At 48.8% G+C, this 144,179-nt stretch overlaps 1 protein-coding gene and 2 pseudogenes across 1 annotated transcript; 1 reads left to right on the top strand and 2 right to left on the bottom strand.

The window, feature by feature from the left end:
• Nucleotides 1-12,937: 12,937 nt before the first annotated feature.
• On the bottom strand, nucleotides 12,938-14,871 carry LOC107514749 (annotated as a pseudogene).
• Nucleotides 14,872-46,831: 31,960 nt separating this feature from the next.
• Nucleotides 46,832-132,476, bottom strand: FNDC1 (fibronectin type III domain containing 1). Its single transcript, XM_016152715.2, has 23 exons — nucleotides 132,304-132,476; nucleotides 110,050-110,244; nucleotides 107,771-107,857; nucleotides 107,280-107,348; nucleotides 94,407-94,613; nucleotides 90,390-90,488; nucleotides 88,518-88,635; nucleotides 86,507-86,694; nucleotides 85,668-85,775; nucleotides 82,805-82,993; nucleotides 78,912-81,440; nucleotides 77,107-77,207; nucleotides 75,062-75,173; nucleotides 73,743-74,156; nucleotides 67,107-67,175; nucleotides 65,709-65,852; nucleotides 63,450-63,680; nucleotides 61,128-61,236; nucleotides 56,521-56,600; nucleotides 52,909-52,938; nucleotides 52,003-52,164; nucleotides 50,480-50,602; nucleotides 46,832-47,623 (listed from the first exon to the last, which is right to left on the bottom strand). Exons 1-23 carry the CDS (start codon nucleotides 132,398-132,400, stop codon nucleotides 47,508-47,510), a joined length of 5,577 nt encoding a protein of 1,858 aa, XP_016008201.2. The 5' UTR covers nucleotides 132,401-132,476; the 3' UTR covers nucleotides 46,832-47,507.
• Nucleotides 125,543-125,661, top strand: LOC118606831 (annotated as a pseudogene).
• Nucleotides 132,477-144,179: the final 11,703 nt, after the last annotated feature.

Here is a 144,179-nt window from a genome sequence, read left to right as displayed (position 1 = left end):
GGTAGACAGGAAGTATCTTAGAAGGAGTAGCTGGCAGATGAAGCCAATATAGGGGTTTGTTTTGCCACAGGACACCCGTAGGTGTGAAGGTTGTGGGAAGAATTAGTAGCCACAGGGCACAGGCAGGGGAATAATATGAGATATTTTGATTTAAAATGGCCTTTTCAACTAAGTTTAAGGCCGAGGCTGCCTCAGGCGTCAGGGTGCGTGGAGAAGAGGGATCAGGATCTCCTCGGAGAATGTCAAAGAGGGGCTTTAGATCTCCGGTGGTCAACTTTAGATATGGGCGAAGCCAGTTGATATCACCTAACAGGCGTTGGAAATCATTGAGGGTCTGTAAAGAGTCCTTCCTTAATTCAACCTTTTGTGAAAGGACCTTAGAAGGGTGTAACTCGAAACCTAAGAAGAGGAAAGGGGGCTGTAATTGGACCTTTTCTGGGGAAATCTGTAGTCCTAGATCTTGAAGAGCATCAACTAATTTATGGCTGGTTTCAAGCAAGATGGCAATATCAGAGCCTGCCAGGAGAATATCATCCATATAATGGACAATGTATAGGTCGGGATGTGTAAGGCGAAACGGATCAATGGCCTGGGCAACAAATTTTTGACAAAGGGTAGGACTGTTTGCCATACCCTGAGGCAAAACCTTCCATTGAAATCTTGGGGAGGGTCCTATGCAGTTAACAACTGGGAGGCTAAAGGCGAAACGTTTTCTGTCCTCTGGATGTAAAGGGATACAGAAAAAACAGTCTTTTAGATCTATGACTATCTTATGATATCCTGCAGGTATTGCAACGGGGGACGGCAGCCCTGGTTGGAGCGCCCCCATGGGAACCATGGTCTTATTGATTTCTCTGAGATCTTGAAGAAGTCTCCATTTACCCCCTTTCTTTTGTATAACAAAGATGGGAGTGTTCCAAGGGGAGGTAGATGGTTCAATGTGGCCAACATCTAACTGTTCCTGCACTAACTGTGTGGCCGCTGAAAGTTTATGACGGGGCAAGGGCCATTGATCGATCCAGACAGGGTGGTTGCTCTTCCACGTGATTTTATCTGCCTGGAGTGCAGGGGGAGCAACGGCCCTCACGAAAAATTTTTGATGTCGTACCCTAAGCCTGTCCGTGGGGCCCTGTGTTCGGCCTCTATGGGAACGGTAATACCCTGATTATTTTTTCCAAGGCCCTTGCCCCGTCAGGTGGCGCCCAACGTGGGGCCCGAGTGCAGAACCCTTACCCAGGCGGACTACGAAATAACAGAGGCTGCAGCTCGTTAAGGAGAAGTTTTTCAGAGAAGAAGTTTTTCAGGGAAGACTGCCTTTCACCGCTCATGGAAGGTCCTCGTCTTCGGCTCACCGGAGATCGCCGTCTTCGGTGAGTGTTCATCCGCCTTAGTTTAGTTTCGGCACGGACTGCTAGGGTCATAAGTAACAAATTTTAAACGGAGAAAGTAACAAATTTTAAACGGAGAAAAGAGTTGAGCATAAACTCCCTCTGTCTTCTCTTGGTCCTCTTGTCTTTTCCTTTTTTTTTTCAAAGGATTTGGGACTTTTCTCTCTAGCCCGCTTCTCGGCACAAGCCGTCCACCCCTGAGGTTAGAGGCTGCTTTTTCTGAGTTGGGAGAATACAGTGTGTCAGTCGACTTTAAGGCAGAAGTCGTCCACTCAGAGGGCATCCCGGTCGTAGACCTCTCCCTCCGCCCTGGAGAGAGCGGTAGGTCTGCGATTCGCCTCTTGAGAGCCGTGTTGGCGGATTATACCAACCGACTGCCCACGTCGAGACCTCTGGTATAATCCCTCCTCTGCCGCCTCTGTAAAAGAGCCTTGTCTATGCCCAAAGGCACAGCCGGCGGGACGTCCGTAGGCAACGCACCCCAGGGGGTCCGTGTTAGCGGATTGTACTAACCGGCTGCCCACGCGGGAGAGAAGTTAAGTTCCCTTCTCCTCCTTTTTGCCTTGATACCTATGTTCACTTCCTCAGTTCCTATCCCTCTTTCTTTTTAGATAAATAAAACAAAGAAAAATGGGACAAACCTTGTCCAGAGAAGCACAATTCATAAAAGACTTAAAATGCTCATTCAAGGAGCGAGGAATCCGAGTAAAAAAGAAGGATTTAGTCAAATTTTTTCTCTTCATTGATGAAGTCTGTCCCTGGTTCATAGTTAATGGACCTGAAATCCATCCAAAAAAATGGCAAAAGGTAGGCAGAGACTTAAACGATAAGTTACAAAAGGAAGGCCCTGATGCCGTCCCCGTCGCTGCTTTCTCTTATTGGGGACTAATTCGAGATATTGTAGAAACCGCCTCCGATGACCCCGAAAAAACGACAACTCTTGTCAGTAACGGAGTACTGCCTTAAACCGCTGTCTCGCTCAGCATCCGTTGCTCCTCTTCCCACTGAGAAGCCCCCCTCTAGATGTCCCTCAGTCGTTATAGACATGAGCGATCCCTCTCCAACTAAAGGCATATACCCTTCTTTGCCCACAGAACATCCCCCTTCTCCTAAAAGTCCTCTTACCAATCCCTTACTGACTAAAAGACCACTCAATGACCCCTTAGATCCTGGTGATGCCGCCACCTTAGAAGATGAGGCCGTACGATATCGTAACCCAGATTGGCCTTCTACTTGCCCACCCTACAATCCACAGTTCTGTGCGCCTGTTCTGCCATTCCCCGCCTCCAACGGCAACAATCTTTCACAAACCAAAGATAAGCTTGCTGCACAGATGGCCGAGATAGAGAGCAAACTAGCCTCCTTTCAGGCTGCTTTACAAGAGACTGTCCTTACCGCCCAACGCTTGCCCATAAAACCCTCCAAAAACCCCAAACCAAAAACCCTCACCTTCCCTGTCATCACCCGATCCCAACGACCTGAATCTCCTACCTCTAACACCGCTGATCCCCCTGATGCCCCTGAAGGTGGAGAGGACACTGCTGACAATAATGATGAGGAAGAAAGCAGTGACGACGAACTCCCTCCCCCCGCCCCGGAGCGTAAAGAGTTCCATAAATTACAGTTCAAAAACTTAAAAGAACTAAATACAGCTGTCAGGACTTATGGACCTAATGCTCCTTACACCTTATCTGTCCTCGAAACACTGTCTCGAGGGGGACACCTTCTCCCTTGTGAATGGCTCCGCATAGTCCAGGCTGTCCTCACCCGTGGCCAATATCTAACTTGGCGGGCTGATTTCTGTGACCGCTGCCAGACTATAGCCGCTAATAATCTTAAAAATCCCCGCTCTCATTCTTGGACCTTTGAAAAACTTACTGGTCAGGGGACATATGCCACTGAAGAGCGACAACGAAATCTCCCTATTGGACTCCTTTCTCAGACACATAATGCCGCTCTTGGGGCCTGGAGAACTCTTCCTAGTTCTGGCACCCCCACCACACCACTCACCAAGGTTATCCAAGGTCCCCAGGAAGATTACAGTGAATTTGTCAGTCGCCTTCTAGAGGCTGCTGAGCGCGCTCTAGGAAGCGACGCCGCTAATGACAGGTTAGTCAAACAATTGGCTTTTGAAAATGCTAACGCCTCCTGCCGAGCCGTCCTCAGGGGTAAGACCCGGGACAAGACGCTCGATGAAATGCTTCGCTTGTGCCGAGACGTTGAGACGTTGATCCATTTACTTCCAAGGTATCTCAGGCCATTCATCTAGCGGTTGGTGCTGTAATCCAGGCCAACCCTGGCCAACAAAAAAATTGTTTCAAATGCGGTCAGCCAGGGCACTTTGCCCGTCAATGCCACGGTTCCTATGACAAACCCAGGGTTCAGGGCCCTTATAATAAAGGACCTTCTCTTCCCTCGACACCTTGCCCTGTTTGCAAAAAGGGCCGACACTGGGCTAGAGACTGCCGCTCCACCACCGACATACTCGGTAACCCCATCACTCGCCAGCAGGGAAACGGGCAGAGGGGCCAGCCCCGGGCCCCTCAGCCAATCCCTTTTCTCAGGGCCTCGGGGAACAGCCAGATAGAACATACTCAGCCCCACGTTGGGCGCCACCTGTCCCGCCAGCGGGACCGGTTATTTGGTGGGAGAACCGAGGAGAACCCAACCTAAAGAGGGGTGACACGGACGAGAGAAAAGAGTGGAGGCAAGACAGTATTCTGATCAAGCCTCAAATTTTATTTTTGGATAACAAACATATTTATACGGCAAGAACAAAGGGGGGCAGGCAAAGGGTACCTGTTGCAATATGATTGGTCTTCAGCTGGTGGTGTGAGGAGCGGTAAGGACAGGGGGAAGTACGAGGTGGGGGGGAGAGCAGGAGACTATCAGCACCTTTGGTGGTCAGCCAGCTTCTCGGAAAGACTTGTTTATCATGGGTTTGGTTCTCACAGCCTGAGGGCTTGAGAAACCAAGGGCGCAGCTCCCAACAAACCGGGCCCAGAACCCTTACATTAGCCTACAGGTGGGCAAACCATCTCACTGCCACTGGTCGGCATCATAAGAGAGTATCGATCACAGCTTGCTAGCCTAGGAAAAAATGAAAATTCAAAATCTGAAGTACGGTGTCTACAAAATACGTATCACTTGCACACCATTGTAAAGTCAAAAACTCATAATTCAAACCAAGTCAGCGACTGCCTGTATTATAAAGCTCTAGTAATCAAAACAAAAACAGCCATATGGACCTGTGGAACAGAATCAAGAACCCAGAGATAAACCCATGCTTATTATGCCCAAGTAATATTTGATAAGGGAGGCAAGAACGTGCAAAGGGAAAAGAAAAGTCTCTTCAATAAGTGGTGTCAGGGAAACTGGATAGTCACATGCTAAAAAGTGAAATTGGACCCCTATCCTATACCGCTCATCAAAATGTACTTGGAATGGATTAAGGACTTGAAGATAAGATCCAAAGCTGTAAAGCTCCTAGAAGACGACACAGGTCTTGGCAAAGATTTTTTAGATATAACTCCGAAAGCACAAGCAACGAAGGCAACAAGGAGCGAGTGGGACTACGCCGAGCTACGAAGCTGCTCAGCAAGGAAAACAATCAACGAAATGAAAAGGCAGCCGAGGAAACGGAAGACATTTGCAAACGGATTTACATCCAAAATGTATAAGAAAGTCAAACAACTCAGTACCAAAACAACAACAAATAATTTAATTAAAAATAGGCAAAGGATCTGTGTAGACATTTTTCCAAAGCAGACATACAAATGCTTGACAAGTATATGAAAATGTGTTCAACGTCACTACTCATCGGGGGAAATGCAAATGACAACCGCGGTGAGATCTCACCTCACACCTGTTAGAAGGGCCGTCATCAAAAACACAGGAGCTCACAAATGCTGGAGAGGATGCGGAGCTAAGGGAACACTTGTGCACTGTTGGTGAGAATGTTAATTAGTAGTTGCAGTGGGGAACGGCACGGAGATTCTTCAAAAAAATTAATAAACGAATTAGTAGAATTTACCATATGATCCAGCAATCCCACCTCTGGGTATTTACAGGAAGGAAACAAAATCGGTATCTCAAAGAGATATCTTCACCTACATATTCACTACAACATAATTCTCTCTCTCTCTCTCTCTCTCCCCCACATACACACACACAGTGAAATATTATTTAGCCATGAGAAAGAAGAAAACTATTTGTGACAAGGTAGGTGGACCTCGAAGACATTGTGCTAAGTCAGACAGAGAAAGACAAATATTATATGATCTCACTTACACATTGAATATTAAAAAGCCAAACTCAGGAATAGTAGAATGGTGGTTGTCGGGTGCTGGGCGGTGGGAGAAATGGGGATTTTGGTACAAACTTCTTATCTAAGATCGATAAGTCCTGGGGACATGACACGGCGTGGGGACTGTAGTTGACAATACCATATTGTACACTCGAAAGCCACTAAGATGCCAAATCTTAAATTTTCTCACCTCCACTATTAAAAAATGGCAACCATGTGAGGTGATAAACATGTTAACAAACCTTATCGTGGTGGTGATCATTTTGTAATATAGATGTGTATCAAGTCATCACGTTATACACCTTAAACTTACACAATGTTATATGTCTATGATATCGCAATACGTCCGGGGGTGGGGCGGGGCTTGGAGAACATTGTGGTGCTCGCTTGTAGGTTTAGTTATCGGGGTTAGAGGCATTTAAGGAATTTGGGATTAAGATGCTTACTGCTATGGCCTGAGACTTCACAGATACTGAGACGTGGGTTGTTTAGAAGGCTGAGCAACCCAAATGCCAGCAGGGAGGGGTCTCGGTGGGGCCTGGGGGGTTTGCCAAAGCCAGTAGTAGGAGCACGAACAGGTCTGTAGCCCAAGCTGTAATCTATATATGCATCTCAGTGGACGGCAAGCTGAAAGCCTGTTGATAGAACTGACGCCGTACACGATAACTAACTGGGCAGGCTGAAGCTCGAAGGCAAGTACTTCTGCGCCTGAACTCAGAAAGCAGATTCGGGCCATAAAAACATACAGAATATGCATGTTTGTAGGGCTGGAAAAATGGCACCGATTTATCCATTCTTCCTGAGGACTCGGGGAAATAAATTGGGTCATTTTTCAGGTTCACTGTTTCTGGTAAAGTAACATAGACGTGCGTAGATAAATACACAAGTGCTCACAGCCATCTGAGGCCACCCATGATGGTTTAACTCTGTGAAATGTATAGCGGTCCTGCCTCGAGGCGCCATGTTTACTGTGAATTTACAGAAATGCGTGGCGGGGGGGGGGCGCATTCCTTAATAGGAGGACCTCCACGGGTAAGTCATGGCTTGGGCGTGTTAACTCTCCCAGAAGCTAGGGCTTGGACCAGCAGAACCCTCTGCCAGGGTGATGAGAACCCTCACCCAGAGTGTCCCTAGTAGGACTGTATAGCTGTCTCATTTGGGGGCATCATTTAGGGTAGTTATGATCTTTTGTCATATTTCCTTCAGAAAAAAAGTAAAAGTCATCGATAAAAGGAACCATTTTAACCGAAACACCTTTTAGGAAAATGAGAAAACGTCTTTAAAAACAGAGAAACCAGTGAGCTAGAAAGTGAATTTGTAAAACGGATTTCAGCCATTCTGAACTCCTTTGGAGGGCAGTGGAAATCAATCCTGCCATCTGAAATCGACACGCTGGAACGGGACAATGAGGATAAAAGAGGTATCCGGGGATGATATCAGCACACGACAGAATGTTACCCTGAAATGTAGTGGGTTGAACCGCGTCCCCCCAAAAGCTGTATGACCTCCTGGTCCCTGGGGCCGTGAACGTGATTGTACACAGAGAGCATCACCTGCAAAGCTCATAGAGTTAAGGTGAGGTCACCCTGGATTAGGGTGCACCGCAAATCCCATGACTGGTGTCCTGATAAGAGGAGGAGAAGAGAGAGGGAGGTTTAGATAAAGAGACAGAACAAGCCTGGAAGGAAGAAGGCCACGTGAAGATAGAGCGGGACATCGGGGCGAGGCAGCCGCAAGCCCAGGGGCGCCCTGGAATGCCCGCAGGCATCGCCAGAGGGCACGTGGGCGGGGCGGGGCCCCCCTCTGCCTTCAGAGACAGCTGCACCCGCTGCTGCCTTCGCTTCAGAGGTCTGGTTTTCAGAACCGCGAGAGAATATTCTGTTCATTTAAGCCACCTCGTTCCTGCCGGTTTTGTGACAGCAGTCTAGGAAACGGACACAAATATAAACAAAAGTAATTGAAAAACTAACAGTTCCTGAAGGGGCACGGTGAAACGCGGGCGTCCCTCCAGCACCCCCATACCTAATCGGTGGCTGAGTCCCTTTGGCGTCGCTGCCTGCGTCTCTGGCTGGTCCGTTTCTCCTCTCCGCGGTCACCCCCAGGGCCGACCCCGGGCACGGGCCCCAACGCTGCAGTGGCCTCTCCAAGCTCCCTGCTCCCCACACTGCAGCGGGGTGACCTTAGACTGTAAGCCCAGTCGCCCCTTCCCCACTGCCGCCCCAACCTCCGCCCTCACTTGTACAAAGTTTTAACCACCGGATGCTTTTCCCTTCTCATAGGATGAGAGCCGAATCTCTCTCTCTGCAGCCTCTGCTGGCCCGTGGGCCTCTCCGGTCCCGGCTCTCCCCTCTCGTCCCCTGGCTCCCTGCTCCTCAGATGCTGCGGCTTCTCAGGGATTCACCAGGCTCCCGCCGCTCCCAGGACCTGTGCCTACGCCCTTCCCGGTGGCTGGAGCCCTCACACCCCCTCTGCCGGCTTTGCTCCAAGTTGCTCCACAGAGATGATTAATCTCGCATCCTGCACGCTCTCGGCTTCCTGAACCCTGCAATACTCAGCACGATGTATGATTATACATGTGTTCGTACGATTATTTGATAAACATCCACCTCCCCCCACACCAGACTACACCTCTGCGGCAGGAGGTCCCGTGACGGTGCTGTTCCCAGGACCTAACGGGCCTGCATGGAGGAAGAAATCAAGACGCTGTTATGGAGATTCTGCGTCTTCTCAGACGGTCATTCAAAGGCTCCTTCTCTATCACAACTACCCTTTTTAAGAGAAAAATCCCACAGAAGATCTACATTTAAGGAACCTTGAGCCTTTTTATTATCCTCTCTTCTCACGCTTCTTTCATCAAACTTGAAAGAATTTGTAAGTGATGGACAAAAAAAAAAAAAATTTAACATAGCTTATAGACTTCAGCCTCAGGCTTGCAGGATTACTAAGTGATGAGAGCATTTATTGCAAGAAATGTTTTCTCATTAAAAAAAGAAAAAGATCTTATCTTGTGTCTGAAGCTCTTCATGAACATCACAAAGCAGCGTCTCCTCACAGCTACCTGGTCTACCTCCACATGGGGCGGTTTTAAACTACCCCACCCATGAAAAGATGGTCTCTGATCGAAAGTGAATTGTTCACGAGACCTAGTCAACAAAAGAAAAAGAGACAGCTGTGTGAGCTCAGGCACAAGAACAGAGTATTCTAAAAATAATCATTTCCAGTTGAATGACCTGTCTGTCCTCCTCCGGCAGGGCCCGGCTGGCCACTGCCCCCTCTCTGGCAGAACCCTCGACCCATCTCTAAACCTGGGCAGGCTTTGCCTCCTGCACCCCCAAAACCACGTCCTCTCCAAGCAGCTCCTGAAGTGCTTTCCTATCCAGAAGAGTGGCCCCCAAGACGTCCACGTTTTGCCCCCCAAGGACAAGCCACACTTATTGGCAGGTGGCCAAGCCCGCGTCAGACGTTGCGCATGCGCGCTGGGTGCTGCCGTGTGTTCCAGGCCGCTGGGGGTGCCGCACCCAGAGCCGCCTGGCGTCTCCTCCACGCTGGGGCTCCGGCCCGGGGAGGAAGGAGAGCGGCTGGGGGCGGGCTCCTTCCAGCCCTCCCCGGGAGCTCAGAGGTGGTAGCCCTCCCCCCCACCCCCGCCCCGCAAAGCCCCTGGGAGATCAGGACCCCCACGGCCGTGACGAGGGCAAGGCGAAGCCCTGCACGCAGAAGGGAACGCGGGCTTGCCGAGGGCACCGGGCCCTGCATGCCTCCCCCACCCAGCGGCCCCGGTCCTGAGCAGAGCGGGCTTCCCGGGAAGGGGCGTGCCGGGCGGTGATGGGGCGGACAACGGATTCGCGGCTCCTGGTGTGTTATAAAATACGGTGTCTAACAAACGGTGTGACATGCACAGCTACGAAACACCCCTTTAAAACACCCACCATCCCGAACGCCCTCCTGCTGTGACGGCGACCTGCCCCAGGACAGCTTTGGGTTTCATTAGTTGATTTGCTTCCTTCTGTCCTCAGCTCTCTGCTCCCTCCTAGCTGGAGGGCTTGTTCTCAAACCCAGGTGAGAGAGCGAAGGCAGGGGAAGCGCTCTGAGCGCATCTTTCAAGTCCTGTCTCTCTGATGCCTACCTGGGTGGCTTTTGAGCTCCGCAGTGAATAATGTTCGTCTTGTTTTCTGGCCCCCGAGGAGTGGAGCGTCTTATGCCAGCTGTGTGGGCTGTGGATGGGAAAGGAACGTGCTGGATTATGAAATCCTGTGGTGGGGGCAGGGCTGGGGTGGGGATGGGGCGGGGTGGGGGTGGAGGCGGAACACGGCTAATTGATACACTTTCCAGTCTGCTTAAACAGCTGCGCCTCAGAGGCTCGCCCTGACTCCCCCGTGTAAACAAGCCCCGGTTCACTGCCAGCCATCATTCCTTCCCCCTGAACCCTTTCGAGGTCGTTCCTGGCTCGTATCACCCACTAACACATAGACTTATTGTTTGTTCATTACCTATCTCTCATCGTCCCCTCCTCCCGCACATGCTGCAAGATAATCTCCTTGAGCGACGGACTTTCTCGCGTTCACTGCCGAATCTCTGGCACCTAGAACCGTTCCCGGCATGTCAACTCTCAAGACACATTTATGGAATTGACGAATGAACGAATGGACTGAACTCCATAAACTCTCCCACCTAACCTGACTTCACAGCAAGGACCTGGTCTTAGTCTCACGAAATCGCTCTGTGAGAGATGCGTTACTTATTCATCCCTCGGCTGCCTGCCGAGTGCACCAAGCACCCAAGAAGTCCGTCGCGAGGCCTCGGCAGGGAAAGGCCTTTTTCCTTATCATGGCCCATCGGGCTTCAGAGCCGACTTTTCATCCCCCACAGGGTGATGAAAGGAACCGGGAAGTAAGTGCAGACGTCAACAATGAATTGACTGTGCAAAAACACAAACGTTTTGGAATCGTTGTCGCCAAAGACGGCCTCGTTGCATCCGAAGGACTTAACTACGGAGTAAGTAGCAGAAACGGGAAGTCAGGCTAAAGCACAGAAGACTCGTGCTGTGAGGGTGTGTGTGTGTGGTGCGGAGGGGCGTGTGGAGAAGTCGTCAGAAACCTAGCTGGAAGCTTGAAGTAGAAATGGAAGGTCATCTTTGACCATGTGTTAGCCAAACATTCTTTCCCATGCTAGAAACATCCCTAAGCCAGTACTGGTGTCAACGGGTTATCCAAGTGTTATCTATCCATCCATTTCCATGGTAGATACTGTAAATATGGAAAAAGAAGGCATTTCCATTTGAATAATATAATTAATCTGGGTCTTTTGATAGCATTTTGCATAGTTTTAAAGATAACGGAACAAGGAACTGGCTGCGCGAAAATGCAAATATTATGAAACCATAGTCGCCAAAGCCCCGATCCCGCAGCCACGCAGACGCTGAGGAGCAGCTAAGCAGGGACGGTGGGGCTTGGAAGCGCCCAGAAGCGCCCTAGCCGAGCGCGCCCCGCCTGCCGGAGTCTGGCTGGGCTGCACGGGGGTCTCCCTACTCCCTGCATCCTTCCAGTTTTGAGCGTAGCGCAGATTCTCAAACTGGATCCCGATGTCTTCTTGGCGTTTAACTCCACGTAAATCCGCAAGCCTGGCTCGGCCCCGTGACTCTGCTCTTATCAGCTCTGCACTTGACTTTCCGTTGCTGCTTCTCCGATGTGGGTTTCACGGCAGCCCGTAGTCCAGTCGTGGGCACTACCTGGTAGAGTCTAGTGAGGACTTGACCTGGGCTTTTAGAAGTGTTCTTAGCAATTACATGCCCTGCTGTCGGCCAGTCCTTTTGGGGGCTATGTGGGGATATAGCCATGCGATACGAAAAGCAAACTGAATACTCGGCATGCAGTAAGAGTTTCATTTTTAAGCAAGTAAAACCGAGAACGAAAGATGATACGATGTATTTGGAGACATGCATGATCTATACTTATACCCTCCCTGGTGTCTATACTTCTGACATTGACGTTTGCTCACCCCTGGCAATAAAATATCAGCGCTGTCCTTACACCGGCAGCTGGCAGGAGTGACCTGGGGTGGAGGAGGTGGTTCCGGCCTCAGGCCCCACACAATGGGGGTGTCCGTTTAGCAGGAAAGAGGAGGGGGAAGAGGAGGGAAGGCATGGTGTGGGTAGAACCCACAGGCACAGGACCAGAGATCTTGGACCTGGGGTCCTCCATCTCCTCAGTGACCGGGTGTGCCGAGAAGGCCCTGAATGCACTTGCCGCTGTGACCGCGACACTGGACACCTTTTCCGGGGGCGATGTGGAAAGGGGTCCAATATTGTGCAGTGTTTTCAAATAACTACCTAACTCTGTCTTCTAAAATTTGGTGCCCTGGGTTACACCCAAGTCCCTACCTTCTGTTAGGGGTCTGGGGGAGAGATGGGGCTTTTGCTGTCCTTAGGTTCGCTTCAGGGGAGGGAGAGATGCTTGTGGCTCTTTTTCTGCCATTAGGAGAGGTCGTGACTCCCTCTAAGGACACGACCACCCCTGATACCAGCGTCTGCCCGGGGAATCCTCGGTGTTGAAAGGTGAGCAAACGATGAGAACGCAGATGTCTTAGAAATGCTGACTCATCCATTTCGTGGGGTCTGAGTTCTCAGGCTTAGTTAGACCTCACAGCACGCGTGGCTCGTCTGAGACTTTAAGAGGAGAAATAAAAGGTGTTACCTAATTAGCCAGCGCCCGCCAGTCTTAGGCATCTGCTCTCGCATGCTAGTTACTAACAGATGCCGGCTCTTACGCCACAAGCTTGGCTTAATTAGCCATTGGAATTGCAGCTGAATCAAGGCGGCCACTTAATTGTGAGGTTAACTGAGCGCAATGAAACCGAGGTTTCTGACAAAAGCTGAAAATTATTGATAAAAGAAAGCTAGGTGTAAGAGCCTCCACGGGCAATGGACTGAAATTAAATCAACTTTGAATTCAACACTAGTATCCACCTCTTCTTCTTTTTTCTCTGTTTAAAATTGTTAACATTTTTTTGTAGTAATACGGTATGAATTTTTAACATAACCATGTGAATTTTTCATTAAAATCATTTCCTATTTAAGCATGTCCAAAGTTATAAAAATCTCTTTTAAAGTAACCTGTGCTGAATTAACCCAAAAGTAATCGTGGCACTTTAGATAAGACATTTCTATGCTACTGCAGATTTTAAGTACGTGAGCTACACAGCCTGATCGATAGCAGGTTATTGGAATAAAAGTAAAGCACGCCTTTCTTTAAGGGGCGTGTCGCGTGGGATCACAGGGGGACATTGAGATCCGATGAGTATTATACAGTCCCCCTCAAAACGGCAGATTCACTCGTCCGGACCCCGTGCCTCCACCAGCATGAGGAGGGGCTCCCAGGTGGAAGCAATCGATGTACGCCTGAAGGTTCCCCAAACTGACTCCGTGATGTAAAGCTCCAGCGCGTGCAGCTGAGAGTCATGTAACCTTTAGGCTCCTCCTGAGGGCGTTTCTCCTCTCATGAACAGGTCATGTGTTTGACTCTTGAGGATTTCTTGGGCCAGGCATGGTAGAGGAAGGTCCTGCAGCCAGTGGCTATTTATCAAGAGCGTAAAAATCTGCGTTGTACTTTTTCGTTACCAAACGACTCACCGGTTTTCATTCGTTGTACTCAGATCTTCCTTCGCTCCCATGTCAAGTCCGGCTTCCTTAGGCACAGCCAACACTTTGCAACACTCTGGTCTTAACGTTGGCTCCAAAAAGTTGAATGACTCACGTGGGAATTGTTTATTCACCACCCGAGTTTCAGTTTGAAGCCCGTCTTGAAGTCCATAGGATGTTTGTACTAAGATGTCAGCAATATCTTTCACAACTTCATGGTAATAGTAATTAGAAGCCATTTCAATGCCCAAACCAACAAATTCAGTGAGATGTCTGTGGATACTAGAGTCTTCATCTCTGAATACTGGTCCAAGACAGAAAACCGTCTCAAAATCAGCACAAATACACATTTGCTTGTACAGCTGTGGGGACTGAGCCAGATTTGTATTATTAAAAAATATATATGGCACAGTAAATACATTGGCGTCCCTTTCACTGGCAGCCGAGATAATTTTAGGAGTTTGGATCTCCACAAAACCCATGTCAATTAAAGTTTCCTGGACGAGATGGCAGGTTCCAGACAGGACAGGAAGGACCGACTGCCTGACTAGTCGATGTCCTAAGACCAATGACTCCACCGCCTAATCCCGCATCCTGGTTGACAGCACGTGCTCCTTCCTCCTCGCCCTCCACCTCAGGCCCCATGGCGTCCCCCAGCTGCAGGGGCGAATGGGGGTTCAGCCCAACGGATCTCATGAATCTTCGAACGTGTAACTCTACGGTTTCCAATTTCCTGCTTCACTTTTCTCATGACAGCTTCTTCAGCTATGATCGTCTCTCTGAGGATGCGGCGCCGGAGCCAGCCGGCTAAAGTCGATCAGTACCCGAAAGAGGGGGACGAAGCCTAAGAAAAAAGAAGATAGGAAAGCGCTTCGGGAGGGCATACAGTCACTGCTGCAGCCCCGAGTTTACTTAGCACAGCCTTTATATAAGTTTTTGGATACAATAGCAGAGTACGATAGCAAAGCACAGAGTACAATACCATAGGAATGCTTGCATTTACATAAGTTCCTATATATCCTTCCCTCAGGGTACAAACATCCTTTTCTGGGCTGTAAAACATTCCACTATCTTAAGAGGATTTCTTTAGGAGGCAAACCTCCCCTCCAGGGTCAGTAACGTTTAACTCCACACCCTGCTTCCTAGAACCTTTGTTTAAGCAGCCTCAGCAGCAGCAGCTGCGGCATGGCTATCAGCTACGTGACTTCTTCAGTGTCTCTTAATGGCTCCCGACAATGCGGTAGCAAATTTAACCATCCGCTTGTGTGCGTGGTCCCTCACTGCCTCAGGAGCCCGGGCACTAAACCGCGGCTCACGCAGAATCGACGAGCACTGCCCCCTTCGGCTCTGCCTGCGTGAACCTGCAAAGGACTTCATCAGCTTTTCATTCTGTCAGGTCGAACCAGAACTCTGCCTGGTCGTCCTCGTGACCGTGACCGTGACCATACCATTGAAGATAATCCACATCTTTCTCTAGCATCATCTTCTGCCACATCCGTGATCTCCCAGGGCTTCTCCTGTGTCTTGCAGCTGGTGTCGGGCATCAGGACAATGGGATGGGGCAGCGGTCACCACCCTCCCTGCAGGCTTCTGTAGGGCAGGCCCTCTGTTCCCCCTTCTTGACCGTATAATCACTCACCATAAATCACACTGACGGCTCGCATACAGACTTGCGGTGGGGGTCCCACTAGGCAGAAAGCATGGCTCCCTCAGTAAGAGGCTGAAACAGAGGCGATGTGTCTCTCTAATGAGAGAGAGGCACCAGGAAAGCCTGAGATCAGAAGGCTTACAGAATCCTTTCAGAGCAGCTGGAGGAGGAGAAAAAGGCCTGTTGTGGGTTGAATTGTGTCCCAAATCCATACGTCGAAGTCCCGACCCCTGACATCTCAGTCTGTGACCTTATTTGGAAACAGGGTCGCTGCAGGTGCAGTTAAGATGAGGCCGTGCTGGAGTAGAGCGGGCTCCACTCCAAGGTGACCGCCGTCGTTACGAAGGGCGCCATGCAGTGAGGACGAGGCGCCTACGAGGGAAGACGGCGAGAAGACAGGGAGAACGCTGTCTGCGGACCACCAGCAGCTCGTGGAGCGGATGCAACGAACTTTCCTCCCGTCCTGCAGATGGAACCGACCCTGCCAACATCCTGAGCTTAGGCTTCTGGCCTCTAAATTTCTGTCGTTTCAGCCACCTAGTGTGTGGTGCTGTGTTATGGCCGCTTAAGCCCTCTAATACAGGGACAATATGAAAATACAGAAAAGTAGCCCCGTCCTTGGTAGGTAAGAATTACGTCAGCCTTTATCTACCAACTGCAAAACCTCGACCCTGGACAAAGAGTACCAGCAAATACGAATACCTAATGTGGCTGGCCGCCAACATGTCCCACTTAATGTGAATGTATTCTGAGTGATTCAACGAATCGGGTTCATTTCCCACTGTATGACAGGCCTGTTCTCATGGTTCTGAAGAAGAGGGTTCTTTGGAGCCAAGACTTTTGCGGTATTCCCAGGAATGGTGACCTTTTGCCTAAAAGTTTTAAAAGAGCTGTGCTCACTTTCTTGTCTAACTATTCTGTGAATAAAAATTATTACATAGACATGGCATTTGATAAATGCACACACACATAAAATCGTAAAAATTTTATAGCGAAACATATAGTAGACACCGTTTTGGCCGTTTTGCATGAGGTGGTCCAGTTCCAAATTTAAAATTAAAATTAAGCGGTGCTTGGGGAGAAATCTGCTTCTGGTATTTAGAGAAAGAGAACTCAGTGCTCACGACTTCAGTTCAGTTAAGGAGGTGTGGGCTAAGCATTTGCCGAGCACAGTGGGACTTAGGCTGATGGTGTGGTACAGGGCCTGCCCTGTAGACTCTAACATTTTAGGGAAGAAAAGAAAGGGGCATGGATGTATGAAGCTTGTAGAGCATTAATTCAATGTTCGGATTATAGTCGTTAAAAAAAAAAAAAGGCCTCACGGAAGTGTTCTGAGGGCCAGCTTGGCCACGTGTTAGGAGCCATGGAACCCAGGCGATGGCACGTGGCAGAAGTTGTTCATTATGCAGTTCCCTTTACTTTGGAATGTGTTTAATAATTTCCGTAATAAGAAGCTTTAAAAAAATATTATGAGGATGCACGGAAGAAAGAGATTTTGCATTGGTGGAGGAAATTGCTTCAAAATGGTTTCAAAGGAGAAGTGATAATTGTGGGAAAGGTTTGAAAGACAGAGAGAGAGGATCTCCCCGGGTGGAGACGAATAGGAGGAAAAGTTATTTATTTCCCCCAGGAATTCCTTCTCGCCTTGTCTCATACACTGGGCTGTGTCCGTATCGCTGGCGTCCACGGGGCCCTGCACATGCGGCTCTGTCTGGCGGAGTGCGCGCAGCCGCGCTGATACCACAGTCATAGACCCACCAGGGGAGCCCCAGCTTGCCCTCATGGCTCCCCAGCTTTTGCGGAGGCTGCATCCCCCAGGTGCTGCTGAGCTGAAACTGAACAAGAATTGTTTCGCTTCAGCCCGCCTGGCTATATATTGGGGAAAATTTCAACACAACCTGAATTTTCGGCAGGTCACTTTTTCTGAGCCTTTATTCCACCTTATTTTTTTTTTGAAAGCTATGTTCTCTGGGTAGAGGATTTTGGTTTGATAATTTCCTTCAGTACTTTAAAGATGTCAGTTCATAATCTTCTGGTTTGTATCGTTTCCGAAGATAAGTCTGCTCTAATTCTTGCCTTTGCTTGGTATCTGTGGCAGATATTGATCAGAAGGTAGTCTTCTGACCCCCAGCTGGAAGTAAGAGATCTCTAATTACATGGGTGTAGGATCCTGTTTCTCCCTGCCCCCAAGGATAATGGTGTTTTTGGTTTTGGTTATAGTCATTTTATCTTTCTCATGATAACCATGGGTCTTTACCTGTGCCCTGGGGAAGGCAAGTTTTGTTTTCCTTCCTCAAGATCTCAAGGTGTTTATTCTGTGAGAGAAGACCCCCAAGCAAGGGGCCAAGCAGCCGCTCTGCTTCCCAGTGTCTGCACCAATGAGGGAGGCTCGCTGTGTCTCCCGCCCTAAGCCCAAGCTCCCTCGAGCACCCGCTGGAGGTCTGTGGAAGAGACCCATCAAGTTAGTCCAACGCCCCCCATGTCTGAGAGGTCCACGGCTTCCACATTGTCATGTCGGCTCGCCGTTGGCCTTTAGAGCCGCTGTAAGGTTTTAGCTGATTTCTTCTTGCTCCCTTGTGTGGCAATTGCCCCTTCCTCCCATGCGCTTTCGCAGGTGAGCCCGTCGGTGCACCGTCGCTCACCTGGCGAGGCCAACCCCTCCTTGGATTTCGGGCTACTGGATTGCCGTGTGAAGCCGGTTCTCAGGGAGGTTCAAGAAATGCTGCGATATTATGTTATTTCTGCATTTTTCTCACCATTCCAGGGAGACAATACTCTTCCGGATTTCTCCCTCCTGGGTGGAAGTGGAATCCCAAGGAAGATTTTTAAAATTTTAAATGTTCTCATCAAAACTGTGCTCAAAGGTGTAACATAAAATTACAATTAATTATATAATTATACGGCAGGAATTTTCAAGTCTATGACAAAGAGAGTTACAAGAAAACAAGAAGAAGCCATATACTCTAGAACACATTTTCTAATATCAACCAATTCTGTAAGATCACATATATACATATATGTGTGTTTAAGCAATGGATGGTTGATGATCTTTAAGAAGCAAGATTTTATTAAATTTATTTTAATCGATGTGTAAAATATATGTAGAAATGTACATAAACATAGAACTCAAAAAGACTATTTTTTTAACTCTTTATTTTATTTTATTTTATTTTTTTAAGTTTATTGGGGTGACATTGGTTAACACAATTATATAATTTTCATAGGTACATTATAATTTGACATCAATCTATTCTACTGTGTGTTCACCACCCAGAGTCCAGTTTCCTTCAGCTGCCATATTTGATCCCCTTTACCCACTTCACCCTCCCCCAACCCCTCTATATTTGACCCCCTTTATCCTGTCTACCTCTTCCCTCCTCCCCCACCCCCTACCCTGTTATAACCACTAGTCCATTTTCCATGTCCCTGAGTCTCTATTTGTCCTGTTCATTTGTTGCTTTTACATTTATATCCCACATATAAATGATATCATGTGACTTTCAACTTTTCCAGTCTGGCTTATTTCACTTTGCATGATTATCTTGAGGTCCATCCAGGTTGTTGCAAATGGCAATATTTCATCTCTTCTTATGGCTGAATACTATTCCATTATATAAATGTACCACAGTTTCTTTAGCCAATCATCGATTGTAGGACACTTTGGTTGTTTTCATGTCCTGGCCATTCAACAAGACTATTTTTAAGACACATGTAACTTCTAAATATATCCCTGTGCATTAGAAATTGATTGTCATTTTCCATGTGAAGTACTCAGCGCCTACAACAATAGTTTCAACGAAGATGGAAATAATTATCTTGTGAACTGAGCCGAATCTGTAGTTTTGCACGACTGTCTTCTATTTCTTGACATATTTTCCCAAGTCCCAAAACCTCTTGGATAAAGCTGAAACCTCTTGAGGATCTTTTGCCAAAAATTGAATGAGAACAGGAGCTTCTATATTTGGAAGCAAGAGCTGGAGTAAACTTATCACATCCTTGCAAACAGAAACAAAATTGCCTCCTTGGTTAGAACCAAGGATCATCAACTCCCGTCTCCTGTCACCTGGCTGGTGAGTGAGTTATAAAAAATTAGAAACTCCACTCTGAATCAGAGAAAAAGGAACTTTTGATTTGTCCATCTTTTTCCTCTTGGGACAAAGTTCACCTTGGGAAGCCTTTACTTCAGACAAAGGATGTAAGTTCTACTAATGGTATTGGCCCTGGAGGGACAATCAGTTCTCTTTACGGAACCTGAGCTTCTGTGGCTGGGTTTGACCCTTTTAAGAGCGTGGCAGACTCTGGCTGAAATGAGAGACCTCGGTCCATATTCTTCGTTGAACAGCCAGTCTCCATAAGCACTTTCAGGAGATCAATGTCCCCCGGAAACACATGACTTCTGGCTTGTCAGGTTTTGTTTTGTATATTCCCATACTTGCCCTCCCCTGTGACATAATTCTCTTTAGACTACCAAGAACCATTAGCAGAAAGCTTAATAGAGCTGGTTTAACCCTATTTTCCAATAGTGGCAGAAGAGTTTCTTGGGTTCATGTGGTCCTTCAGAGAATTCATCTGTTTCTCTATTAATTCACTTTTTGCAGATGCATTCAAGTACTTCATTTTTCCTTCTAACACCTTAAAGAAATTGTCCCTGATTTTCACGGTCCATTAGAGCATTCATTCCTAAATTACGTAGAGCAAAATGAAGAATTCGAGATCAGCTTCATTCTGGAGTCTGGGATCTGGTTGTCCCAGTGGATAGAAAGGGCCAGACCCTGCAGAGAAGGTTTGGTTTCACTGCCTGATTCTTCCACTGGAAACATCAAGCCAAACCAGGCCCCGCCTCTCTTGTGGAGCAGATCCAGGAGGCCTTGGACTCCTACTGCTGTCTTAAGGTAGACCGAGTCAAGGATGAGGATTTCTGTATGCAGAGGTGAGGACATCTTGTAATGCTCCTGGCTTTCTTTAAGCCTGGAACCCAAATTCTCCAGGGAGAAGGAACCCCCAGTTTCTAGGCAGGTTGTTGGTGGGTTTTATGCACATATCCTGAACGTTTGGTAAAGAGTGCTCCCTTCTCCTGAGAGACTCGGGATTGCCATGTGTGACTTCAGCCTTTTAAAAGAGTTACCTACAGGGACGATTGCCAAGCCCTCATCTGAACCTTGGATAAAGCCTCCGGGAAAAAGCCGACCTCAGTCAGCACTCTCTCTTAAGGCAGCTCTTCTTAATGGTCCACTTATTTTTGGAAGATTTACTGTCCTCCTTGATTCTGTCCCTGCTGGTTGGCCCTGCTGGCATCTCTAACTATGGCCTACCAGCCTCTCCTAGACATGACGCTCCGCACGGACCAGCTCGCCCAGGGATGGCCTGGCTCGCTGATCATTCTTTCAGATCCTTTCAACCTTCTGAGGAGGTCTGAGTCCCCTTTTGACTGGCAATGTGTCATTGGATCATCCAACATGAAGAGCTAAAAGTTCATCTCCCTTTTCCATAAGATCACTCTCAAGAATGTAAACGCAGGTTTTTCTATCAATTAACTTAAAATATATATATTTTTCATATTAAAAAGCAGTTATTATTTATTGTCCTATAAAGGAGAAATTATAGATGATTTCCCTTTCTGAAAATTACTGGGTAAAGATCGCTGAAGTAGAAGGCTTTCAGTAAGTTCCTCTTTAGTGATTTTTCCGCCACCTTTGGAACTCAGAGCTTGTTCCCAAAAAATGCTTGTGCAGGGACGTTAGTGTCTTTTAAAACAAAATTTACGTGGAGATTCTTCTATGTTGTTAATACGGCCACTTGTGGAGTGAAGAACTCTCTTCTAAGAAGTCTCGTTTAGTGAGTGAGGGAAAAACCCTGACATTTGATCATTGCTTATCTGATTTTCCGTGAGGTCTGAACTCATGAACTTAAATGTCCTTCTTGTCTATCATGGTCTCTTTGTATCGTGATAAAATGGAAATTTGCGTTAACGACCTTCGAACTGTGGGAAAGTTCTGTGAATAGTAGGGCTATGGAAATGGCTTTGGTTCATGTGCTCCTAAGTGACTCATGATTTCTACTTCCGAAGCCCCCCGGCAAGGGAAGAGGCAGTGTTCCCCACACCCTGTGTGTGGGGGAATGGGGGGAGGGGGGCGCTACTTCCTCCGTTCTGCAGACAGGAAGCTAGAGAGGCTCAGAGCAGATAAATAAAGCCTCAAGGTGGGGATGGCTGGTCAGTGGCAGCCACCGAGATTGATTCCTAGTTGGCGCCAGACCCCAAAGCTCCTGTCTTTCCAGGTTTAAACCATCGCTGCCTACAATGAACCAAGAAGCAGCCCCTCCAACCCCACAGCCTGCAGGGTCTTCGTGCCTTGCGAACGGGGATTCATGCAGCTAAGCCGAAGCTTGCCGGGCCCAAAGGCACAACCCACACAGCCGATGACCCCGAGCTAGGGAGCAAACGCGCCAGAGGGAAGCGCAGCGGCCTGAAGCTCAACAGCCTCGCTTCTCCGCGGAGGTGTTTATGGCAACTATGGAGATTCCTGTGCGGAACCTAATATGCTTGACAGGTGGTCCTGGCTTCCGGCCTCGCCCGAGTTTCCGCGCGGCTGGGGGTGCTTAAACTGCAGGGACGATTCAGGGATTTGTCTCCTTCCAAGCGCATGGTCAAGTGGAAAGTTTGTCCGCCCCGCCCACAGCCACCCCGTCCCCGTCCCCACCACCTCCCTCGGTTTTCAAGCCCTGGCCCAGGCCACAGCGGCAGGAATCCACCCCGACCAGGGCAGAGGGGGCACCTCGTTTGTGTTTAGCTGTAGGGCGAGGCCCGGGGCTGTATAAGAGCTGGAGTGGGGACATGTGACCTCATCTGTTCAGTCCAGGAGCTTTGCTGGCTTCCGCCACACTCTCTTCAGAGGCCTCCCCCCGCCCCCCCGCATTCTCTTCCCGGAGAGCCGGGTTTACAAAGGCGAGGACGTCTGTCCTTTAGCCTGGATGGGGGTTTGCTCTTTTTGCTAAACCTTACTTTGCTTTAAAACTCACGCGTGTTTTTGAAATTTCAGTTTTTAACATGCGTATTTATGGAAAGCCCGCTCTCCCTTCTCCACATAGTCCGCAGTCAAAACCTTTTTCGTCTGCAGGTTCAGTGAAGTACACATTTCCTTACAGAACTTTCGAAACTGTTATTTTCCTACTTGAAGTGCCCGGAGACTCAACACAGCATGGAAGAGAGAAAAGTACATGTATTAGAGATGTGCCATGCATTAACATTTAAAAAGGGAAAGAAAATCTGACATTTTCAAAGTCTTAAGGCTTTGAGTGTTTTTTTTTTTTTTAAATATTTTACTCCTGTTATTATTGTCAAATTCAGGTAAAAGTCTAGATTCACCTGTTTCTTGACGCACTAATGCAATCAGCCTGTATGGAGCACGTCAGCCTGCATGCTCTGCACCAAGGTCACGTGCATAAATGTGCCACGAACTGGCACTGCGAGGGGACACGTGTGCCCACGGAGAAGGAAGGCGTGCAGAAGAAACAATCGTAGTAAGTGCAAGAAGAGCCCCGTGGTAAAGTGTCTGCAGGGCGGGGACCCCCTCGGACGGCGCCGGACTCGTCCCCGCGTGCAGAGCCCCGCACCAGGAGGCGGAATCAAATTCCCTCCCCGGCATCGGGGCTGCTCGGGGACTGGCTGCACCCACGGGATGCGCCGAAGTGATGACGAGCTCCCTCTGAGGCCCGTCCTTGCGAGGCCTTGCGGCTCTCGGCTCTCCTGTTCGCCTGCAGCGAAGCCGGCCCCGCCCCCTACGCCCCGGCTGGAAGCTCAGGCCACACCCCGAAAGGTGAGAGGGGGAGGCCACGTGGGTGGGAGCTGAGGCACCCGACTGACCCCGCGCGAGGGAAGGTGAACCTCTCTCCTAAGCCCCACCCGAGCTCCTGAAGCACGGGACTCCGGCGGAGAGATGGCTGCGGTTTCGAGCCCCTGAGTTTGGGGTGGTTGGTCATAGAGTAAGAGATAACTAAAGAAACAAAGATGGCAACTTACACAATATGGAGTAAAGATAAAATACAGCTAATGCTTCCCATCTGGGAATGCTTCCAAGAGGCCGTGGTGTGCGCTGTAACAGACCCAGCCTACCGCGAGTTGCTGTTGGCGGTGACGCTGGCCGAGCCCTGGTTTGTATGTGACCCTCGTGTAGGGCGCGAGTTAAAGTGAGATAAGGGTCCCTTCCGGCCATTGCACACGATTGCACCAAACCGTGCTGAGCATGCAGCCCTGTTGTTTAGGATATTCAAGTTTTATTGAAATTTTTCCAGGAAAAGGTCACTTTTATTTGAAACGTTGTCTTTAAGTTGTCTTACATGCTGAGAGGTTTAATTTTTCTTATTTGGGGACCATATTAATGAGGGCCTATAAAGTGCGGTAAAATTCACCTCAGAGGATCGACCTCAGAGGATCGACCGTGCTGATTCCGCAGAGCGAGGCGTGCCCGCCCGAGGGGGCCACATCCGCGTTTTATCCCCGGTGGAGGCCCTGGCTTGGCCCGAGGGCAAAAGGCCTGTAAAGCTTTCGTTTCTTCCTGTCCCCAGGAGGAAGGTCAGCAGGGGAGCTGCAGCTGTGCCTCCCAGTGACCCAGGGATGAGGCTCAGGCTTGTCTGAGCGGATCAGGACCCACGCAGTGTCTGGGAGGCTTAATTCAATGCGATCAGAGAAATACTTTCTATAGTTTTGATCCTTTTTAACTTCGTGAGATTCGTTTTATGAATGAGAAAATAGTCTATTGTGATCAATCCTCTATGTGCCCTTGAAAAGAATGTGTATTCTGCTATTATGGGGTGTAACTGTCAAGTAGGTCGATTTGGTCGATGGTGTTGTTTAAGTCTTTTATAGCCTTCTTGATTTTCACTCTCCTTGTTCTATGTTATTGAGAAAGGTATTGAAATCTCTGAGTCATCCTCACAGCTGCCCTGGGCAGTCTCAGACCTCTAGGAACAAACGGTTGAAATCTGCATCCTCTCTTGGGTCTCTGCCTCCTTCCTTATCTCTTCTTTTCCCCACTGAATTCCTGGGGCAATGGGTTGTTGGTCTGGTTTTCCAGTCAGCTAAGGAGAGCATTTGCCTGGATCATCTCTATATCATCACATGGCTTCGGGCAAGTCACCTTTACAAGGTAAAGATAATCGTATGTGTTCTCTCGACTTCACAGAATAATTACAAGGATTGAGTGAGAAAAGGCAAAAGTAAATATTGTCCATGTCGTGTACAACGTTGCTGTCATCTCTTAAATAATAGTTGCATATGACATTAAGTTCATTTCTCTCAGAAGCTGTGGCCTTTTGGTGTTTTCTGTTAGGATTATATTTTTGGTAAGAGATGAAACAGGGTAAATTTAAAAACATTCCTGTCTATCTTTGCTTTCCTGGGGTAAAATACACTGGGTCACGGTGGCCAGAATCTTTTTTATATTGTTTATATGTTACCAGATTCAATTTGCTGATATTTTGTTAAACACTTTTATATTTCCGTTCATGAGAGATATTATCTACAGATTATTTTTCTTGTAATGTCTTTGTCTGGTTTTATTATCAGGGTACTGTTAGGCTCATAAAATGAATTCGAAAGTATTCCTGTCTCTACAATTTTCTGGAACAGTTTTTGAAGAGCTAGTATTATTTCCTTCTTACATGTTTGATGTAATTTACCAAAGAAAATGGGTCTGGAGTTTCCTTTGTGAGATAGTTTTAAACTAAAAATTCAATTTATTTAAAAGACATATGACTTTTCAGGTTATCTATTTTCTTGAGTGAGCTTTGGCAATTTGTGCCTTTCAAGGAATTTGTCCATCTCATCTAAGTTGTCAAATGTATTGGCATTAAGTTAGTCATAATAGTCCCTAATAATCCTTTTTAATATACGTTCTATAGTGATATAACCTTTCTAATTTCTGATTAGTAATTTGTACCTTCTCTTTTTCCCTCATATCAGGTTGCCTATAAATTTATTAATTTTATTGATCTTGTCAAAGAAGCAGCTTTTCATTTCATTGATTTTCCATATTGTTTTGTTTTCTATTCATTGACTAGAAAACAGGTCAATTTGGTCGATAGTGTTGTTCAAGTCTTTTATAGCCTTCCTGATTTTCACTCTACTTGTTCTATGTTATTGAGAAAGGTATTGAAAGCTCTGGGTATAATCTTCAATTAGTCTATTTCTTCTTGCAGTCTATTAGATTTTCCTTCATTTATTTTAAAGTTCTGGTAGCAAGAACATAAACATTTAGGATTTCATGTCATCTCGATCATTTTACCCTTTGCCATTATGAAAATACCCTCTTCTGATATTTTCTCTTCTGAAATAAACTTTGTTTGATATTAATATAGTGTAAGCCTGGAAAATCTTCTTTTAAACTTTTACTTACAATTTATTTGTGTCTTTATTATTTGAAGTGTGTTTCTTGTAGGCAATGTATAGTCTAGCCTTGCTATTTTATTAGTTCTGACGGCCTCTGCCTTTTCACTTAGGCGAGACCCTTCTGAGTACTCTGCCCGATGCCCCAGAATGGTGAACTTTTCTAGTCTGGCTGCTAAAACAGCATCACTACCTGCTCTGGGCCAATTCCAGGAACTGTTTCTTCTAATCCTCCTGGACGTTTCTGTTGCTTGAATGCCGTGGTTTTTCACATGCATGAGTTGATCAGTTTTCTGCCAAACAATCAATCAGATTCTTGACAGAGAGCTAGGCATCTCTCTGCAAAGTCCTCTCCTGTCTAGCACTTTGCACTGTGAGCTCTCGCTACTTTGGTCTCCGCGGTCTTTAGCTCCAACCTCCTTACTCAGGCCTGCTCCAGGGTCCACCTACATTCCCCTCCCAAACCTATAACCTGACAACTTTCTCAGGCAGTAAGCAATGATAGGCCTTACCTCATTGGTCTCCTGTTTCTCCGGCAGGGATCACTGTCTTTTATTGCCTGAAGCCCAGAGTCTTAAAAAGAAACGCCCCATGTATTGTTTCTGCCTTTTCTTTCCTTTTCTATTCTTTTAGTTGTTTGGATTGCTACTCCATCTCATATGGAAGTGAAGTCCCCCGGCCAAGGAGAGCCATTCGCTGAGCCCAGAGGGCAGAGGCTGAGGCTGGAAGGAGCTCGATGCATCTCCCACTGTTCAGTTTTGAAGACAGTATCCTATTATTTTTGAAGCAAGTCCAAAAGTATTTGTAAATTGAATTAGGCCACTTTTTACTAGTTATTGTCATTTCTTCTTAGGCTTTGCGTGCTCCGTGATTTTCTTTTTCTGTGGAACTTAGAGATCTAAAATCATGGGAAAATAAATTATTTATACAGTTCCCTGGAAACAAACTAACTAATAGAACCTCGGGGCCACTTGGCAAGCATTTCGCCTTATAATCATGAATCGAAGCCACATGCGGAACTGCCGTCACACCTCACAGGACGACAAATTGCATCACGTAATTCTGAAGCAAAGAGACTTGACTCTGTCGTCGATTTTCTTCTTACACGAGGATCGTCTCCAAGTTGAAACAAATAGAAGGTTAAATCTTTCCGCGGGAATAATAAGGACTAGATTTGCTGCCGTTTCTCTTCTCTCTATAGTGAAGAAGAGAGAAAATGTTTCATGATTTCATAACACCCCAGCCACTGGCTGTGGTTCTGCAGAACTTAGCAGGGTTCCTCTCTGCCCCGGGAGGTGTCAGGTTATAGACACTCAGCGACCTTTTTGGAGAGGCCAGGAGGATATTCCAGGAGGAGTATTAGAAAGAGCGAGGAAGGAGGAGGCCAGGAAATGGGAAATGAGGACAGTCTGTGTCGGGAGAAGTGACAGGAAATGGAAGAGCGACGACTCTGAACTGTCGAAGAGCGCCCGAGCGTGTTGCTGACGATGAGGCTCAGACCTTCGATGCAACGCACTCCAATTTCCTTTGTTGTTAGAAGTCAGACATGTAAACAGAGCGTCTCTAAGGGTGTCTAAGCTGCTCAGGACATTTGTTTGGTTTAACGAGCCATCTTCTAACTCAGCCTTCCGCCCAGCGTGATTTTTCGTACCACCGATGTGGATTATTTATTTCAAATCCAGACACAAGAAAAGATTAAACAGTGGGTGGGACCTCTGGGAGGTCTTCTGCTGAGAGGGCAGGAACGGAATTCCAGCACGAAAGCCCTTCCTGTTATCCTGTTGTTTATCAATACCCTGGACAACCTTCCTTCTCTGCCCCACAACATATATCTGGGACTGGACATTCGTAGAGGCTCATTCTAGAGAGAGATGGGACAGAGTGCTTGGAGGATGCTTTGCCTTTAAGTCTTAAAAAAAAAGCATGAGTGGCTGGAACATTACAATAATCACAGGAAATTAAAAAGAATCTGTTTGGGGTAGATTTTCAATTGCATTAAATTCCTAGAAAAGTCTCTTCATCTGTACAGCCCCTGGAAGATCTACTGGCGACGGCAGTGCGGGTTCCTCACTCTCGCGGTCCGTGCAGCTGTTTACCTTGAGCTGGTCTATGCTGGGACCTTCGAAAAATATTCCAGATGCACCGTGTCAGCGCCCAGAGGCGTATACCTCGTCTCCTCCATCCTGCGTTCGCTCCCGAATGTCTGTGTTTGCAGAAGCGTTTAACCCACAGGCAACCACTGTATCAAGACCACAGTGACGGCATCATCAGAAGCTGTCAGCAGAAGCTTCTCTCCAGCGCACGCGGAACTGTGAGCCGGAGTCGTGCCCGTCGGTGTAAGTGATTGAGCTCAGTTAAATGAGCAAAGCTGAATGGATACCGTTGCTCATAATCGATCTTTCTCCCTAACTGGTACCAGCTCGTAATCCTCACTGCTGCCAACTCAGTCCTCATGTACTCGAAGGCTCGAGAGATGGCTTGAAGTGGTCGGAAGAAGAAAGCATAAATCATCATCAGGTAAAACCAGACCTCGCGGAAATCTCACTGAGAAGCCATTCTCGGGGTGATATCGAGACATATCATCAAAGTTTGAGCGTTTTTCAAAAATACTCTGACAACCAATAGGACAGAATTGGGGATAAGTTCCCTTTATAGCGAATAATGCCGAAGGAAAGACCCCCAAATTTTAAATTAGTAACAAACACTTAAAAGAATGGATAACTTGATTTAAAGACCTGAAGTAAGAGGTTTGCTTATGTGATTCCCAACTTCGCGACAAAAAACAATTTTCAGGAAATCACCACGTCCATCCTCCGCCAGATGGATCCTTAGTGCCCACTGAGTCACGAATGGGGTGATGTCAGAAACACTTTCAAACTAATTTAGATCTCATCCTAAGAGCATCTGCATGCACGATGTTATATGCAGTATTTATTGTCCATGTGACCTAAGAACCCCTCGCTCTCTACCCATCAAGGAGCCATTGCTCAGTTTGGGGACCACGAGTCTATTGGCCGCAGTATCGATGATACTACAAGGTGAATTCTGGGGGAGAGCGAAGCCTTTGCGATTCACTTAGCTAGTCGGTCCACTTGCTTAGGTTGGATCTCAAGAGACAATGACTCTTAGAGATGTGCATCGTCATATTTGATAACCAGGTTATCTTGGTTGATGTTGACCTGATAGTAAAGCCCTCTCGAATCAAAGCTAGCAAAGGACTTACATATTTCCTTCAGGCTGTTAACAAGTAACAACTCTGTTTCCAGACAGAGTATGAATGGAGATTACATTTCCAGAAGAACTCCACTTACTTCCGCTCTGAGCCCTTCCAAGTTTTTATCTGTCTGGACGGCGTTAGGCCATTTCGCAAGTACTGCTGCCGATATTTTTGCTTGTGAATTGCTCTTATGAAATGGGCTTTGCCAATTATTTACATGTTTTTTTAAAGTTAAGATATTTGTTTGTAAGCTATTACTTTCTGAATTTCAAATCTCTTATTTCAATAAGAAACCATATTTCACATAAAACACCGTTGCTCAAAGGCCTGCACCTACACACACACTGATGGCAAAGCCACAGCGCACTTTTGCGTTGGTTTGTTTTATGGGTTTTAATAAACTGAATTTAAATGGCCGGTCTTTGCAATACACTGCCCTAGGCACCGTGGACAGATAAGAAACCTTCCCGCAGAGCCCAAGTCAGGAGCCGGGGCTACCTGCCTACAGGTGACAGCAGAGCCACCACGCACGCTGCCAGGCCACTTGCAGCCACTTCCTCCAAGATCGAAGAGGCCCCCGGGAAGGCGGGGACCATCTCGCCAGGTCCAGCACCCTGGCCCGGCCTCAGGGGAGGGGGCGCTGGCCCTAGCAGCTGCGTTCGACGGGACTCTCTGTGTGAAACGGGCCCCTGTGGACACCATCTCTTTGGAAGCGCGATGAAGACGGTCCACGGGGGAGGAAAAATGACGTATGTTCCCTGCCTTTTAAGTCATTCTTTGAGAGGAGTGGGAGAAGCGGGCGACCGAAAGGTGATTGCCTGTGTGTCCTCAGATACTGAGCTCTCCCTTTGATCCTGACACCTCATTACCATTTCTTTATTTTTCACCGTATTGGAGAGCAGTTAAGTTCTGACTGTACCGGGCAACACGTCCATAAAACATCTTTCTAGCGTCTGTTCATAGGTGAATCTCTAGCCGAGAGGGCTGCTTGCTTAGGCTGAGTCAATCCTACAGGATAAGATGGGAGTGCGAAGGAGTTGTCGGCAAGGTGACAGCCCTAGGTAAAAGTGCAAGAAGGCCTAGTAAACCCCAAAAATATTTCATAGGCTGTTGATCTCATGATGCCATCGTTAGCCAAGGAAACGCACCTGTGATTGTTACTTCACGTCTTCGTACTTCTCGGACAGAGACTTGGAGCTGTCAAACAGGAGAGCCAATGCCACCATCTTGGCCTGAACCCCGAAAAGTGCATGACGAAGAGCAAATGGCCTCAACGCGTTTCAGAATCAATATTGGAGCTTTCCTTAAATTACATATTTTTGTCCCTTATGGGCCCACGCAAAAACTGGACAAGAAGAATTATTTCGATTTAGAGGCGTGACCAGTTTTATACCACGTGAGCTCTTGGAGGGCAAATTGATGCATAATTAATTATCCCTCTGTCTGGACGCCTGACAAAGTCGTTTTGGTGACGGAGCAGAATCTCGCACTAAGGACATGACGATCTCCCAGATTCTCAGGGGCCACGGCACTCCTGGCCCCTGGCCGAGGCTTATACAGCCTCCTACGCAGACTCCTTGTCTGCCAGGGCGACAGCTGCCCACCTTTTCCAGACTCTTCCCTGGGTCCTTTCCTTCCCCGCATCCCTCGTGTCGAGTCCCCACTGTGTCCTGTACAACACTGATTTGCCACACTCCTAACGCTTTACGGCACTTAACCGTTTTCCACGTGGATTCCACCTTCTCAACCAAGGTTCCTCCACTCCATCTCTGTACTCTTGATGTATGGGCCAGACAATGCTTTGCTTCAGGGACTGTCCTGTGTATTGCAGGATATTTGGTATCATCTCTGGCCTCTACCCACTAGATGCTACTAGGACCCTCCTCCCCCGTAGTGACAACCAAAACAGTTGTTAGACAAATGTCCCCTTTTTTGGGAGGCAAAATCGTCCCTCTCGAGAACCATCATTCTAGACTTTAAAGCCAGAGGATGATGCAATGTTTTATTTATGTTTAAATTCCTAGCACCTAACAGAATCCCTGCAGCGTAGTGGGCATTTGGTAAGTATTTGTTGAATTTTGAGAATCGAGTCAACCAATACTTATTAACACAATATTAATATTAATAAATTTGAGCTATTCTACTGTTATCTCAGCTACACGTGGTGATGGTTATACCGACTTTATAACTTCGCGGTGAGAGGTTAACTGTGTGGCGTAGGTGCCTAGCACCTGTGGCGTGCGGTACGGGTTGACTCTTAACTTGGGCTGAGCTCTGAGATGGTTCACGATCATTGACCCTCTGGACTCCTGCCCGCGGGTTTGAGCCAGGCACGTGGTCGTCCTGGCTGCTGGACCCTGTCTTAGTTGTTGACTAGTCGCCAGAGCTTGCTTCTGCCGTCCGACTCCTCGTCAGGCCTGGCTGGCCCTCCAGCCTCCATCCAGACCTCTCACCTAGCCTGACCTCTGGGAAGGACAAGCTTTTTCCTGTCGTGAACCTGAACCACCCCACCCGTTCCTTCTCGTCTCGGTCACATCTGAGGAGTTAGCCCGTGTCCCACAGGAAGTCGTTCTGCCATTTTTCTGGGTCCTATAATTAGATTATTTGCAAACTGTGCAAAACCTGTCAGGATCTTATACATCTCCTATCGTACTAAAGAGAGCTAGTCGAAAAGTAACCAGTTCCATTCAACGGTTAAGTTTGAGGCTCTCTACCATGTAACATGACCAACCTGGCTGACATTGTTAGTATCCAACTGCCCTGGGTCTGTGCGAACATTGCCCGTGACAGAATTCATTAAGTAATACATAGTCAAAGAATAGCGACTTAATTGACTACCGATGCATTATGAAATTATCACCACAGAAACTCCTCAGTAACTCTGGTCTCTTCTGAGATGCAGGCTAATGGAAGAAGACAAGAAGCCTGGCTCGCAGTTTGGGCAGCATCAGTCTCCTCGTGACATCTGTTTCTCTCGCTCAGCTGGCATGGTGACAGCGTGATCCCTACCCAGAGGAATGAACTTTGACAAAAGCTTATGTAGTTTACACCTTTCTCCGCCTTGCAAATTCCACGCCTAATTCTCTTTCCTTCCCCCTCCCTGGTCATTATAATAACATGCATCCCATAATAAGGGGTGTGATAGCAGAGATTGGAAAGCTAACCTGTAAACGAGAATCTCGCCTCAGATAGCATTTCCTGCACTTGGCTGCTCATTTTATTTATTAATGTCCTTGACCATTTATTCGTTCAGTCGCCCACCTACCCCGGTAGTTTATTCCATGACCGTGATGTGCCAGGTGCCGTGCTGAGACCTGGCATCCGGCAGCGAGTGAGAATGACACAGCCTCTGCCCCTGTAGAGTTTTGGTTAGGTGGGGAAGACAGATGATAGCAAATAATCGTGCAAGTAAATGTGCAGTCAACACTGCAGCTAATTCTCTAGCGAAGTCATGGAAGACCTCCCCGAGGAGGCAATGCTTTCGCTACACTCTGAAGGACAAGCGGGAGGGAGTTCACTAGGCAACGTGTCAGAACAGCACAGGCAGCTTAAAAAAAAAATCCTCCTTTCCTGGAGCCGCCTTCAGAAGTTCTAATTAAGGAGGTTCGAGGTGGGCCAGGAAGGCTTACTTCCTGGAAGCTTGCGTGAGGACTGCCTCATGCTGTGCGACCCTCACGGGAGGGCACGCCTGTGACCAGGGAAGGCACAGTCCAGGGAGAAGGTGATACACGGCCCTGGAGAGTGGTCAGGCTGTCAGTGTAGGGGCGGGAGAAGGGCCGTGCAGGGGAGAGGCAATCTGACCCCGACCCCAGCCCTAGAACCCCGCTTCCTAAGCTGGGAGCCAACACATTACAATTCTCTTTTATGCTTCTCCTTTTAAGGACAATTCTCATTAACGTTTTTTAAATCACCTCCAGCTCCAGTGAGTGCTACCGACATTGGTATCCAGTCCTGTCGCGTGTTGGCCAAGCTTATTTACGCTTATATTCTTTTTGCTACTTGTTAAGGCCTGTCTGAGGCTCTGGGTCCCCTGTAAGAGATCGAGTTTCTTCAGGAACCTACAGCTTGGAAAATTTGTTGTAAAAATTTATCCCAGAAAGGATATTTCAGAGTTCTCTTTACCTATTTATGAGTGAGCAATCCCCAAACAGGATTTCATTAACTGATTTAATTTGCTTTGTCTTCTTGTATGAGTTTGACTTCAAATCCAACAGGACTAGATTGACAATTGGTATGATGTTAATAACCTATAAAGACTCTCGAGGACTCCCCCAGCCTGGGCAAGGCCTAAGCAACTCCAGACCCCAGGATGTAAGAACCAAATCGCCAGACATCTGTTCTGCTACCATGAAGATTCCGCTTCTCCGTTATAGATTTGTCTCACTCATGCACATACCAGGTTTAATGAAGGCAGCCAGGCAGTAAGTTTCAGAGGCCCTGACTCTGACCTTGGTGGCTCAGTGACGTGTGGGATCCAATGAGTCTGTTTGTGGCATTGTAATAAACGCAGCCCTTGCAAAGTCCTTTAATGTGCTATTGAACCAGCGTCAAGAAGAAAATGTCAAAATACTAAAAACGGACTGAAGTTACAAATCCGGCCTCCAAGTCCATTGGAAGTCTATTCATTCCTCTGATTTTATACACACAGAGGTGACCTCACCCCGTCACATGGCAGTGTATGTAATGAGAAAACAATCAGATTGGCTGCACAGAAGTTCTGATCAGGACCTTGTGAGCGATGAGAACGTGAAAGATGCTAAAGGCCGAAAAGGGCTGACGGCACGAATTTCCCCCAAACCCATGATTTTCAGAGTTCGTTATTTTCCTCAATGCCTTGCACAACCAAATGGAATCAGGTCTGGCTGATCTACGTTCATTAACGTGTGTAAAGCTGGAAGAATATCTGAAGAAACTCTTGTTTAGAAGTTTTCAACATTGTTTTTTTTTTTTTCTCAAATGCTAACATTTCTTGCAGACATTCTAGAGGATTCCGTAAGATCGAGGTGGAGACTGAGGGGAATGGAGATCAAGGCCCGGGCTCTAGGCCTCAGCTTCAGACAGAAACATTGCATTTTTATCTTTATTTATATCAGAGTGCTGAATTCAGATCATTTTTAAAATATGTTTTAAAAACATTGCACACCCTAACCTACCCCCCACTGTGAAGCTTAAATGAACAGAAGGGTTGAGAATTGCCCAAGATCACATAATTAATTACTGGAAAAGTACAGTGGACTCTAGCTTGTCTGAGTCTTAATACACTTTGCAGATTTTGAAATTTCAATCTCAATTTCAGATTTCAAAAGTCTCTGATTAATCTCTCAAATGTTTCTTTGCAGTAGTGAACAAATCCATGCTGTTAGTCGACTGGAAAAAATTCAGTGAAGATTCATGTTGTTTTAATTCATTTTTGACCAACAAATCCTTGTAATTACCAAGCTACGTTATTTTTTTTTTTTTTTAAGCACAGTGCTCATAGGCACAGACCCAAATGAAACTCCAATATGGAATCCATCTGAGAATTTATGTAATTTATTCCAGGGATGAGTAAGAAAGCTTAGTTAACATACCAATGCTGATCAATTGGTAGTGACTGAGAAAAACATCACCGGCCAGAGATAATGCAGCAATGATTAGCAATGTCTGCCATGGATATAGAAGGGAAGTGTGATCTGACTGCTTCATCTTGTCAGCCTGGCCTCTCCTGAGTACCATGATTTGACTTACAAATTACCTTTAAAATTGTCCCAATTAAACTGTGAGTTTTCAAATTTACAGACCATGTCTGACATGCCCAGCAAGTTGCTATTTGTAAATGTAGGTGCTAATAAACATGAATAAGTGTGATGGAATTGAGCTGAGTTGAATTAGATCAAATTATATTGACTCAAATTGAATTAAATGGTTTCCCTCCAAAGGAACATCAAAATAAACACTCGACAGGAAAGGCACATCTACTCAAAGGCCAAATATATTTGCAGCAACACTTAAAAATAAAAACATTCTAGATTTCACTTGAGAGTATCTCCCAACAAGTTAATTTAAATTGGCACATGTTTTTCCAAAAAAAATTTGTCTGTAGGTTATCAAAGCACAAGGTCTTGGAACAAAATTAAATCTAAACAAAATTAAACGTATGTTGTAGTTGTGCTGTGCTTGGCTGCTGAGTTATCGGTAGTCATGAAAAACCGGGACTGTAGATCATGGAAAATTGATTCTCAGACAAAGGATGATTAGAAACAGGAATGTATTAGGTCACAGAAAGGAGCCAACTCCGCAGAGATTTGCAAGCATCACGAGGAACTGGATGCTCTCCTTCCAAGATGTTATTTTTGAGTTAACGCTCTCTTTCCAGAGAGCGTTGCTTTCAGCTCCCCTCACTCAACGGCTTCCAGTTCTCACCGCAAAGCAGAGAGTGGAGTGTTTCTAAGTCAGCTCTCTAGCTGCTAAAACAGAGTAGCATGCAATGGTGGCTTAAACAACAAACATTTATCTCTCGCAGTTCTGGAGAGTGGAAGTCGAGAACAGGGCGCCAGCATGGTGGGGGTCCAGCGAGAGCTCTCTTCCTGCCTTGCAGATGGCTGTCTTCTGGAATGTTTCCTCACATAGCATGGGGGGAGAGAGTAAGTCCTCTGGCGTCTCTTCTTATAATGGCTCCACCCTCATGGCCTAGTCACCTTCCGAAGGCTCATCTTCGCATCCCCTGATCCCATCGTATTGGGACCAGGGTTTCAGCGTATGAATTCTGGCAGTACACAAACATTTGGTGGGTTGCAGAGGTGGATCTAAGGCTGAAATGGGGAGCAGTCTCGTCTTTCCTGATTTGTCTGAAGAGGGGACAGAAGAGGTGAGGTCAGAGAGGTGGGAGGGAGCCAGGAGGCCGGGTGACACCTTCCTGGGCGTCTTCTGCCTGGTCGGTGACAGGCTGGGGCTTGCTGGCTTATTTTTACATGCAGACCTGTTAAATTTGCTTAGCTTGTCTTCAGCATGGTGTTCAAGTGCAGAATGTCTCTAGGAAGAAATCATATTTGTGCCCGATAGCTATAACTCTCAGTTCACTACGTGATCAAAAAATGTAACTCGGTTTTCAGCCTCACTGCCCTGACTCCACGGGGTGGCAAAAACTGAATGCCCGTTCATTGGATCCCCTCCCCTTTCTCTGGGGTTGCGGCTAAATTTTATAAGGTGTACATGAAACCCAGCCATCGTGCATGGGGCATGGGGACAGGGACATGCTAACCTCGATGTTGTCGGTCCAAGCAGGTGTCTACCGAGATCTCTCTCCTCTCTCTCTCCATGTAGGTCGCACCAACCAGGTGTTTAAACGTGCCCCCAGAAATGCGTTTCTCTTCATCTCTTGGCTCTGCTGTCTTTCGTGTTGGCTTCGATACGCGTCGGCTCTTGGTGCCAGTCGGTGCTGAGATGGTCACTAGCAGGACTGACTCATGTCCCGGCAACCTAACGACCTTGGTGGAGAGACGCCATCTCTTTACGAAACGTTGCTGATGCTCGTTAGCTGACTCGCATCTTGGACATTCCGAGTCTGAAAGGATCATATACTCCCCTGTACCTTCTCACATCCATTCCTGGAGCTGGAGAAGGGGTATCTCTCCCCCCCCCTCGCTCAGATGGGCAGGGGCTGGGATTCTGGTGGTCTCTTTGGGAGAAAACAGAAGAGCATTTATCTGAAGAACAGAAAATAGATGCTGGAGACTCCAAAACAGCAGATGGCAGTCAGGGTGGACTAGAGGGACACCTGGTGACAAATGACCTCCCGTCACAGGACAAACGCGTGTTCAGTGTGAGTTGGTGAGAAGCTCTGCTCACTGTGGTCACCCAGGCCCAGGATGGTCGAAAATCCGAGGCCTCACTAGCCTTCCCAACCCCGGAGGCAGAGAGAGGGGTCTGGAGGCTTCCCATGGACATAAGTGCTTCTGCCTGGAGGGGAGACACGCCTCACGTTTCCTCGGCGGAGCCCCAGTGACGACCACTGTCCATTTCTCAGCAACGTCCATAACAGGGAAGAGCCTTGACACTCTGGACCTCTCTGCAATGGTCACGCGCGCTGCACAGCCCACTGGCAGGTCCAGGCGGCTTCTGCTGCCACAGACCCAACTCAGAGGGAATGAAAACACCTCGGCGGCCAGGACCCTCCTACTCCCCCCGCCCTTCTCGCCTTTTCTGTTTTCATCTGCGGCCGCTCATGTCTCCACGACGATCGTCCATGCTTTATTATGTCTGAATTTTCTCCTCCCTCCGGAAGAGGAAGGAAACTTTAGAGTCGATGAGGTTTAGGATTTTCCTTGCCAGGCCTTCACTGGGAAAGGCCCGTGTCCCGCGGAGCTCCATGGCCCACGGGCCTGGTGTCTGGGTGGCACAGAAGCCACGAGCAGTCGGTGGTTCTGGGGCATGTGAGTAACTTGGTATGTTTAATAAACGAAGCGCTTTGTATCTCCCAGTATCAGTGCAAGTTAATAGTTCAGTGTTATTTCAAATTCGGCAACAGGTTTCGATTATTTGAAATATGAGGAAATTAATAAAGCGGAAACCAAGTCCTTAAACATTCTCTTTTTAGAGAGGTTTTTCCACATTCTTGCTTAGCATGCGGCCTACACACACAGCGTGACAGGCGCGGTCACAGCAGCTTGGCCCACGTGCCCTGCAACTGTCTTTACAGACCCCGTACGCAGGCCTCATTAAACATAAGTGCCTAGAAACTTCTCCCAGGGCTCAAGCCTGGCTGCATGCTAGGCTCACAAAGTCCAAAAAAGTCACACCGTGCAGTATTCACTCCGGGAGGCTTTTCCTCCAAAAGACACTATACAACGAACTTGATTTTTTTTTTTTAATAGAAACAGGCACATATAAGTTCGTAATTCCTATCTTACATATGTATATTTTATTTCCATATTTAAGACATGTAAGAAATCAATTTATGATGGTGGCAAAATTCAGGTGGTTTTCTTTAAGGAGGGTCTTTCAGGAATATTTGATAAGACATTTGAAAAAGTCTTAGAGGATCTTGGTGGCTTTGGGAGGCGGATGGATCTAGAGATATTTGCTTTGCACTGGCTGTCGTAGTGGAAGTCATGGTGGACGCCAAGCAGGCATCTTTTATAAACCGGACCAGGTCATATTGGACCAGGTCAGAAGCTACTGAAAATTAGTGAAGTTAGGGTTTCAGACTAGATTAAGACTTTTGTTATGTCCCAGTTGCAAAAATGTGGCTTTTGCTTTTTTAGTACAAGGAAAAATAGACAATCTTATTGGCTCCAAATGAATAGAATTTTAGTCAACGAACTATAGTTGAATCACTAGCGTAGAGCTCAAGTTTCTATTAATAAGCGGATGCGTTCGAAATTGCAGAAAGAGGCTGTGCAAATGCGTTTGGGGCTTTAATCAAAACCAAATCATCCGAGCGATAGTTCTGAGTGATTAACGAGCGCCCATGTCCGGGTTTCATCCACCAGAACATGGCAAGAGACGTCGGAAACCACATGCATTTATGAACGTGTGGTGGGCTCTTTGAGATCAGAGAGCTGAGGGCAGACTGTTCATCAAATAAAAATAGTTGCAGTTTATTGAGGATCGATGGCATGCAAGGCATTGTTGAAGCACTGTAGACAGATTGCCCTCACTCAGTACTCAGAATGGTTTCCCGGGTAGTTATCCCAATCTCATCCCTTCCTGCTGCGTAACTCCAGGAAGTCGCCTAACTTCACGCCTTTGTTTGAGTGCAGGCAAATGCCCCCCAACAGGGTCCGGCATTCATTCATTCATTCACCAGATTCTGTTCCAATCACCTGGCCCTCCACCAATCCCCGACCTCTCGGAGTTCCCACTTTTGATGGTTGATTTTACGTGTCAGATTGACTGGGCATGTAGCTGACATCATCCTGGGTGGTGAAAGTCAAAAACATGGCAGAGATGTCTTCTTTCAAAATGGCTGGGGGTCCTAGCCAGAGCGATAGGCGAGAAAAGGAAATAAGGCACGGATACATTGGAAAGGAAGAAATAGAGCCATCCTTCACGTGCCATGACGCTCTGGACAAGGCGAAATTGTAGAGACAGAACACAGGTCTCTTGGCGATGGGGTGCGGAGGGGGAAAGCGGAATTGTGGGGGTGATGGAACTGCTCTCCTTTCATCGTGGCGACGTTCATACGACTGTATAAATGTGTCAAAATTCAGAAGTTGACACTAAAACGAGTGACTTCTACTGCACGTAAATTTTAAGCTATGAGTAAAAGCACGCAGCATACACGCACAATGGAAGGTTATTCAGCCTTTAAAAAGAAGAAGATCCTGCCGATTGCAACAACCTCGATGAACACCCGGAGGACATTATGCCGAGTGAAATAAACCACAGGTGGACAGATACTACATGGTCCTACTTACGAGAGGAATCTAAAATAGTCTGGAAGCAGAGCGCAGAATCGGGGCCGTGGGAGGGGAAAAGAAATGAAGGTATCAGTCAAAGGTATGACGTCCCAGCTATGCAAGATGACTAAACTCTGGAAGTCTGCCGTACGGCATAGTGCGTACGGTTGATAACACTGTATTGTATCCTTAAAATTTTGCTAAACGTGTAGATCTTATGTGAACTACTCTCTCTTATCACACACACAGAAAATAATAAATGAAGAGGGTGGGAAGAAACTTTTAGAGGCAAAGAATATGATCGTGGCACAAATTGTGGTGACAGCTTCACAAGTCTATGCTTATCTCCAAACTCATCATGTTATAGTTATTGATTATATACAGCTTTTCGTCGGCCAATAATACCTTAATAAAGTGGTTTTTTTAATTAAAAAATTTTAAAAAACAAAGAATGAATCTGTATTTGGAAGGGGCCGCGGCACTTGGTAAGGACTTATTAAAATTGGCTGTTCTGGGTGTATATAGGGATGCATTAATATTTATCTTGTGTTTAAACTGTGAACCAGGATACAAGCTATTTTCCAATTCAGCAATCACAAATTACTTCCAAAATACCCTGACTACAGATAAAGCCCCGGAAATCTTCTGACTCGTCAATAAGTTGTGTGCCTCTCGGACCACCGTCTGTTTCTCGTTAACTAGAGCATTCCCAGAGGACAAACGGCGTTTTCCGATGCAGCATCAACAACGGAACGGAGCTGTGGTCACCAAACAAATATTTCCTATACGACGAGGCGACCCAGAAATGCCGTGAATGGGATTTCGAGTCTCCGAGCAGCTGTGTTTCACATGGAACCAGAACAATGGAGATGGTGTGCGCAGAGAAGCAAGTAAACAACCCACCCCGCGTGGAGGTATAATTCCCCCGAGCGTTTAAAAAGCCCAGGCTTTCAAGCGTTTCGTGTAAACTAAATGAGCTCCGGGATGGATGTGGACGCTGCGTGTTTATCGTTCATTCACGCCCCCTGGCACGTATGGCCACCGAAGGTTTGTTGGAGTGAAGAAGGATGGACAAGCACCGAACCACGTTGCTTCCAAACAGCCTCGCATGCTGGCGGCGCGAGCTGTGTTGCAAACACTCTGCCGACGTCGCCCTCCGTCTGAAGCTGGCACCCGCGGGGTCCTGCGCAGACCGGGCATGGAGCCGGGGGCTCCGCGCAGCACACACTCGGCCCCGGATGAGCCTCGAAAGTTTCCTGGAGCAGGCTAGCTCCCCTAGAGAGCTGACTCGGTGTCTTTGAATTCCCTCCGTGGAATTCCCAGGCTGCCTCATCAGTTTTCTTCCAAAGAGTCGGCAGCGGCTGCAAGTTCTCAGGGTCTTGCAGGGCGGGCCGTGGTCTGTAAGGCATGCTGCACGGGCTCGTGGGAGGGCTGTGAGGAGTGAGCCTGGGTCCCCGACCGAGGCAGGGAGGGACCAGGAGGAGGCAAAGCTCCCCGATCAGGGGTCACAGGAGGTGGCTGCAAGGGCCCGCTGGGAGTCTGGGAGTCGGGACCCCAGGGCCTCCCCGGGCGTGGGAGGAGGGGCATCGGCTCAGCGCTCTCTCCCGCAGTTCGGCGGAATGTTTGAGGGCGGCAAGCACAGCTCTTCCCCTTCCGTCTCTGCAGCGGCTAGCACAGTGCTGAGTACGGCGAACGCTTCAGAAGTCCTCAGTCGATTGAACCAAAAGAGAACCGGATGCCAAGGGAGCCTAAACCTGTCCGTTAAACCCAAACCGGATGCCAGAAAACACGAACTTGTTTCAAACTATCATTTGTCCCCTATTCTGACCGCACAGCAGGGGTCCCTGAGAGGGGAAGCTTAATTCCTACGGAAATGGAAACTGAGACGTTTACAGGGAGGAGGCCGTGTATGCAGAGAAGGCAAGTAGATCGAACCTGACGGCTGGTTATTCAACCAGGAGAACCGCGGAGGGGTCAGAGGTCAGTGCTGGCATGCAGAGGCCATGGGAGAAACGCTTTGAGTGGCCAGCAATGTCTGTGGAGTCAGGGGAAGGGGCGTGGTGGCCCAGTGCTCACACCTGTCATTCCCGCTAGTGGGATGAGCAGGACCTGTGACTAGGTTTATGATGTGGGCAGGTAGCGTCAGGTCTCAGGGTCTCAGTTTTCTTCACTACGTGATGGTGTAAACTAAATGCCCTTGAAAGCCTCCACCAGCTTCAGGAAGAGAAGGGAGTTCGAAGGCCCTTTCTGTAGCAGTGAGTTCTCTAAAGATGGTCCCTAACTGGTTTTGCTAATGATACCATAATGTGCTAAAAGTAACAAGTGATTGTGAAAATGCACGATTTCCAGCATGCTGGCTGTCCCTCCAGATCCGCCCTTCCTTCCTCTGCTCTCCCTGCAGGGGCTGACCCGCCCCACCCTCCTCACCCAGTCTCCCTGCCACCTGGCCTCCAGATGGCTCTGGGCAGCCAGAAACACTGGCAGGCATTAGGAGAGAAGGCAGGAGGAAGGGGGCAGGGAAAAGAAGGGAGGAGAGTGAGCAGGAGGCCAGGCTCCCTCCCCACAGGGCTGTCTTTGTCCCTTGAGTGAGGTCAACACGTCTCTAAAACTGGGCTTCCCTCTGAGACTCCTGGATTCTGCTAGCCACTCCTTCCTCTGACCCACCGATGCAGAATTCCAGAGCGGACCGCCCGGACCGAACAGGAGGACGCGGCGTGCGCAGACCGGCGTGGCCCCTCAGGTGTCTCTCCTGCTCTCTAGGCCTCTCTCTGTGGGGATCACAGGGGGTTCTACTCTCCGCCTCCGTCTGTCTCTCTCTCTGTCCACCTATCGTCTCCCTAAAAGGACACTCCGATGGACGCCTCTGGAGCATGCCCACAGTCACCCTCTGGTTTCAGCGTCGTTCTCGTCCAGTGAGACCTGGACAGGTTTCCTAACTTTTGCTCCTTCACAACGCTGCTTTTCTCAGAAAGGGAAGTGTGGCTTGCAGGTGCTCGGAGGACGTCTAGCCTGTCCAGAACTCAGCACGCGTCGACTGGACGGCACAGACGTCAAAACCGCGGCAGGGAGGAGTGGGAAGGCAAGAAGTCGACGTGAAGATCCATCTTTAACATCCTTTCCCGCCATCCCTGCCCTCGTCTGAGACAAAACTCCTGCCGCGCCCTCCCATTACCACTGTCTGCTGGCCTTCTGGAAGGCTCGGGGTGAAGTCGACGTCTAAGGCCCCTTTTTGTATGGGTTTTTATCCCCTGCAAGATTCCTCACCCCCCAGCTGCAAGTTCTCCTGCTTTTCAATAGAAGAAAGGATAATAGCCTCGAATTACCTAACTTTCATATTCTAGGTGATTCTATGTTATAATGGCATACAATGTATTTTGAGTATTAGGTTTCCAATTTCTAAATGGAAACACAAAAAATCACAAAGATGAAAAACGTCGTCTCAGAACTGGCAATAAGCTAATGAAAGACTATGGTCGAACAATGGAGGAATTCGTCCATGCCGATGGGACTTCCTTGAGAAAATGATCCTGGCCTCAAATGCTCTGTCTTTTGAAGGAGAGTGGACAGGGCCAGCGTACTGAATGGGGCAAGGAACTCGGAAGAAATGCAATCAGAGGGGAGCAGCAGACTCTCCACTCAGTTATTCATTTATTCATTCATTCTTGCATTCAAGAGTTGTTTATCGAATACCCGCTACGGGCCAGGCTCTGTGTTAGAGCCCGCCGCCATCGTGGCGCTTATAACGAATGCAGTGGGCAGAGGAAATGGTACGGCAAGGCCCCAGAGAAGATGGACATCAGTTAATTTTTCTGTTGGAGGGGAGATTTGAGCTCATCTTGGGGTAGATAACCTTTGTCTTGGGAAAATCACAAAGGGATCCCCCCCCCTTTTTTTGCCTGAATATGAAGAAAGTGCCCAGTTACTACTTGGGAGGAAGGACGAGGCCTGGCAGGTGACTCTGGGTGGAAGAGCCCTACTGTCCCTCTCCTCTTCCTCGTTGATGTCTGAAGCTTGAAGACGGGTGACTAGTTGATAGCTGGACTTGGATTGGAACCAGCAGTCACTTGGATGGGGACAGGATGAAGACCTCTTCTCCATGGTTTCAAACTTGTAGCAAAAAAATGGGTCCATTAGGTTAGTCCTACCAAGTTCAAAGATCAGGAAATGAGCGTTATTTTACCGGTGCTTTAGAAAGTCAAGGCTGGGGTCCCCTGTCCCGGGAGAGACGCCCTTCGGTTCCGGGCACCATCGCTGCTCCTCCCATGCCCCGCCGCCCTGCTCTCTGGCCCTGCGGCGTCCGAGGTCTTGCCCAGTCCCGAGTGGGCAAGATGCTCTCTCCACCCGCTTGCCCATGACTCAGCCATCTGCTCTGTTACTGTTCGTTTGCTTTCGCCGGCTGACGTCTGGTGACATCCTTTGTGTTTCTGTCTGCTCCACTGGGACACAGTCTCCACGAACACAGGGACTGGGCATTTGTGGTCATCCTGTGGCCGTGGTGTCTAGAGGAGTTTCTGGCACATGTTTTGGATTCGATCGACATTTGCTGAGCGAATGAGTGACTTGTCTGCAACACTCTGTCCGCGGCCCGGGCCCCCATGGGCCCTGAAGGCAAACGCACACCTGCTCCATGCCCTGTGGAGCTGAGCGGGCACTGGTCACCTGCATGGCCTGGCAGCACCTCCCACATGTTACTTCCTGTCCCAAGACGGCTCAGTCCAACCTCACCAAACCTTTCCTTCACACTCGAGGGCATGTCTGTTCTTGGCCAAAGAACAATTCCTGCTTGAGAGAATATTGCTTTTCTGATTTGAACCAAAATTTTTTCGCTTGCCTTAAATGTATCAGCTTCCATTTCTACATTAATTTGACTTTGCTTTTATCATACATCCGTATGTGCTTAGCTCTCATTATGATTTTAAAGTTTTGCACATTAATTATCTTACAGCTAAGATTTAAAACCACACCTCCGCTCCACACGCAGCAGGCGTGTTCTGGGTTTTCATGCAGTTTTACTGAGCTCAGCCTAATCTGGGAATTAGGACACGGGATGGTTGGGAAAGAGTTTTACTTCTAACTCACTTCTTATCTCTAATTGCAAAGTAGTTACATCTCGAGGAGATGATTTTAAGTCATTTCCATCATGAAAGACGTTACAGAAACATGGGCTGATCCTATCAGTGGAGTCGCTCTGTAATTATGTGTCATGACTAAGACCTGTGTCCCCTGCCGAGAGAGGCAAACTCATTCCAACCCCATTCATCAGCCCATCCTTGAAGTCCCCACCCTCCCGGACCGACCAGAATATGTGGCTTAAATGGGTCAAAAGGGAAAAAATAAGTCAAAACTCCTCTGGGAAACCCTGGAAATTCTGTTTTCATCAAACGGTACATTAAATATGCATGAAGCCTCCTCACGAGCATAACGCTTCCCGAGGCGCCAGCACAAGCAAAGAGCTTGCCAGGCGGGAAGCTGGGGATGCCGGGAGCTGACCGCTGAACAGGGAGTTCAGGTCTGCCAGTCGGAAAAGAAACATAACTCAAGGAAGAGAAAAGCAGAAATCTATTAAGTACCATATGCTAGTGTGTTAGGAATTTGCTGAAACCTTTAAACCTCAATAAAACTCTAATCCATGGCTATGCGAACTTTTTCTTATAGGATGAGATAGTTAAACTACATATGGTCTCTGAAACTTATTGTTTTTTTTGGTTTGTTTTTGTTTTTTGGGTTTTTTTGTTTTTGTTTTTGTTTTTGCTTGTCTCTTTGTTTTGTTTACAGCCCTTTAAATTCATAGAAATCACTCTGAGTTTATGGGTCATGTGAAAATAGGCCGGGTGACCTCCAATCACCAAGTTTAGGCGTGCCCAGTTAGAGTTACAACTTTTCAGTGATAGACAGCTCACTGTTTTCCAAGGAGGCTCATTTGATAGTTGGACTTAACCTAAAACCCCTTGTCATACTGACTCAGATTTTCTATTCCTCTAATTCTCACATGTGTCCACTGGTGACCTCTCGGATGGGCGAACTCTCTTCTTCCTCAGAGCCCTTGAAGCAGATGAAGCCTTCGCTAGGGAAACAGTCCCACTGACGCCCTCCCGCCTTGATATGACATGGTGTTCAGACCCGTGGCGTTCTTAAAACACGGCCTCCAGACTTCACGCAGAACTGGAAACTTACGTGCCTGCCACTGTGGACTCATTTGAACTCTTATGTAACCTAATTTGGATAGAATATTTGTAATAATACCCCCTCTGCTCAAATTCGGTGTTTTTGTTTTGGCTGCTCTATCATCTGGGGTTTGCAGTAATTTCCATCAAAAGTTGCAAACATTTCTTTTTAATAAAAGTTCAGGTTTCTATAATCCAATACAGTCCAGGTTACGAGGCAGGGCTCAAAAATCAGTGTAGGAGTGGATGCCCGTGAATGCTTCGGACTTCTGTGGAGTGAGCATAAAATCCCTCTGAGGGAGCATGCCCCGGGGTATAGGAAGTGAGCAGGGAGTACGCTGCCAAGTTACAAAAAGCTCCAGTCACAAAGGAGAGGTCGCTCGCACCTGTGTGATCGATCTCCATCTCTTCCAAAGGAGGCCCTGTGTCCAAGACGGGCCTCTGGACCAGACCAAACGGCTCTTCTCTTGCACGTGCTAATAAATTATTTATGCCCGAGAAAACAGGAAACGTGCGATCCGCTGGCGCTCTACCCCATGGGGCCTCGTTCCAGCCTCTTCGCTCTCCAATAGCTGGCCAGTGGATGCTGCTGACACCGGACAGAGGTTTGGAGGCGTGGAGGGGCGGGGAGGAGGGGGAAGGGAGGAAGTAAATTATGTCCTTATTAGGAAAATTTGCTTAAATTTAAAAATCTTATCTTTGGCTTGGCATTGTGAAATATGCTTGAGTGTTAATCAATGTGAAAAATAAGGTGTTTTTTTAGACATCTTTTTTTCATAATCCTGTTTTCATATACAAGAGCCCCCAAAAGCTAAAGATCCCTATCTTATTTGCAAATGGAAATGTAACCCATGAACCAGGTACCCGATGTCCCTCTAAGGAAGTCTAGTATCTCCAAGGCTGTTAGAATGCGGGCATTCTCTTTACTGTTGCTTACCGGGCGGAAGGGATGGTGAGATCGGAGGAAAATGTCAGCTGTCACAGCCACATGACAAAACCGCGGGAAGTTACTTGTTTCCTTATAAGTTTTACCTTCGAACCTACCCGAAACATCAGATTTCACTTCAACACAGCACTGGCACTGACGATAATGGAGTCCAGGAGCCTGGACCGCATCCCGCCGTGAAATCACTTACGCTAAGTGGTAAAGCGTTTGCTTCTAGCTCATTCCCACCCCTGCTTCTCTCACACGGAAAAACTTTACGGGAGAAGACAAACCCTTCAATCCACAGAGCGCCTGAGGACACGGAGGAGCCAAGCCCACAGAAAGGACACCACGTTTTAAATAGAATTAGAAGGACGTGTCTTTAAGGAAGCCTTCTCGGGCTGCAGTCAAGAAGCACCAGATGCTTATATTTCGAGGAGTAGATACTGAGATAGGCAGGAGTTTTTTAAGACTGGATTTTTAAATGACGTGGGACCTAAAGTCTTAACCAGTCTGGAGACGTGCGGGACATGTCCCGCAGCGGCAGCAAGCACGTGAACATGTTCCACGTGGGGACGGAAAGATTGTCTCAGGGGGAAGATGCTCCGTGTGCCGCTAGCTAGTTTGCTGCAAGTGTCACAGTGTCCCAAGCATTCCCGCGGTGCGGCGTTGCTCACAGGAAGGATGCAGACCTTCCCATGGCTGGCATTTCACCCAGAGCGCATGCGCTTTGCACACGTCTCAAAGATGTTAATAAACAGCACCTTTGCTCCAAGAAGCCCCACACGCATTCGTCTAGTGAACAGGTACCAATTTAGCAATTTTAATCGACGTTCTTGCAGACAAGTGTGGATATGTATATGCATATATACATATATATATATTTCAAATTGAGAATTTACAAAGATTTGATACATTTGGTCTAGCAGTGAGTAAGTCCACAAGATAAATCTTAAGCAGGCTCTATTTCCTTGGGTGGCGATTTAGGCGATTCAGTTCTACTGCATACAAGGAGATCTGAAGCTTAAATTCAGTGAGCTTTGGAGAAGTCCAACGAGAAAAAGCAAGCGTGTAGCGTTCCTGAAGCCAGCGCGGCATGCCTCTGCTGCTCCCTGGAGATACCGAGGGGTCTGAATTTTGTGGAAATTCAGTGTGGCGATCGCCCGGAATCAGTGGGCACCCCCCGTGGCTGCATGTTTCGTCGTCTCTGGGACGTGCCATTACAGGCGAACGTGCGGAGAGGCAAAGTTAACGGCAGCACTGAAGCCTGTGTGCGGTCCAGGCCAGGAGGTTGGGCCGCGTTCCAGACTGAAGATGCCCAAAAGATCCAGTGTCCATCTCGTGGCCTTGCTGACACCCGGGGCAGTGGGGCTGGGGACGCCGTCTTCCTTTTCCCGCTCACGGCCCCGAGTGCGAGTGAGTCAAGGCGGCTGGGCAGGGCGAGTGTCTGGCACGGTGGCCTGGGGTTACCACTTCCCCGGAATGGAGACGCCACACTCGTACCAGCCCACGTAGTAGTAGGGGGTCCCGAAGCCGATGCTGCCGAAGCTGACGGGCTCCTGGCGGTACTGGCGGTAGTAGCCTGGCAGTGGGAAGGAGGGAGGGAGAGAAAACGCATCGGTGATACCGCGGTTTATAAAAAGAAACGTGTCCTCGGGCTGCATCCGTGTTCCTGGCACAGAGCGCTTAAAACCCTCGGGACCTCCTACGCGACGTGGGCAACGAGGGTGCCCCGATGTTCCCAACAGACCTCTTTCGACCACCCTTGAGTGTGTTAATGAGGTGACTTGGGAAGGACCTGCGGATGAGGGCTGGTCACCAGAGGACCCGACCGCGTGACTAGAAGATTGCACCTTTCGGTCCCACCCACCCACCCTCCAACCTCCCGGAAGGGGAGGGGCCTGGGGGCGGCCTCGGTCACCCAGTGCCAGCAATTTCACCAAGCTTGTCTATGTAAAGAAGCTTCCAGAACCACCCAAGAGGTCGGGTTTCGGCAAACACGTGGAGATGCGGGGTACACGTGGTGCACCCGGAAAGGGCACGGGAGCCCCGCACCTTTCCTCATACACCTGGCCCTGTGGGTCCCTTCCACCTGGCTGTTCCTGAGTTACACCTTTTTATAATAAACTGGCGATCTCGGGAGTGACATGTTTTCTCTGCACATGGCGAGCTGCTCCAGCAACTTAGTAGGACCCACAGAGGGGGGGTGTGGGAACCTTGGGTGCGCAGCTGGTCGGCCAGAAGCACAGGTGACAGCCTGGACCAGGCTGGGTGACTGTAGTCGGTGAGGAGAGGCACTCTTGTGGACTGAGCCCTCACCCTATGGGGTCTGAAGCTGCTCCAGGTCGTGTTAGAACAGAGCTGAACTGCAGGACGCCCATCTGGTGTGGGACAAACCCGTGCCCAGCATGGGTAGTAGAATCAGAGCATCGAAAGCGCTCAAACCAACAGGAAAAATTCTCCTCCTTACAACCTCGTCCACAAAGACCTCTGATGAGCTCTTCTTATGACCAACGTCACCTCCAAACAAACATGGCCATTTTTGTGTGAGGTCACAGTAGCCTTTGGGGCACCTCCCAGGCATGGTTTTGGGGAGGGGGGATAATCCAGTCCCCACACGTGTGTGACGCAGGTAGGAAACTGTTCATTAGCTCCCTCTCTCTTCTTCTCTTCCCACAAAATGAGATAACTTTGCGGATCATTATGGAGCATTCATCATGGGGCAGGATTCTCACCTGGCCGGTCCTCACAGAACTTGGGGCCCCCGGACTTGGCCCAGACCTCAGGCCCCCAAGGTTTACTTCCTGGAGCTTGTGACAGACTCTTGGATCTTTCTAGTAAATCTCTCAAAGGAACGACTGCTGTAGCATGTGCTACCATTTTTCCTTCGAAGTAGAAGCGATGCCCCAACCTTCTCAAAAAAAACTTTTTAGGGTAACTCAACAACTGCTCTCGCCCTTTGGCCTGGTTGAGCCTCGCCAGATGAGAGGCTTCCTGCCCTTCTACCGGTGAGTGTATTGATGCACCAGCACCTCTGTACAGAGCCAAAGCCATGACCACAGTCACAGAATACACAGTGCAATACAAACGATGCATAGTAACCCTGGGGTACTGCAAGATCCTGAGAAAGATGAAGAACTGCGATAGATATATTTTATATGCTTATTTTGATGGTTATTTATGTATTAAGTTAGCTAGTCCATGGCACCCAGATATTTGGTCAAATATTATTCTAGGTGGTTCTATAAAAGTGTCTTTTAGATGAGATTAACATTTAAATCAGCAGACTTTGGGTAAAGCAGACTCCCCTCCGTGATGTGAGTGGGCCTCATCCAATCAGTTGAAGACCCTACTAGAAAAAGACTGACCTCCCCTGAAGAGAGGGGTATTCTGTCAGTGGACTCGAGCTGCAACTTCCACTCTTCCCTGGATATCCATCCTGCTGGTCTACCTTGCAGGTTCTGGACTAGCTGGTCTTTACAATTATATGAACCAGTTTCTTAAAATCTCAACCTCTCTCTCTCCTTCTTCCTCTCCCTCTGCCTCCATTGGTTCTGTTTCTCTGGAGAACCCTCACTAATACACTTATTTTATTTTTTTTGCGTATCGTACTGTATCTTCACTCTTTGAAAATGGGTAATTTCATACCATTTTTTTTCCAAACTAAAGAAGTTAATACATCATAAAGTCTCATGTCTCGAAAACGCCAGATCACTAAGAGTTGAGTGCATAATGGAAAAAATGTTGGACTTCATTCGGTTGTTCTGTTTATTTGTTTGTTTGTTTGGGGTGTTGGGGGTGTCAGTAACGTATAGCAAATTGTTAACTTTTGAGATGAATGTACTTCTTTGCACCTTATAATGCCACAATCGAATGGTCGATACACTGTCACCTGAAGCATATCATGACTGGCTTGCAGTTACTTTTTTCTTCCTCCGTACTTTTGTTCTTGCCATTCTCCGCCTGGAAGGACCTCTAATTTGTCTGGATATGTTTATAACTCAGCCCAGATTCTGCCTCTTCTGAAGATTGTCCCTGACAGCCTCAGGTGGCCTGCCCCCGCTCCCCGGAACTCAGATGGTCGCTGTCATCTGCACAATTACTTGACAAGAGGACAATCACGTGATACCACTTGTCAGTATCTACCCTTTCAATTGTGTGTTCTTAGTTACCTTTCACATATTTATCTTCGCTTTTTGGTTCGGACTATCTTCCTGAGACTAGGGGTGAGGTCCTATATTCCTTTATATTCCTTTGTATCCCTACCTCCCCTAGGCTCTCCCCAATTCAAGCACATAGTAGGAGCAGTTTGTTGATTCCTTGTTTTTATGATCCAAAATGTTGCCGACATCTGCCTTCCCATGGTCAACCAAGGGCAGAGCCACAGTAGAGATCTCCCACCCCCCAGTGCAACAAATCAGATGTCTGTCCTCATTACCTGGAATGTTAGGAAGGGCTTCTATGTAGGACTGAGGCCCTGTTCTTCCATCGAGGTGTGAATCCACAAATTGGCAATGGTCCTCACCTCTTCCCCAGCTGTCCCCAATGTTGTAGAATGTATCTGCACGAAGGAGTAAAACAGGTCAGTGACTGGTCAAAAAAACAAAACAAAACAAAACAGTTTAGGAGTCTGCACAGGCTTTGGAGATCATGTGAATTGGGCACATTACTCAGACCTCGTGTGTTATACTTCCCATGTTTGAAAAATGGCAATAATGGCACTAACCTCGTAAATGTTGAAAGAATTCAGAGAGATGCTGAATATATAACAAGTGTTCATTAAATGGAGACTGATAATCCTACGGGCAGTTTCAGCCTGGAAGTGGTAAACATTTTGACTCCTCATTTAAAAATAAAACAATAGAGGAAACTAGTAGAGCCAGAGAATTGTGAAATAATTAGGAAAGGCGTGAAGATTTATTAAAAGAGAAGAACCTGCTTTCCTCCACACCTAGTGGAGGGGACCCTCTGCGGCATGGGGCACTGTCCGTGGTGCTGAACCGCAGCTGCACAGTAGGGCAAAGTTTTCTCAACCTTGGGGTACGGGAGATGGCTGTGTAAGCACGTCTAGGAAGTCAGGAGAGAAAAAGGGCGGTGGTGGAGGAGCAAAGAAAGAGCAGAGACGTGGGCGTTGGGAGAGGCATATCCACTGAGAAATGGCGACAGCGGAGGACGGTCGAGAAGACTTTGTTTTCACGTTGTCGTGAAATAATCACCACTAGCAAGAACAAAGCAAAGCAAAACAACAACAAAAAGCCCTGAGCCATAACGACATATAGACCAGCTGAGGAAAAGTTGCAAAGAATGTATGTACTAAAAAATTAAAAGTTGTGCCGAATTCGAAAGTCAAACAAATTTGTGTAGGTGGGTGAGGCGAAGCCAGCTGGGTGGAAACGGCATTTTGAAATGTGAGTGGACAATGGACATATGTTATTCTTTGTTTAGACCCCCCCCCCGCCCATAATGAAAACAATGTAATTTTTATTCGGACACAAAGAGTCCTGCCCACGTATGTTTCACCATCTACATTTTTTTCCTCTCTAAAGTTGTGCCAATGGCAGAGAATAAAGGGGAGCATTTTTCTCAATACTTCTAACGTGTATGCATATCAATTATTATTAAATCAATGGCAAAAAAATTGGCCTTTAAGTTTATAACAGAACTTTAGACTTTATTTCTAAAATGTAGTAGATTTAAAATGTAGGTGTATTTAAAATATATTTAAAATGTAGTAGATATAAAATATTTAAAATATATATTTGTATTTATATTTCTGGGTGCCAATGTAAAAACCAGGCACCCTAAAACAGAGCCTGCAAAACTGGTTTGCATTTGAGCCGGACTGAGATATAATGGGTCCACACTTAAATATGTTCTGATGTGCCCACTACGTCAACTTAGTACCTAATAAAATCAAAGTTTTCCATACCCTCCCACAGCCAACCACCTTCAAAGACATACCTTTCAGGTTGTCACTGAGGTAGATCTTATACCGCAGTGAGTTACAAAGAACGACTCCCACAAACTTTTTATACCACGTCCGCTTCACATACTGCCGGCCGTGACAGTCCGTGTAGCCAGGGTCATGTTTGAAAGCAAAAGGGATCCAGATGGGCTCCCCACCTTGACGACAAAAACACACCCTCTGAGTCACGGTGTTCCACACTGTTTATTCTTGCACAAAGTACCAGCAGCTTCGACTTAGTCACGGGACCCTCCTCCCCTCCCAGGGCTTCTCTGAGCAAAGCTTTCCCAGGGGGTACCCCCTTTCTCTTGCCCTTTCTTATCTGCTACTGAAACATGACTGGGGTGTTCCTTTTATTTGAACATAGTTAAGGGATTCTCAGGACAAGAGAAAGCCTTTAAGCCTTAAGAAAAATAAGCTAGCATGGCAAATTTGATCTTGCAGGGCACAACATCCTATCCCCCTCCTCCTGAAGTCCCTAGGCATAGACTCCTGTCCCTTGAAAGCCCTGTCCTGAACTTAAGCAGTGCGGCTTGCTCAGGTTATTTGAAAAGCAAAGTAAAATTTTGTTGTGCACTTAATGCATTTTGCTATCTTTTCAGCAATTTAAAATAGTCAAAGGGGTTTAAATGCAAATAAACTTATCTATTTTCATAGTTATGGCCACTCATAATGTTTTTTTTTAATATAGATATTGGCTGCTATGGCCCTATTAAAAAATTCCCAGATAATTATTTTCCTTGGATTAGAATGAAACGTACAAAGAAATCATAAAGTTGTCATGAAATTATAAAAATGCAGAAATGGTCAAGCATTTCTACTTGTAAGTAATCATAACAATCTCATATTCAATATTCCGCTTGATTACCTGAGTGTCAAATTTATCAAGGGGAGCAACTTACCTGGCGGTCTCACAACAAGCAGAGGATTGTCTGTAGAATAAAAAAGACATAATTGACTTCATTATCATTCTTCACAACCATGCAATTGTTGAAATTTTTACTGTAATCGAAAGAGCTAACCAAAGTGCAACAGGTGAAGAAAAATGCAAGGTTTATTCGACAGACGCCAATGTCTGTCTTTAGTTTTTATTTCTTTTTGAGACACCTCGTTATTATATAGATGCTGTGGGTCTCTGAAGATATTTTGACAGTGTGTGCTATAAAATCACTAAATACTCATTATGTTTTAAAATATATCCATCTTGGGAAAACAGTTTGGTGGTTTCTTAAAAAGGTAAACATACACCTACTATGCAATCTGCCCATTCTAACCTTGAGAATTTATCCATAAATGTTCATAACAGCTTTATTCTGAATAGCCAAAAAGCAGAAACAACCCAATATCTATCAATGAGTGAGTGGATAAGCAAATCGTGACACAGCCGTACAGCGGAAACCGCTAAGAAACAGAAGAGAATGAACTACTGCTACACACGACGACATGGATGGACCTTGAAACAATTGTGCTGCGCGAAAGAAGCCAGACAAAAGAAGTTCATACTGTTTAGTTCGTTTATGTAAACTCGCTAAAGACAGAAAGCAGACCATGATTGCCGGGACGCAGGGGAGAAGATGCGTGCCCGGGGAGGGGCGGGAGGCTGCACCGCACAGTGGTGGGAGGTGACTGCCGGGATGACGGCCACGGTCACCCTCGCGATCGCGGGGGTGGCTCCGAGGGGGCGAGCATACCTCAAACCCATTCAGTTGGACGCTGTGAGCACGTGCAGCTTACTGCGGGCCATTTACGCCTCATTAGAGCTGCTTTTAAAACGTGTCCATATCTCAGCCCGAATAACGCCACTTAAGAGAATGTGAAACTAGCTTTTTAAGAACTTCTGCTTTATAAAGAAATTCACTTTTATAGACTACCATGGCCTAGGTAAACACAAGCCATTATTTTTTGTGTGTGAAAAATTATCATGGAGTAAAACTGCCCTTCTGGGGTAATCATTCTATGAATTCTAACATATGTATTGATTCGGGGAACCCAACCCCAATCAAGAGAGAGAATAATTCCATCACCCTAACTCTCCCTTGCGCCGCCCTGTTCCACAGACCTTTCATTCTGACGTCACCCGCTCTCCACGAAATGAAGCGTGAAGGCTTGTTTAACTCTCCCGATCCTAATCTAAGTTTCAGCAGCCTGCTGAGAAGTCTCGGCTGTCCCTGGGTGGGTGGAGGGGTAATATAAACCAGCCACACAAACAACAACAAACGCTTATCCACGGCTCAGCCTGTTACGCACAGATACTTAATGCCATATATGACATCATGTGTAACTTTTTGATTCTCATGTTTGGAAAATGTCATAATTTACTTCCTCGATGACTTTTCTGTTGTTAATGCGAGCGCTTTCAGCAGGGAGGAGGAAGCGAAGGTCTGAGGAACTGCCACTCTGGTTTCCGTAGTGGCACTGCTTTACATTCCCAACAGCGCAGGAGGCGTGGAGGGTCCTCGAAAAGTGAAAAATAAAACTGCCGCATGACTCAGCAATTTTGCCTCTGAGTATTTATCCGAAGAAAATAAAAACGCTAATTTGAAAAGATAAATGGATCTCTATGTTCACGGCAGCATTATTTATAATAGCCAAGATACGGAAGCATCCCAACCGTCTGTTGATGGAGGAATGGATAAAGGTGTGGCATGTAGATATCATGAAATGTAACTCAGCAATAAAAAAACAATGAAGTCTTGCCGTTTGCAACAATCCGGATGGGCTAGAGGTGCATCGTGAAATAAGTCAGAAAACACAGAAAATACTATATGATTTCACTAATATCTGGAACCTAAAAAGCAAAGCAAAACAACTAAACGAAGCAAAACAGGACAGACTCATAGACACAGAGAACCAGCTGATGGTTGTCAAGAGGGGGGGGTGGGGGATGGGTGAAAAGGCGAACTAGAATAAGGGGTACAGACTCCCGGTTATAAAATAAATAAGTTACGAGAATGTAATGTACAGTACAAGGAATGTAATTGATCAAATCGTAATAACTTTACGTATGGTGGCAGTATTTACTAGACTTACCGTAGTGATCACATCGCAAGATATACAAATGTCGAATCACTACGTCATAGACCTGAAACTAACTTTGTATTGTATGTTAACTATACTTTAATAAAAATTAAAAATTAAAAAAAAAAAATGAAGGGGAGACTTAAACAAACTGACGGGATAGAACAAATACTTGTTAAATTTCCGTGTCGTGAGAATCTCCTAGGGGCTTACGGAAAGGGAGTGTCCGCGGCCTCGCCCGAGAGAGTCTTTTTCAGAAATCTGGGAGTAGGGTGGGATGTTTCTTGGGAAGCAGAGAGCTGTCTTTTCCAAATTTCACATCACGGTCTCAGAAATTACATTTATATCTTTCTACTCTCAGGTTTTGGACTTTGGTTTCTTGAGAGCTGTTTATATTTGAATTTCTTGGGTTTTTTCTACAGACCATATTAATTGTAGTAGTTGCCAAAGGTCCGTTTTTTGTTTGTTTGTTTTTGTTTTTAAGAAATGCAGGCATAAACACATATTCCTTACTTTGGCAAATTAACTACTGATAATGGTTTTTCCCTTACTCTTTCTTAATTACTAATGAGAAACACACTTCTTAAATGAAATTGTTGAAAATATTTTTGAGGTCCTTTGCCCACTTTTCCGGTATAAAACATATTCTCACAAAAGATTTAAGTTTGTTCCACATATCTTTGATTCAGTACATTTAAAATCATTACAATTAAAATTATCTTCCCGTAACAAATGTTCTGAGATTAAGCTACACGTAGAAAATGATCTAACCAAACAGAAGCTAGAGCCTCAATCTCAGTGTGGAGCTGGCTCAGTTGGGCTTGCGAAGACGGCCTGGCTTAGAGCTACAGGTCACAGCTCTCGCACGTGGCTTCCTATTGGTCAAGGTTGCTGGCCCAGGAGCTGGTGACCATGGCCAGCTCAATGTGGTGCTTCAGGCCATGATCACAGGAGCATTTTGTCAAAGAGCCTGAGAGCGCTGCACATCGGCATCCCAAACACAGGGACATCCTCTGGGTGATGCTGTTTGTAAGACTGAACAGTATTTTAATTGAACTCTCCATGTTAAGTAAAGGCATCTTCAAGTCTTAGAGACTTGCCTAATTGTTAGAAGCAACTGCCTCTTAGGCCTCAAGAGATTTATATTTGTCAGCTGTTTGCAATAAAAAAAAAATTATCTCTGCAACAAAATCTTTTACAGATAAATTCAAGTGTATCTTTCCCACATGGTTGAAAACTAGATTTTTTTCCCCCTTTCATTGGAATTTGACTTCTCCATTTTCCAGTCATTTCCAATAAAGACTACTTTTAATTTTATTATCCAAGTTTTAACCTAGCAGAAAGAAAATGTTTACATTGTAAAGCAATATTACATATGAATTCAGTAAATAGAAAAGTTAGGACTTTTCTGCTTTAGTTTTTTATTCTATTGTAGTCATTATTCCAAATTACTTGTTTTTGAGGGGCAAAAAATGAAAATGCGAAATCGGCCATACCTGATTCTGTAACAAATGAGACTGAAGGGCTCATCGGTCCATAGCCATGAGGATTTTTGGCTTGAACTTTAAAATAATACCTGAAATAGGAAGAAAACAGTTTTCTGAAAGAGAAACTTGATTAATGTCTGTGTAACAAGACAGATTCCCAAACTACTGCGTACCTCCTCTGTAGCAGAGTTTTAGTCCCATTTTTTACTAATGCACACGTCACTGCTATTTCTTCATATTTTTTTCCTGAACTTTCTAATTTTCTAATAATGATTCAAAGCGATAACAATTTACAGCCTAGACACGGGGCTAATGGGACAGCGGGGGCATGTTGGGCTTAGGGAGTGCGTGACCCTCGAGGCATCGGGGTTGTTGCCTGCGAGACACGTCCCTGGAGGAAATGCCCCTCCCCGTGCGAATTCCACCGCTCGAGAACTTGGAGCAGCCGGTCACCTACGGAGCAGAATTCACATTTTAATCTAATTCTTATCACTGGACTCCCTGTGGAAAAGCAAGATGTTTGACCCTGTCGTGATGCAGATGATGGAGAGAGCGGGTGAACCAGTGCAGAGGCTGGCCTCCCGCGGGCGACTGGCGCGACAACGATGTTTCGGGCACGTGATGACGGCTACGCTTGGCTCTGGACCGTGACAAGGCACCGAGGTTCAAAATTCTGTGTCTCAGGAAAGAGATGTGGGTCAGTCCAGGAAGGGGAAGTGGAAAAGGCCCCGAGAGATTCAACTGCAGGAGTGATTTTTTTGTCTTGGAACAGAGGATGTGCTAGAAAGCACGCTGCCTGGATCAGTTAGTTCATCCAGAGGGAGACCAATAAGCCAAGTAGGCCGGGGGTCCCGCGACATCGGGCTTTATACTCTAACGAGCTACGGGACAGAAAGCAGCAATTGGAAAGCTCTTCAGCGTTTCCCACACCACGGTGTGACCCTTTGTGTCTCTCCCTTGTTAATCGCCGTGTTTTCCTCCCCTCTGGGAGTCCAGGTATCGTCTGTGTTCTCTTAATCCTCCGCCACTTAGTGCTGAAGAAGGACGCATGCGCGATCTGCCATTCTGGAGAATTCCGGACAAGCCTGCCCCTACAGCTTCGGGCCGGCAGGGGTCACGCTTCAAGGTTACGACATTCTCTGATTAAGCCAGAGACGCGGATCACATGCACTAAAACGTGCTAAATTTCTAAAAGGTGCACTATTTACATCCAGAGAGCAAAGGCATACGTCTGTCGCAGCAAGCCTTGGCCTTCTGAGACGAGCCAGGGAGGCGCTGGCCTCACAGTTACACAGAGATAGGACATGACTTTGTGTCTCCTTAAACCGAGAGCTGGTTTAAATGTCTGAAATAATTAAACCATTTCGTGAAATTAGTCTCCTTTCAAGCCTTTCAAGAAAGTCATTCACATCTCATTAAGGAGAGAATCCTTTTTAAAGTCTGTATTTGAGAGAAAGTCACGCATAATTAGGACCACGTGAGTTTCCGAACCCCCCTTCGCCGGCAGGGCATGTTTTCCCCATTACACATACTTTGATTCGGTGGCTGTGGAGTTATTTAAGGCAAAACTCTGCAGGCAATTCAAGCAGTGGGTTTGGCACATGTCGACGGTACTGGTTCAACTTCACGGATACTTTTTTTCCCCCCCTTAAAAAGAGGAAATCAAACCCTAAGGAATGACACTTCTATTCGGAGGCTACATGGAGAGACGTTTTTGCTCCTTGTCTCTCGAGCCACCCCTGGGGCCTTGCTGATACCACTTCCCCAGGCCCACGGAGGGCGGACGGCGAACCGGGAGGACCCACCAATGAAGAGCAGCCATTCGGGTTTCTTTGTTGTTATCCATTTGTCTCACCGCTGAAACCTAAGTATCCTCCAAATCCACCTTCCTCCGCAAAGCCCAGGTGGCCCATTTCCAAAGACATATTTCCACTTGAACTTCACCTAATGTGTCAAAGTAAATTTATTATGCTGAGCTGAAAAGTAATGTGGAATTATGAAAAAAAAAGTAAAGTTCCTCTTTTCAAAAACCACAGTAAGCTTTTTCTACGAGCTCAAATATATATTGCACACTCTGCATAGTCTCTGCCTCACCCAAGGCAACCCGAGCCTTGCCTTCTCATACAAGCATTTGGCCCCTTCTTTCCCAAAGACTCCACACTGACAAATCTCTAAGTGTGGGTTAAAACACGCAGACTCCAGAAAGCAATTTGGGGCTGAGCTGGTTGAGCAAAGTGGATAACGCCCACGTGAAGCTGAAAACAAGATCGTCAAGGACCCCAGCTGGGTTGGACACCCCGGCTCCTCTTCAGTCCGCTGACCCCTTGAGTCTCCTCCGAGACTGGGAGGAGAATGGACGATCCAGACTCCGTGAAGGGAGCATGGGGACTCCTTAAAGTGAGCCCCCAGAGCCGGTCTGCATGACGGTCCCGCGGGGGAACACAGGTGTCCTTGCGATGCCGTCACACCCGCCCAGCTGTGAACACTCAGCAGCGGCTCAGAGGGGCTCTGGGGAAACCTGTGCGGGGGCGGGCGGTGCGGGGGCGGCGCACGCGCTGCGCGCGCATCGGAGGCCTGAGAAAGCGCAGCCCCCTGGGGGGAGGCGGCGCCCCCAGCTGCTGGGGGCCGAATGCGGGTGGAGGGCAGCACAGAAGCCACGAGGGACTCCCCAGGCCCTCCGGGGCCTGCTTGTCCAGCCTCCTGCCTCCTCGCCCGCTCCTGCCGCAGAGGCCTCCTGTCCTTCCTCAGACATCCTTTCTGCTGGCCTCGCCCACCCCGCCCCCTCAGGCTACCTTGCCGCTTATCTTACTTCCCAGAAGCCCACCTGACTGCTCCTCCACCCCCAGGCTCAGGGAGGGTCCCGGTTATATGAGGGCTTCTCTCTCAGGGTGCTGAGCAGTGAAAGTTTATGTCCGTGTTGTTTCAAAACGATCTGTTTCCTTCTTTAATGGTGTGAGCTTCAGCATCACGGGGTTTGAGCACCAGTGCCCAAAGCAAGGGCCACCGGGCAGTTTATCACCCGACCCCCACCGGTCCACCCTCGGTGCACATCAGGGCGCCCCACACAGAGCAAACAGTGAGTTCTTATTTAATGAATCGTGGGCACTCGAACCTGTTGAAAGAGGGAGCAAACCTTCATTCTACAAAACTGTCTCCTGACGTTATTCAAAACTCAACATCAGCCTGGCAGCCGAAGCTGCCGAAAGACTTTGGACTCGGGGCTGGGGCTGGGGAGACTGGGATTCAACTCTACTGCAAGGGGCTCGGTGGCGAGTCGTCCCCGAGGCCCCTTTCAGCATCTGACACTGGCTGTGCTGGGTAAGCATTGTCACCCCACACGCAACAAAAAAAAATTCGGGCGTTGACCTCATTTTCTCGAACTGTGCTGTTTTCGTTTCCTTTGGTTAATTTTTCATCGCTATTAAGGAAAAAATAAAGTGTTTTCTCAATTTTTCATTTTGCTGCCCGTTTTTCACTTGCCAAACCCTGAAATTCACAATAGTTTACAAAAGCTCAGTCGACGCGAACCCAGGGGACACAGCAAAACGCCCTGAGCAATGTTCTCGGCTAGTTCAGAGCCTCCCGGTGCCCAGGGCTGGCGTCCAACGTCTGTCCCCTTCAGCACGTTTCTGTTGAAGACAGTATTCTGTTCTAACCTCCTCCGTGTTCTCCCGACTGTATAGAAAACGGGAGACCTTGGGCCCGCGGTCTTCTCGCTTAGCATTCTTTGCTGCGGAAACATAGTGACTCCATGTGACAGTATGCGCCGGAGCCATTTGTAGGGGCTCGGTTAAGCCGATCATTAAATATTCAGAAATCCTGCGGGCCCGCTGGTGGCTCTGAACTGGCCATGGTGGGAGTATTTACACTACAGAAATTGGAAAACACCCCAAACCAGGGACTTTATCCCCCCAGAGAACTGATTGACAAGCACACGGTTCAAGCATCATGTGCTTGACCTTCTGCCCATGTTCGCCCGCCAGGGAGGCTTTCCTAGATGGCACTGCCGTCAAAACCAGACGGTAGAGAGGAGGAAATGCCCACTCGCCACTTTTACCCTTGGGAGCGAGTTTTGCATATTTCACTCTGAGGGCTGTAGCCTCCGGCTCCTGCGTGGCCCTCTGGCCAGCTGCCTAGGTTGGGAAGACATGGTTGTAGCCTTGATTGATGTGCACGATGCGTCTGTCTTTAATGGCGTGAGCTTCAGCATCACGGGGTTTGAGTACCAGTTAATTAAAATGTTCATCAACTGCTGGTCCATTAATGTCGCACACGAAGGTCGTGCTGCCTACCGCTACCCCGCGGGTCGCTACGAATGGATCGACTCCCTTTCAACACACAGAACAGCCCCGCCCCCCCATGGTAGGTAGCATTTAGTCTCTGGAAAACAGAGAACATGATACCAACACAATAGACTAACAATTACTGTACATATAGTAATTTCAAAGAAAAATACATGACTATAGTGTTTATCGATTTTTCTATGAGAACTAAAGAGAGCATGCAAAAGAAGTCCCAGAAACATTTTGATTAATCCTTTCATTTTCGACCTGTGGATATCTGCAACCATGCGCACTGGTCCCATGTTTTGTTTTTCAGGGACTGACACATCATACCTTGTGTTTGGCTTCAGGTTCTCGATGGGCAGGTGGGTTACTGCTGAAGCTTGAGTGGACCACTTGTTCCTGATGAAGTCTTCGTAAGATGCGCTATAGACCAGGTAACCTATATGTGGAAAGAAGAGACCAGAGAGGATCAAGGAACCACGTCACACAAGAGGCGTAACCCAGTGGCGCAGGAGGGGGACGAGGTCATGCTGCAGAGGCAGCTCTGTGGGAGAGGTCCAGGAGGGGGAACCAACTGTGTGCTGGGCGAGGATGTGGGGCGACGTTGGTACCTCTGGTGAAAGACACAGTTAAAGACACTTCCTGAGATCTGACCATTCCCTACCTCTCTCCTCCTCATCTCCCATGCTCCCCAGCCTTCCTCAAAATAAATCACATCTAATCTTGACTGCACAGAGAAGAAAGGCAGAAGAAAGGAACAGTGACCTCCACAGAAGCATTTAAGAATTTCCTGGTAGAATGAAATATTACGCAGCAATTAAAAATAATGAAATCTTATTACTTGCAACAACATGGACGGATCTAGAGGGTATTATGCTAAGTGAAACGAGTCAGGCAGAGAAAGACAAATATCATAAGGTTTCTATATGTGGCCTTTAAAAACAAAACGAAACAGAACAGACTCATAGAAACAAAGACCAAAAGGGTAGTTATCAGAAGGGGGGGGGGCGGAGAGATGGGTGAAAGGGGGAGGGGACTATGTCATTAATAGTATTATGACGAGTTTGTATGGTTTCTGCTGATTACTAGAATTAGTGGGGGGATCATATTGTAAGGTATAAAAATGTTGAATCACTATCTTGTACACCTGAAACTAATATAACCAATATAATATTGTGTACTTACTTACTTAAATTTTTAAAAAGGAGGAAAAAAAAAAAGAATTTCCTAGTAGAGACATACAGTCGTCCTTCATACAAAACAAGAAACTGTTGAATGCTCTGTATGTGGGTGTGGCTGAGAGATCCTAGACTCACAGTGGTCTCATCCATGAGCGAAGGTTGTCCTTTGATTTCTAGTTGTTGAACACCTGTGCCTGCCCTTGACTTTGATGCCTTATGACAGCAGTCAGGCAGCTCTTCTTTCTGCCTTATCCAATAGTAATGGACCTTAGAGGGTGAGCCCTCAGCCCTTACCCCTGCCCAGCTTTCCAGGCTACCTCAGAAGGCCAGGTGAAGTTCACATCACAGCTGCACACACCCTTTATACTAGGTCTCTTATGTTATATGAAAAAAAAAAAAAAAAAAAAAAGTTGTCAAACACTTTCTATGTGCCAAACATTATGCTAAACACTTTCAATTAAGTTTAACTTCGACTGATTTTCCTGATCCTACTACACAGATATTGCCAGCCCCATTTTGACACATGAGGAAACTGAATCTTAGAGACAGGCTGAACGTCTTGTCCAAGTGCACATTCACTCATTCATTTAACATATTTATTGCATGCCTGCTATTTCTTAGACACTATGCTAAGTGCTGGAGATAGAGGGGGTGACCAAAAACTCAAGGAGCGGCAGAGCAGACAAAGAGCTCAGGGTAACATGGTAGTTAATGGTGAGAAATGGGGGATTCAAGAGAAATCTGGAAAGTAAAATTGACCAGATTTAGTGATGAACTGAATATGGAGGCGAAACAGAAGGAGGCTGGAAGACAAGCCCAAAGCGTTGGGCTTGCAAAAGCGGGGGGCGGGGGGTAGCGAGGCCGTTCTCTGAGACAGAAAACCCAGGTGAGCAGCCTTGGGGACCAACAGGATCCTGAGTATGGTTTTGGATCCTCTGAGTCTGAAATGCTTTGATGCCAGCCTGTGATGACGTCAAGTAGGCACCTGGTTTTACTGTTGGAAGGACAGGCCAGAGACAGACTTGGCTCTGAGCTGTAAATCAAGATGTGCTTGAGTAAGACCCTGGAGAGAGAGAAGGCAGAGCAGGAAGAAAAGAGGACTTAGGACCAAGCCTCGAGAAGTTCCAACATTTGATGTTGGGTCAAAGAGGGTAAGCCCGTGAGAGTCTCAGAGCTGGAGAGAATCGGAAGGATCCCAGGTCAAGAAGATAGAGAAGGTCAACAGCATCTAAGAGGCAAAAGGCTTTATTTAGCAACCCGCTATTGCCAACTACCTGCAGCGAGGTCTTTTGGTGACATAAACAGAATGGGTTAGAGTCGCACAGCTAACTAACTGGAATGACGGGGCCGGAAGCAGGTGTACTGGGCTCATCCGCCCATCGTCCACCCATCCGTCATCCACCCATCTCTCATTATCCGTATTTTCCACCTACAGGTTGATGGGAACTCTGAGCATCTGCCTTAGACACACCTGTTACCACGTCTCCCGGGGTAGCTTTGTCCCAGTCCACAATGACAAATGAGTGGCAGCCTTCCATAGCGACCACGGTGATATTGCGGGGGGCGTGCCGAGGAGGTAGGTCACTCTTCCTCATGTCACTTGGAATGATCTCATCCAGGCTGTCCACTTGGAAGTGATCCAGAGCATCGGTCAGTGAACACGGGGCTGATGGGTCTTTACTGAGGTACGTCACATAAGGAGCTGGAAAAGAATGGAGATACCCAGTCAGCGTGCTGAAGGCTTTTTCTGGAGGTAGGAACACGATGTCTGCCTGATGGTGTAGACGCACCATTCGGTCTCTCCCTGCTAGACAGCGGCTCCAGGGCCCCCGGCCCTGAAGCCAAACTCATAAGCACAGCCCTAGGAGCTCCCCTTACTGGATCCACACATTTACATCTTTCAATCCGGTGATTTCAAAAGATCCTACTGCCCCGTCAGCATCGACAACTGTGCCCTCAAGGCGACTTTGAAAGTTCCCCCAACTGCAGTTCCCTGTAATCTGAATCTGCAGTGTTCGGTCACACCTAGGTTCAAACATTTGTAACAGCGTGAATCAGGCCCAGCTGGTTTCTCTTAACACAGTCCGTTCCTAGACAGTTTCAAAACCAGAAAGAAATAGACACCGATCAAGATATACAGCCTCTAGCCTCAGTCCTGGGTGGCCTTCCCCAGGGCTTCGGAGTCCCCCACAACCATCTGGAACATCTGCACGAGGCCAGGCCGGAGCGGCCTTCCACCACATACCGCTCAGCACGATAACAGCTCCTCAGATCTGTGGACGAGTCCGGGCTTTTGCTACACGCATCATCTCAGTGGATTCAAGGGCACCGGGAATGAGGCGGGACTTGGACCGATTTCCATGCCCCGGCTGTCTCCTGACCCTGAGCGGGGGCCCACGAAACGGAGTCAGACAGGAGACTCCACCTCAGCCCGCAGCTCCGGTAGTGGTACGGGCCCTGTACGCAGTAAGGAAGGCCAAGGCATCGGACCGCACACCTGCAAGACTCCCAACTGCTCTCCCGTATAACACCTTTCTAGCACTTTCTAAATGTTCCATCGCACCTTTGGGTACCGCTTCTCGTTCTCAGTGGCTGTTAGGACTAAAAGCAATTTCTAGCTCCTCTATTTTCCGATACTTTGTACACAATTAGGCCTTTAGAGCTTGTCTGTGGACATCATCACCAAGTTCTGGGGAGCGATCGACTGCGTTTCATAGAGTTGTAGACATAAAAACGGACGGACAACGATAAGCCTTTCAGTCTTCAGAAGAGTTCTCTGGAACAGCTAATAATAGCATTGAAAGGATTTTAATTCCCGTCATGGGAACTACAGAGAAAGTCAGAAGATTTGGCGAATTCAGCCAGGGTGCTGAATGCCACAAGCCAGCATTGGCCTCAGGAACGCTACCTCAAATTCGCATTCTTGTTCTTCAGGTACGTGTAGTTTAGATACTCAATACTACGTCTTGGCGGGCGAGAGCTGCTCTCTGCTGATGGCAGAACATTTGTTTTGGAAACAGAAAAGTGTGAGATTAATCGAAGTGGTTGCCTGTCTCCACTTAGTCACACATCATTTTTTTCCACTTAGTCATACATTAACCTGTCTCATTAGTGAAGTTCATTAAGGGCATAGGGAAAGAAGACTCCCGAAGGGAATGCAACACAGGTTAGCGAAATGGAATTTCCTCTCTTAATTGTTTTAATAACTGAAAATAAATTAAAAAAAAAAAAAGAGTAAAATAAATTTCCAGATCCTCAAGCGAGGCTAATGAAAATGACAGGAAATAACTGTGGAAACGCAGCTTCAGCTCTGCGATGCTACAAGCGCCAGCAGCTCCATTCGGTCAGACGCGCGTCGTTCAGGAAGAACTTCACCGCCGGGCAGACACGGCCCAGTGGAAGTCTCATCTGAGAAAAGTCAGCCGCCATAAAAAAAAAACGCTTGTGTTCCCTGTTCCTGGCGATTGTTAAGTGTTTCTTACCCTGAGGCTACACAAAGCGGCCTCTCTAAACTCAGCTCTGTGAGACGTTAAATAGTCTTCTGCAGAAAACAAGTTCATGTGCATCTGAGCACGACTGTCACGAATAACCCCGGACGGAAACTTCAGCACGGGAACACTTCCGCTCCCAACGCACTGCCTCGGCCAGGCCAGGAGATGAGTTATGCTCTTCTTCAAAGGACAAAAGTTATAAAGACCCGTGTTTCTCTGATTAAGGAAGTTCTACTTACCAACAAATCGTTTCTTTCCAGCCAGATCGAATTCTTCTTCAGGAAAGGAACTGATGGTGCTTTCTGGTATGATGGCAGCAGGTGTGGCAGCGGTGGTGGTGGTCCTGATGGTGGCCGGTGGCCTCGAGGTCTCAGATTCGTAATCTGAAATGATATGAAGGTCTTTAATCGGGCACTTCCAGGAAAGGGGCACTATTTGCAGTGAAAAGAGTCTACTCGTGACTAAAGCATGCCCGTGCACACGCAGACACTAAATAAATGCGATGCCTAAACATAATGTGTGTGTAATAAAACAGTATTCCGCCGCCTGTTTCAGTCCCCTCAGAAAGACAGATGCAGGTAAAAGAGAGGAAAGGGAAAAAGAAACACATAAGACCAGAAAAATGAGATTTTAGAACCAAAGCCGGAGAGAGCCTTAGAGTTTATTCAGTTTAGCACACTCCTCTTACTGGTCCAAAGCCATTCTCTACCTAAATAAATTTTCCTTTTAGAGCTGTAAATGACCTACGCCAGAAAATAAACTTGATTTTCCCCCCCTCATTTATCACCTGTGTCTGAAGCTTTTTGTTTTCTGAGGAAGAGGTAGGATTACTTCTAGTAAGAGAACTAATCCTTTAACATTTAAAAAAGAAACTAGTCTACTGCCAGGTCACCCTGAAAAAGCCCGATCTGGTCTGATCCCAGAAGCTAAGCAGGGTCAGGCCTGATTAGTCCTTGGATGGGAGACCACCTAGGAAGACCAGGTGCTATAGGAGTAAAAAATAAAAAAAATAAGGGATTGTAAACCGACAAGGTCCTTATAATCTGTGAGGTCAACCAAGGATTGCCTCGCCTAAAAAATAAAAATAAATAAATAAATACAATTTATTGAGTGACTGTCCCAAATGCTACCCGACACATTTTGTATTCTTAATCTTATAAGCTTACCCTTCATGAAAAGAGTCTATGATTAAAAATATATATATATATCACACCTGCAGCATTGCGCTTTTAATGTAAGTAGGAAAGGAGAGACCAGGGGAGAAGGAAATGAGACGAGCCAGCGGAGGAAGCTGAAATGTTGGTTAAACCTAGTTTTACAAAGAGCGGGAGCCGGGGCGGTCCAGACCTGGCAGCTCCAGAATTTCTGGAGGAAGGAGGGGCTGGGAGAAAGAGATGGGGAGCACAGGGCGCTTGTTTGGAAGCTGCATTTGCAGCCAAGCCCCCTGTTGTTCTTCGGGTCCAACACGGGCGAGGGGTAGCTTGCAAACGTAAGGTGCCACCGCCCTCCCTGAGTGGGGCCGCCAAGCCCAGAGTTCTGAAGGAAACTGCAGCTGAGATCACGCACTCAGAAATGGAGGTAGGATCCTCCAGTCAGAAAAGAAACTGCCCAGGTAACGGGCTTGAAATCCAGCGCACCTTCATCATAGACAGCGTACGGCTCCTCCGTGGGTGTCGTCAGGTCGCTCTCCAATCCTGAGAAATCATCTAGTGGAGGAGAAGGGCGAAAGGTCACCGGATGCCCTGGGCTTCCTTCCCAGCCCGCGGCACAAGGCTTCATGCCCTACGGTTGTTGCGTGGGAATAAGTCGCCAGTGCCAGGGCCTCCTGAGCTTCCTTGGAAGGGCATCAGGGCACTGAGGTGGGACCGGAACTGTCCCTCCTCGGGGTTGAGGAGAGGGCACTCCAGATGCCCTCCAAGAATCAAAGGGAAGACCCCTCCCCGGGATCCCAGACCCTCCCGCAGGGCGAGCTCTAACCACCTGTGCCCAGCCCGCCCCCTCGGTGCCCCTCGCCCCACCCCCAGGCAGCTCTCCGCACGCTGAGGGACGGTCCCTGTCGCATCCCACCACACGCCCGAGAACAGGCATTCTCAGGAAGCAGCGAGGAGAGCGGGGCGGGGGAGGCAACTGGTTCTCAGGATGGGGACAAAGCCCCTCCACCTGGGGGCGCCTTGGCTCAAAGCGCCTCCGTTCTTCCCACGCCCTCGATCGTGCGCCCCTGGCGCGTTCTAGAAGCAGGTGATTTCCCGCCTCTCCTACATCCTAACTTGGCAAAGCTCATCGACGGGCATGCCCTGTGCTCCACGAGCCCCTCTCGCCTCTCACCCTCCCCACCCAGGAGATAAATCCGTGCTACCGAGACATCTTAACTTGCACGTGAAGTTTGGAATTAATATTCCGATGATTATGAATTCCGCTGTACGGACAGACTGGGCTTTACTCACAAAACCACTGGATCTATCACACCGCAGAATTATCCTTTAAACGAAATTTACAGAATTTCATGTGATTTTTTTTTTATGTCTTCCAGGAAGCCCTACTTATAAGAATCATTATTAAAAATGACTATGTTAATGACCACACTGATAGTATGAGCATGGATAACAACAGGGTTAAGCAACGTGCGTGATTTAAGCAAAAACACATTATCTGGGGACTTGGAGCAGAAGTCTTTTTGAGAAGAGGCAGCAAAATCAATGTATTATTTCTCTACTTGGGAGATGTAGATGCAGTCTTAGAAAGGAGAACGTCTCTCTGTAGTTGATAAAATCTTGAGGCAAAAGATTTTCTAACTCAAGAACTCAGAGGCATTCATTCCTCTTTTGATCTGAAGCCTACAGCAGGTGTACAGAACCCTAAACTTGGGGCATCCTTAAAAGGCAGTGGGGTAGGGCACAGACAGGAGGTGCTATAATTTACCAGATGCCTTCTGGGCATTGGGCACTTCCATGCCTACGTGGTTTGAGTTAACCCTTAATAAAACCCTTACGATACAGGGGCTCATTATACCCACTTAGCAGCCAAGGACACCAAGGATTTATGTTATAACTGGAGTCACACAGCCAGTGAAAGACAGAGCGATGATTGAACTTGAACTTCAAGTCCACGGGCTCCAAAGACCATATATTTTATACTTCATAAAACCACCTCCACTTTTTAAAAGTTAAACTAACCAAATTGCTCACGAACCTTAAGGTGTACTGTTAGAATTATCGTTCCTCAGCCTGATAAAGGGGAAATGAAATAGGAAGTCTATAAACCCCTCCGCTAAAAAATTATACGCACCAATTTGAAGTTTTTATTGTTCAAAAATTATTGATCATTCCCCGGAAACATTCCAAACTAATCATTCCACTGGCCTATTTTGAGCCTACTTGGGATAACGCCACGAAGGGAACGGTACCGAAACAGACCGCCCCCGCGGTGGACATTGGCAAACTCCCTCTGCCTGCCCAGCCCTTCCAAGGACTGGACTACAAAGCCCCACAGCCACCGGAGGTCTGTGGTACCCAGTGCCCACTTGGCCACTGCAGCGGTGACACCGGCTGCGTTCCACTACGGCCAGCGGAGAAGGGATGAGTTATCCACCCTTCGGCGGTCGGGACGGTCATTTCACGAAAAACTATTAGACATGATTTTTCCTTTGGTCATTCCAACGTCAGTATGCCTGGATCCAAGAGGGATTACTTGTGGCCTGGTTTGAATCGGACGGCTGTCAAGTTCACGGCACCTACAGTTTGGGGTTGTCTTGCCATTGTCTCCTGGAAAACCATTTTCATTCCCCTGCCAATTTAACTCTTAAGAACATAGTCTCGTTTTTCCTCATTTCTGATTCAGATCCATTTCTTTTCCTTGTTACTTTCGGCCAGATTAAAAATGAAAATATTGTACAATTTTTGCATCCCAGGATGAAAAAAGATATATATAAAAAAAAAAGTATAGGGTTTCCTTCATCGACCCCTGGGGTTACATGAGACTCCTTGAGGTGCCGAAGCACTCTGGTGTGGCAGCAGGTCACATATGACGCCTTTTACCTACAAACTGGGGTCAGTTCTTCAGACGAGTGACGGTCACGTCTTCTGGCAAAGTAAACATCATGCTGAGCAATTTAGCGCTCTTTCTATTTTAAGACCAAATCAAGTCAAGCGTATTTTTCTAAAATAGTAGCATCTTGATTCCAAGTAAAAGCAACTTCCAGATGTAATGACGTATATCTGCAAGGTTTTTAAAAAGCTGACCATCAGAATTTGTCCCACCTGAACACCATCTTGAAGCATCTGAACTATGAAAAGCTGGGTGTTTTGTAAGTCACCCCCACATCAGTGTCAAAAGCTTTCACTTCTTTACATACAAGTAGCTGCCGGCCCCCAGCCATGAAATATGGTTCACGCTTGAGTGGTTTACTCCAGTGTTCATGAAAACATCAGTACAAAATGTCACCAAAAAATCAGGGCCTTAGCTCCAGAGATATTTTTTAAAAACATACAAAATATTCTCAGTAGGAGTTTAGAGAGGAGGTAAATGACAGCCATTAGAAATCCAAGGTTCTTTGCAGCTCAAGTGAATTTTTAACTTTTCTCTTTGCATTTTCTGTCTTGAGAGTGAGCTATGGCCAGATGGAACCTTTTTCCATAATGACTGATATTTCTCTGAGACGTGTCCCATGGTCACATTGCAAACGGTTGAAGAAGTTCAGCCGGTACGTCACATTTCCAAACACACATGATCTCATCAGATCTGCTGCAGAAATGAAACCTGAAAGACAAGGATCGCTGGCTTTTACTTTTCAGTTAGAGAATGGAGAATTCCTGTAACTCAAGGTATTGTTTAGATACCCAAGATGGAGAATTAGGCACCTAAGGGGGACCTCAGAGCAAGCAAAGAGAGAGAGCGAGAGGAGCAAAAGCAACGATACACCAGAAACGAGTATATAACATGCGTCCACGTGCACAGGAAGGCACACGCGAGAATGGCATCCATGACAAGTGAGGAAGTGCTACTTGAATTACTACAACGCCTGAATGACACAAGGCGACTCCTAGAACGTTATTGTGTTTTAACCCATTTCCCATTTAGACCAAAAAAAAAAAAAAAAGTGCAACTCACTATCAACGTCAGTTTAATTTTACATAAACCCGCTCTTCAAGGCTGAAGCAAATTCGACTGGTTTTCAGTGTAAAAATAAAATGTAAAAACTGTACTTGGAGTTATTTCTAAACTAGACTTTTCTCTAATCCTAATGTAACAGAAATGTATGCATACATCAGATTCATCAAATGAATCTTCAGCTAACAGCTGCTCGAGAACGATATTAACATCACGTGTAGGAATGCCATGTTTTCTAGGATATGACATTTTCAACCATTGAGAATTACTTTATTTTGTAAACGGAAATGCCACTACTAAAAACAGAATGCTACAAACAGAACGATGTCATTTGTTTCCAAAGACTATCGACATACTAGAGCTATGTGAAAATAACAATAAAAGCAAGATATTTCGTGGCAAACTTTGGGAGTAATGTTAGGACTGCAATCTGTGAGCTCTCTCGGGGTAAACGCTACAGCCACAAGTGCCACTGCGTGTGTTCTCGGGGCAAACGGGAAATGGGTTAAAGAGAAAGGGGGCATGCTTCAACCAGGGGAGCCAGGACTCTGAGATCTGAAAAGATGATTATAAAACTGAAGGTCTAGGAACAAAATGTTGGGACTTTGCCAATGGAATGGAAGGACAATGGAATGGAAGGAGAAGTGGTCGACTAGAAGGGGGCTGGAGATGGGGTCGTTTCATCCCGTGATCACTAACTGGCTCTAACTCATAGTTACCACAGCAGTAAACATTTCAGGCTACCAGGCTGCAAAGTGCCATGACCAGTGTCACCTGGTAAACACTAGCTGTGTACACATGGAGCCCTGGCACCTGTGAATGTACATACATTATGGGTTGCACTGTACTTAACACAACAAAATAGAAGGTGTGGGTGAGAAAACACAAGCCCGAGAACAAAGCCAGAGGCAGGGAGGTGTGGCGCAGGTGGTTCCGGGGATCACGTGTGACGGGGAGACCTGGGACTGCCCCTTTTCCGGCATCAGCGCCTCTTACAGAAAGCACCTCGCTGCTCTGAGTGTCACTACAGCATTCACAGAACGCGATTTTGCACACTTAGTCCACTACACAGTGTTCATCTAGGAAATGGCAAACTCTATTGTATTTTATAGACAATGCATAGGATTTTCAAGAGTAATTTTGACTCAGATTTTCAAATTACAGGAGACCCTTGAACAACACGGGGGTGAGGGGCACCAACCACCCACACAGTCAAAAATCCAAGTATAACTTTTGACTCCCTAAAAGCTAAACTACTAATAGCCTACTGCTGACCGGAAGCCTTACTGATAACATATAAAAGTCAATTAACACATATTTTGTATGTTACATGTATTAGATACTGTATTCTTATAATAAAGTAAGCTAAAGAAAAGAAAATATCATTTAAAAAATCATAAGGAAAGTGTATTTACAGGTTTTACTGAAATAAATCTGTGCATAAGTGGACCCCTGCAGTTCAAACCCATGTTCAAGGATCAAGTGTATTTTTAAAATAATAAATTAGAGGACATTATGCTACTGTTTAAAAAAATGACAAATTGTTCTTCCCAAATTTAATTTTTTCCCCAAGAATTTGTATTGATATCTCTTATTTTGAAAATGCTGCCTAGAGGCAAATTAATACTAACACTCAGATATTAGGGGATCAGAAGAATGGGCATGAGTGAAGTTAAAAACATACATGTATATCATGATTTGCAAGGGAAGAAGAAACATAAATACCAAGAAAAATGTTGACTTTAATGCCAGATCAAAGTCCAAAAATAAGAAGTAAGTGCTATAAAGCCTATATAAAAGCAGATGAAAGAAAATGCAAAAAAGTAATAGTAATAGCAATGAAAGCTAAATCCAAAAGTCGCTCTTCTGTTTACAGCCAATTGTTATGTAATTAGCTATTCTAATTATAGTTCAATTTTTAAAAATAAACTTTTACTGCATGCAGAAGAGGTCAAGGAAAGCACATACTATGTTCGCACCAGAAATCCAAAGGTAAATTCAATTTGTACTCACTGGGTCAGCTGGTAGTGTAAGGACTGTCTTCCCATAGTCCTCTTCCTAGTAGGTTTCCTTGTTCTTCAGTGTGAATTTTTTAGATCTGTCAAATGTTCCTGTTTACTCAGATTCAGAACTTTTCCCGGAAAGACTGACTTCAAGAACAATTCCCGTCATGGCTACAGCATCCAAGTTCACGCTGACTGGGCTTCTTATGGTCAACGGTGCCGTGTGAGAACTCTCTGCTTGCAAAGGATTGCTGAAGTGAAGGGTCTTCACTCTGTGCGAGCTTAAATATGCAGAAGCTTCACAGCCGGCACTGCGATTCGCTTCAGCCCGCGGGAAGGAGATAAATCCGCCTCCTCCAAGCCCGGTGCAAATGCAGGGCGACCTCTTCCAAAGCAGCTCCAACAGGGACTCAGCAGCAAAGATGACGACGTCCCTCCCAGGTGCTCCAGGACCTGACCGGAAGTGCCCTAGCTCCGTTCCCGAAGGGGAGCTGCGTTCTCAGCAGCAAGACACCGCGGAGGCAGAGGACAGCTCTGACCCACCGAGCATCCCAAAGCGGGGCGATGGCATGGTCCTGCCCCCAGGGAAGCTCCTGCTGCCGCCAGAGACCAGCCACACAAGGACGAGCATTTTCCAAAGGTCAGGGCTCACCTCATAGGCGTTCAGCTGTCAAAAGTGCTCGGGAAACGCGACTTTTCTTAGAAATTCACCATGAGACTGATCCGACAGTAAGAGATTCATTGAACCTTGTTTGAATCACATAGCTAACCACAGAACCTTTAAAAAACAAATATATATGTGTGGCAGGTACTAATCTATTGCCATCCAGTGGGAGTGCTTCGGGAAACACTCGCCCAAACTAGTCCCCTGTCTCAGCTAAATTTTTGACCCGGGTCGTGACAAGGGTTGCCATGTGAATGAAACACGGGATGCCAAGTTAAATTTGAATGTTAGATAAATAGTAAGTGATTTTTCCCGTTAGCATGTCCCGCGCAGTATTCCTCTTTGCTCGGTCTGACAGCCCTAATGCGACAGCGCGCTACTGAACGCGCCCTGCGGGGTGAGGGACGCCAGCGGCTGCCCTTGCGCCCTGCACCCCGCTTCCCCGCCCCTGAAACGCGGCACGCCGGGGCCTGGGCTACCGTGGGAACTGAGGCGATTACCTTCCTCGGGGCGGCACTCCGGGAGCCCGCGGGAGCCCATGATCAGGTTGCCGGCTTCGTCATGCCGCTCCAGGGTCCCGGGGGGACAGGTGGGGACGGGGGTGGTGGGCTCCGGGGTGGTGGTGGTCCGCGTCGTGGTTCGGACCGTGGTCGTCGGGCGCGGGGTGGTGGTCGTGCGGCGGGTGGTGGTCAGGGGCCACGGGGTCGTCAGGCTGCGCCGAGGCGGGGTGGTGGGTCTCTGGGTCGTGGTGGTGGGGGCACGGGTGGTGGTTTTGATGACCTCCAAGCCCACCAGGGGCTTCCCTCCGAGGCTCAAGATGGGCTTATCCTGGGCACTGGCCAGCGGTTTCCCGTGCCGCCCCTGCCCGAAGAGAGGGAGGCCGTCGGGGCTCACGACGGGCGTCCCTCCCAGATCTGAAGCACAAACCAACGAAAGCTGGTCAGCGACGTGACACGAGCCAAAGGCAGGCAGAGCTGGCGGGAAAAAGTGTCTTCTCAAAGCTGACGGACTCTTGTGTTTTAATCAGCCAAAGGCAAAGAAATAGTTAAAAGGATATCTGCAGAGGTAACAAAGTCGGCCACTATCCAGAAATTTCTGGGCTTTCTGTACTGTCCATCGCTCTATATAAATTAATAAATATTTCATCGATAGGCCCCATTACCCTAAAAAACACTCTTAGTAAGGAAAGTAATTTTTCTTTCTCATTCCTGCATCTAACGAGAAAAAGTGTTACTTTGGACCAAAGGTGGCAAACTTTTTTCTGGAAAAAGCCAGAGAGCAAATATTTTAAACTTTATCAACTAGAAAGTCTCTTCTGCGAATCACTCAACTCTTCTGCTGTAGGGCCAAAAAAATCACAGACGGTGCACAAACGAGTGTTTCTGTGTTCCAATTAACCTTGGTGTACAGACACCGAAATGCGCATTTCATATAATTTTCGCACGTCACAAAATTTTATTCTTCTCTGTATTTTTGAGGGGGAGGGCGGGGGGGAGATCCTCACAGCCCGTATGGAAACAGGGAGCCAACAGGGTTTGGCCTGCAGTCACCGTTTGCCGACTCCTGCTCCAGGCTGCCCAATGTCAAGGACAAAGTCAAGCACCACCCTTTCTAGAGGGCAAAGTCTGTAGGAAGAGGTTAACTACAGTGAAGTCAGGGAAGAGCTATGTTCTGCCTCTTCTGAGGTGCTTTTTTCTCTATATGGCTAAAAATAACTGGACCGAGGGTACCCATTACAAATCAGGGGAGGAGAAAGAAAAATCATTACTTGACAGCTAAGCCAGCGCACGTTTTTTCCTTAAAAGCCATTCTCACTTACCCACAATGGTTTGACCATCTCCTCCTAGTTTGACCCGAAGAGGATTTCCATGCGAATCCTGCAGATACCTTCCTTCTGCATTCAGTACCAACCCACGGCCAAGATCCACAACCTAAATCCATGACAGAGATTAAAGACTGCACTGGACATTTCAAAATGCTCACATTAACCCAGGGACGTGAATACATGCATGAAGCCTCCATAGAAGGAAACCATAAAGTACGTAGGAAACATTATTTTTGTCAGTAAACACATTCCTAAGGTTTAATAAAAATAAAATCCCAGTCTTATTTTATATTATATAATTGCTTACCCATATAATATGTGAATTGTTTTAAGTTCTTCAAAAATACAAAAGATATTCAAAATACTTTTATCATTGTGAGTAATGCTGAAAAGTAAGAAACAACCTAAGTACTCATCACTAGAGAAAAGAGATTTAATCCCTTATGGCCCGTCCATGCAGTGGAATACTACGCAGACAGTGAAAAGAATTTGGAAAGTCTACGTACATTGACATATCCTAATATGAACTCAGATGACAGGGCTGATTATTTTGCAAAAATAAAAATGTCTTCATTGGTGTTTCTGAACTTAAAACTTCAGAGAAAAAAAAAATCTACAGATATATCCCAAACTGTTAACAAGGGTTATCTCTGAAAAGTGGTTTAGGAGGCTTATTATCTTTTTCATATATTTCTGAATTGTTTTAACCTCTTGCGATGAATATGTATTGCTAATATATTAAGAACATGTAATGTTCCCATTTTGCTTTTAATGTTAAAAATCAAAGTTGCTGTAACAAAAACAACTAAATTTGTAATTAAGTTGCCCAATGTAACATGCATACAAAAAGTTTAGATTCTAAGGAATTATATAAAGGTATCGTTATCTCTACTAAGGAACAAACTCATGCTCTAGACTGGTGCTTCTCAAAGTATGGTCCCAGGCCAGCAGCCTCAGCGTCACCTGGTCAGACATGTGAATTACCTGCCTCCACCCCAGACCATAGTAGAAGAGCCCTCCAGTGATCCTGATGTTTGCTGAAGTTAGGGAGCCATGGCTTTGCATGGGCAGGCCACTGGAGGGTCTCCCCGCAAGCGGCCACTCTGTTGGGTGCTGTCTCAGCAAGTAAAATAAAGCTTATTTATATAAACCCTACTTCTGAAATCTGCCCATACAGTTCAATGCAAAATTGCTTACACGGCATGTTGTTTTAATATGCGTTCTTCCCATTATAAATTTCTGTTCCTTTGAGAAGTTATCAAGTGTATTTTTAGATCACCTGTGACTGAACACTGCATGAAGTCCTTCATATGTTCTCCTAAACCTTCTTGCTATAAACGGGAAGTTTTGACTGGGAATTCCACTATGAATAATTTTTTGATTCTTTGAGCCTTGTATAAGTTCTGCCCATTACCTTCAAGCCGCCCAAACCCCTTAAACATTTATCTTAAATCCAGGAAGCTACAGTCATTTAGCTTAAATGTACACAAAGTACTAATACTTATTTTTTATTTGAGACGAACAACAGTTGTGGGAAGATTCAAACAGGATTTTCTTGTTCGTTCACTTATTCTTATCTTCCTTCTTTTTACAAAGGGCTTGAGATCGTTTGCAGAAAATATGTGTACCATTTAAATGATAAACCAAAAAATAACAATAAAACGAAGCTCTCAGGACTAGGAAGACAGACGTCCATTCGCGACGCCGTGCACCAGGTTCTACGTCACTGTCACTGCTGTGGGTGGGCCATACCTTTGTCTGAGTTTCCTAACCAGTCAAGGCAAACGATAAATGAAGCCCCGTGCCTTATCTTATTAGTTATGAGAAAAGAAAACCAAAGAAAACAAAACAAGTTACTCAGGAGAATCAATGATTTTTCTGATTGCTGGGAGAATTCTATGTAGTATAACATTGACATCCGAGTGATTGAAACTAGAGAGGAAGAAAAAAAGACCGACTCGTTATTGCTACGGTGTCCACCGTTTGTCTCTCCCCAACGGCGTGAAAGCGACTGGGATGTGTAAAGAAGTTTACCCTACCCACTTTGTTCCTTGAGGGCCATTGATAATTCTTTGTCCACTCGGTTTTCCATCGCTGCCAGGAAGTTCCTTCCCTTCTGCACTTGGTCTGCCATTATAACCTACACGGCACAGAAAACAGAGCCTGGTAAATCCGCCATTTCCGGAAAGTTGGCTGCCTACCAATCTAGAAGCAGTAACACATCATTTCAAACAGAAATACTAACCAGAATTTTAAACCAACAGCTTGTATGTATTAGATAATGATAGTCTAAACTGTGACTTCTACGGGACAAATATGGATGTCAGTCAAGAGTACGGTGAAGTCATAGTTTTCTGACAATACCTGGGGGAAGAGAGTGTTCAGCAGAAGTAAATCTTCCAGATAAAGCTTATTAAGACCTCAGTAGCTGTACTTGTGCTTTAGTCAGTTAGAAGCAGGGAGGGTGGGTTCGAAGGATGGAGAAAATTCTCTAAAACATTCTAGCTGCTCTTTTCGCAGCAGATTATACTAAACACAACTATTCCTAGAGGACTCAGGTCCCCACGGGCCGTCGCCCAGGATAAATGCACAGTGCTGACTCAGCCTGCTAAGCCCTGTGGGGCTGCGTGGGAAGCGTCTGCTCAGGGAGGAAGTGCCAGGTCCACCCAACGGCCCTTGCCATTGCCGCCCCTGCCTCTTCCTTTCTCCCGCCCTTCCTCTTCGCTTGGTCCCACTTCTCAGCCACAGTTGGGGTGCGCACACTCTGGGGTCCAACCTGCCCCCCGCCCCGCCCCCACCGTGGGATAAAGTGCTTGGGCTTCCTGACAACTCTTCGCATGTCAGAGACTTATTTCTCTGGCTCAGTTAATGAAAATTAAACATTTACTGAGCTTCTACTACGTATAAGAGTGCGTGAGTTTTATATCTATTATCAGGGTCTGAGGTTTGCTTAAAATAGTCAATTTTAATGGAAAACTGACCTCAGTGTTGGGCATGCATTCTACTTCTTTACACTGGGCTGCACTAACAATGCACTGCACAAACACTCATTCAAGAATGTTCTATGAAGCCCTGATTCTGTGCAAGGAGAGTGCACGGCACCACTTAACTGAGTGCAGACTTAGGGGGAACACCTGAGGTCCTGCCGTGGGGTCCCCGTAGACCCCCATTCGTAACTGTCTACGTCCAGTCCTCATTGTAAATCACATACCTGCCTGTTACAGCTGTGTGACAATGTTTAACATGCATTTTCCGGAAGTTTTAAACAATCCCTGGAGTGCGGTGTCTAAGCAATTCCTACCCAAGACCCCGGAATTTGCCCAGGGAATGTTCAATCAAGTTTTACACGCAGAAGCAACAAGGACAAGATCGAGCTTACACAGGGAGTATCTAATTTCTTACTGCGATTTTTTTAAATGTACTCTGGCACACGAGCAATAAAAAATAACCTAAAATACAGGAACCTGAGGTTGGCATTATGGCTGTGACACATTTTTACAGATGAAGAGAGCACGTTAAGGAATTCTGAGAGGCATTATGGGGTAGTGGAGAGGCAGAGGGCGGCGGAACCGACCGGGACCGGACCGGCGGGACCGGACTCGCAGCTCTGCCCCTGCATAGTCGTGTGACCCGGGCAAGCTGCTCAGCTCCCTCGGCTCCAGCTTCCTCATCTGAAAACAATGCGAACCCTAGAGACGGTCCAGAGGATGCGAGCACTTCACGTCTGCAAAGCCCTTAACACAGAGCTTGGGCACCGCGGACGATGGATGAGATGCGGGCCTTTCGGGGATTGCTACGAACACTACCGAAAAACAAAGAAAACGTGACGTTCAAAACGAAGTACCTTGTCTGAAAGAGGGTCTCGCAGGCTGGCGCGAGAAGGGGTTCCGGAACCTGGACACCATCATGCGCTGGCGCAGAGAGAGCATGGGGGTGGTGGAGACGGGCGCGCGAGGCGCGTGGGTGGCGGCCGGAGGCCCGGCAGGGGTGCCCCCGGCGGGCCTGGGGGTGGCGGAGCTGCGAGGGGGCTGCCTGGGCGGGAGGGGCGAGGCTCTCACGGCGCTGCCTGGAGCGGGGGGGCGCCACGCGGGGGCGCCGGCTCGGGGGGGCACGGGCACCGTGGCGGCCTCGGGCTCCTCGGCATGTTTGCTGCCCCCCAGAACAGAGGAGGGCCACTTCGAAACCGAGGGAGGCAGCGGGTCCTCGTCCTTCCCTCCTTTAAGAAAGTCGGCATCTTCATCCTCCCCCTCGGCTGAGACCGACTGCTGAGATTTAGCCGTCAGGGGGTCCCTCTTGGATGGCGTGGCCTGGGACGCCCCATCCTTCCTCCCCACCGCCTGGGGCCCTGCTCTGCCGGGGACCCTGGTGCGGGTGTGGGCGTAGGGCCTACCGGGCCTCAGGAAGGCGCCCAGGGGCCTGCGGAAGCGGCCGTCGCCCGCGCTCGCTGCCGGAGCCTCCACCTGGCGATGCTTGGGGAGGGGCGGGGTGGCGTCTTTGGGGTGGGCCGAGTGTGCGGGGGCCCGGGCACCTCGGGCCTCCGTTTCTGTGCTGTCATCGTGGGGTCCACCGTATCCACTCTTGGAATGCTCGTTCTGGTTCTGGGGCGATGTGGGGGGCACCCCTCTGGAGCTCGCCGGGTTGGGGGACTGACTGCCTCTGGACGCGTCGGGGTCTGAGAAGGAGGCGCTTTCCTGCGACGCGGGGTGGGGACGCCCAGCATGGGGGTGCCCGTACTTCCTTTTGGGCGCGCTGGACCCGGGGTGATGCTGCGACCGCGCCGCGGGCGGCCGAGCAGGGGACACACGCCCTTTGGGAGAATCGCCCTCCGCCGCCGCGTGGGTGCTCTGTTGCGCGTCCTGCGCCTTAGAGGGCAGAGGCTTGTCCGGGGGGTGCGCGCCCGCCCACGTCTCGGCGGACTTGGGGTTCTCCGCCAGAAACTCCTTCCGCGGAAGGCCCGTGCCTCTCTGGGGGCCTCTCCTCGGGTGGTCCACGCCCCGGGAGGCCGACTGCGCGGAGGAGGAAGGCACGTGCCGGTTCACAGCGGTGGCGGGAAGTGGCTCTTCATCTTCTGCCTCGACCTCCTCCCCACGGATACCTGCGCCACGCCTCGGGTCCGACGCTGGCTGAGAATTCCCCCTCGAGGGAACTCGGGGGGACGCGGTGGACGGCGCGGAGCTGGAGAGCTGTAACCTGGGTCCTCGGCCGCTGCCGAGTCTGTTCGGGTACCTGCCATGGGCGGCAAAGGGCTTGTTTCTGTGCGAACTGAAGTGTCCGGAGACCGGGGCTCCCGCGGGCAGCCGGGCCCGAGGCGTCGGGGCAGCGGCCTTGGCCCGCCTCCCTTCGTCCTCTGCAGCATTGTCACCATCGCCGTCAGAGGCGTCCGCTCTCTCGGAGACCTGCGTCCTCGGGGAGAGGCGTGAAGACATGGAGGAAGACTCGGTAGGGTGCGACGGCGCGTGGGGCTTGGCGGCTGGGGCATCGCGGCCCTCCTTCCAGCCCCTGGAGGGCGGAGCCCGGGGGTGCGGCTCGGTGGGCGGCAGCCGTGGCGACCCCCCATGCGGTGGAGAAAGCGTCAGGGGTGGGGCTGAAGCTCTTGAATTTTCCTCTCGGATCTCTGAATGGGGTGCTCTCCGAGCCGGCAAGGCTGGCTTTGCGCCCTGGTGCGCAGAGCTTTTGTCGCGCAGGGCCCCAGAGGCTGCCTGGCGCCTGGGCCACAGGGCCGGCCGAGCGTGGGCTGCGCTCTTGGGACGCAGATGCTCCGAGGCAGTGTCCTTGGCGTGGAGGGGGCCTGTGGCCGGCTCTCCCGCCTCTTGGTCCAGCGAGTCATTGTCAGCAGAGCTAGAAGGCGGGTTGGCAGGGCGGCGAGGGCCGCCCTCAGTGGGTGTCTGGGGAGAAGAGACGGAGGCCCAGGACGGTGCCCCGGAACGAGGCTGGGAAGGCAGCCAGGAGCCAGACTTATCTACACCTTCCTTTCGGGGCAGCGCGGGCGTTCGCCTTCCGGAAGCAAGGACGGGGTGGACAGACCTGCTGGGTGGCCTCTGCTGTCGCTTCTGGTCCTGGGTCTCCGAGGGCGTTGTCGGTGGGTCCCCTTGGGAATCCAGCTCCTCCTGATCCGTGAGCTCTGTGGACTGAAGTTCCAACCCTTCAGTCTTAGGGCGAAGCTGGGGTTTCCTGGGCACCCCACCGTGGCCGGGGATTTTGTTCTTCAAGTCAAGTAGGTTCTTGACATTTCTGCCTTGGGGAGAAACAGGCAAATGAGCATATTTCGAGGAAGCTGGATCTTTTGGAGAAGATGAGGAAGGCTTGGGATTTTCAGATCGGTCTTTATCCTCCGAGTCTGTTTCCTGCTGAATGTCCGACTCCCTGGGACTGGCTGGAACAGAATTTAAAGAATTTGCCGTCAAAGAAGAAATTCGACAGCCGTGCAATACCAGGAGAGTATTTAAGACAGCGGTGAGGAGGCTTTTAAAACTGGTAATTATCATCAATAACCTCATCATTTAGAACATTGGGCCCTTATTTTCTCAATTATAGCAATCTCTTAAAGTTCTGTTTTGCTTTAAGTAATAGACATCGTTCTAGAAAACGTGCAAATTGACTTTCTATAAATTGCATTAGGTTATGTCACAGTTTATTATGTAAAGGAATTCTCAAACGAGTACTTTGAAGTAATCCATTGATTTTGCAAAAGCAAAAAAATTCACCTGGGATTTTCTTAATAAAACAGATTGTCAGTATGTTACAAATGCATTCTAGCTGTTTTTAACAATGCCTGCAAGAAATACATAGGAGCCTGCTCCAAAACGTGGAATGATCTAAACTCGTAAAGATACAGAAATGGTACAAGCGAGCCACTGGGGCAAAAAACAAATCTGTAATTTTCGAGGCCTGGCAAAGAGTTTCTTACCCCTCCTAACATGTCCTTGCTTGCTTCCCCCACCTCTATTAACATCTCTTTAATTCTAAAACGAGGCCAAAAATAAAGACTCCTGAGGGAGGCAAAACGTTGTATTGAGGGCACCCTACAATTCACCCTTTCTTGCCAGCAGGACTGAATGAGGGGAAGAGCTGCCATCAGGAAGGGGAATCTATACAGCCATTGGGCACCCCAGAAAGAGCGACCTTCATCTACCTCCATTTCTTCCGGAGCCGAATTATTCGACTCTGAAGCATACTCTGGATCAGCACAGAACGTAACGAAGGGGAGAGCTCCCAATATCTGGGGTAAATGTGGGGAAGCAGAAAGGAAGTCGGAGTCCAAAAAACTCCCCACTCCATTCTTGGATTTAATTTACTGATCAGATAAACAAAGTAACTGAAAATCTGAGCGAAGTTGTACTCCAAAATAATGGAACACAAAGGAAACATTTTAAATGCTATTTGGAAATTCAAGAGAGCTAACAACTAAAAATGTCACACTGTACTTGTAAAAATGTTTTCTTCCCTGTCATCGTAAACACCCATCTACACAGGGACATAACGTTAATCACATCATTCAGACATTCGTGTTATTGTATTACTGTAATAGTAATCAGGTGACCAATACCATTGTAGTCTTTGGGGAGGCTGATTTCTTAAGGGACTATAGTAATGTTGTAGAAATCAGTATGCAAACTTAGCCCCCCAAAATCATCAAGGTAGCAGTTCTAAACTCAAGATGCATGGTTCATAGTAACACACCACTATTGGCAAAAAAAAAAAAAAAAAAGAAAGAAGACGCAAACACACAATGCTTACTTGCTGGCATAGCCACAATGAAGGCTTTGGAGTGAGGCCCCATTCCTCTCCGGTTTGAGGCCCGGATTTTGAAAAGATAGCGTTCGCCGGGCTGCAGACCATCCACGAGGGCAGAAGTTGTCTCTCCAGGATAGGTGAGGGACTTGGCTCCAAATGGCTTGAGAGCCGGGGCGTATGAAAGAATGTATTCTGAAATGATTTGGCAGACGGTTGGAAGGAGGAAACTGAAAACAGTCCTGTGTCCAGCAGACAGACTGTATGGGCAGGATGAATTAGAACGTGCATTACTAAGATGAGTACTCTAGCAATGCACGCCAAGTCAGAGGCCGGAGCACAAAGACACAGGAGAAGGCGGACGGGCATCCACGCAGGGCCGCCGAACGGGGCCTCGGGATTAACTAGCTGGCAGTCATCCATTCTCAGCAGATCCAACATGGAACCCAAGAGGTCGGTCTTCATACAATTGACCAAAGAGATTTACACCGTGTTTGGTGTTTTTCTTTGTTATGTTTATGTACTAATTTACTGTGACCGAATTAACGTGTCTCAAATAGAAGAGACCATGGAAAAATAAATGACAGTGACAGGGAACTGATTTTGAATAGCTGCCGACGTCTTCGAGAGTTCCAGTTTGCCAATCTGTGCTACTCTGAGTTGCACGTTAAGCCAATTAAATTCCATATTTGGACTAGAATTTTACTTTTGCATAAAAATTCTTAACATTTGCAGATAAGGCTATTTCGCAGTATTTAAAACTGTGAGGAAAAGTTGCGAAATAGCAGATTTATGCAGTATCTAATGTCTCCGTCTTCAATGGGCTATATCTAGAGACATAATGCCCTTGATGGAAAATCATAGCAAATTCAGTCCAAAGATCGAATCTCTCTCTGCTTATATGGAACTAATGTAACATAAGGAAGCTATGCTTTAAAGCCCAATTTTCACCCTCAGCAAAAAAAAAAAAACGGTCATGCCTATTTTCCTCCCAATGAACTCAAGATTTCTACAACGTATCGAATTAATATGACTAGGAGCTAGCCAAGAAAAATAATTTAAATTACAGAAATCCAGCAGTTTTCATACTTCTTAGGGGAAGCATGGAAGGTCTTCCCTTTTACCTAAGATCTAATCTTCAAAAAATAGATTATTTTTAAAACTTTCAACCAAAAATGCTTTTGAAACATTTGTCAGGGGGGAAAAAAAACATTCTTTTCTCCTTGAAAATGAACAAACTAGTCATTTGTGGTGGTCAAAGGCAGAAGTAAAAGAATGTACTGTCTATAAAATTTTGTAATTCAGATTTTTTTATGGATTCAATTCATCTGGAAAAAATTTAACCATGTCAGAGTATATTCTTCTATTGTGTTTCTTATTTCTCATACATAAAAAAAAAAAAATGCCCCTGTGTGATTATGAAATTTCAATCTCGCCACTGCACCTTTATGAAAACTACCTAAAGCTCATTTTAGATCTGTGAGTTCTTTTGGGTATAAAAACTCAGCAGCTACTAACATTTCTGGCAATATCGAACTGACTACCAGGGAGCTTCTTTAACCAAAGAGATATAAACATCAACCAAGATATGGGAGATGGAAAGAAAATTAGTAGCATAATAATAAAGGCACTAATGGAGCAGTAATTGACTTTTTTTGTAACAAAAGAAAAGAAAAGAAAAAGCCAAAAAATGTCTTTATTCAATTTTCAGAAGCCTTTGCAGCATCACGGCAATACTTAATACAGGAGCCAATGTTTCTAAAAAGGATGTCGTCATAAAAAGAATGATTAAAGGGGGCCAACTTATTACCTCTTCTCTTCATTCATGAGCAAGCATCGTACTATATATATATTTATTCAAAACTGGGACGCGATAAAGCACTTACGTTCAGAAAAGACTATCTCGTGTCTACCTTCTTCCTACCGTCCCATTAAAAGATACCCATTCACGTCGGCAAGGATCACCGACAGGTGACTGCAAACGAGAACCATTCCTGTTTTTCAAGTGAGAAAATTCTCAGAGACGAGCGGCTGTTTTTCTGGATCTATTTAAGCTCACGCAAAGTTTTCAGAGTTCCTGGACATTAAGTTTCACGGTTTCTGTCTTCCTAAATACAGGCACAATAAAAAGCACACTCGGGGGACATCTGAATGAAGGACGTCAAGAAAACCTCGACGCGTCCCTTTGAAATGTCCCCAACAGACTTCTGAAAGGTTCCTGAATGCTTTTACATTAAAAAAAAAAAAAAAAGACTCATGCTTGTATTCAGAATTCTCAACAGACTATTTTTAAATTTAATGATTTATGAATGTTTTATTTTTTAAATCTACAGTACATTTTTTTAAAAAAATTTTAAGGTCATACTTTCCTCAACCGCCCCCAAAATAATTAATTAAAAAGGCTGACAAATAGGGGGGAAAAAAAATCCATTTCCCATTTGATTCTTTTTTTATGACTTGAGTTTCCAAACCCATGAAAAATATAGTTATGGTCCCGGCTCAAGACATATGTGGTCCCACGGGGTTCCCGCTCATTCCTCCTTTCTGTGACTCACTGGCACAATGAAAGGGTTAGGACGTCACACCCATACAGTTAAAAGCACCGTCCTGATCACAAACAGCCGAATCCCTGTGCACGGGGAAGGCGAAGCCATCCTCACATCCACCTGGGTGTTACTGGCAACCAACGCCCTGCGGGAAGGACCCTAGCCCGCTGCGTCAGCGCCTCGTGTACGTATGTCGGTTCCCTATTTCTTGCGATTAGAACCAGGGCAATGGTGCTGCGATTGGATCCGAGTCAGCGGACATGCCTCTGTCTGGGGACTTCACGCCCACGCCCGCCGTGCCGGTCACGTATTGAGGTTCCTACCTTTCACTTTCCCTTCCGTCTCCGGCAACGCGTCCCAAGATACGGTGACGGCTGTAGTTTTGCCATTGACCGGCCAGACATTTAAGTTTTCAGGAGCTGTAGTAGGAGCTACAAAGGGACAAGAATCCAAGGTTTAAAAATATCCACCTGGATATCCTGAAAGCAAATGACATACAGTCTTCACGCACACAGTTTTCGCTGAAGAGCCACTGTGTTCATTTTTCTTTCCTACGAGAGGAAAGTCGACACTTGCTCTCGTGTGTTGGTGATGTCTGTCTGTTCCACTGGCTCACGCAGTGAGCTTAGACACATCTAGAGGCACACTTTTAAGAATTCGGAATCTCTTTCGTTGCTGAATATCAAAATATACAAGGAGATGAAAATTGGTTTTTTAAGAATGCTTTTATAAACATCGTTTGAAAGGAAATGATTGGAAGCTGGGAGACGGAGCACGGTTCTCCCCTGGAATCAAACGCAAGCCCGGCCTAAGGACAGCGGGGACTCTCCCCCCACTCCAGAGCCGGCCGTGGAGCGCTCCAGGGACGTTCCCGCATGCAGGGGCGATTCACGGATGCGCCACACGGGGAATTAATGTGCTCTATGTGTCAGGAAAACGTGCGAAAGGAAATGGCTCGTGAAGGATAAAACACGGACCGAGGGAACCAGCACCTCGACGTCTCTTGTGTTTATACACTGCCAAGATTTAGGGTTAACGTTACTAAAAAGAAAAAAAAATGCCTCTGCTGGCCTTTATCACTATTGCCTTCGTAAACCATCTTTAAATGTTATTTTAGGGGTACTCCCAGACTGAAAATCCAAAGGCCGCTTTCAATACAGACCGGATTCTGGCGTTCTTTGGAAGACAGACGTGCTCCATTTGCCGTCTCTTTCCCCCTGCGAAATACGCACTGCAAACTCATACATGGTGTCCGGGATCAGGTTCTCGATCAGCACGCGTCTGTGGGAGATCTGCTTGTAATCCCACCTGGCCAATTCCCCCTTCTCTCGGTAGCGCACGGTATACTGTCTGCAAGAAAACGGAGGGGATCAGCACGCCCGTGTTCTCTGCAGCCCAGCACTGGCTTCCTCGGTATTTTTCTTCCCCCGACCCCAAGGTGAAACATCTACACTTCTGTCTAGGTTATTGGCTCAAATCTACTTAAGTTCCAGGTGGAGGTGTGTAAAGCAGCCCTGGGAAGATGGAGCTTAGTGTCCCTTCAAGACCAAAAAGTCTCACTGCTCAAAAGCCGAAGTAGAGATTCGGAAGCGGAGAGGGAGCAGGGGAGGGAGTGGCTTTGGCGCGGCACGCGCCTCATCGGGATGCGTGCGCGTCTGGCGTTTGCGGCGTGCGTGGTGCCGAGCGCGCAAGGGTACGATTCAGGACTGGCCCAGGTGGCTCGGCTTTCCAGAAAAGAGAGACAAAAAGACTCATTATGTGCCAGATCGGGCGTGTTTTCTGTAGGTTCGGGGGGGAAGGCGGCATGTGGTTCAGGGCAGACGTACCCTGAGAAGGAGCAAAAACGTGTAACAGAGCAGGATGAAGGAACTGACGGAAAGAACTCTCAAGGGCGATTGCCGAGGAGAGGAGCACAGTGTGACCAGACAGGGCAATACTTCATAAGCCCAGAGAGAGGACGTCGGCCACACTCTAAGCATGCAGATGCCGTTTACTGCATTCCTTTCCCAAGAAATCATCTTCGTGGACACTTTGCAGAAGGAAGCCTTCAGTGCGTTGAACATGTGCTGTTCATCACGACACTTAGTAAGTCAGATAAGACTTCCGCTGCAGACACAGCAAACCAATTAACACAAGAGTTCCGCTAAGAAAACTCGAGCCTCCCTTTGTTTTCATCAAGACATCGGAAATCGGAGTCCACTGGTAATCAGACTAGAGAATCACTGCGAACCTTCCGAGGTCTTTCAAAAGAAGCAGATGTCTTATTTTGCTAGCAGGTGGTGACAGAAACTATGTTTACTCAAGTGTGTGTGTGTGTGTGTGTGTGTGTGCTCAGCATTATCTTCCATTCACTTTTTTAAAGTACATTTACTTTTCCCGGTTGCAGATAGGTTCAAAATGAATACATAACGATTAAGCCACCAAATCTTTGGCTGCCACTTGTCTGTATAAACTATTCAGCATTTAACACATAAAATTTTGCTGACTATATTCATCCATCTACCACTACCTAGAATTGGTGTTCTCGAGTGGCCTTTTAACTACAAAAGTTATTTTAACCCTATGATCGGCTTTTCTTCTATTGCTATTGCGAAGTAGTATAAAAACCAGAATAGCGTAACATCAGGGCTGAAGAAAAAATACGATTCCTTTTGTCTTGCGCAAATGAGCTAGACGTGGAGCAATGCGGCATCCAAAGAGCATCTAACGAGGAACTGCTACATGCAAGGCCCTGGGAAGACGCCCACCATAAGACCCTTCACACGCCGGGCGTCTCGGACGACAGACGGAAGGGTAAGGCGCCCCCCCAGATGGGCCGGGACCCGCCGCACAGGGGCGGAGCGGTGGGGCGGCAAAGCAAACACGTGGGCACCGAAAGGGGTGGACCTGGGACATTTCCAGACGCAGAGTAAGCCTGAGCAAGCGAGGCGCGAGGTCCACCGTGTGCGCCACTGCGCACGGGGCCCTCGGAGCGTCCGACCTGCGGGAAACGTGTGACCGCACTTGGGGCCAGCTTGCCTGCCGCGGGGCAGCCTACTGCTTGCTGCCGAGGAGGCTGGCGTCCGCGTGTGTCAGAAAAAGAAGACCCGCTCAGTCAGAGACGTGTCTTCTCAGGGCCAGAAAACCCCCGCCTCTCGTACGTGAAAGACAGACGAAGAAAGGAGGGAAAGTACCTCGATGCGACGGCTTTCTTCTGTTTCTCCAGAAGAGGGTCCAGCCAGGCCACGAGCACTGACTGAGACGACATGACCCGGACGCTGATGTCTTCAGGTACGTCCAGCTCGTCCTCTTCTGAAATGACAACGGGACACGTGGACCGGCCACTTCTAACAGCAGGTCCCTCCCTCCCTCAGTTCCTCTGGCCCCGGCGTGGTTTCTTTAAATTGCTTATGCTTAATGCGGATAAAATGAAATGAATAGAGAGCTAAGCAGTTATTTGATTGGTCAAGATACAGAAACGAGAATCTCCACTCTTGCCTTTTTTTTGAATTTTATTATTAGTTTCAAGGATATGGTCCATTGGTTAGACATTTACCTAGTTTACGTAATGATCCCCCCGACGGTTCTTCCCCTCCTCTGGCCCTCCGCCCGGCCACTACGCTGCTGCTGACCTCGTTCCCCGTGCCGTGCTCCCCGCCCCCGTGACCAGCTCTCGACCACCAATCTGTCCTTCTTTAACCCTTCACCCCTACTCTCGCCTTTCTTAAGCACTAAGAAATAGGCAGTCCACTTGAAAAGTTGCCCGACCCAGTCGACATGAAGAACAGTACAGACGGATGTGTTGCCTTGGTCAAAGACAGCCCAAGTGATTCCGCGTTTCTGTACGTGTCTGGGAAATAATACGATTTTTACGGGAAGCGAAAGTTTAGGGAAGAAAAGCTCAAGTCGTAGCATGAAAGGAGAATTCTAGTGCAAACAAATTGCACAAATCATCTTGGCTCAACGTCCTCACGTCTTAGAGCATGCGATTCCAAGACAGATTAAAACTTATAGTCTGACACAAAACAGAATTCATCTTGCCCATTTCCAAAAGAACACCTCACGGTCACAAAGCTTACAATTTTTGTTTAATCTCTAATTAAACTGAGACTCCCAAGATGTCTTTGATTTTGCTTTTGAGTCTCTTGGGCTTTTGGGTTTTTTTTGTTTGTTTGTTTCTTTTGTTTTGTTTTGTTTTGTTTTCACCTTTTAGGGATCGCGTTTGCAGCTTTTAAGTAGGAGAAGGTGGAAATATTTAGCCTGTTAGAAAAGTAATACAGGATTTCTAGGGCAGCTGTTAGTGAATAATAAAAGAGAAATCTCATGTATGTGGGACTTATGTTATACAATGTAAAAATTATAATAGTTGATATAAAATAACAATATATTATTATATGATATACTATATTATGTAATATAAAATTATAACTAAAAATAAATTGTGAATCCATGAAAATAACTATGCTGCAGATGACCTCTTTAAATAAGGCTCACACTCCAGAAAAGGCACATGTAATTTGCAAATATAGGAATAATATAAAAATCATTAGTAGATTATTAGTGGATGGATGTGGAAAAAAGGATTCCGGAGCATGTGACCAGGGATCAGGCTGTCAGCAGGTCGCTACACATCTTTCCTCTCTTCACAATGCCATTTTTACGCAGTGTTAGCTGAGATAAAGTTGGAGTACATCATCTCACCTGCCCCTCCATCCACACCTATCTTCTCTGTCTCTCTGTCTCTCTGTCTCTGTCTCTCTCTCTCCCTCTCCTCACAGTTTATCACTAGGAGCCGTTTCCGCGTGGACCAGCCTGTGCTTCTGAATGAAACAAATGCTTGGCTGCTCTTATCCTGGCGAAATCCATTGCACCGTGAAGACATTCAACACATACAGAGAAATATACTTCATCACCGGAACGCTCTAGCCGCTGAGTATAAAAGAGTCGCACTCGTACCCCAGATGTGACCCAGTCTCTCCCTGACGTTTCCTTTAAGCCCAAGAAATTCGCCATCGACGCTGCATTCGCTGCATTCGTGCTGACCAGCCGCCTCCTCGGACACATACCTGTGACCTTCCGCTTCGTCAGGGCGGCCCTGTACACCGGCTGGCTCCGCCCTCGCGCGTTCAAGGACTGCAGAGAGACCACGTACACCGACTCGGAGGCTGTGGGGCGAGGAGCGAGCGATGAGCCTCCGCGGCTGGTTTTCCCACGCATCCCTCTGCCCGCGCCCCCCCTACCCCCACCCCCACACTTCCCTCTTCTTCAGGACAGCTAAAGATGACACCAAGCTCCGCAGGAGCCGAATTCAAGGACACTGCGATGTGAGGAAACATGGAGGCGAATTTTACCTAGAATTCTCGAAAAATGGGTTTCTAGCTTATCACCATCAATGAAAGATGAACAATGTTTAAAAAACAAAAGAATGGCGTTATGACCCACATAATTCCCCCAATTGCTTTTTATTTCCAATATAAAGAAGGGGGAGACCTCTGTTCTTATCTGTGATCAAACAGAAGGGCGAGGGGCCAGGTCAGCAGCCCAGGGGGGGCGTGCGCCCTTCACAATCAGAATCTAACCCAAATCCTCAAAACGGAGGCTCTGAAGACTTGCTAAGAGCAAATGGGAGAGTTTAAACATATCCTTCATTTCTAGATCGTTCTTTCGCTTAGTTCTCCCCACTCCACCCCACCCCAGAATGTACACTGGACCCACCAGAATCTAACTCAATCTAAGCTTGAAAACTTTATTCTTCAAAAACGTTACAATAATGAATTGAACATGTACCTCTCGAGTGCCATGGAATCACAGATTCTGAGACCCAGGTGAAATCTCGGTCATCCTCCACTTTGACCTTCTTATTTAACAAATAGACATAAAGCCATAAAAATGGACTGACTCGCCCCGGATCGCACCCCTCAGGACGCATAATCTTCCCTGAATCCCAGGTTGCTAAGGCCTGGCTCCAGGCCCTACTGGTCAAGCCTCCTGCAGCGGGCTGAATCAATGCAAGGATACAAATGAGGCAGCCTTCGGACTTCGAATGCAGATACTTATGTCACCAGGTAAAACCTCAGTAAATCACAAGAGGGGGCACTAATGCCCTAAAGGAAACCTCGCACATGGGAGCCCTTCTTCCAGGAATTTCAAACTTTGCTGTGGCGGTGGGAAGATAAACCTTTCATTTATAGAACAGCATGTCCAAGGAGACTCGTGTTCAAACGCCTCACAGAGAGACCCTGTTTATGTACATGTCTCTGGACTAATCAGATTTCCAGAGAAAGGGACCCCGTCTGACCACCTGCTCTCCCAACAGAGAGGGCAGGTGAAACTCACGCTGTGACATGAGAAAGTTATTTTGGCTAAGGCGCTCACATCTCACTCTCCAGCCAATTTCGAAAAGAGAAGAGCCGCGTCTGTAACACTGGGACTCACGGAGCATCGACTAACCTTCTAGATGGGGTGGGGGGGGGTGCGGGGAGCCCTTCAGAGCGGCTCATTCCTGCTCTGCTGACAACGGGGACATGACTAGAGCCAGCCCAGGAAAACGCCAGTGTCCAGCCTCAGAACCCAGGGACACGGCTAAAGAAATGGCGGCCCAACGTTTATCAAGAACCACCAAGAAATGCGTAGTTGCCCACGGCTGACATTTTTACATATTTGCGATGGATCTCTTAAAGTCATTAGTTTTTTTTTTTTTTTTTATGCTCAGATTCTTCACTTGCTGAGCTCTCTGAACTAAACTTCTGAAGGTCCGTCGTCACTTCTGAAGGACTTCAAACTTGACCCTACTTGTTCTGTAGTTCTGCCCCGCACCTTGGCTCCTAGGGCCCGCTCTCCACTCTCCCCAGGGCCTCCCTCGACCCTCTACTCACTCTGTTTACTGTCTATCTGGGAGGGACTGCTGGGCCTCAGTACCTGGGGTGGCACCTGAAGACGCCCAATAAGACAGTTTAGTGCATGACTCGGAGGGTGGGGTTTCAGCTTACAGGACCTCACACCCTCTTTTCTCCATGTTTATTTAATGTATGATTTTTCTCCACAGAACCACACTTTCAATGGCATCTCTGTTATAAACAAAACTAAAATCCTATGCCAGAGAAAATATGGGGACGGGCCCACTCTGCCATCCCCTGGGAATTCCCTTCACGCCATGGTTCCCGCTTTGATGGAGCATTTCCAGGGGGACCTCCTCCTCCACGTGGTAACCTCCTAGATCCTTCACCACAGCAAGTCCAATGCTTATCTGGTGAAAATTCAGAAGCCAGCGCATGGTAGTGGAAGCCCAGGAGGCCCGCGCTATCTGTTTGGGCTGGGACCAGGGCCTGCCCCGACCTCAGTTCCAACACTTGCTCAAGTTCAGGCAGAAAAAAAATAATTATTCTGCTATCCTCAGGTGAGCCAGGGGCTCAGCACTGAGAAACTGAAAAGACAGGAGTGGTCGAATGAAAAATTTGTTGATGCCAAATGAACACTCAACGGGCTCTTCCAAGAGTCGTCAGCAGGTGGCTGAAGGAACAGTGGCATCCGAGGCTATTTCAGGGAGAGGCTCCAGCCTGGCCAGCCGCTCAGTGTCTCCACCAGGTCAGTGCCCGCCACGCAGCCCAGGGAGCCGGCCTGGCGAGTCCCAAGGGACTCGGAGTGGCTCGTCCAGGCTCCCGATGACTGCGTGCTCCCGCCTTCCATCAAAGCGGATCCCTCCCGCAGAGCGCCTGGGCGCATGGGCCCGCCGGGCCTTCCTCCTGCCAGCGGGCCTGCCTCCCTCGCCGGCGTCTGCCTCAGGCTGAGCTCCAAACCGCTGTCAGGGCCCCCGCCGTGGCCCCGGCAGCTCCTGGGTGCCCCTCCCCCTCCTTCCATGTGCCTCCGCCTCGTCTCGCCAGACTCGGCTCCCATTGTGTGCCCGCCCCTCGCCACGTCTGAGAGAAGACCCACCTTTTACCGCTCAGGAGGTGCCAAAGGGGACCACTGTGTCTTCTCACTGGTGACTCCGCCCACGTCACACGGACCCTCAGCTGCCTGCCCTGCTCTGCTCCCTGGCCTGGAGCCGTTCCTCCTTCCATCTCCAGCCTGTCACTGTGCCCTTCCAGAGGCCCAGTGACGCCTCGTCACGCAAGTGAAGGGGCCACCAGATCCCACTGGAGTCTTCGGGAGGGCCCAATAAGTCGCACCCTCTTCCTTGCCTCCAATTAGGGAAGGAAGGAAGGGCAAGCAGTGGGGGGCCACACACTCATCGCTGGTACAGACTACGTCGGAGAACGTGGGAGCAGGTGCATTTCCTACTCCTGAACTCCGGAACTGGGCGAGGTTGCCGCCCGGCAGCCCCTGCGTGACTTGGGCCCTTGCGTGACTTGGGGCACAGAACTGCTAGCAGAATGTGTGCTCTCGGCAGCCCAACACCCCCACCCTCAAGGAGGAGGTGACAGGAAGGGGCCAAGCCACACTTCCCCAGCGCCTCCTGCCAAAGTCAGGACTCTGGGAGCCTCTGGGAAGTGCCAGGTGAGGAGAGGGAGAAGCGTGGGCCCCCTCGGGGCATGGCCTACGTCCGCCGCCCAGGCCTGTCAAAGTCGGGCCTCGACCTGGGCCAGACTGATGCACGTGATCTCTCCCGGTGACGGCCAATGCTCTCTCAGCCTTCCACGGCCCCCACCTCCTTCACCGGATATGGGTTTTGGGGAAAGGGAGGAAGGCAGGGCTTCCTCAGCTGCCACCACATTTCCTCTCCATGGGACCCATGGTCCAGTGTCCTAGGACCTAAGACAAAGCTTAGACAGGGAAGCCACGATGGGAAAAGCATCGGCCCCAATTTCAAGTCCAGAACAATGGCCCAACTCAAAGAATCGGTGCCGTTCGGGCCAGGAAGCAGCCGATGGGCACTTGGAAGGTGACGCTGTCCCGCCGCTAACTGAGGGTCAAAAGGACGGAGGCGTAGGCGGAGGAGAGAGCACAGAGTACAATTTCGAACAACTGTACTATCTGGAAAGTGAACACTACAACTAAAGTATAGTCAGGACCGAGCTTCTAAGCACCGACATGATAAAAAAAAAGATCATCAGTTGCCGAGCACCAGTTAACGTCAAACTCACCCAGCTTTTTAATTTCGTGCGTTCGCTCATCTCTCGTCAGGGGGACATAATTCATCTTCCGGCCACTTTCCCCGTAGCCCAGAAGAAAACCCCGCGATCTGCGTGGACTCTTGGCTCCAGATAGGCGTGGCGCCTTCCACGCGACGGACAGCCGGTCGTCGGAGGGCCGGACTCGCACGCGCAAGGGCTTGTTGGGCACTTCCTTTTCTTAAAGAGGACACGACACAGAAACTATTAAACAGTAAACACTCGGAGCTCTCCGCCGAGTCTGTCCAGTCTGTCCAAAGACTGAGCCGCAAGCATCTGCACATTCGCTGGAGTTACCCGACCATTCAGCGGGGCTCGCGACGCCCACTTTGGTGGGACCAGTTCTGCTAAGAACATTTTTCCCCCCAAGGGAGTCGACCCTGCACGCATGTTCCTCCCCACATTTCAGACAGGGAGGTCTCGAAAACTCGAAATGAAAGCGTGCCGTGCGTGAGACTGTCAGCCAGAAATCTCGAACGTTTTACAATGTTCTTTTTCATCTATTTCTTTTTGCCCCCTTAAGTCCAAAAGTATATATTCTCTGGTGAGAGCTAAAGGCCAGAACAAAAATATAGCAAACACTCGCATGTGACATTTATAACTGTCCTCCAGAAAGCCTTTCCACGGTGAGGCAGAAAAGATGGCCTTCCCCGGCCTTTACTGAGCTAAGTAGTAACTGATTCCTGGTTTCGATCTGATTTTTCTTACATGTCTGAGTCTGCCCCTCCACAAATCCTGACCCTGCTGTCCCCAGTCTCTGTTGCTTCCTTCTCACTAGATCGATCAATTTCAAGACGTCCTCTTGCTAAACTGATCAATCTTGAGAAACGCTCTCAAAGCAATGCATTCTGGTGGCCGATACTGAGTGTTTAAAGTTTTGTTTTTGTATCAATTAGAAGCTGATAACTTTGGGAACTAGGGCTATGGATCATGTGACAACTACACTGTCCGTTTCTGATAGTGGGCCACATCCTAGATCTTCCTGGGGGGATCCCATCAGGCTCGTGAGGGTTTCTGTGGTTATGTGAGCCAGTTACTTCCCGGCATTTTCCCTCTGCTATATACTCAGTTCCAGCATCAATTCTGACTAATTCTATTAAACTGGAAAACCCCCGGTTAGGCTAAGACATAAAAATAAAAATCTAATGCCATGAGTTAGTGTGGAGATGGTTATTCTGAAAGGCCAGACAGCTGGCTCCAGTGCTCTGAATTCAAGCAAAAGGAACATCCATTTGCACATTAGCTGGAGTTACCTAACCATTTGCCCAGCACCTCGTTCTTAAAAGCTACTAAGAGAACGCCACGTAACAGTTCTACAAATGCTTTCCCCGCTACGCAAAGCAAGACTTAGCAAGATTTTTTGCTTTGTACCCAATAGCACAGCCACCAGATGAACTGGGCACAACTTCTCCTCGCGCCTGGCGGTCTGACCGTGGCCGCTTTCACTGGGCTTATGCTGAACTGGTCGCAGTTTTGTCCCGGGTTGCCAGGAGAAATCTGGATTTCCAGGCCTGGCCTCTATAAAAATCAAGGACCACCAAGCAATTACGGAAATGGCAAATATGCTCATTTACATAGTTCGAGAGAAAAGAATTTGCCACAAGTGTTCAACACTACTAATCCGACTCATCAATGGCACAGCGCTAATTAAACAGATGAGTTCCTGTGTTAATCCTCTGAATTGATGACTCCTATGAGTCCCTGTATTGATCCTATAAGTTAATTAGTCTCATGAGTTTCCATCGGGGGTCTTGCTTCATATTCAAAACAATGCGATGTCCAATGCTTCTAGAAAGATCCAGGCAGCCAAATCTTGTTAAATGTTATAGTTATCCATGGGTGACTACGTCACAGACGAGAACATGTATTTCTTTCATCAGCCTGTGCCACTGGTGACTAGACCTTGAGTGGGGCTAGGAGAAGAATCGTTTTAAAGAAAATACTGGGGAAAATGTCTCGTGCAAACTACCCGTGTGAAACAAAATCTAGACGAGAAGCAGTAGTCTCATTCATCAACAACGAAGCTTTTTTTTTTTTAAGTTAGATTTTTGTTCATCAGAACAAAATACATAAAAAAGTTTAATTTTTCAGGAGTAGCGTCTGTGACATTTTCAGATTTACGCAAAGATGTGAAGTAGACTTTAGACGAGCCGTGAGTTTGGGAACCACAGTTGAGAGAGAAAATTTTAGAGGAAGCGAAAATTTTGCTTCATTCTCTTTCCGTCTCCTAAGTCATTTTTTCCTTTGTGTGCCTCTGATACAAACGATCACCACATTAAAAAAAAAAAAAAAATTCGATTTTAACAGAAGACCCTCTCACGAGCTCTGTCACGTAGCAGCTGTTGGCTCTGAGGGCAAACTTGAGGTTGAGGTCCTGTTTCATGGCGTAACCAGCTTTGGGCAAGGGGCAGGGCTATCTATACCTAAAAAAATAAATCTATGAGGTGGCAATGATCTGTGCCAACCGCACGGAGGTTTGTTTTACGTTTGAGAAAAGCTCTTCCCTCCCCAGGAACCCCCCGGCGGTGAGGGTTGAGGACTGTCTCGGTCCAGCTGCCGCAGGCCATCTGCGCTGCCGGCTTTGGGGGGCAGGGTTACCAAGATGGCTGCCGAGGTCCGCTTCCCGAGGGCCAGCAGGGAACAGGACAGATGCCCGCGGTGCTGTCCTCAACGTGACCGGCCTCGGGGCCACCGCGGCTCTTGTTCTAAAGCCGCTTCTGACCTTCAACCATGTCCCCTCCCTTGCAGAGGGGCACACACCAGCACGGGAGTTCCGGGGCTTCTCCAGCAACGTGGGCAAATGCGCCGTGCGCATGCGTGCGTGCACGCACACGCACACACACACGCGTGCACACACACACGGTGCTCTCTGCCCTGTGACCCCGCTCCAGGCCTGCGCCCTCCCGGCCATTCACCCTGCAGTGGAACTTGGCCCTGCAGACTTCGCTGTCACCACTGAGCCTTGGGGACTGTTGCAGGGCTCCACCCCAGTCTCCCCTGACATTCAACAGTAAATTACTGAAAAAACAGTCCTAAGGAAAAGGACCTTTGGAATTTCCTCAAGCGACAGGGTCCCTGAGGAGGGCGGGGGGAGGGGGGATGTGAGGTTCCAAGGACAAAGAGCTCAGCTCCGGGTGGCGTGAACTTTTGCCTGACCCGTGCCAGGCCCACTGAGCATCCGCCGCACCTCCCAGAGGCAGGGACAGTGACCGCCCCTCAGACAGCTGCAGCTGGCACCCCGGGCTCTGCCGGCTGCCTAACCGGTGCACACCAGGCCCGCCGAGCCAGCTGCAGGAGCAGGCGGGAGCCAGCCCTTAACGCCCTGCCGCACTGCCCGGTTCACTGACAGCCTCCGGCCTGTCCTAAGCTCTCACGTGCTTAATTTTAATTATCCTTAAACAGCTCCCAGGTAAGCAGGAGAGATGTCCTAATCCCCATGAGAAAAGGGAGGTTCAAAGAGGCAAAGCAGCTGACGTGTGGCCAGACAGCTGCTAAGGGCCGAGCAGCGGGGGAATGGAAGCACACGTGTCCCCGTGTACCTGGGCCCCCTCCCCTCATGCCCGCCCCTCACCCCGCGGGCCAGCCCACCAGCCACCCAACGCTTCTGCTGATGAATGCGAAGCAGGGGTTCTGAGGGGCACGGGCCCCCCTCAGAGCGTGAGCGTAACTCCTTGCACAGAGGGCGTGTGTGTGGGTGTGTGTGTGTTTATTTTTTTCTTAAATGAACCAGACAGTATACTCAGCAGGTAGCAAATGAACAAGAGATGGCCTTTTACCAAACACTGGAGAACTGTCCCCAGACTCCACGGAAGCCAGTGACCCCGAAAACCAGAGTGAGCTGAGAATGACTCCCCTCTAAACACAGCCCTCTATCTTTCAATTTCAGGGTCTAGAAACGCCAACCACCATTTCTTTTTCAAGTATGTTAAAAATTTCCTTTTTTTTTTTTTTTTACCATTCTGGGTTATATATTCCGTCAAACATCTTTTACAGACCTTTTATAGATTATCTGGTAATCTGCTTTTCAAGCCGATGCGCACACTAAGAAAAACTATCCATATGGTTCAAATTTACTGCCATAAAAAATGTTTAGTGTTTCTCTAAGCCATTGGGGATAGCCTTGCAGAAGCCTTCTGAAACTTTCCTAATAAATTCCTATAAGTCTTTTATCTTGAAAGCAGGAAGTCGCAACTGCCGACAGCAATCACAATCACATCCACCAGGGCCGAGTTAGTTTAAACTTGGCAGGACACACTCTCTCCACTACTCCTGGTACATCGTCAGGTCGACATTACTTAGAATGGGTTGATAACACTAATTACATGCTGCGTGACACCATTACCGTCTGGATTAAGGCTGACTTCATGATTTGCTTTATCAGCTACACAAACTGGCAAATGCTCTGAAAGCACACGGAAAAAAAAAATCTGTTCTTTTCGCTAAGAAAAAAGGTCTGAAATTCAACATGATTTATACTCCAAGGCTTCTGCATTGGGCCTCCACGGGTCTCGAATCAGGACTAAATCTATTCTTCACTGGTTATGCGGCTTTGAGCCTCTCACTGGCCCTCGGTGTCCTTGCCTGCCAAGGGGTGTGTGGCGTACCGGGTTTTGTAACGTGGCCCACGTAAAACACCTCGTCCCACACCTGGCATGCACGAGGCATGTACAGGGACTGCTCGCTGTGTTTGTGGTCGTGATAAACACAGAATCCCTCAGCAGAGTCACTGAGTGGGTGAACGGCTCCCTCCGAGCGTGAGCTGAGATCCCATCACAGGTCCTACCACAATGCCTTGCACACAAGGGGCACAAAACACACGTTTTAAAGAACCGGACGTGAGCCAAAGAAACACACGTATTGTCAAACACTCTTGGCATTGAAAACCTTCTCAAATGAGAGGTTGTCTCTATCCAGGTGGCTTCTGCACACCACACACGGAAGGCACTCTCATTGTCCTCATCAACACCTGACAGGTAGCAATCGCTCTGAGCAAGTCCCAGAGGAGGGTGTGGCTGCTGTATCTCCGGCCGGGTCTCCACTAGCGGGACGTTCTCACGGTCCCGCAGAACATAAGGGCCGCTCAGTCTGCAGCTTTGAAGAGCAAGTGGTTTGTCCCATGGACTGACCCCACTGCACTGACCCCCGGGCTTCCCAAACACAGCCCTTCTCCCCGCCCCCGGGGCCTGTAAGGGCGTGCATGCTCACTCGCCTTCTGCTCATATATCCTCTGCCCCAGGCAGCGTCCCCTCCTCCCAAACATCGGAGCTCAAGGCATCCAGGGACAGTGGTCTGCAGGGGAGGAGGGGGGCACAGCCCACCAGGCCGGGGCCGTGGACCCCACACGGCAGTGGGTATCGGAATCACCAGGGGGCTCGTGAGAACACACCCTCATCGCACACCTCTACGGGGCTCAGGGGAGGTTCCAGAACTGATGTGCGCTGTGGGTGAAGTGGGGACGGGGAAGGAACATGTATTGGAGATGCACTGGCCCAGCCGGAACAGACTTTGCTGTCCCCGCTCCGAGTCTGAATGCCCCGTCCCCAGCACGGGCCCGGACTCCGCACTCACAGCCAGATGTCTGCGCAGGTGGGGCCGCAAAGGCCTCGCCCGCCTCCACCTGCCCGGGGCTCCTTCCTGGGCGAGTCCTCCTGAAACACCTGTGAAGCCTGCACAAACGCTTCCTCCACACAACAGGCTTTGCAATGCTCCCTCTGAAATCTCCCTGGAATGCCACATTTTCCTCTCCAAGAAACACCCCGATACTTTTAACTCTTCCCTGAGTTTCTGTGTGATATTTGGAGAGGCCCAGCTATTTGAACCATAGGGAGAAAGGGAATCTCCTTTCTTGATTTCGGAATAGCCTCTGTCAGAGTGTCACCAACCTTCATAATTTATTGGATCTCTACCAAGTATGAGGCATTTGACACACATCCTCACAGAAACCCAATGACACCCCATTCACAGACAAAGAAAGTGCAGCTCAGAAAGGTCGAGGGAGAATCTGGAGCCGGAGAGGGGCGGGCGCTAAGTCGGAACTGGAACCGGAACCGGGCCCGTCGGGCCTGTGGCCCTGGTCCTCTCTTCACTTTCGCTTGGACGCTCACGCTAGTTGTGCAGCTGGTGTCACCGTCACTAGCATGAGCATGAGTGTGCTCCGGGAGAAGGTGGCTCCCGGACAAAGGATCTGGCCCGCGGCACCTGGAGTCACTGTCCAAGACGTCCACGTCGCCAGTCACCCACCGACAGACGTCGGCTGAGTTCCCAAGCGCCCGGTTGCTGTTCAGGCGAAGCAGGTCCGTTTGTCCCCCTGGTCACACGCTGCCCCTGACGTGTGCACATGTCTCAGCACTCCGAGGACAGGCCACTGAGGGAGAGCTGAGCACCTGGTCAGCTGCGCCCGAGCCTGGCTGCCCGGCTCGCCCTGGGACGCAGTCAGGGTACCGAGGAGAGACGCCGTGACGGGCACACATCGCGCCACCCCTCAAAGATGCCAGAGCAGCCCGCTAAGCCATTGCCCGGAGTCACGAAATCCTTGCTGCCTTCTCAGGGGTTGGGAGGAGACGGTCTTAAAAGAAAGAAGAAGAAAAAGAAGGAGAAGGAGGAAGAATAAGGAAGGAAGGAAGGAAGGAAGGAAGGAAGGAAGGAAGGAAGGAAGGAAGGAAGGAAGGAAGGAAGGAAGGAAGAAGGAAAGAAGGAAAGAAAGAGAAAAAAGAAACTTGGACTGCCCCCAAGCTAATCAGGGCCAATTACTAACAATGTTATGGATTGCAGAAGCCTTTAAAAAGCATTTAAAATTAACTTTTAAAACAAACAAACTAACTAAAGTGCCTTTAGTTCAAGACTCTGCTGCCCAGTGGACCTGTCCAGTACTTCACGGACTTTTTTTCCTGCTTTCTAGGATCACAAGGAGAAGAAGTCCATATTGTCGCCAGATGGGAAAGTCATGGGGAATCCTATTGGACATGAAGAATAGACTGGGACGGTGTGGCCAGGGGCCAACCCCACAGGCTGGCGTGAGGCTGACGGCGTTTGTGCCCCAAAATATGGTTCTCAAAATCCAGCAGGGCCGCCTCAGAAACAAAGCAAAGAGTTCAAACCATCCTGGGACCACTCGATCTCAGCCATTTTGTTTGTTTGCTTCACGGAAAATGCTGAATTGCTTTATCACTTAACAGGGCTCCTCGAACTTGTCACCAAAACTTACCTCGCAGTGAAGAAACGGTACTCAATCTCCAGGCGCCTGGAGCATGGCCATTTAGTCACAGTTTCGGTTTTATCTCAAAAATTGTTTGAGTTTTGCAGACTACTCCATAATATTTTGGTGTTTGTCTTCAGGTTAAAAAAAAAATTGTATTTTAAACGACTGACCATCAAGAAAACACTCCCCATTGGATGTGGCCAGTGGACTTTATTCTTCACAGGCTCCAGGCAGGGCCCTGTTCTCCCCGTTTCCGCGAACTCCAGTTTGAGACGCCCCGAGAACCACCGGGCTGCGGGCAGCTTCAGGGTGTCGTCCAAAACGCCTGACCTCGGTACTGCTACGAAGATCAGTGAAAACCACCTGATGCCATCGTCCCACCCCCAGGACTCAGGTCGTGTGTGGCTGCAAAAGGCCACGTCACCTGGAGACGGTGGCCGGCACTATGCTGGTCACACAGAGCTCTGCACGAGTCGGCAGTGAAGCCTGCGTCGGTGCGAGAACGCAGAGGTCCCACGACTGCTTCCACGGACACGTCCCTCGGTTTCGCAGGCCCTAACTAAGCCTTCTGCGGGGCGTCTCCCCCTACATCTCTCCCCCTTACTGCGCCCCGTGTAGGAGAGCTGGGGGCTCTGCGTCCCACTCATCTAGAAGCCCGGAAGTACCAGCGGCTGATGCCCTTAGTCATCTCAACATGGGGTGCAGTGAGTGCCCCCCCAAGCCTGGCCCCCACTGACACAGCGTGGAAGTCCACAGTCAGGGCACCTCTCCAGATAACCAGCTCTGAAGATGTTCCCCCTTGTTGGCGATGCAGAAGTAGTCATCAGAAGTACCTGTTCCGGATTCATCTGCTGCCGCTGCAGGTTTCAGCTGTGCTGCCTGAGAGGCACTCGCGGCCTCAGAGCGCAAAGGAGCGAGGACCCTCTTCTGATTCTCAGGCGCAGACATCGGGCACCTGCTCACCCCACCATGTAGCAGACAGACAGCTAGAGGAAGGAGTGTAAACATGCTTGGGAAAATTAGGGCTTGATCCAGAGGTTTGTTTGGTTTGGTTTGCCTGTTTTAGTCTAAAGTTCTTCTGCATTTATTTCACTTGGGAGTAGAATAGTAAGGAACTCCATGGTTCTCTGGAAATTGGAGGCCTCGTTTTGCTGAGTGTCTGTAGATTATTTCAATTCTTTGCGGTAACAGACGATTTGCAAATGAAAGGTCCGGTTGCAATACCTGCGTAGCTCGATAACTTGAAAGAGAAAGCGTTTTCTTTCAGGGCTAATGTCTGCCTTCGCAGGGATCCCAGGTAAGCTGCCTCTGTCTTCTGTGACATCGCCACCCCTCACCGCCTCAACCTGCCTTCTTTTCACCCAGACATCAGAGGAGGAGCCCGTGGAGGTGGCTAGCTGTCAGCAGGTAGCATGGGCACCCGGAGGCTGACTTCTTCTGCAGAAGTAGTAGGTTTATTACTAGGGTGGGTCCTTCCAGGGCGTGAAGGCAAACTTGGCAAACATGCCATTCAAGGCCACACATGTGGGGACAGTTCACTGCCCAGCTTCCAGCACCCTCTGCCCCTCCCACTTGGGACAGCCACTGAAGTAAGCAAGCCCCCACGCTGGCATTGGAGGACACGGCCTCGCTCACGACCAATGCTTCTTAGAATTCAGCCAAGGGAAAATTGATGAGCAGATATTCACAGTCATCAGTGTTAGGGACACCACAGAATGTCAGCTTAAGAGCTGGTGCCCGGGTTGGGGTGGGGGGGTGCGGGGGGGCAGGCTGCTTGCACCTGTTGCTGCTTCTGGCCGATGGCTCCTGAGTCCCCGCCACACACTTCCGTCTGGGCTGCAGCTCCCGAGTTCTCCGCACCCTCCTACGCAAGAACAGTTGGCCGAAGGAAGGTCCACGCATCAGCCTCATTGCCTCCTTTCTGACTACTGAAGAGTGGGCTCTCAGTTGGTGACGTCCACTGTGAGTGGCAACTTTGAAACAGGCTCTTGGATAAAGAGATCTGAGCCTTAGGGTGAAGCTGCCTGTTACCCAGCATGGCCGCTGTCGAGAGGGGGGAGGGTGGGGAGAACCTCTCAGCAGCCAGATCTGATGGTGTAAACTCCTAGTCTTCTCAGTCTGGCCAGGAATTCCAAGCTACAAATGTGCCCGCCACCATTCCTCACCTGGCCCCTCCAAGTAACCCGCTGGCCTGCCCGGGACCACTCCCAGAACCAGCAGCCGAACCTGGCCGCGGGACCCGACCTTCTGACGGACAGCTCTGCGGCATTCGGTGCCAGCTCCCGTCATCACACACCTGCTCGGCCAGGGGAGGCCACGGAGCAGAAGCTGCTCCAAATGCATTTCCGCTTAACAAACAATTATTGAGCACCTGCTGTGTGCTCGTCCCAGGCTCTGGAGAGACAAAGGTGAGTGAATCTAAGCGGCCTGCCCTTGAGAGGTTCACCATCCAGGCCAGGAAGCAGAAAGCGGGGTTCACCCTGCAAACTGCACACTTAGTAAAACTCATGACTGCAGGAGAAAGTTACCGAGAAATAATGCCACAGACGTTATTAATTCCCCGCTGGCTAAAGACTTTAATTAAACTGGTATGTGGAAAGAGGACAGTCTTTGATTCATCTTTAATTTTAGAATTTTGAGTTGGGGTGCACGTCTGGCACACAGCGGCCTCATGATCTGGCTTCAGTCACAGTTAACAGTGTCCCGAGGAAACAGCATTATGAAGACAACATATGTTCCTACTGAGAGCTAAAATGTCCCAGAGGACGAGCTGGAGGAAATGCCACGTCGCTGGCCACTCGGAAGCATCTGGGCCCTGGTGGCTGTCCTGCCCACACCCCTCCCCCCATGTCTGTCTCTGCGCATAACAGATTCGCCCAGATCCAGTCACAGAAGAAAGCTAAACCAACTTCAGAAAGGAGGCCTGCAGGAAAGGTAAATAATAGGATTCCAATATAGGAAGAGACCTTGACATCTCTTCCCTGGGGAAAAAACAAAGGGTATGGCTTTACGTCTCAACAGGTCAGATTTTACATTTAAATACAAAGGAAACTTTCTAACTGAAAAGTCTGAGGTGAGCTACCCGAAAAGGAAGCCCAAGTTTCCGCAGAGGAGTTGCATTTCCACTCTGTCCCATCCTTCCCTGGGTCCTAAGAGTTCTTGCACTTGGACAACCGACCAGTCTGAGAGTCATTCGCGTCCTGCCCGCCTCCGGCATTCCTGGCACCAGCGTCCTTCTCCTCACATGGCTTCACCCCCGGGTCCCCGTAGGGTCTTAGCCTGGGGGCGCTGTCTTCTTGGGCCTCCTAGGCTCCTCCCACCCCACCACCGCCCAGCCTGTTGTATAGCACAGTGCTGTCAGTTTTTCCAAGAATTTATAACTACGTTATGAGCTGAATTTCACCGCCCCACCCCCCCCCCCGCCAAATTCATACGTTGAAGTCCTAACCCCCCAGTTAGCTTACAATGTGACTTGTATTTGGAGACTTTCAAGAGGCGATGAAGTTAAAGGAGGCTGTCACGGTGGCCCTAATCCCATCTGACCGGTGTCCGTCAGGGAGAGGAAATTTGGACACACAGAGGGACGCGAGCTCGCAGCGGAAAGGCCACGCGAGGACGCAGAAAGCAAGTTCGCATCCGCAAGGCAAAGAGAGAGAGAGACCCCGGGAGAAACCGAACATGGGGATGCCTTGATCCGGGGCTCCCAGCCCCCCAAACTGTGAGAAAACACTTGCCGAGTGCTTCAGTCGCCCAGGCCACGGCGTTTCCTTACGGCAGCCACGCGCACACGCAGACCGCGTGCGTTGCTTTTTGTTTGCACGTTTATCGCCCATCTCGCTAGGACATGGCCTTCATTAAGGCTAGCCCCAGCGCATCTTATTTACCCTCGTACCTCCGGCACCTAGACCCGGGTCTGTACAGATGAATCAAATGATTAGACTCCTATCTTTAAGTGGAGACAGGGAGGTCAGCTAGCCAAAGGAGGCCTTCTGGAATTGGAGCTGGAATCACTGTTTCAGAATAGATCTTCCTCTGGTTTCAAATGAAACACGAGGAGACCACGAGGCGCTAACAGTCTCAGCACTAGAGCGGACCCTTGGGGCCTTCGCGCCAGGTGCTGATGTAAATGTCTGCATTTTGAGGACAAACCCCTCCCTGTGAATGAAGATATGTGGAGTTAAGAATCCTTCTTTTGTTTGACAAAATCATCGTCTATTAACCATCCCTCAGAACAATAGCAACGCATATTTCTAAGCCTCACGAAAGACGTACAGATGCCGGTTGGTCACTAGCTGATAATTTCTCAAAAGTTGTTCTTATTATTTTTACTAGCAATGAAATGTAATTGTTTCTGGAGCACTGTAACCAAGGCTATGCATTCTGGATAGTCTTTTTTTTTTTTTTTTTAAGTTCTACTTTATATCACATGCCGGAAATGGTTTCGGCTAGCAATTTCTTCCAGTGTCTTTTTTATCATCACGTATGACAAATGTAGTACCGTGCACTATGGCAGAGTGCTCTCTAGAGGTAGCCAGAGACTACAGAGGCTTCTGCAGAGAAAGGTCATTCATAGTACATAAAACTAGTAATGAACATGACTATCTCTGATCCCCGATTCCCAGGGTTTCTGTAACACATGCTTACTCAAAAAAAAAAAAGCACTCACATGCACATACAGACATATGCACACACACTTTTCTATTAAAGTAGGCATAAGAAATTAATTACTTAAGAAAAAGGAAGAAAATTACTTGCTCTAATACTATTGTCAAAAATATACCACCTTTCCTCCAAAGCCAGTTTCCACTTCCGGCCGTTGTGTTCTTCCTTCCCTGTTCCTATAACAGGAACTTCGAAAGCTGACTATGCGCATCGAATCTGATCTGTGATGCAGATTAGAGCCATCGGTTCCAACATACTCACCTTCCTCTCAACAACAACACAAGATCGATGTGTTTAAAACATGGTTCATGAAAAGTACAACGCGGCTCCTCACTCTGTTGCCTTGGGTCAGTGCCCAACCACACTCCGGAATAACTGCATGCATTTTGCATCATTTTTTCCCCCACCATTAGTTAAATATGTTCAAGAAACGCACAAGAAATGTCAACGCTTCTCTCGACAAGTAAAACAATATGACCAGACAACATCAACATCCAGATGATAAAACACACATATACACAAATATGGAGCAGAGATGGGAGGCAGGCCATCTAACGCATCGCCAAAAATGCCAGGGTTTTAAGAAAAGAAAGGTTCGATGCCACATATCAGCCAGTGAAAGCCACTGTTTGGTGGGTCCCATTCGTTTGAAGCCATCTCTGGGTAGAAGGGCTGCAAAGATCCTCGTCATGCCGGGGCTGCCATCTCGACCACCATATTTGTCTGTTAACAGCACAACAGAACCCCGGCTGCAGACACAGACGCTGCCCCACGCCAGGACAGGAGAGAACAGTGAGAAATGAACCGCGCCGGCCGCAGTCAGGCCCATCAGGTGCAGAGCGGAGTGACCAAAACCATGTGGCGGGTGCGTTAGTTTAGCGATGGGGACTAAACAAAGGTTTGTGAGCACATGTGGGTGACGGAAGCACAGCCCTCTGGCAAGGCGCTGCTTCAGTGGAGACATGAACCGAGTGAGCAAATAGTACCTGTGACGGTTTCATTAAATGGTCCTGGACCCTTAATGGGAAAACCATCAATCTTGATCCATTCACCTCCTAAATTAGGAAAACGCAACCTGGTAGTTAGAAACGAGGACTATAGGATTTTCCACATTTCAGTGCATCCCCAACGTATAGTTAAGTGGTCTGGTCAACAGGCTTCAAAGGGACCTGCCCGGGCCATCTAGTGACTAAGTACCTAAGCTTCATGGACATCTTTTTAGTCTTTTGCACATGGCTTACTCTAGCGAGTGCTCAAAAATGTAGGACAAAACGCTAACAACCTACATTAAATTATTTTAAAAGAAGGAAGAACTCTCCTAGTTTTCAGTCTTTCGGCCAGTTAGACGAGTCTAAAAAGTTGTCGTTCAGGAACTCTTTAATGATTCTAAACTGGCATTGACCGGAAGAAGCAAGGAGGGATGTTTCTCCCAATCTAAGGAACAGAAATACAGCCTCCGATTCTAGACGAGACTTACCGGGCAGGCTTTCCGCTCTGTAAACGGGACGGCTCACTCCACTGTGGTTTTCTGCAGTAACCAGCACAAAGTACACTACCCCCGGCTCTGAAACATATGGTTTACGTCAAGCCACTGTTTCAAATCTCCAAGAATGACAGTTTGATTCACTAACTGTCCGCTTTGTACCAGATACAACCACATAGATAAAAAAAATGAATTAAGTAATGAGTCTAACTAGAGTCTCCTCTTTTTTTAAAAAAAAAATCGAAATGCTAACATTCCTTTCGTGCGACTGACCCCCAAAACACAACGTTCATTTAGCATAAAATACATGGCACGTGAAATAAACCTGGATTCGTGACTATTCCACCAAAAAGCTTTTAAGCTTTTTAATGTGAAATCAACATAGCAAACAGGAACACGCTGTCCACTAAATACATGTTTCAAGCTACAGTGTCAGTCACGACAGATAACATTCCCCTGTGGAAGCTCCAAATAGAAATTTCTAAAAAAATAAATAAAAATCATAAGAAAATGTAACTCATAAAATTTAGTACATGGGAAATCTTCAACGCAATAAGTAAAGCTTCATGAAATTTTCTCCTTTTCACAATAAAATGTACCCCTTACTATGTCTGCCTGTTGTCTTTGACCCTGTCATCAAAAATCTAGAAAAGCAGTTCCTAGAATCTTGAAGTGATTGGGCCTCCCTTTCTGACCTGCATCTTGGGGTCAAGATCAAATAAATAGCAGTGGTCTCTTTGGCTGGGTTCCTAATGTCATTGGCATGTGAAGGAAAACAAGATGGCAGGTTACAACAGGAGTCCATCCTGGCCCGGCCGCCTCCGAAAGCCAAGCTCTGAGGTGCTGGCCTTCCTCGAAAAGAATTATTATCTTGAGAAAGGTAAGCGAAGGCACCAACTCCTCGAAGGGATGAAAGTTGGCAGGCATTTGAGGGGACGAAGGGTTGGAGAGGTTAGAGGGAGTTCCGTCAAAGGCAGTCATGGTAAGTACACTCCTCAAAGTGAGGAGCATTCCTTCGACACACTTTAGGTCCCCAGCCGGAGGCCCAGGAACATGGTGACAATGCCGATACCGTCTGGGACACCTGCTGTGCTCAGGTCTGGTATGGCTTCTGTGTGACTGGTGTGGCAGGGCCTGGTGGCATTTAGGGTTTGGCATGACCGGCAGGACTAAATGGGAAACGCTCCAGGTGCAGACGGAACATAAAATCGTGCTTTGCCAGCACCTTCTCTCTCTGTTCTGAGCGTCTTCGTATTTCAAAGAAATTTAATCCGCATGCCCCCGATTCCCATTCAGTTAATTCATCGAACTCACTTCGGAGACACCGCTTTTTAGTGAGTTCTTAGTCTCTCTTTTTGCATGTTTTTCTTCTCTGCGGAAGTCATCACCCAAGGTTTGAGCAAGCGAATATGACCCTGCTCATGCCACTGGGCTCTGTGGGGCTATAGGGATGAAGAAGAAATTCATACTTTCTTCTGACACCCAGGGACCCTAATGTTACAACTCAGGAGAGGGGGAAGGAATAGGAATGGTAGACTATGCCCAGGAACTGAGGAGCATGAGTTAATTTTGACCCGCTAAAGGAAGGCAGCAAAGGGCTACCAGGGCATGAGGAGACCTGGTTGTCATAGATGCTAATCTGTTACTTCCTCATGAGCCAGCCTGAGGCTGGACCATGGGATGGTTGCAGAGTAAGTGGAGTTTGAGCCCACTGGGATCAAAAGAGCAGAAGCTAGAAGAGCCGTCGGAGGCTGGTCAAAGCTTAAGTTCAAAACCACCTGCACCTATGCCTATAAAACCATATCGTTAGGCAACATTTTAAATACTCCAGACTTCGAGAACCAAATTTCATGGAGAGAAATGTTACATCTTTGAACCAGACGTGGCTAGGTATGACATAGGACACACCCCTTTACAGGGACATGTTACTTGAGTAATCCCTAATGATAAAATAAATTTATAAATAAAAATAATCTCAAGAGTAGGCTACAAAGATGTCCAGTAGTCAAGTTCCAACAAAAAAGAATCGAGATAGTTTCCCGAAGCAGACTGAGAAACTAAAAGTTGCTTCCAACATCGATTTGGAGAGAGACCAGGAACACTGGGCTCCAACGCAGGTCCGGCAGCAACAGGCTCATAACCCTGGCTTCCTGTTCCTAAGGGACCACACGAGCCTGGCCAACCTTTGTCTCACGAGTGGTCGTCCTAAGGATGGAACTAAGAATGCAGGTGCAGTTAGTTCTGACTGGGAACAAGACCAGAGTGTCACTTACCCACATCCTCAATGAGGAAGGAGTGTGTCTCCGCATTCACCTTGATGTACTTAAGACTTTTCAGTGACTTCCCATAGGCAATGTTGTAATGCTCCACGGGTCTACTGGTAGCATCTTTGGGTGGGTCCCACGTGACTTTCAGGCCCATTTTAGTGGACAGCAGTTTCACGTGCCTTGGCTTCAGTGGGTGGTCAGCTAAGCAAACAGCGCAACTATCAACTTACGGGAATGGCAGATTGGGAAAACGAATTTTTTTTTTTTCCAATGTTCTCTGATACTGTTAGCAGAAGAGCAAAATGACTTTTAATCTGTCTGATCCTACTGTGAACACAGTCATGTTTGGACATCGTTAGGGTATGACAGCAAAACAAACATACCGAACCCACAAGCTTTTATGTATTTTGGATAACTGTGGGCGGTAAATTTAAGCCCAAAGTGAAACAAATCAAAATAAACTCTAGGCATTCTCCGGCTTGACGATGTTGCCTTGCTAGAGCAAGGAAAACAAATTAGTAATTTGACATACTTTCCAGAGGTGTTCGCATATTAAACTAGGTCTTAGGACTTCACATGGTACAGTTGGACAATCTTTAAATCACCTCTGAGAGGAATAAGGCAAAACTCATAATCAGGAAGAATGCCCGTTGTATCCGAGATGAGAAGACAGAGCATTCATTCCCGCAAGAAAAACGAAACAGGGTCATCAACACCTTGACAGGTATTTCAACCTCTGCTTTCATCTGTATTTCACCAATTTAAGCGTTTCTCTGTTTTGTCGTAGAAGAAAAACAAGTTATTAAGAAGCACAATTACATTTCTATCCTCAGTTATGAGGTTCCAAAATAGTATTCTTGATTTTCAAAAATAACCAAAACGAAACACAATATTTTGTCAAGCACAATCTCTCAGCTCATCATGTAACTGATACCGCAATGTAACATAATATAAACATATGCTGAATACTCATGCAACAGTTAAATTTTGGGCAAACTTGGATCTGAAACTGATTTTTCAATGATGCGAGGCATTCCTAGGGGGTAAAAAAAGTAACCTAAAAACAAAACAAAACAAAACAAAAAAACTCAGACTCTTTAAACTTAGTCAGAGTAAGAAAAATGAATTCGGACTCTGACGGGAGAAGGGAGGGGCGGGAGAGGGTTTCGGGACCGCACACAGATTGGTTAGTATGTGATTTTAATACTTGATGACGATTCTGAACAGGATGAGCAGGGCTGATTAGCACACACAGCCGGGAGGTGCCGTCGGCCCCCTCCACATTCCACGTGAGGAAAGTAGGGTCTGGAACAGAGAGGTCAGGGAACGGCAGCCGAGGGCCAGCGCAGCCGAGGGCCAGCGCCGCTCCGTCCAGCCCTCATCCTCACGCCCAGCCTCCCCGCGGCTCACAGACCACCAGACTCCGGCCCCGCCCGTGAAGGGCTAATGACAGCACCCACCGGGAGCGAATTCGTCGAGGAGCCACCACTAACACCAACGGCGAAACCACCCCCTCTGCGTTGGCCATTCCCTCTGCCACCGTCCTCTCTGGCGGGCACTGCTGCCCCCGCCCGCGGCCGCAGTCCCTGTGCTGGGTGCCGTCCCCCCTCCCTCCCCCCCATAGAAGGGAATAAGTGAACGACGCGCTCTCGGGGACTTCTGCATTCTCACAACAAAACCTTGGACCAGACGGACGACATCCTTATGGTGATACTTTAGGCCTTTCAGTTACCCATGAAGGTCGTTTTTAGACACAAAGCCGTTTGGGGGACCCCGGAGTCATACCTTCGAGGCAACCTTAGTTTAGGGCCAAACTCCTTCTAAAATCAGCTCTGAATTTAGGGTTCTCCTATCCACCCCCAGATACCCCGCAAGGCACACAAGGCGGGCCAGTTAAACAGAACACTACAGGACTCGGGCAGAAGGTACTTTCATTCCCTGGACTCACGTCGACGTTGATAGTTCACATTAATGTTGTGTTTGATGCTTCCCAGTGAATGTCACCTGAACCTCGCTCAGAAAGAATTGGACGAAGAGAGGAAGGCTGGATAGGATGAAAGATACCGCGTCCATTGCTCCAGCCCCACTGATGCCTGAGCTCTGAGTGAATTCATCAAACCCGCATCCACCTCAGGAACCACCATGCCGGGCAGGCACAGATCGGTGTGCGTGAACTCGGATTACGAACGCTTATTCTCGGGGCTGGAAACGAGGCGATACGCCCTACTCCCGATCAGCGTCGTGTAGGTCTCATGACTTCGTTCCTTCGATGGGGAGTAAAGCTACATGAAGAGGAGGAAATCGGTTTCGGGGGCTCTGGCTGCTTTCTGGGTTCAGTGCTGCAGGATCTGCATTGTGGGAGCAAAGCATTTCCTCATCGACTCGTAAGTGTCCTTAGAAACTTAGGACAGACCGTCCTCTCGCCAGGTAAATGAGGCCTTTCGTCACCACGTTCAGCATTCGCCTCTGTGGAGATGATACTAGGAAAATCCTGCACAGCTCTATTGCCCACGAACTGTCCCTCTAAAGAGAAAAAGGACAAACCCGAAGTCGAAACAACAGGGATTATATGGCCTCATAGAGTTTGCACGATGGGTTACGGCTGTGAAAAGTTTTTTTTGTTTTTTTTGTTTGTTTGTTTTTGTTTTTGGCTCCGTAGGATGCAAAATGAGAAAATGGACTTAAGCTGCAGCCTAAGGGATTTTAGGTGAAGTAACAGGAACTTCCCGTGTGTCCCCCACCCTCCCACCCCCACGCGAGGCTGCCTTTGAATGGACGTGGATGCCAAGGTGCTCCAGACGGGAGGAAGCCAGTGAGGGTCTGCTATGACTCGAGCACTGCGTACAACAGGTCATTTACGCCCTTCACACTGGTGAACGTTATCCAGATTCAAGATTCTGCCAGGTACCGAGAGGCAAGATGACATTTTGGTGTTCTTTGAGATACCCGGTGACTGCCGGGCGAGACGGCTCGGTGCCATGGCTTCCGCGAGACCTCTGCCGCTCTGCCGGGGGCTGGGGGTGAGAGCACAGCCAGCCCCAAACCCCGGGTCTTATCCAAGCGGGTCGATTTGGGTCCAAGGTCGAGGTACAGGTCTGTGTCTACTCAAGGAGGGAGACAAGATTTCAGCGGCCCCGCAAAGTCTGTCTTCGGAGGGTCTTCGGCTTCTGCAGAGCGGCCTCAAGGAATCCTGCAGGGCTAGCAACCGCCCTCAGAAGCCAGAGTCCAGCGCTAGGTCCCCAGGGCCGGCCTGGCCTGAGCAACATCTTCACGACCCGTTCATCATGGTGGACGGGGTCACGATGCCTCACCTGCCCCTCCTTCTTCCTGCCCCAGCATCTCTCTTGGCACCGCCCACCAGGGCTCACTTAAAACACTGGCGGGTTCAACGAAAAAGTGTTTGGAGGGTTTGGACTAATGAGGTCAACCAAGGGCATCCAACCCAAACACCCTCGAGGACCGGGAAGATCAAGCAGATAAGTGAAGACGTGTCAAGGAGCGTGCACCCCACCTGGGGGCGCGACTTAGCTTTTAGGCATCCGTTTTTCGATATTTGGACGTGTTGGTGACCCCCCACCCTTGCCGCCACACCGAGGAGAGACCGGAGACGGACAGAGAGCCCGGTGGCAGTGGGAACCCCGGCTCCAGGCGTCGCTAAGGCCAGCTCGGCCCTGCACCTCCCAACGCACGGCTCCGCGTGCCCGCGAAGCCTGGGATTTAGATGAGTTCAAGCTGGGTTCGTGCCACCTGCAGCCAGGCCCTGATGGGTGAGGAGACGATTGATCAAGGCCTTCCACGAACGTCGAAAATAACTCGTCGGCGCTGGCCCAGCAGCCGGTGCCTTTGGTCGCTAAGGCTGCCAGCGCAGACACACCCGAAGAGGGACGAAGGCAGACAGCCAGCGGGGACGGTGCCCCTCCTGGCGGAGTGCTCCGGGCAGCCCACCCAGGCCGGCCGTGGGCACCGAGGAGCCGGGAGGACGCGCCGGGTCAGGAAGAAAACACTCACGGGGATGCTAACGGCGTTTAAAATAAACTCGTCCCTCGAAACCTCTAAAATGCCGCAACGATTTCTTCAGGACACCAAGGACTGTTCTTTAATGCCACAAACCCTCGTGCTTATGTAAGCCTCCCTGCTTCTCCTTTGTGTGAAATTCAAGTTTTACTTTCCACTGGAAACCGCCCAATAACTTCCCAGACTCTGAAATGAAGAAAACACAGATCTCAGCACGACCACGCGTGCGTGACCGAAAAACCCAACCGGCGAGCCGGGGGACGCGCGGGGCGCCCCAGACCAGCAGCGGAGCCTGGGGGCAGGCGTCCACATGCCCCGCGACCTGGCGACTGCGATGCCGAGGCAGGGCGGAGACATCCGGCTGCTGTCCATCAGGGACCGGACAGCCCGGGAGCGTTCTGCTTGGCAGACACAGCAGACGCTTGGCACCTCGTGGGCAGAACGCTGCCACGGCTGGCCGAGTTTCCAGTAACGTCTCAAATGGACGTTGGAATTACATTTGCCGAATAATCACGACCCTTCCCTCAGTGACAAACGGACAAACAGGGGGAGCGAGGACAAGAGGTTTCGCAACTCGCGAAGTAGAATTTGCAGATGGCCGACTGCGTTTTCCACCTGGAAGGTGGGTCGTCAGACACAGTCTGAGTGTGAGCAGAGTGGCCCAACTCCTCCCCGACATGTCACCGTACACGCGGGGCCCAGTGGGAGAGTTTTCCACAGCTGGCCCGGTTCTCTGGGAGAGCTGTGTAAAAAAAAATAAAGCCAAACTCCAGGTCTTTGGGGTCTTTAAACTTAAAAAACACTCCTGGGAGCTAGACAGAGCTTTGCAAACAGAACCTCTGACCCCCCGCCCCCTCAGGGAAGTGCTGTCCTCCCATCAGAGAAAAACGCCGAGGCAAGCAGACGTGCTGGTCCCTCGGGAGAGCCGGGCAGCCGGGCTGTCCAGACGTTACCCGTGGTTCGCATTCCTCAAAACCTAACCAATTCCCGTGTCCTGGTGACTGGCTGGACCCTGCCCACACGCCCGAAGTGTCCTGTCCTGTTTACCTGGTGAAGGTGAACTCGGGTGAGAAGCTGGAGGGCTCTGATGCCCCAGGCTGCTCCGGGTGTGGCTGGAGCCCCAGCCACCTGCTGCCCCCCGCATTTCCTGGGGAACAGAGGGGGCCGGCTGGGCCGCTGGGCTCTGCGAACCCTCCTGCTCACCTCTCCTGTGGCCTCGGCTCAGCCTGAGTTCCCTGCGGTTGTTCTCGGCATTTTCTGATACCGATAACAACAAAGCATCATTTCATCGAAACTAACAGCCATATTAGCACGTGTGCATGCCGATGTGCCTCTGAGGGCGCTAGATGGTCACCGAATACAATCATGAATGACGTTTTCTCTCCATCCGCTCAAAGAAGCCAAATGGTGAGGACATCCAAATCTCAACATCTCTGAGTAGAGCTCGTACCTCCCCAGACGGCCAGCCCCACTGCCAACCTCATCCTTCTCTGTGCAAGCATGCTCCCCCTCGGGCGAGCTGCAGGTGGCCATGCGTCATGGAAAGAGGTGACCCTCACGCCTGGCGTCAGGAAACTGCTCCTCTGCTGCTGCACACAAGCTGGTCATGGATGAGGTCACTGGGCACCTCTGCCGGCACCAAGGAACTTCCCACGGAAAGAACCCGAGGCCTCCTGGGCAGCCCTCTGTCTCCTGCATCCCCCTCTCCCTCAGAGTGGCCCCCCCCGCCCCCTGCCCAGGGTACACTCGGCTCAAAGCACCCGCAATCCTGCAATTCTGGTAAACAAAGGCTGTGGTTCAAATGCCCCCCAGCTACTTCCAGTGGACAAAATTTGCCTAGAATGTTCTAGAGTTTAGGTTGTCTGTTTATTTGTATTTGGGGGGAGACAGGAGAAGAATGACCAAATATTTGGAAATATAATTTACCTCGCATTACTCCCCTTATCTTTCTTCTTTCTTTCCCTCGACCCTCTAAACTGGGAAAGGTTTACAAAGCAGAAAAACACAGAAATGGGCAATAAAAGAAAACACCGAGGATTTCTGTTTCAAAACAAACGGCAAAATTGAAATCAAATTCTCAAGCCCAAAAGATATTCTCAAAATGAACCTGCCTTCTCCCTCAAGATGCTTTCCAAGACGATTAAAGGTTAAATTTGTATCAGTCCCATTCAAGTCAAGTCTCCCTACGAATTTGCAACAGTGTATCGACTTGCGCTGAATTGAGACACTGCCATGGTCAACGCTGCGGGTTGGGGACCCAAGAGCCGACCCAGCTCATCATCCTTCCTCCTCCCTTGCCTTCTGCGGTCGAGGCCAGGACACGAATATTCACGGCCTCATAGGTAGCGGTGGTCACGTGATCGATTCTAGCCGGTGGCACCCGCGAGGAAGTCACTGCTGCCACTTCCCGGAGGACATGACAGAGGGGTGGGGACTGGCTGTCGCGCGCATTCGGCCTTTTTTCTCTTCCTCCTGTTTTCCCCTCTGGGGATGCGGCAGCCATCCTGGACTGCAAAGTGACAAGTCTGAGAATGATGGCCCGGCCTGGGGTGGCAGAATGGAAAAACGGGAGGCTCCGGGGTCCCTGAGCGCCTCTCTGCTCCCGAGTTTATTGGCGAGGGGCATTGGCACTGGCCACTGTCCCGCAGAGAGTGTGTTCCCAGCGGCCCGATCCATTGCTACATGGTATCGTCATTTCTGGGTCCGTACAATCGAGTCACTTTTTCTCTTAGTTTCTAAATGAGGCCTGCTTTGTTTTGACTTTGATTTCTTTCTGCGTGTTGCTTCTAAGGGGTCCACCCCGGGGATTTAATTTCGACAGTGTCCGTGCTTTATTTGTCAGTGTGCCGTGGTCTTGAGTGAGCACATCTGTCCAGAAAAAGATGAGGCCAGAAATTAGAGTGGGCGTCGCCAGCAGAACTGGCAGAATTTGATCATTAGGATTTAAGGTTTTAAAAGTGCTTGGTCGTTTTATTCAGGAACCAAAATAAGCAAACGCTACTGTTCCAGAGTCAAAAAAAAAAAAAAAAAAAAAAAAAAAAACAAGAATGTTCCCCATCTAAACCACTAGCTTCCCAGAATGGCTTAGGGAAACAGAATTGGAGGGACTCCACAGATATATTTATTTATAACCACAAGAAGAAAAAGAGGGACCCTAAAGGGAAAATGTGTATGAATGGGAAGGGAATCCAGGACTCATGCCTGCTGTTGACCGGCACCAGAGACCCTAAAAGAAACCAGTATTTTTCAGGTTTTTGTGGGATCGTGGGCACATTCTTCAAATTCAATTCGCAACTGAGAAATAGTTTCTTTATAAGAATTACCATTGTTTGCTGGTCCAGCTTAAACACAGCCTACTTATAAACTGCCTGACAAAAAAAAAAAACCTCCCTAAAAATTCATTCCTTTTCTCAAAATGTGAAAAGCCGTCCTCTAACTACGTTGAACACTTGGGCATTCCTGTCACTAAAACTGCCACTCGCCTTACGCAGAAAACTCCCTGGAAGAGGCTAAGCAAGCATCGCGCCAAGGCAGGTATGAAAAAGGGTAAATGAGAAGATGTGACCAGCCGCCAGCCACCGCGTGGGCAACCCGGATTCCCGATGAAAATCACTTTCTAAAATATTTTTAACGTTTGAAATTCTTTTGGTATTTCAGATAACCACCTAATGGTTATGAACAGGCACAAATAAGCTATGAACGAAGAGGTAACAATGCACAGCACGCCTCATGAACAGAGTTTAGGTTCGCAGTGGGGCCATTTGCGATTAAAAATAAAATAGAAAAGTAAAGGAGAAGAACGGAAACGGACATTTGTCGTAGACCAGCTAAGTGCCAGCTGGATATTTATTGAGTACCTACTGCGTGTCGGATTCTGAGCTAGGTACTGGGGATCCAGAGGTGATTAAACAGAGTTTTATATTATCGTACTTATCAGTTCTTAAATCTCTAATCCTGCACATTGTGCTTTAGTAACCCCACTTTTATAAGTGAGGAAACTGAGTTGTAGAGACTTAAGTTAAGCCAAAGGCACACAGCTAGCCAGTGACTGTGGTCAAACCCAGAGCTCCCCGAAAGCACAGCCCGGGCTCTTTCTCCTACACTTTGCGGCCTCGCAGACGTAATTATCACTAAAAGGGATAAATGTAGGCCTGGAGAGAAATCAGCGTCAAAGCCGTGACACCGGAAGTCATCGGTGGAAGCTGAATTCACGGGGATCCATGGTGTCAAGGAGACTCCACGCTGCCGCAGCCTCATCTCTCGGTCCTCGACTCCCTCTCCTTCCGACAGGAGCTGAGTGCTTCTCCTCCCGGAAGAGCCTCTTCCCCCGTCTTCCCTGGCCCCACCGTCGCCTGCCTTCCAGGACACCATACTCCCTGGTTTCCCTCCCACGTCACAGCCTCCTGTGCCAGAACTCACAGCGTTAGCCATTCGCTGGCTTCAGAGCCCGGCCTCTGCTCCGCCCTCCTCGGCATGCTCTCCCCTCGTCTTCCCGGGCTACGCGAGCACATCTGGTCCTATGCTCGCAAACACCGTCCATACACTGATGACTCTCCCCGAAGCCAGAGCTCCAGCCCCGGCTGAGCTCCAGTGTGTCCGACAGTCCCCTTGCCATCTTCAATGGGACCCAATGAGCATGGGTGTCTGAGGACTGACTGGGGAGAAGGCATTTTAAATTTGAAATATTAGTGATAATAAGGAGACCCGCGAAAAATGCTGCATCACGGAAGATAGGAGTCAGGGGACGGGGGTTGGGGGGTCAGGAAGAAAGGGATGTCCCTCAGTGTCAGGTCCAGGCTGCGGAGAACCCACATAAATAGGACAGTGTCCACCCCCACTCACGGCCCCCAAACACAGCAAATACACCCCCTGCGAGTATCGAACTTAATTAGTTCCTTTCTACGACTACCCTCAAAGCCTCGATGGAAGAATAAAATGTGAAAGAAAGTCGTAAGTCACTCAACGAAGGCAAGATACAGGAGGAGGAGGAGGGCCACTGGAGGGCTGATGTCACCAACTACAACGCGATCGAAAATGACGCAGGATTCCCAGAGCCAAGTCCTCCTCACACAGCCGGGCTGGGCTCTGGCTTCTCGTCTCCTCGATCTTGGGAAATAGGCTTCAAATTAAACTTTTAAAATCTCGCGAGGAGAAACGAAACTTAGGCAACCGATCCGGCTGCCCCTCTCCAATCCACCTGTCCACCGCGTGTCTAAGTCAGTCTTCATTATTTTCCGTAACTAGACAGTTCTACCTAGATTCCAGGTGTCCCCCACCTTCAAGGTAAACATCCATGAAGTGTTACTCGGGCGGGTGACACAGAGTTACTAATGAGGGTGTGGCCCTGGGAATACAAGCGAATTATCCACAGATAAATGGTCTTTATCCTCCTGGGGAAGCAGATACTGGCACTCGAAGACAAGAGTGAGGGTATCGGACATTTAATACTAGTCGAGTGCTACTAACGCTAAATATCGTCAGGGGTCAGAGAGTATGGAAGGCAGGTGCTCCCCCAGCTAGCTGATCAGGGAACAAAGTCTGGTGTTGGCAGAATTCAAGGAGGGCCTTTGCCGGGGGTCCCCCATGTGTGGGGGTGCTGGCCACTGCTTCCCACGGTTTGAATTCTAAGAGAACATTTACTCGAGCCCTCTCTGCGACCTTAACCAGCCAACGCTCTCCCCCTCAGGAAAATTCATTACCATTTCAGAGCATCCGTGGAAGTCATCCCAGAGAACCCCACATCACAACCCTCATGTTCTACAAGAAAGATACACAGTCTGCTCAGACACCAGCCTGTGGGTTGTCTCCCAGGCTTCTTCCCCTCGAGATGCAGATGTTAAGATGCAGTCGTAACACAGCTGTGAAATACGAGTGGCCCGGGTCTCAGGGGGGGTCGGGAAGCTTAGGGTTCTCTGCCCCTCCCTCCTCCTCTCTGGCTGTGGTGTGCCTGGATGTCTGTAGGTACATATGTGGACCCTGAGAGTTAATAACCACAAGGAGATGCTTCAGTTCTCCCAGTCTAGCAGAACATAAGAGAAGGAAAGGACTGGGTGGGGTAGAAAACGCTATTTCAAAACATCGGGGCCAGAGCATGTGTTATGGCAGAAGACAGCATGGCCGCTTCCCACAACGCAGAGAATGTCAAGGGCGTCGGACATTGTCTGAGAGAACAACGCTGCCTCATCTCATCACCTAGAAGTCTCCACTGGAGAATAAAATGTATGTGAAAGAAAGATAGTGGCACCTCCCAGATTTTACTGAAAAGGGTTAAAAATGTAGATGGGGTCAACATCCAAGTGCACCCTCCGGGCTAAGTCCTCAGGCAAATTTTGTGTTTTCTCTTGCTGATCTTACAGTTCTAGGAGCATCAATGTAAAAACATTCCAAATGCAACACTATCTCTGGCAAGTAGAAGTTAACTACAAAGTAGCAGATGATCCTATGTTGCTACACTTACTCGTATTGCTACATTTGATGCCATTACTTACTGACTACATCGATCCCCGTTTCTTTATTATTAAGTCTCTGTGGCCTGTGCCTCAGAGTCTCGCGCTTGCCCATGGAAGCTCTGAGTTAATTACTTAATTATTTACTTTGTGCATGAAGGATCCAGCCGGGCCTGAGCTGCAGACTGGGCCCGCGGAATGTGCGCTCGGCACACACAACACCGCACAGTGACTCATGTCACCCCATGTCTCAGCTGTGGCCCGGGGCTGGGAGCTGTGCGATTCTTTCACCTACTCAGAAGGAATCCTGCCAGTGTGCATACCAGAGGCCGAGGGTTGAATTGTGTCCTCTCACAAGATCTGCTGCCCAGTACCTGTGAATGTGATTTAGAAATACAGCGTGTGAACGTATGACCGCGTTAAGATGAGGTCATGCTTGGTTAGAGTTGGCCTTACCCCAACATGACCAGCGCGCTTGTAAGAAGACACATAGGAAAAACACCGAATGGCAATGGAGACAGAGATTGGAGTGATGTTTCCAGGAGCCGAAGAACACCGAGCATCGCCAGAAACCACCAGAAGCTGAGCAGAGACAGGAAGGATGCTCTCAGGGACGGCTTGACCCTGCCATGCAGATTTCAGACTCCCAGCCCCCGGAACGAGAGGATTTTTCTGTTGGTTAAGGCCGCCTCGTTTGTGGTCCTTCGTTACAGCAGCCCCGAGAAACTAGTACATCACGTGGAGACAGTTTTCCGCTCCAGCGGCCGACTGACTCCCAACACGAGCCAGCGCTCTTCCGAACCCACGTGCTGACCTCCCGGGGTCAGGGCGAGGGGCGCAGGGCACTGTCCCGTGCTCGCCACCCTCGTGCGCCCTGCCGATGTCAGGTCGACACACGTAAATGTGTTTAACGCCCATCGCATGTAATTAACAAAGCACATCCAGTCATCCATCGAATGTTTCCTAAGCACCTACTACTGGTAAGCAGCTTTCTAAGCGATGGGGAGACTTCCGTGAACGAAACCCCCAAAACGTCCTGTCCTCGTGGAGCTTCCACTGCAGCAGAGGGAGACAGGCAGATATCAAATACAGAAGCGAAACACTTGGACTATCAGGTGGTAATAAAGGTTGTGAAGAAAAATCAAACTGGGAGAGGAAGCGCTGGGGGCTGCGGAGAGATGTCCACCGTTACCTGGTGGGGAGGGGTCAGGTGAGGCCCCATGAGATGATGCTGCAGGAGCAACCTGCAGGCGGTGAGGGTTCAGCCCACAGACGTTCCAGGGAAGTTGTTCAGACAAAGGTATCAGTGAGGGCGAAGGCTCTGGGACTGGAAGGTGCCCAGCACCTTAGGGAACCAGCGAGGAGGCCGGGCCGGAGCTGAGGGCGAGGGCGGGCGCAGTGTAGAGACGGCCGTGCACGGCCTGGAGAACCTGTCAGGACGTCGGCTTTCATCTGAGAGAGGAGGGGCCTCCGGAGGGTTCTGTGACCCTGTGTGTGACGGGCGCCGCGGCGTTTTGAGGACAGAGGGCAGGGAGGGGGTGCAGAAGCAGGGGCTCCAGTGAAGAGGTTACCGCGGTAATCCAAGGGAGGCGGCTCGGACCCGGGTGGTCGCAGGACGTCCCTGCTTTGCCGAATTGTGTACCACGGTCTCCTGGGATGCACTAAACCACCCGCGAGCTAACTATGTGATCTCAGGTGGAACGGACAAAAGTAAACTTTTTAAAATAGGTATTTGCCAATCTCAAAGGGTTATACATTGTTTCCCTTTAAATGGCATCCTCAAAATGACAAAATCGTGGAGATGGAGAACAGATCTGTGGCCGCCGAGGGGGAGGGGAAAGCAAGGGAGGGGCTCTGAGAACAGAACGGGGCAGCGCCGCCCGGAGGGTCCGTGTCTGGACCGCGGCGGTAACACAACCCACCCAAAGGAGTAAGTCCGCAGAGCCTCACACACACGCACGCACACACACGCACGCGCACGCACACACGCATACACACACGCACGCACGCATACACACGCATACACGCACGCACGCACACACGCATACACACACGCATGCACGCACACACGCGTGCGCGCACACACGCATACACACACGCGCGCATACACACATGCACACACACAAACACACACACGCACGCACGCACACACGTGCACACACACGCGTGCACACGCGCATGCACACGCACGCACGCATACACACACGCGTGCACACAGACGCATATACACACACACACGCAAACACACGCACACACACATGCGCACACACACATGCACACACGCACACACACACACGCGTGCACGCACACACACACACACGCGCGCGCGCACACACACACACACAGGGTTGCACCAACATCGCCCTCCCGACCGAGACCTTGCGCTCTCGTTACGCACGATGTCAGCTCCGGGAGAACCTGGGCAGAAGGCACACGGGATCTCTGCGTTATGTTTTACAATTTCATGTAAATCTTCAACTATCTCAAAAAATGTTTTTTAAAAAACCTGTTAAAACCATTTTAAAAATAATCGTTCATGCCTATGATGAAGTTCAAAGTCCCGACCCTTATGCCCGGGGGCCCAGGGCGCGCTGGAGCGGACGCCTGGTACGGGATCACGTCGAGCATTCTTGGAAATGAAACCACGGTAAGCACCATCGACCCCTGGCTGCAGGTGGAGGGCACACCTCGGCCCCAACGTCCCACGGGGACGCGTCGCCGTGAGGACCCCGCGGCTGCCCCATCGCCGGTGCGGAGCAGCTGAACGTCATTCTGCAAAACGCAGGAGGATGAGGTGGCATCGCCCGCACGAGACCCCGCAGCCGGGCAGCCTCCCCTCCGTGCCCTCGCAGGACCCGCCTGCCGTCCACAGCAGCCCCCGCCCGGGGCCTTCAGCGCGCGGCTCACGGGGGCCGGCCCGCCTGTGCCTGGCCTGGCGCAGGTCCCTTCTCCTAGGCTCCTGGGAGGTACCACCTGACCACTCGGGGTCCCTGGCCTCTTTTGCCCTGCCTGGCCCTGAGGGTTCGGGCCACAGGTGACTGCCAGACTAATGCGGTGTCATCTCAGATTAGAAGCTGCGGCTCCCCGCCCTGGTCAGGTTGTTTGCTATGATACTGGCTGCTCCAGCCACAGCGCTGGTGCCTGGGGGATCCACCGCCCACGCTGGTGCCTGGGGGACCCACTGCCCACCGTCTCCCAAGAAGGCACAGCCTCATCTGCAATCTGGGTCTGCTGGCTCTAGCCAGCCATCCGTCCACAGCAAAACAGCTTCTGAACCCTGAAATGCAGACTGTAAAAGTCTAGATAAATCAAATCCACTGCTTTCCACTTCAGTCCTAGTGACTTACCACCAACCCCCATGAGCACGTAAAATTACTCACGCAGAACTTTTTTCCTTAGAAACCACAGTGGATTCTGTCCACAGACCCACCCTCGACCCAGAGCCTCTGTACTCGACTGTTCAGTCATTGTACCTTAACTGTAACGTTGGCCCATCTGCCCACACCTGAGTGCATGAGACTCTCGGTACTCTGGAACCCATTCCAAAACGGGATCGTTCTAGAACATCGAGCCATTTCAGATAGGACCGAAGGTAAAGACAGCGGTTAAGAACTGTCATCCCAGGCTACACCACAGTGAAGAAACCCCCAAGGCCACAAATAAAGATGCAGGTGTTAAAGGGCCTCCAAACACAAGGAACGGAAGCATCGGCCGCCCCCTCCTGCCCAGCCCAGCGCTGTCCTCCACTCTGCCACCCATGCCACCCGCCACCGACCGAGCGATGTGCCACACACACTCCGTCAGTAAGCGGCCGCTCCACCAACGACCACGGTTGCTTTGGATTACGATCAAAATCCAGGACGTTCCTGAGCTACTTGCTGCTGACTCCGCCGATGCCCCAGGGGGCACCTGGCCGAAGTCACCCAGACACGTCATGCTTCCTCAAACGCTCCCTCCTGCCTCTGCGCCTTCCCACGGGCAGCGTGCTCTGTCCCTCCACCGGAATGTCCTTCCCGGCCTTCCTTCTCTAACTCACGCCCACCTGCTGTCCAAACCCAAAGGCGGTTGTGCTGGACCTTCCGGCGTGGTCTCCCGCGGACCGTTGCGACAGGCACGGCACCGTCTGTACCCTCGCCCCCCCCCCTCCACCCGCTCTCCCCGAGGGGCTGTGTTTACTGCGCATCGTGTCCCTGCATCCGGCAAGTATGAACGAACGCTCGCTGACTAACCGAACGAAAGAATGGACAGCTTTGCAGTGGCGACCACACCGAGTTGGAGCCACAGGGGCCCTGAGCCACGTCTGCAGTCCAATGCCCTCACCTGGCAGGTGAGGACGCTGAGGCCTGCGAGCTGAGTTCTGCCCAAGGCCGCACAGTGCAGATTACCAGCTGCAAATCAGCGGCTGGGTCAGGACTGGTGAAGAGGATAAAGAGACGTGACACTACCAGGTAATCCCTGAAAAGCAAATCCCAGCGTTTAAATGACACGTTGCTGCTGAGGAGTCCAAAAACACTTCAATGCTGTTAGTATTCCAGCCTCATCACTGCTATCGGACGCAGGGGTCTGTCGACCTCCTGTTTCTCAGCACGGTTCTTTGATTTAAATGATTGCTATTCACAAGCTGGGATTCTGGGAGCCTTCTGGATAAAACACAAGGCGGACAGGCTCGGAGCTCTGAATTCCATCATGAGAATCAAACGCTCGCAGAGAACCGCCATATCAAGTGTGGAAGGATTTGTGTAATGAATGAGACACAGAGCACTGGCCTCACGGGCAAGTTTTCCCAGGACCCACGAAGCAAAGGATGCCTCCCCAGACGAGGGCCTTGCTTATATCCAAACGCCAGGTGCACTTTGTAACAGGGCAGAGGGCTACCCGCAGCTGCATCTTAAGATAAGCCCTTTTTGGGTTCGACACACTTCGTCTGTGACAGCATCATTCTCAACGGCCAGTGGCAACATGACAGGAACACAGGCCGAGAAGGGCATGAGCCCCGGCCTAACAAAGAAGCAAAGGAAAGGTAAGAAATGCCCAAACTTGTCCGTGGCCATGCCATCCTCAACGAGCCCGATCCAGTCAGATCTCAGAAGCTAAGCAGGGTCGGGCCTGGTTAGTACTTGGATGGGAGACCACCTAGGAAGACCAGGTGCTGTAGGCGTAAAAAATAAATAAATAAAAATAAGAGATTGTAAGCTGACAAGGTCCTTGCAATCTGTGAGATCAACCAAGGGTTGCCTTGCCAGAAGGAAAGGAAGGAAGGAAGGAAGAAACAGCCAAACTTGGATCCAGAAATTGGGATCCGAATCCTGGGACCACCGCATACTAGATTACCAACTTGGGGAAAACCAGCAAACCCCTCTGAATCCGGCTCCCTCGTGCTAAAGTGAGAATGTGGCCAACTTCACGAGGCGACCGTGAAAATTAAATGGAATGACGTGGGGGAAATGGTGGACTCTGTGGCACGGTTAACTGCCAGTTATTATTGAAAAGAAATTAAAATGCACATCTAAGAATTTCTCATAAAGCTAAAAATAGAATTAGGTAGATTGTACTTTACAGATTAGGAGAGTAGAACAGGATCATTTCTTGCACATACAGTGGACCACACAGCAGGCACAAGTGCATGAGGAACGTTAACTGCTCTCCGGGTATTCTGCTGCACTGAGGAACCTGCTCAGAATTGGCCTTAGAATCCACGGGGGGGGGGGGGGGGGGGGAGGGTGGCTCTTAAGAGAATCAGAGGAATCCGAACTCACTCAAAACTGACACTCAGAGCTCAGGAGGCAGGCACCACCCCTCTGGCGCCCCTTGTCCTCGCCAGTCTTCCAGGGGACCTGCTAAGGGGCTGCTGATCCCAGCTTTAGGTTTAGGCTTCGAATTCTTTCTCACCAATGGCCAGTTGAAAATTGCTACCATGCGGTCCTTTAATGAGGGATGGGAGCTGCCTGACGTAACAGCTGAAGGAAGAAGCTCCGGTGAGTCGCACCGCTGAGAATCGGCAAACACTACGGGGAAAACCAAAGCAGATAACCCAAAGTTTATCCTAATTCTCCTCCCTGCTTAACGCTGCAGCTCCTGGCGTGGGAACGCCGCCGGGTGGCCACGGGCGCCCTCTACGGGCCGCGGGGCGCAAGCGCTGCCGCCTGCCCGGCCGGAGCTCAGAAGGAGCTGGGAGAGAATCTGAGAGAAAAATGTGTCTTCTGCATGACGTCACCTAACACTCAGTGGCCCAAAAATTCCATTCTCGGAATTTCTAAATTTTAACCATCTGGTCCGGACTGGAGAATTTTCCTTAATCAAATAAGAATAACACAATTCCCCCAAAACTGAATCAAATTCATATTCTTTATAACAAAGACCAGGGTAACCTCTAGAAGGAAGGACAGAGGATGTTCGCTCACATGTTTAACCAACTCTTCCCTGATTCCAAACGCTCTAACATCAGCCTCCTGAAATAATGCAACAGTGTGCATCCCTGCCCCCCGCTCCCCAGTTCTCCTCCAAAGCACCCGAGATTTCAGCTTCAGATGCATCCTCATATAAATACTCTACGGATTAACGAGTGAATACAGAGACATATACATTGCCTTCTCTCTTTATCTTTATGCCTTTAAATACTCATTTCTATATTTTCCAACTGAAATAAAAGCTCCTAATAAGAGGTGTACTTATAACTCAAGAAATCCCGAAGTTCCATAGGGAACAATGAAAACTCTGCTCCTCAGCCAGTGAAGTGTAATGAGGCCCCTCTGAAATGTTTGCTCCTAGGGTCCCCTGAACCCCCACCCTCACCCCGTGCAATAGCAGAATCATGGCCCCCAAAGATGTGCATGTCTTAATCTCTGTCGCCTGTGAATATGTGACCTCACATGGCAAAAACGACTTTCCAGATGTGATGAAATTAAAGATCTGGAGACGGGGAGATTGTCCTGCATTATCCCAAGGGTCCAGCATAATCACAAGGGTCCTGGCAGGTGAAAGAGCAGACAGGAAGGAGATTGCGAAGGCGATGGAGTGGGTAGGAGTGGATGAGTCATTGTTGAAAGGGGTGATGCGGGGAGGGACGTGGGGACCTCCAGAGGCAGGAAAAGGCGAGGCCGGCTTCCCCGCCCCCCCCCCCCCGAGCCTGCAGAGGGAACACGGCCCTTAATTTCCACCCCGAGACCCATTTTGGACTTCTGACCTCCAGAACTATAAGATAATATTTTTGTTTTGTTTTGTTTTTAGCCAGTAAGTGTGTGGCAATATGCCGCGATAGCAACAGGAAACTAATACACCCCTCCACTCCTACCCCCCTCCCCTGCCTGTTTTCAGGGAAGGGGCCTTTATGACTTAAATAGAGGTACGAGTGGTCTTGGTAAGACCTACTGATGATGCTCTGGAACTGTCCAGTGACAACATTCCAGGGACGCGAATTATCACTCTGCAATTCTATTATAATCTCTCATCCCATAGTGATGAACAGTGTGCTCAGCGGACGAACAAAGCAGTTCTTTCATCTGGGTGGACTCGGAGGTACAAGGCGAAAGGAGAGGAGGCATTCATCCCCTCCTGCCAAAGAGGACAGGAGTGGGAGGGGAAACCTGCAGCGCCGGAGGTAGGCTGGGTCGCCGGAAAGCTCTGGACGGCTGCTAGAGAGGGAAGGCGTCTCTATCCATCAGACCGGGCTAGTCAGCTGGCCTCGGGCCACGCGGCGGGTGAATGACATCACCGAGACTCCAATCGAGGCGTCTGGATGTTGATCCTCCTTCGCTTCCATAAACCCATGGTTATCAAACATTCCGTTCTCTAGATTCCTTTCCACCGTTAAATTAATGAGGATCTCACAGAGGTTGTTGACGTGGGCTTTATCTACTGATAATGACTGACCAGAAATTAAAACTAGGAAGAGGTGAAACCACATATTAATTGATTCATTTAAAAATAGTAATAGTAAGTCATCACATGTTGACATGAAAAAAAAAAACTGTACTGTATGAAAAATAACTGTTTTCTAAACCAAAAGGAAATAATGGAAGAGTGGCATTGTTTTGCATTTCAGCAAATCTCTTTAATAGAAGACAGCAAGATATTCCATCTGCTTTGCCTTCGGTCTACTGCAGTAAGTCGTCCTGAAGTACCTGAAGAAAATCCAGCTTCACACAGAGAGTTGGAAAAGTATTTTAACAGCCTTATGGACAAGTTTGGAAAATCTTTGATACTACATCAAAACTCATTAAGTAACAGTTTCTTAAAGGTCAGTTGCAATGTAAAATCTGAAATCTTATAAAGCAGAGGTCCCCAATCTTTACGGCACCAGGGACCAGTGTCCCTATGAGAATCTAATGCCTGAGGATCTGAGGCGGAGCTGAGGCGGTGATGCTGGCGCTGGGGAGCGGCTGTGAACACAGATAAAGCTTCACTCACTGGCCAGCCGCTCACCTCCTGCTGAGCAGCCCGGTTCCTAACAGGCCATGGACTGGTTGGTACCCATCCGAGGCCCAGTATATGGGGATCCCTGATATAAAGAACTTTTTACCTTTTGTTACATTAAAAAGTCCATCAGGCTCTCTGGCACACTGGATGGATCTTTGAGCCAGGCAAGATTTTGTGACACTCTGCATCGGTCACTTAAGTCACTTAATGATGCAGATCCTCTAAGTCATGACACGTGTTATATATAACACAATATTCAAAAATCACGTTCATTTATATCACCATTGATCATGTCAGAAAAGTTTCTAAGTATTGGAAAGCTTACACTATTCGAGATGACACAGCAAACTTTGAATTTTCACTTGAAAGCTAAAATTTTATCACTAGCGAGACATGCTAACGGTTAGTTCACTAGAAGTGGTGGGCCTTCGTTGTTCAGTTCTCAGAAGCTGCCTGGCAAATATACAAGTTAGAATAACTCAAATATCCAAGTTAGAATAGTTTGTCTGGAGTCTTTCTGGTAGACATGGCGTTCTGGGAAAAAAAGCAGCTAGTTTCGCTCATGACTCAAACTATCACACAAGTGCTTTTCCCAGGATTACCACTGAGCTTGGGTCATCAGGAGTGCTTTGTGAGCCTTTCCCATTTCTTCACACACTATTAAAAAGACATGCATTTGAGGGCAGAGATTTGGTAACATTATATGATTTTTACTGTGGGGCCAACGACATGCTTAGCTGAATGAAACTGGCACACTTTTCCTAACTTCGAAGGCTGAAAACCGCAATGGCTACACGTCCCTTATGGCACCGATGCCTTGACTTATGCTAAAGCACCAGCAGTTTGACCCGCCAGGTTTTGCACCTTCGCTGCAAACATCGACATGGCACAAAAGGTAGAGAGCATGTTAGCATTCCTTTGAAAATAGTTTGACCTCGCGGATTCCCTGAAAAGGTCTTTAAGCTTTACAGGAAAAAAAAAAAAAAATTAAATCACTCATAACTACCCTAAGTTAACCACTATAAACGTATGTGAGTATGAGTGTCCTTAGATCTTCTTAGAAAAATGTCTCCTATCAGATTGGCAAGCACCATGATAACTTTAACGGGTGCAGAGCAGTTTATCGTAGAAACGGATGGGGGTGGGGCATCACATGCTTTATTTTAGGTTTTTAATTGGCCACCAAGTAGGAGGGTTTAGTCAGATCTTCAGCAAGTCAAATCGCCTCTATTTTAAGAAAAGTCCCCTTGAGCTGTGGTGCTCTGCCACTATGAAGGCGGCTGTGGGTGATTTATTACAGGGATCCTGGCCCCAGAAGTTGGGGGTGGTGGGGGGAGGGGGCTGACTCACACAGCCTGCTGGGCTCATGCATTAACTCAGCCAGAGAGGGAGCACTGCTCCATGGCCTCGCTGTCGGACCCAAGACACAAGTGCGGAGCAGTGAGTGTAGCGATCACAGCAAGGCGGACAGGAAACCTCCCCGAGGAGCGGAGGAGATGAATTATGTGCCTGCCCCGTGATTTCTTTCACAGCACCCGGAGCTCTCCACAGGTTACATCTGTTTCTTCCTTCTATTATTCCACTTAAATGCAGTAGATATTCATTTCAAAATGTGCTTGTCCCTTTCGTCCGTTTCTAGTCTGGTCATCATTTTCCTGCAAATCCCACGTCAACACTCTAGAAAGAAGTGCCAGCGGGAGCTCCAGGCCAGCATTCCACAGCTCAGTAATGCGCAGAGCAGAAGGCCAGGGAGAAGCAGGGTGGACCGCGCGGGATGCAGGGGGGGCGGGGGCGGGGGGCTGCGGGAAACAACCCCGGCTTCGCGCCGCGCACCCGGAACTCAGAGGCAGGTGCCAGTGGCCTCTGACAGGAAGAAAGCCAAAGCCATAATCATCAAGAAGTCAATTTGGCATTCGTTCCATTCCAGTCTGTTTTCTGAAACAGAAATTCTTCCAACATGCGGAAAATTGTAATTTAGAAAAAAAAGAAAAGCCATGGGTTGTAGGCGGGGACGCTGGAAGGCTTAAATATGCTTTTATTGTCGTGAACCCCTGTACGAAATATTCAGCGACTGCTGTCCTAGAGACCGTTAACAGAGAGAAAACAAAACCCGTGACTGGCCCTGTCTTTTAGGAACAAGTGGCACTTGGCGTTGGGGCACTGGGCGTAAACCTGAAGCGCGCATTCCGCACAAGGAGCCCACCTGAGAGACGCACGAGGCACTGGGACCCCAACTTCCCCCCTTTCCCGTGTGGCGCGAGGGCGCCCGAGACACTAAGCAGCGTCGCAGTGCTAGGAGCCCTCGCTGGAAGGGCGTGTGAATTTTCAAGACCCAGCTGGGAGTGAACGGTCTCGACAAAAATGTCGGCTTCTTGGATTCCTGCAGACCGATGACATGAATAACAGCCACACCGCTTCAAGTGTGAAAATGCCCGCTTGCACGAGAAGAGGGAACGAGGGCCACCAAAAGCCTAGGGACGAAAAACCCACCAGAAAACTCTCTCTCTCTCTCTCTCTCTCTCTCTCTCTCTCTCTCTCTCTCTCTCTCTCTCTCTCTCTCTCTCTCTCTCCCCCCCCCTCGCCCGCGCCCCCCCCACTCGGGAGCCCTAGGGGAAATGTGCCAACAGCACCCTGGCGCTCTCTGAAGAGCGTGGCTCGCGATTTCAGCGCTCAAAGAAAACACCCATCCCGCCTCTGCGTCTCCAGCCTCGGCTTTCGGGGGGAAGGGCGAGCTTCTCCCGAACCAACTCCTCGCCTTCCCTCCCTCTCCTCTCGAGACAACCGTGTCCCAGCTCCAAGGGTCCCACCCGCGCGCGCGGCCTGCGGAGAGCCGGGCGCAGCCGCGGGCGCCACTGCACCCACCGGCCGGCTCGCAGCCTTTCCGCGCGCGCCCCGGGGACAGTCCTGCCTCTGCCTCCAGCAGGCGTCCGTGCCTCGGGGCAGGTGTGCTGGACGGGGAAGGATGTCCGCGGAGACGCTCTGGGCCAAGGGGAGCATCGCAGCGCCCCGGCCCCCCAAACACCGAGAGGTCGTTTTCCCTTTCCTCCCCCTCCCCTTTCGCCTCAGTCTCCCCGGGTAGTTAGACGGCTCAAGCCTCCCGACTCCGGGGTCTTCGTTCGATGTCCAAGTTGAAACCGGGGACGCCGTGGTCCCTGGTGTCAATGGTGCCCCCGCTCCCTCGTCCCGCGCTCCCCGCCCCAGCAGCCTCCCCGCGCCCGGGCCCGCGAGCGACGAGGACACCAGGTTAGTCACACGACACGCAGCCAGCACAGAGCGGGGCGGCGGTCCCCGGAGCGACAGACGGGGCGAGGGCGCACAGAGGTGGCCGGAGAAGCGGTGAGGACGCGCGGAGAGAGCCGGGCAGCCCCGCGCGGGCGGCGCGTACCTGGAGCCCCCGCCGGGGAGGCGACGGGCAGCAGCGCGGCCAGGAGCAGCAGCAGCGCCGCCCAGGGCAGTGGGCGCCCCGCGCGCGCGGGCGCCATCGGGAGTCCCCGCGCGTGGCCGGCTGCGCTGGGCGGGAGTCGGGGAGCGCGCCGCGCCGCCGTCGGGTCCCCGCCGTCCGTGGAGGTCTCTGCGCCCCGCGCCGTGCCCGCCGCGCCCCGGCCCCGCGCGCGCACCAGCCGCCCGGCGCGCACTGAGGCCGCGCGCCGCCCGCCGCGCCTTAAAGCCGCGCGCGCGCGCCCCCTGCCGGCCGCGAGGCGGTGGCGGCGGCGGCCTGCGTCCGGGGCGCCCGCGGGCCCCGCAGCCCCGCTGGGCGGTTCTGAAAATGCGGCGACTCCTGTGCGGGCCGAAGATCCTCCCATTGTCCAACCTCTCCCGATCTCTGGCTCGGGGACGACCCCACATGTCCAGTCGCTGCCACGCCTCCGAATGAGCGCCCCAGGTCCCCCTCGGGAAAGACCTCTGGTTTCGACACTCGCCCAGGCTCCCTGTATCTCCTCTTTGTGGGCGTGCCCGCGGCGCGCCCCGGCCTTCCCCACAGCCTGAGCGCCTGGAGAGGAGGGTTGATTGTCCTTAGAAAACCTCGGCTCCCGCTGCCACGTCTGCGGAGCTCACGAGCCAGTTGCGCAGGAGACGTCCCGGCCGGGGACTTGCCTGGCCTTGCTTCCTCCGACGTCCAGGGCGCTCACACTACCTCGGCCCTCCCTGTTCCGACTCCCACCTGCTTGCGGTCAGCTCCCAGCCTTGGACGCCTCGGGCCCTTCCACGTGGACCGCGAGCGCCCCTAGAGGCGACAGGGACGCCTGCGCCAGGACGGCCGCGTTCTGGGCCCCGCGTGCTGCTCGCTGTCAGCCCGGCTGCCACCTCGCAGACCTGACGCCTGACAGCCCCAAACTTGGGTAGATCAGTGTCATTCTGCTGAGAGGAAAAGGCTGTTAAGTGAATTGTAGACTCGAGTGGGATTTCTAGCCCACGTGACCACGGAGCCCTGCCCAGCACACCTCTCCGTCCCGATGAGCATGAGGCGCAAGATTTACCTTTATTTCCTATCTGCCACCCAGAAGAGGCCATCGCAGTAGCTTTCAGGAAATGCTTCTAGGTAAATTGCTCTATCTGTTTCTCCAACAAATATTTATCGTGTATATATTACGCTCCCAACACTGCTCTAGGCGCTGGGGGTCTGACTAAAAACAGCAATGATTAAAACTTAGCAGGAGGTGAGTTAAGAGCGATGAGCGAAGGGGGTGGGGAGGACCTTGCAGGGCACAGTAAAGGCTTGGGCTTTTACTCTGAGCTGGTGGACACGGGGGAACAGTGAGCCAGTTCTCATTATCCCGCTGAGATGGCTTGGACCAGGAGGATAGCCACAGGGATGAGGCTCTGGGCACCCCCTTAAAGTACCAATAAAATGGTTTTCTGACTAATTGGGTGCAGGGGAGAAAAGACGAAGAGAATGGTAATATACGAAAAGACACACTATTCATAACCTGCTCATCGACTCTCCATTAGGACTTTTGTAGTTTCAGGATTTCACTTTTTGATTTTGTTTTCACAAAACGATCGCAGAACATTACCTGCAGAAGCTCACGAGAAGGCTCCTCCAGGGCGGTCTCCTTCCTCCCTTGTGAAATGCATGTGCACTCAGCTACCGCCCAGCACATCATGGGTCAGAACATCATCCTCATGTGGTCGCTTCAGAGCGAAGCGCAGTGCCACCAACGCCAGAGTTTTGGTGACTAGATTGGAGCAATCGCCCATGGGCTGTTAGGTATTAAATTAAGTTATTAACATTTACGAGTCCGGATTCTGATCTGATTACAAATTTCAGAGTGTGGTCCAATTTAAATTAAGAACTCCTACAAGAAACTTCAAAGGTATCACTACTTTTATAGTTAAAAGGGCCCCCCAAAAACCTGACCTCAAAGTCGTAGTCATCTGTCCCGAATGTGATCATCTCAAAAATATAAATTCTACAAAGTTTTCTTTCTTCTAGTCACTATTTAGTCCGGTCTATTGTTACTGTTCTTCTGACAGACTTTACTCTTTTTCACATAATTTGTTTAGCTCTTGGTCGTTCCTATTATTGTGTTTATCAAAACCAAACAGAGTGGATGTCACTCTTGGGGCAGACAGATCATCAGCTATTCACTGTGACTCTTTACTGCCCCCAGGTTGTTTCTATGGCTTGTTTCTAGTTTTATATCAGTCTGTATCTATACAAACGATCTCTGGTTCTAGTTATTTTTTTTTTTAAGTAGCCGTACATTCAGAGAGTTCAGCATTCTCCATGCACGTCGGCACGGCATTTCTATGTGGTAGGGTAGAATTAAATGCTAGTCTCATGTTTTATGTGGCTAAATGGAAACCAAGTTCAAATGACCATCCAGGAGAAGCTCCCGCAGCTTTGAAAGTGCTTGTCTCAGACCATTATCTGACATCAGATCTTGTTCTGGGTTCTGCTGGGCTCACACGGCTCTTTAATTCCCTGTAAGCACCATATTCGAATAGATCTATATGCCGTGACGGCAGCAGCACATTAGATAATACTCATACTCAATGGTGATGTGCACAGAACCTTTAAAAGATTGCACAGAAATAGAATGAAAGAGAGGGCGTACCCATAGCACATGGTGGGGGTGGGGGCGTCATTAATTCAGGTGCAACAGATCGAGAAAAAAAACATGTCTCTAAGATTCCATAAACACAGGGGGAGAGAGAAAAGAAAAAAGAGAATGGAGATAGGCAAGTAGACTCCGCCTTCACACGGGAGAAAAAAGGTAGAGGTTGCTTCTGACTGGCAATACAATGAAATAATGTGTTACCGAACTTTTCTTGAGCGGTATCAGTTTTGTTCTGGTTCTCAGCACAGCCTTAGAGGCACGAGTCTCATTTTACAGAGAGAAAACCAAGTCTCCGAGTGGTCGTCGGTGTGTCCCCCCAATGCTAAGCATGCAACTCCAAGTGCACCTCCATCTCCATGGCGCTGTGGCACCTCTGGAAGTCCCCCTCTCTCTCAGATTTTCCATAAAAGCATCAGGATCAAGGCAGAGAGCACAAGTCAAAATATGCTTTATATGCCCAGTGTCCGATCCAGGTGTATCAGAGACACCTCTTAATCATCCCGATGGTGAGCGAGGCTTCGTAGCAAACAGTTACACAAGACCTCAGTATTACATCATTCCTCTTCCCAGGATTTGGAAGGTGTGGGAAAGGAATGGTACACCCTAAAAAAAGAAGAAAAAAAAAATACCTGCCATAAATCCATCATGGCCTGAAACACACTTCCTCTGCACAGAAGTTCTGACTTGTTCCCACTGCAAGGCAGTGCCAAGGCGAGTTGTTGTGTAAAAGATGTGGTGGGAATTCGCGAAGCCTCGAGGACTGAGACGTGAGACACCCACGCTGGCATGTGAATCGTTCCGGACGCTGGCGGAGAACGCTTCTGTCGCCACGACGTAAAAGCCCACAGATCTGTGTCCTGGGTTTCTACCCAGTGGCCCGGCCACAGAACGCGCAGTGGAAGGAGCCAGAGAGTCCAGTGTGTTGTCCACCACTTGTTGATGGCCACAGAGCTTGGGCCACATTGAGAGAAAGCACTCATTAATCTGTTCCTTTCCATGACCTTACAGAACACTTATTTTTTGTATTGAGTGATGTTTTAGGATCTAGAAATACAAATGTGACTGAGATTCAGATAGCCCTGGCTTCTGAGAACTCACAAAGTAAGATAGAAACAACCCTCTTCCCCCACCCCCACTCCCTAAAAATATTACACTCCACAGTGCTCTGATATTTAGGCCACGAAGCTTAGTTAGTGCCTATCTCTTTCCTTATCTTATTTTCTTTTTCCCCAGAAGGTTTTTAACCCTATGTGTACTCTCAGTAGGCAGACATCAGCATGTGTTCACTCTAATCCCATGGATGGAAATAAAAAGAGCCCAGTTTGGGGAGGAGGCATTAGGAAATTGGGGCAGAATAACAACTCAAAACGTAGGGTCTTCAAGGTGCGGTCTGCGAGCTCTTTAGAAGTTGGTGTGCTGGGAGAACACACTGGCTGCCTTCCAGCCTGTGCTCGCCTGCCCTGCCTGTCTTCCAGAGCAGAGCACGGCCACGAGTCGGTGGGTACGCTGGGGGGCACAGAGCACAGGGCTGCTGTGCGTGGAGCGTGTCACGCCAGCCACACACGCCTTAGACCCCATGCAAACTGACAGCTTTGCCATCAGCAGCCCCATATGCTGACTCCCCCTCCCCCCAGCAAAGCCACAGAAAGGCCCAGCGAAGTCCTGGTGCCCAGGAGGACCCTTCACTCCCGAAGAACACCTGCCCACCTCTGGTGCGGAGTGGCACACGGCTCAGAATCACCCTGGAGAAGGCAACGACGAAGACAGTCTATCTGCGGTGACCTCCAGCCCCTTTCCTCCGGGGTGGGTCCCACTCTCACACCGCTTATCCAGGCTCAGTACCCTGTGTCACTCCCTGACCCCAGCCTGTCAAACGCTCCTTCAAGGCGGGACCTGATCACCCCCTTCCGGCTGAGGCGTCAGTGACTGATAAGGCTTCCAGTCCTCTCGCCTGTAAGATGCGGTGCTTTTCCGTTCATGGAGCTTGCTCTCACTCATCCTCAGGAACCATCAAGGAAGAAGACACATGATTACGCCCGTTCTCCAGAGCTGGAAGCTGAGGTCACGTGCCTAGCCCACGTTTCTAGAGTCGGGAAGGCGCAGAGCGGGAGGCAAACCCTGACGCTCCAGCTGCAGACTCCGCACTCTGCGCCTCAAGCCGGCGGGAGAAGGGAGGAAGGCTTCTCCCGGGTAGAGTCAGCAGCAGAGACGCATCGGCGGGGAGGCACCCCAGACCAGGGCCCCTCATATTTACACTTAGGTTTTCCTGACTATGGAAAAGGCACCGTTTTCTGCATCTGCGTTAAAACCAACTCTCTCAGGCCACATTCGTGAAGCAAAGGCAGCCGGTTTTCCTTACCCGCCTTTCCCACCTGCACAAAAACTGACGTCCGGAAAGAAACGTTCTATGGTTTTGTTCCAATCGAATCCGCGTGCTTCTCTAATAGAATTCACAAATCAGACTTCGTTGTTATTCGTGTGATGCTCTTGAAAAGAAAAAGTGTCCCCGAGCTGTTTTCTAGGTACCGCGGCGCTGGGAAGGCCCTCGTTTGTCCATTCCACATGTCCACGTGAGCACTCAGCAGCAGCCGGCTCCGTGAGCCCACCCTCGCTGCAGAAGGTTCCTTTCCTTCGCTCCCGACACACGGTCCTGGCTTCTCTTCTGCTTCTCCCACAGCTCCTCCTCCATCTCCTCTGCAGTCGGGGCCATCGCCTCCTCTCCCCCATCCCCTCCTCTCCCCCATCCCCTCCTCTCCCCCATCCCCTCCTCTCCCCGTGTTCTCTCCATAGGTTTAATCCGCGCCCCTGGCCACGAGCACCACACGCTCTGCCACCCCGGCCCTTGTCAGCCTTTGAGTCGCCGCCCTGCCTCCCACGTGGCTTTGCACCAGCCGATTCCGTCCCCTGGTCCCTTCTGGCTCCCTTCTTTTCCTTCATCGCTCAGTCCGTGTCCAAGTCTCCCCCGATCTCCACGAGCTGCTGAGCCCTCTCCGTATCCCGCGCAGTGCTTCTCACAGCTGTAAGCCCACGGAGGCAGGACCGTGTGTGTTCGGGCTCTCCCGGGAGCCCAGGGCCTGGCGCAGCACGTGACTCGCACGGGCACACGGCAGCGGCGTGAGTGCGCGTAGGCATGTGTGGCCGGCCGGTGGAGGATGCTATGCCATCAGTAGGACAAACTGGGTAGAATTGGCTTCTGCAAGAAGGAAGCGTAAGCTTGGACCTCTCGCCTGCTGCCACTCCGCTCCCGCCCAAACCCCCTGGCTGTGCTGAGCATCCTCCAGGCGTAACCAGCGATTCGATGAAGCAGCTGGCAGATATCCTGAGGCCGAGGGACACTCAGCAAGCCCTAGATTTCCCACTCAGGAACACTGGTGCAACGAGTCTAGTACTTTGCAAGAGGAGACTCATGTATCCTTTCCAAAGCCGGGAAAGAATGAGTGGAGGGGAATTTTGTAACAAATTCACGTTTCGTTTTTTTTTTTCATTGATTGGTGACACTCACTTGTTTGTTGATGTTTTTTTTTTTTTTTCATTCTTTCAACTGATAAGTATCAAGTGCCTTGGGATTTGCAGGCACAGGAATTTCTCTAATCAGATCGTGCACCTGGTTTGGTAAATGCAACGTTAACCACCGCTGCCAGGAAGGAGCCCAGGGACTTACGTAACATCGGTGATCACCGCGACCAACGCCGTCACGTGAGAGAGACACAGACTGAGGGACTCTCTCCGGACGGTCTCCTTCTGGCCCAGCTGCAACTGAATGATTGCCCAAGGCTATGACAGGTTTGTTTTTGTATTTTTTAGGATTGTGTAGTAGTACGAATATCAGTGGCCTAAAGCAATGTCGTAGATGACCCTTCCCTGATTCTGTGGGTCAGAAGCAGCTTTAGATGGAGGTCTCTTATGAGCTGCACTCAGAATGTGGCTCGGACTGCCACCATCTAAAGGTTTCACTGGGTCCTGAGGACCCCCTTCCGAGGGGACGTGCTCACGTGGCTGGTGAGTTCACGTGGGCTGTTGGACGGGGCCTCAGTTCCTCTCCGGCCCAGCCTCCCGCAGACTTGAGTGAACTCAGAGTACAGCCGTTGTTTACGGAAGCGAGACATGCAGGAATCCAGAGAAATGCCTCTGGCGAGCGGCCTCGGAAGCCCCCCACGGCCACTTCCATCATGCTGCTGGTGGCACAGACCAGCCTTGATCCACGTGGGAGATGACGACGCGAAGCCTTGACAACCGGGAGGCGCGGGTCATGGAGGGCCGTCCTGGCGGCTGATACTGCAGCAGGGCCCCAGGTTCCCTGAGCAGGGACTTGTTTCTCTTTGAATCTTTACTCCCAGCTCGCACACCTTTCTTCCGGCCGAGGCCACGCAGCGGGGGGAGGCACCGCCCTGCACGGGCCCCACGGCGCCTGCTCTACGGGGTCGCAGAGCGTGACGTCCTACCTCCGCTGCCTTCCGCGCTCATTGATGCCCTCCCCTCGGGTCCCACTATCCCGTGGCCCTGAGCATGTTTTTTTTGTTTTGTTTTGTTTTGTTTTGTTTTAACTAGATTATAACCCTACGGTCTACTTTTGTGGCGAGCATCCTTCTGGTGTGCTCGTAAAACATGACACGTGTGGCAGGTCGCGAGCTCCATGCAGCGGCCCCATCCGGGAGGGACTCCCCGTGCAGCCTCGTCGCCCTTCGCAGGGCCTCCTGCGGATGGAGAGGATGCAGCCTCTCCCTCTTCCCTGCTGCACTAGGCCGACCCTGCTCTGCACTCACGCACACCTAACTCAACTTACAAGGCCCCATCCATGTTCCCTTCACCTACCCAGTTCATTTCGGCAGATGTTTTTTGCCGCATGTGTTCGAAGCTTGTGCCACCTCCTCCTGAAAGCCTTCCCTGACTAGATTCTCAAAGAATTTTTCCCTGCGAATTTCTCTAGCACTTACAGTCTGCATCATACGGTTTATGTTCTGTTCCTGGCTTAATGGCAAACTCCCATTCCTCTTTGTTACCCCCGAAGAACCATGAAGAACATAGGAAACACACTAGGCCTTAGGAAGTCATTTTTAAATAACTTCATTGGTTTTCAACAAACATTCGTGGAGTATGTACTATGCACCAAACACTATGATAAATACCAAAGGCACAAACGTGAGTAAGACTCAGTGCCCAGAATAATCTTGCAGAAAGATGATATTTTGATAGCAAAAAAGCACAAGGTTCAATCATGTATAATCCACATTATGTGTGATTTATCCACATAGTTTGATAAACTTTATCTCAAATAAGGTTTCAAATATAGCAATCAAAATGGGTCACTTTGCATATTGCAATAGTTAACAAACTCCTAAATGAGGCTAGTGACCAATTTCGATGCAATGTTCTCTTTAGGCAGTTGTTAGTTTGGTATACAGAGCCTAACACGAAGTAACACTGAGATGTATTTTTTAAAGCAAAGTGTCTTATATAACTGTTGGCAAGAAAGAAAATATGCAGAGTTTCAAGTATCACAAGGAAAACTTGAAACTACTGAGCCACCGAATCAGGTGACTGTTGCAGTTTGTCCAAGGAAAGAGACTGGCAGGGCCCCTCAGGAAGGGAGGAGAATCCTGTCAGGAGCGGGAGCCCACTCCCCAGACTAACGACCCTCCGCCATCACACTGATGCCCGGAACCCAGACGCTGCTACCGGCCCCGGGCTCTGGTCATTTAATCGAGGTGGAATTGTTCATTCAAGATTGTGTCTCTGGCTTTTTTTCTCCTTTCCATATGAGACACAAGTCAGTGGAAAGAGTTTTTAGCCTTTTAGCTCTTCAGAATTAAGTCCCCTGAATCATCCCCTGAGCACACCCGCTTCCCGTCCCGCCCTCCCATGGGGTGCGAGCATGCAGCGTGAGCGCCACAGTCTCCCAGGGGTGGTCTCTGCCGTGCTCCCTTCGGCATGCGTAGGACCCTGCAAATTTTACCTTTATGTCGAAGAATTATTAAAGATGGGGTTGGCTACAAAGGTGAAACAAAATCTGGCCTCAAAAAGTAGCTTCAAAGTAACAAGAACGACGGAATGGAACTCTGGGACAAAGCGCAAAGGGATTAATTCCTGAGCGAAAGATGTGTCTACTGGTGCGTGTCTGTATCTATGTGTGTCTGTCTCTCTGTGTGGCTGTGTGTATCTCTGTGTGTGTCCATGCTATGTGTGTGTCTGTGTGTGTCTGTGTGTGTCTGTGTGTGTCTTTGTGTGCATGTATCTGTGCATGTATCTTTTTTGGAGTGTCTGCATGGTCTGCACACGTCTGTGTACTGTTTAACGTATTGGAGAGAGAAAACATGTTTAGGTGAGATGGCAGATGAAGGGTGTCTTGGCAGAGTCAGCATTTGAGCCGGATCTTGAAGGAAAAATAATGCAAGAACAGTGATGACTGACATTCTCATCAGAGGGATTGAGGAGAGGAATTAAAGAGAGAGGTTTAAGAAATTCAGGTTGGATGGACCGAAGGATGCATGACAAGGATTAGCAGGTGATATGGTTTTAAAGGAAGGATAGAGCCAGTAATAGAAGGATGTGAAGGCAGGACTGGGGAATTTGGATTTACTCTGAAGGCACAATAAAGACGCTGAAAGAAAATCTTAGAGCTGTTTTTCAAAAAGCCACTACGAGGTACAAGTTAGATAACTTAGTGTTGGTATTTTCTAAAAGGCGACAAGCTATTCAAACCCAAGGAATTTGCACTATAAAAATCAGAATTGTGCTCTAGAAAGATTAATTAGACATCTGGCTGCAAAACTGACTGGATGGAGAAGGAATTGAGGCAGGAGGCTACTGAGATGATCTGGGCGAGAGGCCATAACGGCCTAAATGAGGGATTCAGTAGAGAAATGAACTCATAGGCAGAACATTGAGGTAAAATTAACAGAACATGTAATGGAAAAGTGGCTTTTAACGGGCCGCGGAATTAATCTTTGGGCTTACCACATGATAGAGACTAAATCCGAGCTCCCCTAATCCCTACATCAGCCTAGAGTCCTGAGTGTCTTAGGTCAGACACATCTTCTATCCATGGCAGAACAAACAAAACCTCTCTAGATGAACGCATCCCTAGTTTAGGCCCTCAGGATTTCCAGAGTTTAGGATCAATCAAATATGTGATCAACCCCCCTACATACAAAAAAACCACAAATTCCATGAGAAAAGTGGAAAGAAACAAGATTTGGGCTCTAAGTGCTTTAGATATTTGAATTATTAGATTTAAAATATAAAATAGTTATACATGATATGTTTAAAGAAATAAAAATAGAATAAAAAATAAATCGTGGTTTGAACACTATCCAAAATAACATATAAATGAAAAATATTACCATGGATACTAAAAGCTGATGGCCACATAATAGATTAGACATGGCAGGAGAGAAAATTAGGGAACTGGAAGACTAGTCAGAAGACATTACCCAAATTACAGTACAGGGAGACAGGAGATGAAAACTGTAAAGAAAGAAAAAGATATGAAAAAAAAAGAGTCTCAGAAGAAAAGAACAGACAGAATAGATAAGAAGCAATGTTTAGAGACATAACGGTTGAGAACTGGTGAAGGATACAAATCCGCTGACGTAGGAAACACAGCAAATACCAAGCTGGACGAATACAAAGAAACCCAGGCCTAAGTACCTTGTGGTGATGTTGATAACAAGGAATGTAAATCGATGTTTAAAGCAGCCAGAAAGAGATGAGGGGACACCTACAAAAGGACTAAGTTAAACAGCAGTTTTCTTAACGACAAGAGATTAAAGATGGGGACATGACGTCTTCAGACACTGAGAGGAAATAACTGCAAATCTAGAATTGTGACCCAGAAATATTACCATTCAAGAATTAAATAAAATAAAGGCATTTTTCAGATAAATAAAATCGGAGAGTACTGACTACCAACATATCTTTACTTAGGCATTTCTAAAAGTGCTTCAGGAATAAAAGAAGTAACTCGGAATTGCGACCTGAGATCCAAAGGGGAATGATGAGCAAAGGAATTTGGGAACATGTAGGTAAATCTGAACAAATATCAATTGTATAATATAATAAAAGGAATATCTAATCGTGGAGTTTAAAAAGAAGATAATTAAATATTGAATCACAAAAGATTGAAACTTTGATCATTGTTAAGAGTGTTCAAATCAATTTGTGCTGTTCAGAAGAGAGGTTGGGAAATTAAATTTTAATTTTTAAAATTAAGTATGGCAAAATCTTAAGAGCGACAACTGAAAAATTAGAATGTATAGGTTTGACACAGAAGGAGAGAGTCCAACATTTCTTCCTCAATTACAGGTAGAGAAACCAGATAAGGTAGTAAAGCTATAGAAAATTTTTTAAGGAAAAGACTGATACATTTCATTCAAAGTTTCAGAACTTCGAAAATCATAGATAAAGTTAAAAACTAAAGTAACATACTTAGAAAAATGACATATATGAAACATGGTGCTTAATATCCTTAAGATAGTAGAGCTTTTACAAATCAATAGGAAAAAGACAAACGCACCAGTGGGAATATTGGAAAAAACAATATTATGCATCATCGTAATTGTTTCGTCTGCTCATCATAATTATTCAATCGGCTCATAAATACTATGTTAATAAATTTGAGAATGTATATAAAATAAACAAATTCCTGGAAAATAACTTATTAAACGTGACTCCAAAAGAAAGAGAATATGCCTGAATGGGTCCTACAATCATTCAAGAAATGCAATCGGTAGTTAAAAATCTTTCCACAAAGAAAACAGCAGGCCCAGTCGATTTTATCAACAAATTCTACATAACTTTCAAAAAAATTGTTCCAGTTTTCTAGAAGATGGAAAATGCAGAATTACTTTCCTGGTAGCATTCCATGAGGTTAATGTCGCCCTGATGCCGAAACTAGACGGAGATGATCTGATGAAAGGAAATCGCAGACGAAATTGTTAAACGTCGATTCAAAAATCCTCAGCGACATTAACAAACCCAGCCAAGCATAAAAAAGAAAATACGTCTTGTCCAAATTTGCTCTATCCCAGGAATTCAGGGGAGGTTTACCATTAGAATACGTGCACTTTACTACATGAATAGACGAGAGGAGAAAAACCATGTGGTCTTTCCATTAGACTCAGAAAAGCATGAAATAAAATTCAAAAACATCCTTTTATGTTAAAAAAAAAACACTAAAGAAATTCAGAACACAAGGGAGATT

The sequence above is a fragment of the Rousettus aegyptiacus genome, unplaced genomic scaffold, assembly GCF_014176215.1.
Source record: "Rousettus aegyptiacus isolate mRouAeg1 unplaced genomic scaffold, mRouAeg1.p scaffold_m13_p_1, whole genome shotgun sequence".
Taxonomy (NCBI): Eukaryota; Metazoa; Chordata; class Mammalia; order Chiroptera; family Pteropodidae; genus Rousettus; species Rousettus aegyptiacus.
Note: the sequence above shows the minus strand (reverse complement) of the source record. Positions and strands in the feature narration are given on the sequence as shown.

Coding starts and splice junctions, on each gene's coding strand:
- FNDC1 (XM_016152715.2), bottom strand. CDS start 132,400: ATGGCGCCCGCGCGCGCGGGGCGCCCACTGCCCTGGGCGGCGCTGCTG. Junction 110,245..132,303: donor CTCCCCGGCGGGGGCTCCAG/GTACGCGCCGCC, acceptor CTGTTTGCTTAG/CTGACCACCCACTGAAGCCA. Junction 86,695..88,517: donor AAGAAAGCCGTCGCATCGAG/GTACTTTCCCTC, acceptor GTTTTCTTGCAG/ACAGTATACCGTGCGCTACC.